Source organism: Scomber scombrus, chromosome 18, assembly GCF_963691925.1.
Source record: "Scomber scombrus chromosome 18, fScoSco1.1, whole genome shotgun sequence".
In the NCBI taxonomy this organism is placed as follows: Eukaryota; Metazoa; Chordata; class Actinopteri; order Scombriformes; family Scombridae; genus Scomber; species Scomber scombrus.
The window spans coordinates 22,203,525-22,308,930 of NC_084987.1; the positions used below are offsets into that span (position 1 = coordinate 22,203,525).

At 42.5% G+C, this 105,406-nt stretch overlaps 8 protein-coding genes and 1 non-coding gene across 14 annotated transcripts in view; 3 read left to right on the plus strand and 6 right to left on the minus strand.

Moving 5' to 3' along the window:
* Window positions 1–11,851, plus strand: part of LOC133999719 (protein Hook homolog 2-like) — a 12,375-nt gene extending 524 nt beyond the window's left edge. Inside the window, exons 2-22 of the mRNA XM_062438991.1 lie at window positions 589–671; window positions 1,296–1,368; window positions 1,493–1,543; window positions 1,636–1,768; window positions 2,097–2,164; window positions 2,434–2,499; window positions 2,680–2,760; window positions 3,995–4,155; window positions 4,334–4,474; window positions 5,166–5,367; window positions 5,538–5,648; window positions 6,137–6,224; window positions 6,535–6,601; window positions 7,139–7,276; window positions 8,164–8,251; window positions 8,918–8,952; window positions 9,050–9,132; window positions 9,247–9,350; window positions 9,444–9,551; window positions 9,641–9,712; window positions 9,913–11,851. Of these exons, the coding sequence (XP_062294975.1) occupies window positions 589–671; window positions 1,296–1,368; window positions 1,493–1,543; window positions 1,636–1,768; window positions 2,097–2,164; window positions 2,434–2,499; window positions 2,680–2,760; window positions 3,995–4,155; window positions 4,334–4,474; window positions 5,166–5,367; window positions 5,538–5,648; window positions 6,137–6,224; window positions 6,535–6,601; window positions 7,139–7,276; window positions 8,164–8,251; window positions 8,918–8,952; window positions 9,050–9,132; window positions 9,247–9,350; window positions 9,444–9,551; window positions 9,641–9,712; window positions 9,913–10,041 (2,082 nt within the window). The 3' untranslated portion in view covers window positions 10,042–11,851. The remainder of the gene's footprint in view (window positions 1–588; window positions 672–1,295; window positions 1,369–1,492; window positions 1,544–1,635; window positions 1,769–2,096; window positions 2,165–2,433; window positions 2,500–2,679; window positions 2,761–3,994; window positions 4,156–4,333; window positions 4,475–5,165; window positions 5,368–5,537; window positions 5,649–6,136; window positions 6,225–6,534; window positions 6,602–7,138; window positions 7,277–8,163; window positions 8,252–8,917; window positions 8,953–9,049; window positions 9,133–9,246; window positions 9,351–9,443; window positions 9,552–9,640; window positions 9,713–9,912) is intronic.
* A 3,690-nt stretch (window positions 11,852–15,541) lies between these two features.
* Window positions 15,542–18,551, plus strand: trir (telomerase RNA component interacting RNase). Its single transcript, XM_062438996.1, has 3 exons — window positions 15,542–16,330; window positions 16,709–16,780; window positions 16,877–18,551. The coding sequence occupies exons 1-3, from the start codon at window positions 16,034–16,036 to the stop codon at window positions 16,982–16,984; spliced, it is 477 nt and encodes a 158-aa protein (XP_062294980.1). The 5' UTR covers window positions 15,542–16,033; the 3' UTR covers window positions 16,985–18,551.
* Window positions 17,803–26,921, minus strand: ubn2b (ubinuclein 2b). 3 transcript variants are annotated; one of them, XM_062438994.1, is made up of 17 exons: window positions 26,353–26,921; window positions 25,737–25,865; window positions 25,498–25,599; window positions 24,618–24,749; window positions 24,373–24,479; window positions 23,493–24,057; window positions 23,229–23,299; window positions 23,014–23,143; window positions 22,533–22,639; window positions 22,256–22,366; window positions 21,977–22,120; window positions 21,824–21,874; window positions 21,687–21,729; window positions 19,838–21,109; window positions 19,484–19,691; window positions 18,814–18,882; window positions 17,803–18,491 (listed from the first exon to the last, which is right to left on the minus strand). In XM_062438994.1, the coding sequence occupies exons 1-17, from the start codon at window positions 26,668–26,670 to the stop codon at window positions 18,445–18,447; spliced, it is 3,606 nt and encodes a 1,201-aa protein (XP_062294978.1). In that variant the 5' UTR covers window positions 26,671–26,921; the 3' UTR covers window positions 17,803–18,444. The 3 variants fall into 3 exon arrangements, with proteins under 3 accessions (XP_062294978.1, XP_062294977.1, XP_062294979.1); XM_062438993.1 differs by having other exon boundaries at window positions 25,737–25,877; XM_062438995.1 differs by lacking the exon at window positions 18,814–18,882 and having other exon boundaries at window positions 25,737–25,877.
* A 2,901-nt stretch (window positions 26,922–29,822) lies between these two features.
* rpsa (ribosomal protein SA) lies at window positions 29,823–32,787 on the minus strand. Of its 2 annotated transcripts, none has more exons than XM_062438998.1 (8): window positions 32,742–32,787; window positions 31,722–31,893; window positions 31,435–31,553; window positions 30,892–31,137; window positions 30,484–30,612; window positions 30,207–30,366; window positions 30,050–30,085; window positions 29,823–29,956 (listed from the first exon to the last, which is right to left on the minus strand). In XM_062438998.1, exons 2-8 carry the CDS (start codon window positions 31,852–31,854, stop codon window positions 29,865–29,867), a joined length of 915 nt encoding a protein of 304 aa, XP_062294982.1. In that variant the 5' UTR covers window positions 31,855–31,893; window positions 32,742–32,787; the 3' UTR covers window positions 29,823–29,864. The 2 variants fall into 2 exon arrangements, with proteins under 2 accessions (XP_062294982.1, XP_062294981.1); XM_062438997.1 differs by having other exon boundaries at window positions 29,823–29,959.
* Window positions 31,220–31,359, minus strand: LOC134000327 (small nucleolar RNA SNORA62/SNORA6 family). Its single transcript, XR_009927427.1, has one exon. It is a non-coding gene; the product is annotated as a small nucleolar RNA SNORA62/SNORA6 family (small nucleolar RNA).
* A 1,886-nt stretch (window positions 32,788–34,673) lies between the features above and the next one.
* LOC133999723 (mitochondrial glycine transporter A-like) lies at window positions 34,674–39,662 on the minus strand. 2 transcript variants are annotated; one of them, XM_062438999.1, is made up of 8 exons: window positions 39,304–39,662; window positions 38,178–38,300; window positions 37,155–37,279; window positions 36,828–36,912; window positions 36,519–36,698; window positions 36,040–36,208; window positions 35,779–35,939; window positions 34,674–35,560 (listed from the first exon to the last, which is right to left on the minus strand). In XM_062438999.1, exons 2-8 carry the CDS (start codon window positions 38,190–38,192, stop codon window positions 35,438–35,440), a joined length of 858 nt encoding a protein of 285 aa, XP_062294983.1. In that variant the 5' UTR covers window positions 38,193–38,300; window positions 39,304–39,662; the 3' UTR covers window positions 34,674–35,437. The 2 variants fall into 2 exon arrangements, with proteins under 2 accessions (XP_062294983.1, XP_062294984.1); XM_062439000.1 differs by lacking the exon at window positions 39,304–39,662 and adding an exon at window positions 38,407–38,477.
* A 939-nt stretch (window positions 39,663–40,601) lies between these two features.
* LOC134000087 (myosin-9-like) lies at window positions 40,602–71,674 on the minus strand. 2 transcript variants are annotated; one of them, XM_062439390.1, is made up of 41 exons: window positions 71,453–71,674; window positions 59,511–59,842; window positions 57,921–58,077; window positions 56,851–56,878; window positions 56,668–56,761; window positions 55,860–55,880; window positions 54,158–54,250; window positions 53,988–54,051; window positions 53,684–53,782; window positions 53,382–53,525; window positions 53,164–53,259; window positions 52,729–53,000; window positions 52,449–52,622; window positions 52,127–52,300; window positions 51,862–51,976; window positions 50,118–50,305; window positions 49,891–50,012; window positions 49,737–49,806; window positions 49,489–49,649; window positions 49,217–49,325; window positions 48,946–49,077; window positions 48,549–48,755; window positions 48,261–48,398; window positions 48,013–48,136; window positions 47,729–47,900; window positions 47,364–47,576; window positions 47,085–47,229; window positions 46,780–46,986; window positions 46,539–46,643; window positions 45,828–45,980; window positions 45,337–45,585; window positions 44,989–45,201; window positions 44,671–44,883; window positions 44,204–44,365; window positions 43,922–44,050; window positions 43,744–43,832; window positions 43,501–43,624; window positions 43,067–43,275; window positions 42,705–42,813; window positions 42,399–42,571; window positions 40,602–42,289 (listed from the first exon to the last, which is right to left on the minus strand). In XM_062439390.1, the coding sequence occupies exons 2-41, from the start codon at window positions 59,835–59,837 to the stop codon at window positions 42,178–42,180; spliced, it is 5,886 nt and encodes a 1,961-aa protein (XP_062295374.1). In that variant the 5' UTR covers window positions 59,838–59,842; window positions 71,453–71,674; the 3' UTR covers window positions 40,602–42,177. The 2 variants fall into 2 exon arrangements, with proteins under 2 accessions (XP_062295374.1, XP_062295375.1); XM_062439391.1 differs by lacking the exon at window positions 55,860–55,880.
* Window positions 71,675–79,691: 8,017 nt separating this feature from the next.
* On the minus strand, window positions 79,692–85,149 carry txn2 (thioredoxin 2). Its single transcript, XM_062438693.1, has 4 exons — window positions 85,094–85,149; window positions 83,315–83,592; window positions 80,961–81,084; window positions 79,692–79,948 (listed from the first exon to the last, which is right to left on the minus strand). The coding sequence occupies exons 2-4, from the start codon at window positions 83,590–83,592 to the stop codon at window positions 79,832–79,834; spliced, it is 519 nt and encodes a 172-aa protein (XP_062294677.1). The 5' UTR covers window positions 85,094–85,149; the 3' UTR covers window positions 79,692–79,831.
* An 11,833-nt stretch (window positions 85,150–96,982) lies between these two features.
* si:ch211-106h11.3 (CCN family member 1) lies at window positions 96,983–102,447 on the plus strand. The gene is made up of 5 exons (XM_062438865.1): window positions 96,983–97,033; window positions 98,815–99,028; window positions 99,680–100,123; window positions 100,621–100,799; window positions 102,115–102,447. Exons 1-5 carry the CDS (start codon window positions 96,983–96,985, stop codon window positions 102,418–102,420), a joined length of 1,194 nt encoding a protein of 397 aa, XP_062294849.1. The 3' UTR covers window positions 102,421–102,447.
* Window positions 102,448–105,406: the final 2,959 nt, after the last annotated feature.

Here is a 105,406-nt window from a genome sequence, read left to right on the forward strand (position 1 = left end):
TGGGGAGACTTATACAGTAATGTTAGGGTGTCCAACATTGAAACTTCTCAAGCTCAGGGGAAATCCACCTGCTGGCAAGTGTAAGACTAAAGCAACACATCAGCTATTATTAATAGCTTGCTAAGAAGGGATATAATCACACATGACTGCTTAGTATCTGTGTTTAGAGACTCAAGAGGGTTTAGATTAAAAAAAACATCCCTGACATTTACCTGAATATTTAACAGCAGCTTTGTAATGTTCAGGCTTCTATAATCTTGTTTTACTGCAAGTACCTAATCATTTTTTAATGAACATTCAAGCTACAATGGTCAGGAGTGGACATTTAAGTCAGTGTATGGATTGATATGCATATGTCTACTCTTTTTGTGAGCTGTCAGTTTGTTTGACTTTGTATTTTTTTTAAAGTATGGTCAGTAAGAGTTTATTTGCATGGAGGGTTTTTACACACATTCAAAGGTAAACAGTCATATCTTACACATGAATCATTGTTTACCTGTTTGGTTCAGTTTTAAGTTAAGTCAACTGTGTGTCAAATGTGTAAGCTTCGTTAAAGTGTAAGCTAATGACATATTTCTTCATCTACAGTTACAGACATTTCAGGTGCCGTCATGCAACAGCAAGCACGACCTAACGAGCGGAGTGGCCATCGCACATGTGCTGAACAGAATGTAAGAGCACACTTACGTACAAGTAATTTACCTCTGTAATGGTTTTTGCGGCTGTTCTGATTATCTAAATTCACAACGTGTGCTCAGAGGAAACAGCTGGGAGAAACTCGTTCAAGAACCTACTCACAGAGATTTGCTTATCTGTCCTTTGGCCTTTTGAATTGCACAATCCCATTATCAATGCAAAATGGAAATCCCTTAAAGAGTAGAGTGTGGATTTGTGAGGTCAGCTTTATTTTCCTTTGAATGAATTTTCCAAGCTGCGGCTGTGAATGCCGCAAGCGTAGGTGTGATTTTTTTTTTTTGTTGTTGTTGTTGAGTAAACTAGTCCTTCCATGCCTGATGACCTTTGTGACTTGAGATCTGAGGTGGGATATTTGCACCCACAGACTTCCACAGAGAAACAGAAAACACTACTATACCCGAACAAACAGAATGTACTTTTACTTAAAGGTCATAACTAGAACGTCATTCCCACGTGTGACTTTAATGAACTGCTCCGCTCAAATGTCATCGTGTTTATCAGAACAGAAGCACGGGGGCCTCGCTGCCCTGTGGCCTTCTGTGAATTTTGATGTCCAGAGATGTGTCGTCACGAGTCTTCTCTTGTGCTCTTATTAACAGAGACCCCTCTTGGTTTAATGAGACATGGCTGGGCAGGATCAAGGAGGAGAGCGGGGCCAACTGGCGCCTCAAGGTAATTTGTGAAACAGCAGGATATGACAGAATACCCTACGGCAACCTAGAGGGATAAACATGTCTAGTACCTGTTTTTTGATAATAACAAGCATCAAGATAGTCACTCTGATTTGTTCTTCCAGGTCAGCAACTTGAAAAAGATTCTCAAGAGCATGCTGGAGTATTACCACGATGTAAGAATAATTTTTTTCTTACTTTTCCATTTCTAGTAAACATTTAAGTTGTTATATGAATCCTAATGTCCGATTTTACTCCCCGTGATCAGGTGCTGGGTCACCAGGTATCAGAAGATCACTTGCCGGACGTGAACCTCATAGGAGAGATGGGAGACGTCACTGAACTGGGCAAGCTGGTACAGCTCGTATTGGGCTGCGCTGTCAGCTGTGAGAAGAAACAAGGTAATCTGTCTGCTGTTAGGATAAAAAAAAAACTCATTAGTGAGTCTTTAAACAAAGCAGAAGCAGCCATCTGTGAAAATAACACACAGGATTAACTCCAAGTCAAATCCCATGATTTCTTGATCATCACAACTTGATAAACTGACTACACGCTTTCTTTTCCTCACACTAAAACACCATTTTTTAAGATCTAGTCCCTTTTTTTTTTAACATTAGCTTTAAGAGCAATGTCTCTGAAATTAGATGCAGTTCTGGTTTGGTTTTCATGTTAATCTGTATTTGGCGACACCTTCATCGGTCCCTGTTGTCTTGGTCTCTCCCTAAACAGAGCAAATCCAGCAGATAATGACACTTGAGGAATCTGTCCAGCACGTTGTCATGACAGCCATTCAGGAGGTGAGTGAGCCTCTCGTTTATCCTCTCGGTTCCCTCTTCTTCGCCTTAATCCCGCTCTTAGTCATGGCAAATTCACAATCAAAGAAATCCGAATGAGCATAAGGCTGAACGCGCTCCCAGAAACCCTTTTTACTGTGATATTTCAAGAAAATGGTTAGTCTTTGATGGCACTGTAAAAACATCAAACATGCTTTTTTTGAATAGGCTGCTGCATTTTCCCCCCATAATTTTACCTTTTCCCTGACTTTCTCACGGTTGCTTTGTTTTAGCTTTTATCAAAAGAGCCTTCATCTGTACCAGGAAGCCCAGAGACCTACGGGGACTTTGACTATCAGGTGAAACTTCCCTGTAAACCCTCCCTGTAGACATTTTTTTTATTCACTCAGCAGATCTGTTACATCTTTTGTGTGCTCTAGCTCACCCTTTCACCAATGTTTCCTCCCTCCTCCTCCTCCTCCTGTGACTACTATGATATCTCTTGTGTCTTAACATTCTGTTGTTTTTATGTTTTACAGTCCAGGAAATATTACTTTCTAAGCGAGGAGGCAGACGAGAAGGAGGACCTGAGCCACCGTTGTCGAGACCTGGAGCATCAGGTTGGTTCACCGAATCGAGGTTCCGCGTCTCGTTAGGCAAGCGCTTCCTGAGACGTTAAGAGGGCACGCTGGGGCTTGGTTTTGTTTATCTTTTAATTTTTCTAACAGAACATTGGTGTAACCGCTATTCTGTGGTTTCGGCGTCACATTAAACCACCTCACCTCTACTCTCAGATACTTTTAAGCCAGGTTTTGCTGCACTGTGGTTGCAGTATGTTGTTTGAATGTGTGTGTGTGTCTGCAGCTTTTGTGCTCTGGCCCTTATTGATCAGCCCGCCTGAGGCTTGTTTGTTTTCCCTCTGATTGTGTGTTGTGTACCCACGGCTTGTTTTTGCACCACTGACTGAAAATGGACTAATTTAGGTTTTTTTTTGTTGTTTTTTTTGTTTTTTTAAACATACATTCCGGTCAATAGTTGCATAACATCAAGATAAAAAAGACACATTGCCTTAGGATGGAGTGGTAGCCAACAATAATTTGCACTGCTCTCAGCCCACCTGTTTGTTTACTTGCGTAGCCCACGCATTGGGGATTAGTCATTTGTGTTGTTTTTTTTGTTTTTTTAAAAAAGCTATTTGCTGTTACTGGTCCTGTGCTAAAGCATGCAATCTGTCCTTAAAGTTCAGCATAGGGTTTTGCTGTATTCAAACTGGAAAGATGTCCATCAGGTAAGAATGCACTCCCCCATTTTTTTCTTCTTTTTTTAAACACTGGAATGCCAGCTTGTCTAACTGTAACCTCACATGTATCTCAAGCGTGTTCAGCCTGACTCAAACACAACATTGTCAGTTTCTAGCCTTTCTCAAACCAACTTCAATCATCTTTCCCCACGCCACTTATGACACTATAACCAGTATTATTAACGGCTGTCAGTGACGAGCCATCCACATTCATCTATTTATATCACGAAGATGTGGTGACCCTAAGGCTAACTCTAACAACATCACTATTGTGAATGCTCCATCCGCCTGAGACTGTAGCAAACCAGCTGACTAACTAGCTTTTGACGACATGAGCATGTGAAATCAGAGCAAAGCATGTGTTCGTGGTCCCGTACGCACTAAAGATGGTGAGTTTCACGCTGTGTTTGTCCTCCGTGAATCTGTCGCCAGCTTGTACTGTGTTGTGCTGTTTGTTTTCCGGAAAGATGCCAGTTTTTTTATGTGGGCATTCTTGGAAAATCTCTTCTTTTTTTGCAATTTGTCTTCAGTTTCTCCCTCTTCCCCCCCTGTAGTTGTCGGTGGCTCTGGAGGAGAAGTTGTCCCTACAGGCGGAGACACGCTCCCTGAAGGAGAAGCTGAACCACTCTCTGGACACCACCACCACTGCTATCACTGGCAAGAAGCTGCTGCTGCTGCAGAGTCAGATGGAGCAGCTTCAAGAGGAGAACTACAGGTACAAACACTACACACACACACACATTCACCAGGCCTGTACATAGCAGACAAATGTACATTATAAGTCTTATGCGTAGACTTGAAATCAGATGCTATTGCCGTATCATCTTGTGTGAGCATCCCACAGTCCATCAGATACACAAACTACTGCTCCTGATATCCTATGTGTATCTCAGGCTGGAGAACAGCAGAGATGACATGCGTGTGCGAGGGGAGATTCTGGAGCGCGAGGTGACCGACCTGCAGCTGCGTAACGAAGAGCTGACCAGCCTGGCTCAGGAGGCCCAGGCCCTCAAAGATGAGATGGACATTCTCAGGTATTCTCATAAAACACACCTGAATTTTAAAGCCGAATTAACTGTGGAAACCAAAATGGGTTAGATCCAGATTCTTATGCAATGTGCAGACCTTCTTACAAACAGCAGAGATGACTGTATTCAGTCACATACACTTTGTGGATATTGAGTCACATGGATCCTGAGGGGTTTGTGTTCTCTGCTTCGGAGCCTTCCGGCAGAGCAATTAGGAGTATGCAATGTCCCAACTAAGACTGTATTCATTAAACAATTGATTAGTGCCTTACATACAAAGATTTTCCTTCTTGTGACATACATTGTAAATATTAGCTAAGTCTTATGGAGCCAATAGTAAGTGAACTTGTGAATTTTTAGAGGATAAGATCAACAATGAAATGCCTAAAATATGATTTTAAACAACACCCATTTTAACTGAAACTATCTCTGTGTCTTTAAGCAGTAGTTCATCTATTATCATTTTACACTCACAGAAACAACTCCTACACTGCCCACACACAGACGTCCATTCAGCTCCTCTCCTCTGACATCTGTGTTGATAATATGAAATTCGTGCACTGACGCTGGCTTGCGTCACAGTTGTTGGCTTTTAGTAGTTAAGCACAAATCCACACGGATACACTGTGTTTAACTAAAAGTCACAGCCTTGCGTCGGCGCTCGACACCTCCCACACTCTCCTCCTTTCGCCCTTAGGCACTCATCTGACCGGGTGAACCAGCTCGAAACGCTGGTGGAGACGTACAAGAGGAAGCTGGAAGATCTGGGAGACCTGCGCAGACAGGTGCGCCTCCTGGAGGAGCGCAACACTGTGTACATGCAGCGCACCTGCGAGCTGGAGGAGGAGCTCCGTCGGGCCAACGCCGTCCGCAATCAGCTGGACACCTACAAGAGACAGGCAAGCTGTGGGCGTGTGTGAGGAGGAGGAGAGTTGATACTTAGTTCCTGTGTTGACATGCAAGTGATGTTAAACACAGTCTGGCCCCACGCACGTGTTTTGGAAAACCTCGCAATTTGTACAGAGTGCTCTCGCCAATGCAGATTGTTGCTTTTCTCTCTGACTTGCAGGCTCATGAGCTTCACACAAAGCACTCAGCGGAGGCCATGAAAGCTGAGAAGTGGCAGTTTGAATACAAGAACCTTCATGACAAGTATGACGGCCTGCAGAAGGAGAAAGAAGTGAGTTTGTGAATGCCGTTTTACAAAGTGCTTTTTTATCTGATATCATAGCCACACTAAATCATATTACTAAATAATATGTAGTTTTTATTTTTTTATACCAATATTATTCACAATGTGTTACGATTAGTAGGGGACGCACGTCTCTGCAGGAGGAATTGTTGTCAGGCAAATATCGTACTATTCTTCAGTGGACTCCCACGTCCTGTGTCAGTTCTAACACCTTCTGCAATCTGACAGGAGTGATTAATGTCCCCGCTTACTCGTGGGAGTAACAAAAATAATACATAGTGTCCTGACGTGAAGTGTACATTTTTTAATGTCAGACGAGCTCTCTCTAGTTTATTTTATTTTCTCCCATTCCAGACCCTGCAAGTTCATATTGGATTTGAATCTATAGATGCTTTTTGTAGCATGATAATTTCTCTTACACATTAAACGTTGAACTGAAGCTGAAGACGGTGCTGTTTTGTGCTTCTGGTTTTCAGCGTCTGATCTCAGAAAGAGACACGCTTCGGGAGACAAATGATGAACTCCGGTGTGCACAAGTCCAACAGAGGTGTCTCAGTGGAGCAGGTGAGTTGTACTTTTAGAAATAAACAAGTAAATTGCAAAATGGTAAAATAATCAAGTAATATTCCACTTCTGGTATATTTTTTCTTTAACATGGCATTAAGCAGCAATAAACCTTCCACAATTCACAATTTTTGAGTATTTCTTATTGATGAGCATAAATTACCCTCTTAGAGATGTATATGTGTGTAAAAATGCTCTGCAGATGTGTAATACTTCTTTCTCAGATTAAAAATAAATGTTATAGAATGTGTAAAGTTGCCATGTGACACATAATCTCTCTCTCTCTCTCTCTCTTCCCCCCCCCCCCCAGGAGGCTTGTGTGACAGTGATGCCACAGTAGGAAACCTCGCTGCAGAGATCATGCCCACTGAGCTCAGGTATGTACTGTGTGTGTGTGTGTGTGTGTGTGTGTGTGTGTGTGTGTGTGTGTGTGTGTGTGTGTGTGTGTGTGTGTGTGTGTGTGTGTGTGTGTGTGTGTGTGTGTGTGTGTGTGTGTGTGTGTGTGTGTGTGTGTGTGTGTGTGTGTGTGTGTGTGTGTGTGTGTAAGCTGTGGTGTTGGAGGTTAATGTTCAAATTTATGCGCAACAGATGAGATTTTCCTTTTTAAACCTGCAACAAACACAAATGGTGTCACTATGAGTAGCCCACCCGTGCCCTACATTTATCTACAGTTATAGATAAACTACTTGGACGTGCTAACTCAGCCACAAAAGTTTATTTTTAGAACTTGAATGTGACACATGTCAGCATTGCACATTTGGCCCGGGCGTTGTCTCATAGAAGGGCTCGGTCAACTCAACTCAAAGGACCTTGTTGTCTGTGCAACTTTCTGACCCACTTCATCTGTCCTCTGCTTTGTTTTTCATTGCCGTCTCCCTGTCGCCTCCTGTCACCCCTGTCCTCTCCTGCCACAGAGAGACAGTGGTGCGTCTGCAGAGCGAGAACAAGATGTTGTGTGTCCAGGAGGAGACCTACAGGCAGAAATTAGTGGAGGTGCAGGCAGAGCTGGAAGAGGCTCAGCGCAGCAAGAACGCACTGGAAACTCAGAACAGGTAGCTGTGTGTGTGTGTGTACTTGGTGTGCTTTTGTAACATGTTGTTTTTTAGGAGCAGCATCCAACAGTCCAACTTCTTGTGCAGCAGTGTTAAATAATCATAACCACGTCCAAGCCACCATATTGTGTGTTCCTGGACGTTAAGATGCTTGTTTGGCTGGATGGTAGGAGTGATATCTGCCTAAATGTCAACTCACCCTCTGGACTGTGTGCTCAACTGAGCTGTGTGGGCTGGACTGGAGGACAGACAGCAGAAAGCCAGATTGTCTCTTGGCTGTGTGTGTGTGTGTTTTCTTTTTTTACGTGCCTGTGGGCATGTGGACATGTGGGTGGACTGTGTGTGTGTGTGTGAGTCCGTCCATGCAACACCAGGCCCAGGGTGTGGGAAGCATCCTCAGCAACAGTAACAGGAGGAGAGGAGTGGAGTGAGCATGCTCAGTAGAGCTCAGCTGTGAATGGCCAGGCAGCACACAGGAATGGATAAGAAGCGCCTGCAGCAGATGTACAAGGATCAACATGATACTTTTCTAACATCTTCCAAACACAATCTCAACTTAATAAAAGAATAAAATAGAATAAAACTTAATGGTCAACCATGATGGAAAATTGTCTTTGACTCACCAATAACAGACATACAATAGACCAAAATGACCAGAATCATAAACTCCATAAAATCATACTTAAAACAAACAAGTGCATATCAGTTCCTGTGTGTGTATTGATCATTTGGAAGTGTCTAAAATATTTATTGCATTTGGGATAAAAGACTTCTCATGAATATTTCTGTTTGCCAAAGGAATTCCACCTCCCGCTCTCTTTTTGATTCTCTATCCACTTTCTCTCTTTATTCTTAACCTTTCTTCTTGTCCTCCTCCTGCCTCCAAGGTTGAACCTGCAGCAGATCTCAGAGCTGCGTTCTCAAGTGGAGGAGCTCCAGAGAGCGCTCCAGGAGCAGGACAGCAAGACGGAGGATGTGAGTGAAGAGACCGGCATCTTTCTCCTCCGGCCACTTTTGTCACTTCAGTTAGAACTCCTCAACTCTCATCACTCATCTATACTTTTTCTACATTCAAATTAACAGAATATTCAGAGTGCAAGTGAAAACTTATCTTCTCTGAAACTTCTTACCTGAAACTGATGAACATAGTGAAATCGAGACATAAAGATATAACACATGAAAACAGAGAACTGATGAGTTTTTCATAAAGGAAATACAAAGCAATACATTTGCAAAGCACACTTAAGTGTATCGAATAGTTTTCAACACATAGCGGTTGAGGACCGCGCTGTTTGTTCTCCTGCTTTGATACATGTCGTGTGGAAATTTAACCCATGTTTGCCGTGGTGATTCACTGTTAACGCCTGCCCCTCTCTGTCTGTCTTCCTCTGCCTGCCCCCATCGACCAACTCTGCCAAAATCAGGCCATCGTAAGTACGGCCCACCCTCTGTCTCCAACTGGCCCATGATTAAACTCATTGACAGCTTGACTTTCACAGCTTATACTGTGTGTGTTTGTGTGCGTGTGTGTGTGTGTGTCATTTAGAAAACAATGTGTGTGTGTGTGTGTGTGTGTGTGTGTGTGTGTGTGTGTGTGTGTGTTAGTTTTAACATATTTGTTCTTTTCTTTCTACTTTGAAGTCATCTTTATTGAAGAAGAAGCTTGAGGAGCATTTGTAAGTACTCCACTGCTGCTAATGTATTATTTATTCATGTAACTTCCAAACAAAATCAAGTTGTCACACACTCTTGATCATATGTGATTTATTCCAGGGAGAAGCTCCATGAAGCCCATTCAGATCTCCAAAAGAAAAAAGAGGTCATTGATGATCTTGAGCCTAAAGTGGACAGCAACAGTAAGTAACTTCTTAAAAAATGTAATTTCACACTCTCTAATTCCTCCATTCTTTAGGTTTAATCAACTTTTTTAATCCCTTTTTTTAATCTTCTCTCCTTCCTTCCCCCCTCAGTGGCGAAGAAGATAGATGAACTCCAGGAGATCCTGCGGAAGAAGGATGAGGACATGAAGCAGATGGAGGAGCGATACAAGCGCTACGTGGAGAAGGCTAGAACGGTCAGTCCATCACATCGTTTGGCTCTAAAATAAAAAATGTGGTGTTTAATTTGTCACTCTGTGCACTTTGAGTAAGAACATGTGCGTCTGCAGGTGATCAAAACCCTGGATCCTAAGCAGCAGCCGGTGACCGTGACTCCTGACGTTCAGGCTCTGAAGAACCAGCTGACGGAGAAAGAGAAAAAAATCCAGCACCTGGAGGTATGAGTCTTTGGGCTTAAAAAGGCTAATTTCGGTGACTCTTGCTCTTTAATTCCCTCTAATGCGTGATGATGTGTTCCTTTGTGCAGCATGACTATGAGAAGAGTAGAGTCAGACACGACCAGGAAGAGAAACTCATCATTACTGCATGGTACAATATGGTGAGTACACACACACACACACACACACACACACACACACACAAGAACAAGCATTTTACTGCTATCTTGTGGAAAATCTGACTGTTTTTACGTTTAGAAACTTCAGTTTAAGTGATTCACATAATAGCTCTGTGGTTCAAGACAGTTTTGTCACAATCCACACGTGTTCCTTCACTCTTTAATGTTTCTCTTTCTCTCAGGGGATGGCGTTGCATCAGAAAGTGTCCGGCGAGCGTCTGGGCCCCCCAAACCAGGCCATGTCCTTCCTCGCCCAGCAGAGGCAGTCCACCAATGCCAAGAGAGGCCTCATACGACACCAACCAAGATAAGACCTCGCACCTTTACCCCGACACCAAGGAAATGGTCGAGGCATGGCAACATGCCAAAAGAGATGACAAGGTGATCTACAGTAGACTCCTATCTCTGCCTTTTATGCCTTCACTACTGGATGCTGTACCTCAAAGAATATGTTTCATGCTGCTGATGCCCCCAGGTGGCTTTTAATGGTATGAGACTTATTATTTTATCTCTGGAGCCACAGAGGAAAGACACACTACTGTACAAGAGAACAAATGACTGGAGTTGGTGAATTGTCAGGTCTGACAAAGAGGCTGTCTCACCTTTTAAGGTGACTTTTATTTCTTTGTTCTTTTGGCCTCACTTCCATTTAGGGTCTCTTAAGTCTTTTTTTTCTTTTTCTTTTTTTACTTTAAATGTTTATGTTAAACAATAGAACATAATGTGAAGTAGTTTAGTCAAGGTTACAGTTCAAATATGGGAGACAAGGGAGGAGTAATTAAGAGGATCAGGACCCTCCCTTCTTCCTGTATCATTACTGCCTGTCTGAAAGTAAATCCTGTTGGTGTTGAGGAGAGAAGTAGCCTAGATGTATATGTAAGCTCTAAGGAAGACCTACAGTTACCCAGGCAACCGCAGTACCTTCATATATATATACAGGCGACTGATCAAAGATTATCACATTATCTCATCCGTTAATGCATTACAGGGTTTTTTTCAATTTGTTTAGAATTTTCTTGTAGATATTATTTTTGTCTTCTCGATCATGTGATTTTGGGTGTTTGTTTGTTTTTTATTTGAAGGACCTTAAGAAGATGTAAAGACCATGAGGGTGCATTCTGGCTTTAGTCTGGTTTTCCTTTCGTATTCACTTGAATATTAATATTCGTATAAGAATTTTCACACGGTATACCAAAGCACTTTCCTCTAACGATGAGTTTTTGTTCAGTGCCTCGCGAAAATACGTAAAATACTCCCTCCTGTGGTGAAGTTTGGGATATTTGCAGTGCCCTCGCTCCCTCTCACATAGATTAATTTTACTTCAAGAACACACTGCAGGTTTGTTTTCTGTGTGTAATTTTTCTCAACAATGTTCTCGTATGAGCTGAAATATTCATTTGTTTCTTCATTTTTAATTTTTTTTCCAATTCTTCTAAAGATTGAAACAGGGTGTTGGTTTTCGGTAGGACCTAAATGCACTCACCACTTTAGACTCTAAACTGTATGAATGTAGGCAACTAAACCAATTGAACGCCTCCTAGTTTGTCACAAATACATAATGTGCTTAAGTCCCCAATGATAATAACACTAAAAATAATGACTCAGCTAATGGGTGTTAATTGCTGCTAGACCTCATTTAACTGAACTGGAAGGAAATGTGTTGATTAATATGCTGGAATTCAGTGTTTGGACAGTGTTGAGTCTGGTATATATCACATTTATCAACACTACATCCGCTTTTATTCACTACTGGTTCATTTTCAACAGATGTAGTCACTTTTTTAGTCTTGTCATCTGTCCCATTTCAGAGCTGCTGTTTTCTGACTTGTCCTTTATCCCTGTGAATGTTAGTGCTGTAGTCTGCGCAGACCAAAATCCTTTTGTGTGTGTACACATTTTTTATACTTGCGGTTCATTATTTGATTTGATATTTATGGTGTTATCTTTGCAGCACATTAGCATGGCTTGAAGGGGTTAACTTTTAGGTTTGTCTGTATATCATTTAATGGTCGAGTAGATTATAACATACTGTACGTCACACAGGGATCTGAGGCAAGTTAAAGATTTGTAGTCCTGTCTGTTCAACTTTTGCACTACAAATAAATGGGATCTTAGATAAGATGTTGTGTCTGGTGTTTTTTTATAACTAGTTCTTCAGAAGGATCTAAGAAAGAAGGCTGATCCTGGTTTTATTGCTTTGGTCCTTCTTGTGAATGCAGTTTAATTCTTTCATGATCTAAAGGTCAAAAATGATTAGTCAGACTTCTCACATCCTTTGAGCAAATGCCTGAACAGTTGAATAAAGAGGTGAAAGCGTTATTTATCTAACACACTGTTTACCAAAAGGTCTTATATAGAACAGGCATACCTACATGGACTTAACCAACAATAAATCCCCTAACAAAAGCAAAGTAATGTAGCATGCAACAAACATAGGCACAAAAATACAAAGAAAAACCTCTAGAGACAGAGAGGCAAGACTGGTGCGAAACTGATTTGCTTGTTAATTGCGATCGAGTTACCAATTACTTATGCAGCTGTGTCCTGGACTTAAGACAATAAAAGGAAGCTGAAAACGGTTAAGCTTGATTTGGTTACTTGAAATCCACTGTGACGAGTATTAGGCACCCCTAGGAACAAGCCTAGATTAATAATAATGACATTTTAATAGGATACTATGATATAATCCCTAAGCGGAAAAAGGTAGAGGACAGCTATGCATGAACACTGACACAGGAACCAATGTACCAAGTAAATATACCACACTTTTTATTCACAGTGAAATTTAAAGTGCTATAGTTTTTATAACATAGAAGAACATACAACATAAAGATAAAGAGGATTCTGAAATATTTGGGTCAGTAACAAATAAGGGTTGGCAAAATGAGCAATTCAAAATTACCTTAAAATATTTTCTTAAAAAGAGCATCAGGTTTGTTATAATAAACATTTTGTATTTGTGTTGGTTTTATGTCATTTGAAATGACAATTGCAGGACTTTTTTTTTTTTTTACCAGAAGTAGGACTGAATGCTCCTGAAAATGTCAAATGGTGTAACCACAAAAGAATGATAAATATTAAATTATTTTATCCACCTACAGTGTATTTAAGTTTACTTATACAAATAATTACTTCATTTAATATAAAAAAGTTATAATGTAAGATCATCCCATACTAGTTAATATGGTATTTTATTGAGAATTTAGCGTTTTTAAGCAAGTTTGATTATTTGTTTTTTTTTATGGTTACACATCTTACGCATTTTTGCCATAATCCTCTTATATATTACGTTATACATATATACATAATATATACTCTCTCAAAATGGATTAATAGCAGAAATGTGTACTGGGTCCACAAAAAAGAATGTTTGCAAGTTATTCATACGTTTATTTTCAAATTTTAACCCCTTTAAATTTGAGAAAACCACATACAAAAAACACACAATAAACGTCATTTACCCATATAAGATTCTGCACTACTTCATGGTCCGCAATGAAATTCTAACAAATTTGTAGCATTGACAACCCCTTTGTACAAAAAGTCAGATTTCATTAAGTTATATCCCTTGCATTGACGCATGTGTTCAGATGACACTCAGGTGGATTTGATATACTCATCAGACGCTTGTTCAAGTCACTCAACTTGCAACCAACCTGTTATAAATATGGCTGTGGCTCAAGTTTCCAGCTGACAGTGCTTACGTGTCAGAAGTCAGATAATTCTTCTAAGCAATGAATGTCTTTCTCAACGTCAAAACATGGCTAGACCGAAGGTTTCTAAAGGGGAAGTCCATGGAACTCTAAAACATTTTGTAGAAACTGGATCAGTTGTGTCCAAAGCATGATCAGGTGAACCAAAAGTGACCACACCATCAGAAGATCAGCTGAGTTCCCAAATAGTTAAAAAAAGCAACTTCATCACAGATACTAAACTTGTTAAATAAAGAACGCAAGACTCCAATCAGCAAAAGTACTGTCAAAAGAAGGCTGTGTTGTAGTGGTCTAAGAGGACCAGCAGTTGTTTCTAAACCACTTCTCAGGAGGGGAAATTAGGCTGAACACTTGGAATTCAAGTTTGAGATTTCTGGTAGTAACAGAAGGGTGTATTTGGGGAGACGACAAGAGAGAGAGAATGTGAAACATGTTGGTGGGATTATTTTTCCATTGGCTTGATTTTCAGACTTACTTCCTTCCTTAGTCTCAGATTTCCTTGAGTTGTATCCCTTTCTATTAAAACATGCGTTCAGATGACACTACGGTGGATATGATCTATTCCAAGGTGGTTCGTGTAACTCAACCTGCAACCAGTCTTCATCTGTTATAAATATGGCCGTGCCTTGAGTTTCCAGCAGATCATTCCTTACTGAGTAGTACTGTGACAGTGAGAAACATGGTATCAGAACTTAGTGAAATTGGCAGAAGTCAGATTGTTATTCTGAGCAAAGAGGGGCTTCTCGGCATAAAATCATGACTACAGTAAATGTTTCTAAGGGTGCAGTGCAATTAACTCTAAAATGCTTTGCAGAAACTGGATCAGTTGTGTCCAAAACACAAGACAAAATGTGACCACACCATTAGAAGGTCAATTTCATCAAGCTCAATTCTGTGAGAGATAGAACTTCATCAACTTCATCATAGATACTAAATTTGCTAAATAAAGAACGCAAGACTCCAATCAGCAAAGTCAAAAGAGGGCAGTGTTTCTCAGAAGACCAGTAGCAGTCTCTAAACCACTTGTAATGAGGGTAAACAAGGCCAACTGCTTAAGAAATACCAGCATTTCACAGTGGATGACAGGGGGGGACAAAATCCAATTTACTGATGAATCAGCGTTTGAGATTTATGGCAGTGACAGAAGGGTGTATCTAAGATGAACGGGAGAGCGAGTTTATCAAAGCCACAGTGAAACATGATGGTGGGAATGTTCTAGTCTGGGGGTGTTTTGCGTTCTCTGGAGTTGAACATGAGAGAGATGCTACACCGACCGGTTTGCCTCTTTGTGGAGAAGGATTAATACTGTATGATGACCGCAAACACACCTCAAAGACCAAATAGTCCTGACCGCTGAACGTTTATGGGGGCATTTGAAGACTGAGAAAGCCAAGTATTCTTTGGAACATGGTTACATCATGCTGGGATAATATCATGTCATATCATATATCATGCTGGCTCATCAGGTTTTGCACAAACTTTCGGAGTCCATGCCAGCTCAAGTGCATGCTGTCATTAAAATAAAAGGGGGGCACAGCAAATACTAAGATATTCTGAAATTCATGTACGTTTTCAAAGATTCAACTAAGCACTCAAATTGTTAAACTGATATTATCATTTGTAATGGAGAAAAAAAAGTGTGTGTGTGTGTGTGTGTGTGTGTGTGTGTGTGTGTGTGTGTGTGTGTGTGTGTGTGTGTGTGTGTGTGTGTGTGTGTGTGTGTGTGTGTGTGTGTGTGTGTGTTAAAAATGCAACTGCAACATATTGACGAATGTCTCATTTTATTAAGAGCAACTGCAGGAAATGTCATAGTCGACAATCCATTAACTTCACTCCCGGCACAGCAGGGGGCGCCACACCTACAAGGGTTATTTTCCCCACCTGCATTCTGCGAAGACCCGCGGTACTCTACCTCTGATTGGCTCTGACCCAGCATTTTACTCTAATCCCTGACCTAACCAATGTACCCAACGAAGACAGCGAGTACTAACCAATCAGTGGAAGAGAAGGGCGGGCCTCCTCAGAAAGCGGGTGGGCAAACAACAGAGACATATATATCTATGGCAAACAAGGCCACCCGCCACGTGACGTCATCGGTGGAAATGAAACATGGCCGACAGCTAGTGAGGGATGGTGAAAGTAAGCGAAAAGCATAAATAAAAGCTGCAAACCTACACATTTTTGGATGAAGGTATTTGAACTTTGCAGTGTGCTTTAAAGTATATATTTATATGTCTATACAACCTTCTCACGAATTGGCTGTTTGGGTTGAGTTTGTTCGCAAAGGCCTTTAACCGGGCGTTAGCCACGTTAGCCACTGACGCTTTTGTTTTTGGTCGGAAATTCACGTCATTTTGAAGCCTGTTTTTGCCTTATTTTTGAGGATATATATTATTTTATGGACTGAACGTTGTCGCTGCCTATACAGATACACTCTGGTATTTTTTATTGTAGCTTGGGGGTCCAGCCGGCCTCTCAGCTGAGTGTTAAAGGTGGGTAACTTCACTACAAAGCCTTACAAGCAGACACCACCATTGTCGTTTGGAAGCTGCAGGACTGTGACTGTCTGTCAACATTAAGCCCATGAAACATGGATCTAAAACGAGAGCACGGCAAACCTCAAACTAGCGGCAGCAGCAGCGACTCCAGCAGCGGCGACAGCCCCGCTTCGCCCTCCAGCAGCCCCGCACCGGCACCGAGCAAAGCCCCGGGGTCGGCGGGCAACGCGTTCGCTAACGACGGCAGCTTCATGGAGATGTTCAAGAAGAAAATGATGGAGGAGGAGGAGCGGAGGAAAAAGGAGACGCAGCGAACAAGTGGAGATGCGAGAGCCACAGAACAAGGACAGATCCCAGTGGAAAAGAAGCCCCTTCCCGTGACGAGCTTTGTAAGGGGTTTGGCAGTTGTAAGATGAGATAGAAATAGTTCTCCACACATCCAAATTGAAGCACCATGACAGTCTTAACTCTTAATTGACCCTAGAGTTATTACATCCAGAAACAATGGCCAACATTTCAGTATTAATTACCAGTAGCATCTCAGACTCACACAGTGCTTGTGTTATACTTTTTTTTATGAACACACTGTGGCAATATGTAACAAATTGTAGATGAGTCAAGATTAGGGATGCTCCTCACTGATGATGGTTTCGCTGGTGGTGCGGCAGGAGACTAAATGTAGACCTGCTCTGGTGTATTCTCCTTCATTGGCAGTCCCATCTGCAAGGGCTCCTATAACGGTTTCAGTATTCTATCCCCTAACCCAGGTGGGGAAGCGCAGAGGCGGTGTGTTCCTAAAGACCGGCATGGTTGCAAAGAAGCAGAAAGAGGACACAGAAGTAAGTTGGGCGCAGGATTATGATGATGGTGGTGTTGTCGACTTGAATTGTGCCACTTTTTACCACCGTTAATCCCCTGTGCCTCCTCTCCTGCAGGCTGAACCAGGCAAGAGCGATGCTTGGTCAAAGTACATGGCTGAGGTGAAAAAGTACAAAGCCCACCAGTGTGGCGACGACGATAAAACCAGGCCTCTGGTCAAGTAGGCTCTGGTTAAAAGGCCAACGTGGAGCGACAATGTTTTGAGGGGGAAACCGCCTGGGAGAAGCTCTGGGAGGGCCGGCCAATCCTGACCTTCTCATACTGCCAGTTCAAGTTACCCTCCACATTAAAGAAACGGTGTGTAGGATTTAGTGGCATCTAGTGGCGAGGTTGTAAAGTACAACCAACTGAACACCCGTGTCCCCTTGCAAGTGTGTTGTAGAACCTCTGGTTGGTGTGAAAAATGCAAAAGGTCCTCTAGAGCCAGTGTTTGGTTTGTCCATTTGGGCTACTGTAGAAACTCAGCAGGCTCTGTGCAAGAGGTTGCACTCCCTATGTAGATATAAAGGGCTCATTTTAAGGTAATTAAACCACAATTCTTATTTTCAGGTGACTAAACTAATTAAAACATACTTACATTTTTGCTATATGCCACTCGATTCTACACACTGCACCTTTAAGTCTATCACAAACTGCTTTGCTTGACAAACGTTTTTTTCTTCCCTTTTTTGTATTGTTTTTGTCTCGTTATTTGATGGACTCCGGTAACTTGGTCTGGTGTCAAATGGTGTTTCTGAAATTTTGCATATATTATTGATTATTGTTAAATGCTTTGAGAACTGTTGTCTGGTTTAAGTTAGGGTTCATGGATCATTGGAATTGGTTTAATAGCCAAATCAAGGTTTCAATTAAATCTACACTGCCCATTAATGTGTTGGGTTGTGCATCAGTTGTGTTGTATGGAGTCCAAAGGAAACAATGTTTTTAATGCTGGAATCAAACTTTGTTCCTTTAAATATGAAACTTGGATGAAATTCTCATTACCTTGTGAAGACAAAATTTTAATTAAAAGTATTGAGTTCTATACAGAAAAGAATTCGCTCAAGAATTCATGTACAATGAAAAAGTGTACAGCTCCCATTGGAAAAAAAAGAAGCTCAAATCAACTATTTGCAGTTTACATTTCTTACAGGTATCAGTGATAATTACATTATGATAAAAACAGCACCAAATAGATACACTGACCATGCATCAGAGAGGGAGACATACAAAAGGCACACTTTCAGTCCCACCAAAGAATACATCCAACCGCATTCAGACCCTCACACATACACACAAGCTCGCTCACTCACCTAAAAATATCTCACTCATTCCTTCCCCCTGCCCACAGTGATATAGGTCTATCTTGTAAACATTGACAAGCTGTGTTTGTCATTTAACAATTCTATGAATAGTATTTAAAAGTTATCAAATTGTTGTGTTTTTTAAAAAGTTATATTGAACTGGTATTCATGGTGAGTTGATGCTCTCGGACCAAACATCTGAAGTGTAAATCCAGTCCTTTAGTCAGGCCCCGATTATGAGTGGTCTGTCCATCTGTCACTCAAAAGCTGCGCTCCGTCCTGATTTGTCCCTGACATCATGTCATTAGAAGCCGTCCACTGGGTGTTGAGATCCAGCTGTATCATAGAGTCTTCCTCTTAGCGTCTCCTCCCTGGCTTTGACTGACATCTGAACAGGAATAGTAGAGTTCTTGAAATGTCAGTGAAAAGCAATAACAGACAAATTAAAAAAAACCATGAGGACACTGCTATTACAGTGATTGGATGATGGCTAAAATGACTACATTTAAAAAAAAAAAAATTTTTAAAAAAGGCATGCGACCACCGACGGACCAGCAGAGAACAGAACGGGACAGGACAGAAAAGGGACAACCCGAGACAGCAAACAACAGACATTTGAAAAAAGAGAAAGGCAAGGAGGAGAGGGAGTAAATGGAGCAGGCTTTGTGGTGGAGGGTTGGGGGGCGAGGGGAGGGAGGGTCAGATTTTACCTGAGAAAGCGAGCTGCAAGTGAGGAGGCACAGCAATCTGAGACCCTGACTGGAGACTCTTATACAGATCTGAGGAGACAGGACAGGACAGGGGAACAAGAAACGAGGGAAAATGGGGGGGTGGGGGGTGGACAGATACCAACAAAACAAGAAAAAATGAGAATGGAGAAGGTAGAAAAGATGACAGTGAGAGCAAAGGGGAAAAAGGAATAAGATAGCAGAAGGAGGGACGGTTAAGGTAATGACAGCCAAATAGAAAAGAGCAGGAGGAGGGGAGTGAAGATAGAAAGCCAAATGAGTGACCAATACATGATTGGCATTATTTTGGCAGGAGAGCAGGGGAGGGGAAAAAAGGGGGGGGAGAACAGGAGACATTTTTGGGAAATGAAGCAAACATAATGGAATAATGTCAAATAGGAGAAAGGTCACAAGCTTACATCTGGACTCACAAAATGGAAGTAAAAACAAATGATGCTCTAACATAAAACACACAACAAAGCTTACACAGGAACACCGAAAACAGACGACAGCAGGGTAACATACAGAGCGCCTGGCTAATGTGTCGAGAGTCAACTTTAATCCACTATTATATTTCACACCTGCCACCAATGTTAAATATCTGTGTGGTGTGCTCGTTTTTAAAAGTTTGATCCCTGCGTGCGTCACTCACTCTGGGTCAGGGTGGAGAATGTTGCGTTGCTACTGGCCACCGAGCCGCTGGCCGCTGTGCTGGAGCCCGCCGTTCCAAGCGGGGGCAGGTTTAGCAGCGGGGGGAACTGGAAGGGCAGCGATACGGGCACGAGGCCCCCCAGCATCCCGAAGCCCAGGGGAAGAGACGGAGCCGAGCTGAGCAGACTGCTGCTACCTGCCGTGGAAACCTGGGAGATGATGGGGTGAGGAAGTGAAGAAAGGCAACTAGGCAACACCTTAAAAAAGCAAGTCTGATACCTCCAATCCCCCCAAAAAACTGAATGTAGAAGACAACAGGAGCTACACGCTACACCTACATCCTCGCAGTACAAACCTGTGGCAACTGAGAAGAGACGGATGGCGATGGGACAGATACGATGGGCTTGGCCCCCTGAGGTGTCCCACCCACCGCCCTCTGACGCTGACCTGCGTTGACAGAGGCCGTTGTGAGGCAGGCACTGGATCCTGAATGCTTGCTTATGGATGAGGTGTTAATAAGGCTGGTGTTGGTGGTGCTGTTGTTGCTCAGGGTCTTCTGGACGCCCGGAGGAGTGTAGCTGCCTTGCCCCGGCTTTGTTGCTCCTCCATGGGCACCTGAGAACGGCGGGCGGAACCCTGCTGGGCTTTTGGCGGAGTACTGGTGGATGGTGGGGGTTGCCTGAGACCTGGGGGTTTGGGAGATGGAGGGCGAGGTGGTGGCCGTGACGATGGGGTTGGGGGCACGTGGGGAGAGTTTGATGATGGGCGGGATGCTGCTGTGGGTGGACTTGGTGAGGGTGGCGTGCATGGGGGTGATGAAGTTGGACTGCTGGACTACAGTGAGCGACTGAGAGAGGGAGGGGGAGGATTTGCTCTGCGGGGTCTGGGTCAGTCGGGCCGCCTGGAAGGTTTTGGGGGTCATGTGCACGCTCGATTGGAGCATGTGTGGCCGAGACTGAGGCGATGTGATGATGAGAGTGTCGCCGCTGTTGGCTTTGTTATTATTGCTGTTTCCTTTGAGGAGGCCGGATGGGGTAGTGGAGACCCCCATCTTTGATCCAGGGGGCACGAGCGGAGACGCGGTAGGCGGCGGGCGTGGCTTGGATGCCAAGGTTGAGGCAGGCATGTTGACTTTAGCCACACCCACGGGTCTGTGAGTGTTTAACACTGAGTGTCTGTGCACCTGCGCCGTGCCTTTAAGGACCCCCATCCCGTCCACCCTCACCGAGGACAGAGGGGACGATGTGATGGAGGGAGGCCGAGACAGAGAGGTGGAGGAAGACGAAGAGGTAGAGATGTAGTGAGGTGTGCTGGAGCTGAGCGTGCTGACAGAGTTCCTTTTCTGCTGCTGGATGAGAGGCGAGGGGTGGAGAGGGGGGGCCGGGGTGGTCGTGTTGGATCCTTCTGGGGACGGGGGGTTGTCCCCTTGGGCCAGGCCCTTGGCCGCGTTGCCAAGGATGGCCAGGGCCTGGGAGATGGAGTCCAGGGAGGGAGCCGTCAGATCCTCGTCGAGGGAATCGATACATATGGGCTCAGACGTTGACTGAGGTGGTCGCTTGGCAACCTGGGAAGCAGGGGACGGAGTGGCGCCTGTTGAAGGAGTGGGCCGCTGAACCCACACAGCCTCCTGGAATTAAACATCACACAAAAAACACCAGTTACACAAAATATTTGATGAGCTTAAAGAAGATGATGTTCAATGAGCAACATCAACAAAAATAAACTCCACTCTTTCACTGCTGACCAAAAACTCATGGGCTAGTGTTTGATGATAGATGTTAAAGGGTAATTCCAGTATTTTTCAACCGTGACCCTATTTTCCCATCATTTAGGGTTTTGTTGACTTATGAATGAGTTACATTTTTGGTATTGGTCCAGTATTGAGCAAGAGTGCATCAGTGAGAGCAATCGTCCTTTTAATAGTTCACTGGAAAATCAGTCATTGCACTTAGTTTTTATAGTTTCCTTACAATCTAACTGCGGTAAAAGTCCGCCTCATAAATGTAAACAAATGGGTGCGTGAGGATGAATATGCAGGTAGTTCTCACTCACTACTGGACCAATTCAAAAAATGTTAATAGGAAAATAGGAAATACCAGAATTACCCTTTAAGGGCAATCAACTTGAAATCTAGCACCTTCAATAAATACAATATTAAATATGTTGCTTTCAATGTAGAACTAAATGGCACAGAAAAGTCAAACCTTTGGCTTGGCCTTGGGAGTAGCAACCATCTTTTTCTTCGCTCTGGAATGGAAAAAAACAATAGAAATGAGTCAGAACAAGCTAGACAACCAGTCAATTCTCAAGAGACTGATTTCTCATAAGCAGTGTGACTCACGTGTAGCCTGTGAGGTGACCGTGAGCCATGATGCTCTCTTTGAACAGCATCCTGTCACAAAAACATGTCAGAAATATTAATACGAGACAAGCAGTATCAGAGAATTTGCGACTTGTATGGAAAGTGAAAAATGAAGTGGGTCCATCTTATCACCTGGCCTGCATCCAGCCTTTAGGCCAGAGAGGTTTCACTTCAGTCTCCATAAAGGCTTTGAGGTAGTCTTCTAGAGACAGCGAGTTCTTGCCCTCCAGCTCGTAGCAGCTCAGCTTCACCCGCACCAAGTTACACAGAAGTGACCTAAAACACACACACACACAGTCCAGGACCTTCATAAGAACAGAAGCTAAACTGATGATAGTGGCTTGAAATGACAGGTACTTCATATACATGTACATATAAAGCTTCTTGAAATTTTTCCTTGGTGAAACTGACCTCAGTTTGTCATCCCAGACAAACTTCTTCCGAGGTCCCATCACCCTCTTCCCTGGTTTCTCCTCATCATCGTCCTCTGAACCATTCTTCTCTCCCTCCTCAGACTGCTGCCTGTGAACACAGTAATAAACATGCGTTAAACCATTTATAAATGATATCAAAGGAAATATTATTTATTTATATATATATATATATATATATATATACATAACAAGCAAACAGAAATAACGCTGCACTTCAAAATAAGAGTGGCAGCTGCCGTGAGAGGTGTCCTTACTTTGCCACCTTAGCGATACAGTCCATGTTGTATCGGGCTATCTGCTCTGGCATCACGCTGCACACGGCCAGCTTCAGCTTGAGCAGGGGCGTTCGAAGACGGTCATCCTGGACGACAGGGGACAAAAAGCACAGTCAGAAATAAAAGAGAGAGAGGGACGGGCGGCGAACTTGCGTCTAAATATAGAACGCTAGAACAGGTTGTTAAAAAACTTAACACTTTGATGCACCTGCCTGCTGCTTATTTCTTGTCAAATAATGAACATACGCTTGAGAGTAATACAAGTATGAGTTAGTAGGCTTTGCTTTCCTTTGTATTAACAACTCCGAATCTACATAATTTCTAGATATTCAATTCTGCGGAGGACTGTAACCTTTGAAAACTGAAATGCTGTGAGCAGTCCTCCTTTGGTACAGTTGGAAGCTGCCACATTTGTTGTCCTACAGTCTCCGAATAATAATGAAATCACTGCCACACGCACCTGTATGTTTAGGCTGAGCTTCTTAAGGCGTTTGAGCAGCGCTTCTTTATTGCAGGGCACGAAGGCCTCCAGATGACAGTAGACGGCTGAACGCACCTCCATCGGTTGCTCCTGAACCTGCAACTCAATACTGCAGCGAGCACAAAGAGACGGGTGATTAAGATGTGTCCGTTTTATAACAGCCTGGAATAATAAAAACTGTGGATTATACTCACTCCAGTAGGATGTTGTTCATGTCCAACGTGAAGAATTTCTTCCTGCCCTCTTCGTCAAACAGACGAGACGCCTGTGATGAGGAACAGATATTAAGACAAGTGTGAGCGATGTGTCACATTTTTGACAAACACAACTATAAAAAGGGGGTGAGGTTACGGAGATGTTTGGCATAAAGTAAAGGCAGCCCCGTGTAAACAAGAGCGTGATGTGGTTTTAACTTATATTCTAAAACGTTTAATCCAGGGAGATATTGAATCTCGTACCGCTCTCAGGTCTTCGATGCGTTTTGTGAGTGGTCCTGGGAGTCCGCTGGGCAGGGGAGGAGGGGGCAACAGGTTACCCTGCGACACGCGACCTGCGCCCAACTTCTGTCCCATACCGAAGGAGCCGTTCTCCCCCTGCGCCGGACTGGAAGGCTGAGGAGAGTCCAGCATCGCGAAGTCCAGGTCGCCCATCATGTCCTGCAACATGTCGTTGTTGGCCGACCCCAGCAGCGACATAACAGCCGGGTCGGTGGACAGGTCGGCCATGGTGCATTCGTTGCCGGCGGTGGCAGTGGTTGCCTTGGCGTGGGTGTTGAGGAGCGCGCTGTTGGCGCTGGGCACTTTGGCGTTGGGTCGCTGCAGACCGGCGGCAGGGCGCTGCAGACCGGCGGCTGGGCGCTGCAGACCGGCGGCTGGGCGCTGCAGACCGGCGGCTATGTTCCTCTTCCGCATCTCCTCCTTCTCCCGGGTGAAGCGGCGCAGCATGTTGGCCAGGTGGAGAGAATCCTTCATGAGCTTCTTCCTCTTTTTCTTTTCTGGTCGGTGGACATTCATGGCTGAAACTCTGCAGGAAAAAGAGACAAAAAAAAAAAGAGGAAAGACTTTAACTGACTGCAGAGCGAACATGTATTAATCATTGGTTGTGGAGGGTGCTGATGGGAAACAATGACGCATATTGCACTTTAGTGTCAGCTGGAAAACAGATCTCCTTTTGTGAACTTCCCATTAAAAGAACTCATTTTAATCAACCTCAACATTTACCTAAATGACGTACAGACGTCTGAAAAAAGAAAATAACGTACAAAAATATTCTCAAAGCGGAAAATTCTGGGGGAACGAAAAGTCTGAGATGAATAACTGAAGAAAAATGAAAGCTCACCCGGCCTTTGGTACTTTATTCTTCCTGGGTTTCTTGTCTTCCAGAATTCCACCGTCCTGCTTTTTCCGACGTTTTTTAATCACCCGTTCCTCGCCGTCTTTCATTTTCTACAAACAGGTACAAAAAGATGGTGTTATGGACAGTGCAGCAGATTTGTTTAACTTGACTATTTAATGTGTATGATCTGCTGCTTTACTTCACAGCGTGTTAATACAGACGAGAGCGCAGAGTAGGAAAGAACCCACCTTGAAGTGATTATTCTCCGCGCTGGCACTCTCGCCTTCTGAGTCAGACGCTGCTCTGAACTGCAGTGTGCCAGTGTTGATGTAGAAGCCTCCGTGTTTTGTGGTGAGAGAGGCCGGTACCAGCTCATCATACTGTGGCCGGGAGACATACACATTACTGTTGGGTTTGTTTTACTGCTGTGTGCTACAACAACATTCTGCCTCCGCTTAGATAAACAAAAATGATTTCACATAATCACGCTATACTGTAAATATTGTAGTTTTAATCTTTTGCAGTTTACGCTCTTGAGAACAGAAAATTATACAATGATGTAACTTAACTCTAATGCTACAATTAAACTTCACTAAGACAAGCAAATGTTTTCTTATAAAACCTGAACTTTATTTTTCTTTGTTTAAAATCTGGCTTAACCGCTGAGTAGTTAGTTTTTTTTAACCATCTCATTTTTATTGCACATTTCTTTGTGATACATCAGTGTCCATCAACGAAACACTCAAAAAATGACATCATTTCTAAATCAAACAGAATGTATGCCTATTTCTTTCAGCATACTTAATTTAAAACACTGTTTCCAGTTGACCATTTTCACTATATTTTCAGTCCACTCAGAATTAGTTCATAGCATGAAAGTGGGACACAGCATGTGACTGTGTGTTCAACTGAAATGTAGATCAGTGCTGATAGGAAGAACTGCATTGCGGAGAGACGGGATACAAGACAAAGTCAAACAGTTTCAGACCAAAACACACTTAAAAACACCTGAGATGGATCAAAGCTCCTCACAAGTTGGGGAATAATCATATATAAAAATACAATAACTACACACACAGCATGGGTTGATGGTGAGGTGTTACGAAATGTGTGTAAAATAGGACTCACGGCTTCTGAATTGTCAATAAAGGGGTCAGTCTCGTCATAACCGTAGCCGATGTCAATGAGATCCTGCATCCTGTCCTTTTTCTTCTTCTTTACAGGACCTCCCTGCAAAAAGGGACAACACACAACCATCAAAAACCTTTGCAAAGACATATCAGACATCCCTCTGCTTGTACAGCATCCATGCAGTTACAGCTGCGACAATACACACGTAAACATGTCTTGAGACTGACGACACTTACGTATTTGCTCTCAAACTTCTTAGCCATCGCTTCTACCTCCCGTCTTTCCTTCTCGTCGTCAGCAAAGGGGTCGTTGGGGTCCAGGAGAGGCGTGAGTCCTTTAGGGACTGTTGAACTTGCATGCTTTACCTGAGGAGAATTCTGACGACAGACGAATGACAGGGGAGCAACATTAACAACAATCAACCTCATCAGACAGATTTGCATCAATATAAAACTTTCCAATCAGTTTCTCCTCTTTGTGTATTGGTTCAGACTTTAAGGCAGATCAACTACTGAGCATAAAAATAATAATACACTTAATTTTTTACAGCAGTTATCATTTGAAATGACTCTCAAAAGACATACAACACACAACATAAAGAAAATAAAAGTTCAGATAAAAAGCGTGGTTTTAAAGCGTGTTTTGAAATGAGTCTGGGGTCTGTGCTGCCTTCGGGTGGTTAGAAAAGCTGGATCACAGTTCAGGGCCTCACACACTGTACATGACCCTCTTGAGGAAGTAACAACTGTGTCGTCACAGACAAACAACCCGAGCAGTGCGCCCCTAAAGGAGGAGGGGGGGGTGTCAGGTTAGGCCCCTGCCGGGTGTCTCCTGTCGACAGTAACTCCTCACCTGAGAAAGAGTTGAGTTGACCAGCTCGCTGTAGCTGAACTCGGAGGAGCCTCTCTCGCTGGGCTCGCTGAGAGGCAGGTTGAGGCGGACGGTGGGCTTTGTCTCCCCGCTCTCGGCGGCGTCGAGCAGACTTCCTCCTCCTCCTCCTGACCCGGTTGCCACTGTACTTCCACCACCACCACCACCACCTCCGTCTTTCCCAAAAGTGATGTCGACGGCCTCATCTTCGCGACGGCGTTTCTTGCTTGACTCCGAGGCTGGCGGCGAGGTGCTGAAGGACGAAATGGTGACAAACGGCACTTTCCTCGGCTCTGCCATTTCACGCTGTCCGCGAACCGGCCGGGGCACGCGGGGGGGGGGGACGTCACTCCTGTGCGGGGCTGGTAGAGCTTAAACCCGGAGACCTGGTCGACAGCTACGGCTAGCTAGTTAGCTTCCTCCGAATGACTGCTGCCGGCGACACGGTAACTTTTACCTCCTCTCAGCCCGTGTTAATCCATATAGTAGCGTCCGTGGCGCGGCCCCCGTCACCTACGAGGGGCTTGAACGATGGGAAATTGCAGTTTTGAGTGCTTCCATGAAATTGGTTGGTAGCTACCGCAAGGAGTACTCTATAGTAGCCATCTTGATCATTATTATCATTATTCCGTGGTTGGGGCGTGCGTATGAAAAGAAAGCGGAAGCCGGGGAGGAAAGGGAGCGGGGTTAGTCCAATGGCGCGGCTCAGTGAGCTCCGGGTGACGCCCACCGGACAGACAAGCGCGAACGTAGAGGAGGTGATTGTTCTGCACGGGCGGGATGTTTGGACTGTGTGAGTGTTTACTACAGAGGCTACACAAAGACTGCTGCATCCTCTGCTGCACCTGCACCGTCCACACTGCTGCCCCCCCCTAACCTCCCCGCACACACACACACACACACATTATGTAGATCACCAGTTCTCAACCTTTATCACTACAACAACCCTTAAACTGACACACAGCTTAATTGCCCCCCATCTGACAATGAAACCATGACCAAAATAACAACACGTTCTGTCATTGTGATACTTAAAGATGGGATTATAGTGAAACTAAGTAATTCCACTTTTTGATAGGGGGCCCCCTTGGAAACCCACTCCAAAAATCCCTAGGGGTCCCCATTTTAAGATAAAATAAGATATTCCTTTATTAGTCCCACAATGGGGAAATGTGCATTGTTACAGCAGTAAGTGGACAGCAAAATAGAATATAAGAGCAGCAATAACAAAAGAATAAAGAACAATAAATAATAAGTACAAAAATAATAAGAACAATAATAGTAAAAATATGTAATAAAGATAATCGTGACATTATTTACAAGAGTAATATTGGTATTGAGTGGTAATATACCAGAGGTGATATTCTTATTGCACAGATTAAAGTGAAATAAATATATATGTATATTATATGAATATTGCACACGATTGAAATTATTAGAATTGTCCGTATAAATGAGAACTACTTATTTCCCCTGGCAATACACACTCCAGAATTACTATATATAACTATACGATTAGATGTTAAAATGTATGCGGGACTAAAATAAGGCACCCTTTATGAAGGTTTTAAAAAAGTGTCCCAAATGACTTAATCAAAATATTTTACAAATGCATTATAAATGAGTAATACGCCTTTAAAATAATAACTTTTGGTTAACGTGTGAGAAATGTCTCTGGTACACTTGCTTTAGCTCTAGTTAATAAGAAGGCTCTATCATAGACCAATTTATGGAGAAGTTTGCTTGTATAGTTGTATGCTCACAGACACGGGGAAGTTCCTAGAAAGTATATTTAGCTGTATTATTACTAAAAGGCCAAGCCAAGGGGATTTTTCATAACCACACAACCTAATGGAATATAACTAATCTATAAATATTAGTAAATTATTTATACATTTGTAATCATGCCATTAGTTTCTATTTTAAACCTTTTATATTTGGTGCATATAAAAAAGTGGTACCATGTTTCCAGAAAGTGTAGTTTTTTTTCTTTTACAAAACCTAATCTAATAAGAATTGTTACTGCTATTATATGTACAGTGCATACTACTGCCTATAGTAAAACCCCAGGAAATATTGCCACTTCTTAATGATTAATTTGTGTTTGTGGATATGATGATACAAGTCAGACTGGTGCAGTCTCTGTGCTGCACTGTCCTTGCATGAGCAACCATCCCACCAGATCACAAAGACAGTAACTTATTTTTACACTTAAATGTATCCCTAAAAACAAAAGTGCAAAACGAAAATTGTAAATGTACTGCACTAAGAAGAGCATTTATTGTTTTTTAAGTTGTAGTTACAGTTCAAATTCTCTCCTTTGATTGTTGCTCTGCTTTCGTACCCTGCAATTACTGCTTAGAATAGAACGACAAGTTGATGTCCAGCTGAGTGGAAGATTGATGTTCCTTCACCAAAACATAAAAGCAGGACAACAAAAAATATACACCAAGTAACACCAAACACATGCAGTAACAAAACACCACTGAAATAGTATAAAGTATATCACAAAACATGAATATAAAGAAAATAGAGATATTACCTAAAACAAAGCATGAAACAGCTGAAAATACAGTAAGATACAGTGGTGAGTTACCACCGAGACACTTTAATGTGCTGTTCTCAGGATTAGAGGCTCATTCATATGAGAAAGAGAGCTGTAGTGTTGAGTAATTATCTTAATAGAAGATTCTAAAAAGTGACCTTGATTTTACCCCAAAGGTGTTTAAGTGGATTACATCCTCAAAGTGAAAGAAAGCACCTCTTACTGCCACATTGAGAATGATTCCTCAGACCCACTAAGTTTGGAAGTTTTAGTAGCACCTGTGTTGTCAGTTTTCGAATACAATTAATCAAAAAAAGCAAATTGATGGTAGTTTTATATGGTGGCATTGTCAGTTATCAAGTAGATATCGCAAACATGGTTATAGCTTCTCAATATGGAGTTCTGCTTTTTGGTTAAAACAAATTACAAGTTATTATCCATGTACAACATTCATATAAAGTGTGCAGTGTCTTTCAGTACACAATATATAGATCCTCATGACATTTCTAGCAGTCAAATTACTGCAGAAAGGAATTTGTCCATTCTGATCTGTGTATGACATCCATTAACCAGTATTGTACATATTGGTTCAAGTACTACACAGCAAGATGTACATGGTTTAAACTCCGTAAGACTGTCCCCATTTACTGGTTTTACCTGGATAAAAAGGTAAATCCTTAAGTTGTTATTGTTACACATTCAACTTTACTTTGTTTTCCCAGTAAATATTTCAGGTCCCTTATCAGGGTGTTAAAGGTTTTGCCGATGTGTTCTATGCTGTATGAAGTGCAATGTGCATTTATTGGACCACTATTTATTTATTAAATGTTGACATATTGGTATTTAAAGAGTAGTGTTGTATTTTAAGTTGAATCAATATGGCAAACATAAAATGAACAGTCATAAGTCAGTGTGTACAAAACACTTTTATTGTTGCCACAGTCAATGTTTAAGACCAATCAGAAGTGGCACCACCCCAGTCGGATGCCTGGGCAGTGGGAGCAGTGGACCAGTCCTCTGTAGCAGGCTGAGTGCTCCAGTCTTCTGCAAGGAGAAACAAGTCCATTTAGTCAGGAAATTAAACAATACATGTTAAGTTCACATTCTATATTATCAAACCAGAAAATACTTCACCTGTCTTCACAGGAGGAGCAGCAGCAGCAGCTGCAGCTAAAAAAGAAGGAGGAAGATAAGTTATAGGATTTATAATGTGCCAAATAAAATGCTTGCAAACATACTGTAGTGTTATAAAGGTTGAAGATTAAGTTTGATCAAAATGTAAAGTTCATACCTGCAGGGAACTGCTGGATGGGCACAGATGGCACAGCAACACCCTCAGACCAGTCAGCCACCTCAGGCTGGGCAAACTCAGCTGCAGGAGCGGTCCATTCACCCTGGAACTCCTCCTTACCAACAGCTTTCTCAGCTGCGGCCTGCTCCTCCTTCTCAATCTGCATTGGAAGAAATATTTGCATTAGCAAGTGTGTAAAAACAAAAAAACACCACACATGTAACCACCTTAATATGCCAACCTAAAGCTACGTGACATTGTAGACTTCATGTTTTACCTCTTCAGGATCTCTGTAGAAGTACAGATCAGGCATGACCTCCCATGGGTGCTCCCTGGAAATGGTACCCCTCATCCTGAGAACCTCCCTGGCCAGCATCCACCACATCAGACCCACAGAGTGGTGACCCTGTAACAGACCGATAATACTGAGTCAAACTCATACAGCTGTCCTGTCATGGTATCTACAAAAGGCAGAAACAACAAGATGTACAGAGCTGTCTCAAGACCTTCACACCTCTTTGTCTGTGTGGTTTAGACAGGAGGTTAAAAGTCAAGCATTACTTTAGCACACATCCTACACCCAGCACTGCACAGACAGGATAGCGCCGGGCTCTAACGGTGTGCAACACGCTAAGTATCCAGATTTTTTTCTATGGTCAGTTAATGATTTTACTGACTGCCTCACCTTGTTGTTACAGGGGATGGCAATGTCCACATATCTAAGTGGAGAGTCTGTGTTGCACAGAGCAATGGTGGGGATGTTCACATAGGAAGCCTCAGTCAGTGGCTGATGGTCAGCACGAGGATCTGTCACGATCAGGAGGCGGGGCTCCCTGAAAGCTGCCTGGATCTGATTGGTGAATGTTCCTGGGGTGAAACGACCGTGGAAGGTGGTGGCACCAGTGGAAGAGGCGAACTTCAGCACAGCTCTCTACAGTGGACAGAAACAACCAATCACACTCAGGACTCAAATTCTGTTGATCATTTTACTTTTAAACGCTTCAGAAGGCAGACAATGTGGCTCAGGTCACTATCAAACTCCAGTCATGGGACGATCGTCCTAATGGTGTTAGCGAAAACCCGGCCTGCTCACTCTTGCACACTTCCGACACCTGAACACCGACATCAGTGCCCGGCTTTAACAGAGTGCTTAGCAAATTAAATACTGTGTCTCACACAATCAGCACAGATCAGCAGAATAATAAGTAGACATACAGTGTTATTTTACCTGTCCGGTGTTCCTGGAGGAGATGACGCACACATCAGCTGGGTTCTCAATGGCAACAATGGCCCTGGCTGCCAGCAGCAGCTTCTCCCAGGTCTTCTTCAGGTTAACAATATACACACCTGATGATTAAGGAGCATATAAGGAAGTTTTTCATTTGTGGTATGTTGTAGAGGAGCAAACTATGCAAAACAGATATTTTAGTCTTGCAAGGTAGTTAACATGTCCTGTTTATTTGCCATTTGTGATCATGACAGTATACGGCAAAGTACAACTGCAGCACCACTCACCGTCACTTTTCCTCTTGTAGACGTACTGCTCCATCTGGAAGTCCAAGTTGGTACCTCCCAGATGGGTTCCTGCTGCCAGGAACTTCAGCACATCCTCCTCCTTCATTTGAAGGACATCCAGACCTCCGGACATCGTGACCACTTTCCCTGAGTTACGAGTTAGATGGGAGAGCTGGGAAAAGAAATAAAGACAACATGGTCAAAACAGAACTCACAAGTTCCACATAAACTTCTAATTTGATGTTAAAGGGAAAATTATGAGAAACAGTGGCTGATTTGTGAAACATTTTGCGTATGAAAATTTAAATAAAGGGCCATTTCACTGAAAATCCTCCATTCAGACCACATTAGTCCAGGCCCAGATCAAAGCCCACTATACTCTATTGAAGATTAAACTGGTAAATGTATACTGTTTTTGTTCCAGACCTGGTGTAATGTGATCTAAAGGGGACTCAAACTGCGTTGACTTTTACTATGATGTTTTACACTTTTTCCACACTATGGACTTGACACTTAAATTCAGCTGTGCTAAAAGGCCGGCATTGGACTATTCCAAACATCACACATTTCTATTATCTGGTTCGTTTTCAAATGACTTTAACACAGAGTTTAGGGGGTATAATGAGCTAAAAGACATGAGCTAATGATGCGTCATCGCCTATTAGTTAATATGCAGCCTTTCTGAAGGTAAAAACCACACTAGAAATCATATATGCTCCCGCTTTACATTATTTTCACGTTTAATGCCAGAATTATGACATTAAATGAGTTTAATAAGACTAGAGCTTAAGTATTTCGAGTCCTGCGCGAGGAGGAACACTGAGGCTACCTCATGTCGGTGGCTAGCAAGTTAGCTTTGGAGGTTAGCATTAATTTATACAGCGAAATTTAAGACGGTAAAGACGGGGCAGGTGAGGTTTATGCTGCCCTGCTGCATGTTTTTAGTTTAAGCTGCCGTTACTTTAAGTCCTCCCCGACATTTATGGTTTTATTTCGATAAAATAATGGTTTGAAACTCACCACGAAACAACGCCGTATGGAAGTCTGACCACACGGTGAAAAAGAGAGCGCTGGGTGGAAATGACGCAGTATTTATACCAAATGTCCGAGCGTGTGATTGGCTGATTTTTTGTGAACTGGACTGCTGTAGTTTTGCAATGTCGCCGCTGGGTGGAGTCGTGCTCTTGCTGTGGTGACAGGCCCAGAGAGGTAACTGCAGGTCGGACCACGGGTCGGATGGAGATCCCATATTAAGACAATGGAGATGGAAAGACCATATTAAGACAATGCTGAGACGCTGACTTCTCGGTTAAAGACTGAACTGTGTCGCAAGTGTGTTTGCTGAAGATAAAGAGTTCCAGGCAAAGGTATCACAACATGTACAAAATGTCAGGAGAGCATGTTGAGAAATAATTCAAATGACAGTATGATGTTTAAGAATATATTTTACTTGTTCTTACCTACATACGAAACAACAGTGGGGTAAATTGTCGCTGATCATATCCCCCCCCTCACTTTTTATTACTTTGGAAAACATTGTTTAGATTAATTGAATATGACAGTAACCTCTGTTTAAATCTCTATTTGATTCATTTTACTATTTTGATCAAATTTTATATTCACAAATCCAAAATTCTTAAGGACAAAGCCAAACTTTTCAGAGCTGACTGTCCATTTCAAACAACACATTTCTTCACTATCTGAATGTACACACATATAAACTGTTAAAATGTATAATCCCAAAAGAATTTCAAGATATTTAACTTTTTTAATTACAACCTTGAGTCCAACTGGCATGTTTGTGATTGTAGATTAGTTGTATTTACAAGATGCTCTGAACTTTGAATACATTTGTTTTATACAAATTTGGAACACATTTTACTAAGCACGTAGGGACGCTATCGACACTGATAACCCTGAAGGCCATTGAAGTTGGATACTGGACAGATAGGCTGGCAGATTTAATTGGTGCCTCTTATATAAAACTTAGGTTTGGATGAATGTCAAGGGCAATAGAGGAGATGGGACATACAAATAAGGCTACAGAAGGAGTGGATTGCTGTGTGACACCCAGATTTTGGAGTTGTTATCTGGGAAAAGCAAAGGGGAAAGAGCAATCTGGGTTATCAACATACTCAAAGTCTGTTGGACAGCCTGTAAGTTTTAGACTAGCTTCCTTACATCTGGTGTCATGTGAAGTTTAACAGACATGCTAATTCATGTGTGTAAGCCACTGAGGCTTGTGCCATGTAATACTTAACATAACAGAGATATTCATTTTTAACAGACTGAAGTATCTGTTGTTTAATGGATAACTAAGTCATCCATTCCAGTGAACATCTCCCTAAATAGCTTAATTTCTCACCAGCTCCACTCCTTGTCCTTATTTCCTATTTGGTGTCAGGCCACCACTCCCCCCTCCGCTGCTTATCTGTATCACACCACCATGATAAGTCTCTGGCCTTTGTTTTCTCAGTGTGCTGCAATATGCTGAGCAACACGGCTTTCTAATCTTTTGAATGTTTTAGAGCACAGCTGAATCATCGTTTCATTTTTATTTATTTCATTAGAGAATAGGAACACGGTACGTTTGATGATTGAGGACTTTAACTTGAGTTTTTAAGACAAAAGGTGTATTTTGTTAGAGGTTGTTCATTCTGTTATCAGTCCTCTTGATTTAATAAATCATTAAAAAACTTAGAAATAACATAATCCAGCATATTAGTTCTGTTTCTGCAAAAAGTAGGACACTGATGGAATGCTCGTTTGTGCCTTAATGCATGAAAGCGTTTCAGAGGTCAGAGGTCCTCCATTAATGTGAAACTATCACTTCTGCTGAGTCATTTACAGTAAGGAAGGAAAGCAGCGAGATTCATCCTACACATGCTGTAGATACGTTGTTTTATTCATTTGAATGCGAAAGAAAACATAATTAAAACATAAATACATTAATAATGGTAAATATATATTTTTTATTCAAATACAAACAGCAAAACAAAAAAACATTCAATTTTAAGGCAGAATAGTACACAGACTTAAACTACAACAAGGACATGACTTTAATTTATATAAAACATCACATTTTAATAACATTAAAAAGGCACGGAGACATAACACATCAGGTTTTAAACTGTGCCAAGAGTCCTGGCAGCACTGCTGAGGTTAAAGTGCAATACAGAAGTCTGGTTTTATCTGTCTTGAGTAATAAAGTCCTGTGTCAGTGCATTCTTTCTGTGATTATGTATGTTCCACAACTGTGTGGGGAAAAACAGGCGTGGGAATTCCCACTGAGGCATTTCTGCAAACATGCAAAATGATAATTAGGGATCAGAAATGTTTGTACAACTTGTAGTGCAATACAGAACATCACAGCATAGTTTTGTCCTTTGAAATGCTTCTTCCCAGGTTAGGTGGCATGGACAAAAGCAAACAACATTTTGGGCAAGAAATTTTGAACTTCAGCCCGGTAAAACATTCAGAGCCAACTCTCCACAGATCTGTCTTGTAATGTGCTCATCGGTCATTTAGACTTTAGTGAAAGGTTTCTCTGCTCATCAGTCTGCCTCTCTTGTTTCTGAGAAATATTTAATGTCATCGAAGGCTTTTTGAGCAACTCCACTGGCACATGTTCCCCCTGTTCACTCACTCCCGTCTTCATTCAGTGACTTGACTTTTATCCCTTCTGTCTTTCACGAGCTTCTCATCAACTTTCCTCCTCAGGACTTCAGTCCCATATGGGCCATCATCTGCTCATACACTGTCCACGCCATGGCGGCCATCATGGTCCTCCTCAGCGACCGTGGAACAGCCCCTCTGAAGAACCCCTGGAGTCCATGTTCCTGAGAGAGAGAGAGAACCAGGACAGGCGTCAGATCATTATTATCAGTTATAGTATTATGTGGCCATTAATTGTACAGTTACATCTTATGTCTTATGCCTTAAAACAGAGAAAAGCTACTGCTAGTCTACAATTCTTAAATAAGATAATAAAATATAAATCATTTTCCTTAGCTACCACCTGACCTGTCAAACTGAGTGAAAGACGAGTGATAGTTACCATGTAGATGTATCTGATAGCCTCTGCCGCCCTCAGCTGAGGATTCACCTGGACGTGTGTTTTGACGACATCAGCAGGCTGCGTGATCAGAGAGGCCAGCACACCAGCCAGGACTCCACAGCTGAAGTTAGCCAGAGGAGCATAAACTGACGTGCTTATCTCTAAAAGCGAAAAACACAGTATAATTTTAATTTAAATGAGCCCAAAAAACATTTATTTTCTTTAGTGGGCTTCAGTTATGATAATATGACCTGTACTTACCCTTTGGCAGCGAGGCCTTGGTCTGGCTGTAGAACATGACGTAGATACCAGAGAATGGAACGTCTCTGAGGAGCGTGGGCATCATGCCTGAGAACAGAGCGGCAGGACCTTCAGTCTGACACACACTGCGCAGAGCACCGGTCACACTACCGTAACTGTACCTGCCGCACTGAAGCACAGAGAAAAAAAACACTTTGTTTAGTTACACACTCACATAACACAGTTGATCAAATATTAAAAAAAACAAAATTGGTTAAATTACTGTTGCACACATTAGTCTGGTTAGAGTTAAGAGGGGAAAATAAAGAAGGTCTCAAATCTAACTAATTTACGTTACAGTTTTGGGGCTACTGACAAAAAGACATATTCACATTCAGGGAATTTCGATTTATCTATTTCCCATTTACAATTCATATAATGCTTCAAACAGGATACTGCAGCTAACACCTCCTCCACACACACACAGATATACAGCTTACCTCAAAGCGAGTCTTGATGACAGTGACTGGCAGCATTAAGATCCCTGCCACCGTCCTGGCCCCGCCTCCCAGCAGCACAGCCTCCATGGCCCCCGGGCTCTTCTCCTGGAAGTAGTGCTGCTTTAGAGAGAAGTAGGTGCTGAAGTAGAGCCCCACACCTGGGATGGTCCGTGCAAAAGACTGGAAGAGGGGAAAGATGAGAGAACAGAGTCACATGTGGATTCTGGTTCAGACAAGAAAAAGCTAGTGAACATTGCATGCATAGAGAAGACTTTTCAATATCGGTAGGAAGTACAATAACTTTCTAACCGGTGAAATTCCTTTCCACAGTCCCAGCAGCCTCTCTGTCCGCACCACGTTCAGGAGCACCGTCACCATCCCCACCCTGCCCGAACTGAAAGAACAAGAGTAATGTTCAGATAAGCCTACACAAAGATTAACAAACTGGTAAATAATCAATACTGCTCTCGTATGTGCTGTACTATGTTCACTCAGTAAAGTTGTAATAAAGCAAGAAAACAGCCGATGCAGTGAGACAATTACAAAAACAGAAGGTCAGTTGCTTAATAATGATGATACATGCTAGTGTTACTGATAACTGTGTGTGTTTAGTGTGTGTTTAGTGTGCACACTCACCCGGGCTGCATGTTGCTCTGTAGCGTCTGCAGGCGGGTCTTGACCAGGTCGAGAGGCTGGAACAGTAGCGTGGAGCAGGTCCCGCTGACGGAGCCACACATGAAGGCTTTGATAGCTGGGTGAGCCTGACGGTAGAAGCAAGGAAAGAGGGAATATAGCAAGAGGAATTGAAGAGAGAGGAGGAGGTGGAGAGAAATAAAGTTAATTTTAAACCAGAAAGGGAAGATTTGGCATTTTAAGTGACAGAAAAGGACAGTGAGTGAACATAATTAGCGGGATTAAATGTAAACACATTCTACAGCTGATAAGGTGACTCTCCACTTTGTCTCCTTGATTATATGCATTAAACGCCACGAGTCCTACAAAGAAAGTGTGTGTTAGTTGTAGTGGTATTTGTACACCACACATGTAGCCTTAGCATTAGTCTGTCCTGTTAGATCTTACAAACCAGAACCACACAGCCACTAATTAGCCCCCAAAAATTCAACACTATTCAATCTGGATAAGATAAGTAAATAAGTACATTTTATTCTAATGTTGTCTCTTTAACTGTGCTTGACACTGAAAAATGGACTACTATTATTCAGCAAAAGTGCCCTGAGATAACTTCTCTTGTGATTTTTTGCGCCATATAAATAAAACTGAATTAAATTAAATATAACACACAGTGAACTTAATAGTCCTGCAGCCTTTCACCTGCCCTGCTTCACTTTCATTTGAAATCTGCAGCCCGTACGACCCCCTCCAGAGCTGGCTGAATTATGTTATCTGTATGTCAGAAGGATGTTATCAGTCAGTAGAAAGTTTGACCGAGCCAGACAGGATGCCCTGACCTCAAGTTATTAACAAGAGGCATGAAGATAAGATTGTTCCTTCTGCTCAAACCCCCCCCCCCCCCCCCCACCCCAAAAAAAAAAAAAAAAAATTCACTACTCACTAATGACTTGAAAGGAAAAGGTTACAGTTCCACCATAATGAACAGCCTCAGAAACTTTACACAACTGATCCAGTTTTAAAACGTACCAGTGACAGCTCCATAGTTCTTCAGGAAGATGATAAGATAACAAAATTTCTTCCGCACGCAAACTGCTCTGTCTCTCCCCTCTTCAGTCTTCACTCAGCTTCTGTTCACTCTGTAAATCCTTCCTGCAAAGAAGAGAAAGAAAGTAATGGTAAAGGAGTTAGTTATTTTAACCAACACATCTTAATAAATACTTCAGTGTTGATGCTGAGCACAGCAGTGTTGACCTACAGAGATGCTGGAGCATGTGCACAGTGGAGCTGTCTGTATCAGGCTGCTGCTGATCACTCGCACACAGCGGATTAAATACACACATCACCTGACCTACACTGTGTTTCCTATTTGCGACCCCCTGACACGACGCACACAGCTACTCATTAACTTACCAAAGATCACTGTGAGACATATTAGGGATGAGGGAGGATCTGGTGCACATCACGGTGCTGGATGTTTCACACGTGAAGAGACAGTTTGAAGACATAATGAAATAATAGTAGTCTCTGTGTGTGTGTGTGTGTGTGTGTGTGTGTGTGTGTGTGTGTGTGTGTGTGTGTGTGTGTGTGTGTGTGTGTGTGTGTGTGTGTGTGTGTGTGTGTGTGTGTGTGTGTAGCACGATGCACTAGTCATCTGAGTCAGTAGGAATCCAACATAGTGTTTTCTATTTCACTTGGTTTCGTGAGTGATGTCATTACAATTCATAGGCAAATAGATGCTTGTGGGTTTAAACACCACATAAGTAGTTCTGGTTGTATTTTGTAAGCTCCAAACTATTTAAACACTCTGTATTATATTCTTTTGATGTAACCAAAGAAGTGCATAAGGAAATAAAAGGTGTGGAGAGACTAACAGACAAAGCCCATCACCGTATCAACCTAATAACTCCAATAATATTTGATAATACCATAATTAAATGCAGCTTGACCAATTAAACACAAAGAAACAAAGCTCAAATGTTCCGTTTTTGCTTCCTTATTACAGTAGTGTATGTTTCTTAGCATTGTATGTGGTTATTAGGCTGCTTAAAGGTCAATGAGTGATACCTAACTTTACGTCTGGCGCCACAATTATGAAATATTAAAAACATAATAACGTTACAGCATTATTACAGCAGGTCTGTCAGGTGCTTACCCTCAGTAGTCTGTCCTCGAAATGTGTGCAGTATGAGACTGTTGCAGGGACTGATATTACACGTCTGAGGACATTGCTAAGCGAAGCATAATTAATTATTGCACTGGTTGATAAGGTTCAATAAACCATGTTCATGTTTCCCGCTCCTCTCGTGCGCTTAAGCTTGTCCTTCTTCCTCCTCTGACAGGCCACCTTGAAATTATGTCGCAGTGAGGGTTTCCTTTCTGCCCTCAGAGGAAGTTAAATTTCTGTGTAAATCCCTCCGACCAACTTGAATAATTATCACGAAGACAAACCTGGTCCCCACTTTCCACAAGAGGTCCGCGCTGTAACGTAAGAAGCGCTAACCTGCCGTGTCATTAACAAGGTAAACCGGCTTTTTTGTTTTGGTAGGATGGGGAAGTCATTGTCAGTCCTCCTCTGCCTCTGATTGGCTTACTCTGATAGCCTTACCCTTTATGCTAACCAATCTCACTCCTCATGCCTGTACCTAACAAACCCAACCAATGATTCATGCTGATATTTGCCAACCAGAGCCGGAGCAGGTGCTGGCTTCTGATTGGTTTTCCGGCGGACCGTGGCTTGCACTTCAAGACTTTCAAAGTTAATTGACTTCTTAACAGGTGAAATAGTAACATTGATCAAGAAATTAAGTCCACACCATTCCACAAAACACCATGTACACAGAAGACATTTGAATTTAGTGAAATATAAAAAAATAAAAAAAACAACGGCACCCAGAAATTGTGGATACACTCAGTGTGATAGATACATTTAAAATATATTTTTTCCTTTGACAAAACATTAAACTATCCCAAACCATTGTCTGGTCGTCAATTCAAACACTCGAGGTAAAGCTACTCTGTAAAACCGTTGTTTAAAGTACTACATTAAACAATACCAGGGACACTGACGTGTATATTTTAAATCACAAAACGTAGTTCTAACATTAATTGTAATACTTCTTATATATTTTTGTTTATTATTTTTTAAAGTAATTGGTTAGTTATGTCTTAACGTACTAAGCTAAAAGCTGCAGTATAAAACAATACAATATACTGTACTTGGGAAAAAAAGCAGTGTTCTCACCCAAATGTTCTTGTTTACTACAGTTTACTCCACCGTGAAACCGGTTCTGACTTGCTCCGTTTGTATCTTTGGAGTGAAAAGGTCCCGCCTGCCCTCTGCTGGTCGTCATGCGTCATTTCACCCAAAACAACTTTGCCCTCAACAGAAATCAAGATTTGAAGTTTTAAAACTGACATACATGAGTATGAAATGACAATAAAAGACACAGGTAGCGGTTTAGAAAGCCTCTTTAATTGCATTACCAAATACCAACATTGTCACAACATGGTTTCCATTCTAGAGGTGCAGAGACAAACATTACAAAACAATTGAGATGCGATTTTTTTTTCCAAATTTCCTTCCATTCTAAGTGCGAAAGAGTGATCCTTTTAAATTGTGAGCTGTTATTCTTTAGTAACAACACGTTCCTCTCACTTCCCAGCAGTGTGAGCCCAAAGCCGCCCCCCGAGCACAGCCTGTGAGGTTGTTTATTTACATCATGATGACATAAAAGAGCTGATCATCTGGAACATCTTCTCAATTAAACCCCCCGTGTTTACATTGAGGCCTATCCACTAGTCAGAGTACAGCGTAGATAGGTTACACAGATGAAATATGTCCCCAGATGAGAGTAGTCGGCCTTTTGTTTTGCAGCCTCAGCTCACCTCCCAGCTGTGCCCTGAGAATACAGTGTGTGCTGCGAGTAATAAACTACCCCACCACCCCGTTTAAACTTGACCCTGAACATGACCAAAAACACTGATATTGATAAACATAAAAAAAAATCAATGATGTCCAGAAAAAAGAAAGCCGTCAGCCCTGCCCAGTAGAATTCAGCTGCAATTTAAGGCCTTAGTGTGTGTTGGCGGTCAAGTGCACTTAGTACATGAACATGTGCACAGGCTTTCCAAAAACCTCTGAACTTCTGTCAGTATTTCAATCAAACACACAAACGCAGTGGTTTATAATGTTTAGGCTAAAGTGTTTTTTGTTTTGTTTTTATCTTCTCAGTGCAAAATTAAGATAACTTCCGCACAGTCACAATCAAATGCCTTCAGTATACGTCATTGAGTCTCCAATTGTTACTTCAAAAAAATCTGCCTTCCAAATCGTCCACATGAAACATGCGTATATCAAATTATTAAAGCCCAAAAGCAAAAGTCACGTGTCGAGTACTAACTGCAGCTAAATTGTTGGATACATTTCAGCATATAAACCTTCATTATAAAGGCGAGAGCGCGAGCAAGAGCTGTAATAAAAAGGTAGTACTTCCATTTTTTTTTTAACCATTATAAAAACTTCTGCATAAAATACAATTCTATAGATGAGATATTACTTTGGTCCCCTTCCAGTAATCTGTCTTCATTTACCTATACTTCTTTCTCGTTTTTCTCAATTAGAAAAATAGATCCTACATCAGGCCTATTAGAGCTGGAATGTCTCCTTATAAAAATATTTTCTTTTTTCTTTTTTTCCCAGAGAATGAAAAAAATTAAGCAAAAAGAAAGATTTGGCCCAAAAAGATAATGTGAGTGTGTGTATTTGTCAGCATGGTGATTGTCCGAGTTTACTTGTTTCTGTTTGTGTCAAAGTGTTTTAAAGAATGCATAGATTGTCAGTGTTAAAGAGATCAGACTGTCACAGGACTGTATTTGGTCCCTGTCTCTGGTTCCGACAACGTTCTCTTGTTTATGCCTCTCTGGTCAGTAGGTACAGTAATGTGTGTTCATGTGTGTGTGTTTGGGTCGGTCTATTTATTGATGCAGTTCAATTGTCTAAAAAGGAGTCAGGCGGCACTGTGGCTGTTCATTCAGGCTTAGGCTCGGGGATCTCGCTCTTGGGCTCTGCCTCCTCGTCACTTTCGACGCCACCGCCGCGGGAGACGATGCGGCGCATGGTAAAGGGAAGGTCACCACGCCTAAAAAAGAAAGAAAAAATGTATTATTACTTTTGAGGATACTATCTTGTATTAGTTCTTCATTTCAAACAGGTGAAATCACAGATCTGTACATGGTCTCTTTGCCCACCTGAGCTTGCTCTTGAGACTGGAGACTTCACGGTTCATGGCGTCCGCCGACTCTGTGGCGTCCTCCAGCTCCCTCTGCAGTTTCCTTCGGTTGGCGTTGGCTCTCTGAGCCTCTTCCTCAGCCTCCTCCAGCTGACGCTTCAGCTGCTTCATGCGAGAGTTCAGTTTGTCCGTCTACAAAATACAAACAAGCAGAGATATAGTTAGATGTGCAAAAAGGTGCTGATATTCTTTCTCCTGGATGTCATCACTGACTCAATAAAACATCAGATATACAGATAGATAATGATGATGGAAAACTTCTGACCTGGTCCTTTTGCTGCTCTGCGTTGCGTCTCTCGTCGTCCACCTGCAGGATGACTTCTTTCAGTTTCTTCTCCGTGCGTCTCACAAGCTTGGTGGCACCCTGCCTCTCCCTAAATCAAGAGCACAACTTTGGTCAGACTAAAGATGTTCTCTAATGTCACATACTGTAAGATAGTGTAACCCGAACATCTGTACCATGAGACTTCTCAGTGAATCTTTAATTATCAAGCTAACACACTTATTAAGTCCTATAAAGAATATTTTAGAACTCAAATACACATGATACTTTTCTAAGCATTCGTGGAATAATTCATGAAACTGCTTTTTTCAGTTAGCTTTGATTTCCGTGGCTGAGGCTTTCACCTGGTCTCGATGTCCAGCTGTTCCTCCAGCTGAGCAATCTTTGCCTCCAAGGCAGCCATGTTGGCCTTGTACTTGGACTTGACTGTTCCCTCCAGCTCCTGCAGCTTCAGTTTCAGCTCCTTGTTCTGACGCTCCAGCTGGGAACGAGCTCCTTCGACGCGCTGAGAGGCACTGCGCTCAGCAGTCAGCTCCACGTTCATCTGGTCAGTCTAAAAAACAACAACAACAAAGTGGGACAGGGACTCATCAGTTCGTGCTCAACACTTCTTAATTGACATGAGTCAGCATTAAATAAACGTAACTATTTTTATACCTCATACGACAAGGATTCATTGTTTCTTAAAGAATGACCTGATAGAATTTAGGGCATGTTAATTAACTGCTCCATGCTCCGCTCTAATTTGAGCTTTTCAAAAGCTGCCTTCTCTACAGACCTGCAGCATTGCTTTCTTCAGCCTGTCGTTGACCAGCTCGGTGTTGCACTGCTCCTCCTCCAGCTCCTCCTCCAGCTGAGCGATACGAGCCTCCAGCCGTCTCCTCTCCTCTGCAATCTGAGCACTGAAATAAAAATGTGGGAAGGGGGAGAAGAGGGAGAGGAGAGATGAAGTCGGTCAATAACAGATGATGCACACGACTGACATCGCTGTGATTTCACTGGAGGATGACGGCCGTCTTACTTCTTGGTGGCCTGGTTGTTGATCTCATCCTGCAGCTCGTCTCTCTCCTGCTGGGCCTGTCTCTTTACTCGCTCTGCAGCTGCCAGCTCCTGCACAGGGATGAATGAGTTCAGAGTTACATCTAGTAAGATTGAATTATTTTAATACAATAGAATAGTGAAGCGGTGTGCATGCTGACCTCCTGCATCTGGAGCATATCAGCCTCCATGCCCTTCAATTTCTTCTCAGTCTCCTTGCTCTGGGCAAGAATCTCCTCTCTGGACATGCGAGTGTCCTCCAGCTCCCTGATAAGATCCTTCATTTGGGCCTGAGAAAAAAAAAACGGTGCAAAAAAAAAAAAAAAAAAAAAAAAAAAAAAAAGAGTCAGAGAAGACTAGGAACAAACTACCAAAACTTAGGTTAAAGATACAGTTGATACAGTAAATTTTTTTGTTTGTAGATATTTTAACAAATGACTCACCTGGAGTTTCTTCAGCTGTTTGAGTGCTTCGTCACGGTTTTTGTTGGCCATGTCAATGCCTGCCTCCAGCTCCTTCAGGTCCAGCTCCAGCTTCTTACGTGCTGCCACGGCTGCGGAACGCTGCTTCCTTTCGTCCTCCAGCTCCATCTCCATCTCCCGGACCTGAACATAAATGCACACGTTTAATTTCAGCAACGGAACCTATATGCATATAACCTCTAAGCAGCATTAATACCCATGACATTTAAAATTTTTAGACAGTCATTAAAAGAATTTGGCGTTTTAGTCTAGTGCTAAACATTTCATAAATTATTTGTGAATATGGGGGATATGTTATGTTTTTCAAGGTGGACAAACAGGCATTAAAAACTGCTTTGGGACCCTCACTGCAAACAGAGCAGTGATGAAAAAGCACCTTCCTGACTCCTCATGACAGTTGGGTTTTATGGGTCAGATTCTATCAGTACCTGTTTGACCAGAGCCCTCTTCTTCTCCTCGCCCATCTCGTCTCGTCCTGCCAGGTCTCTCTCGTACTGAGCCTTCATGGCCTGCATGTTGACCTCCAGACGCAGCTTGGCGTCCTCTGTGGCCTGCAGCTCGTCCTCCAGCTCCTCCAGCTGAGTCTTCATCTCTTCCAGCTGCTGATCCATTGCGCGTTTAGACTTCTCAAGCTCGTGCACCTGCGGGACCGGACAGAGATGAGATAAAGAAGATTTGTAATGAAGGAGGACACAGATAGATTTTAAATGCACAAACATCTCTGAGAGCAATCTGTGTCGACTTACATTCTTTCCAACATCGTCCTTAGAGGAAACCAGGTCTTCCATTTCAGCCCGCAGGAGTTTGTTGTTGCGGTCCACTTCATCCTTGATGTCCATCAGGGATTCCAGCTCACGAGTTAAAGCCAGTGCACGGGTCTCCTTCTCACGGGCCTCAGCCTCAGCACGATCACGCTCCTCTGCATAGCGTGCAGAGATGTTCTTCTCCTCTGCCAACATCTGGAGAAAACCAAGACAACAGTGTTTAAATATATAGTTTGTAGAGCTAAAATGAAGATGGACATGACTGGAGCTCCCTAAAATCTTAATCATAACACTTCAAAGTCTGTTAAAAACTTTAAAATGTGTCCTCACCTGGTCAAACTTCTTCTGCTTCTTCTCCAGGTTGGAGACAATCTGTCGGAGGTGGTCCTGGTCTACGAGCAAGTCGTCCAACTCCTGCTGGACACGCGTCTTGGTTTTGTCCAGCTTCTCGTAGGCTACACATTTCTCTTCCAAGCGCTGGTTTGTTGACTCGAGGTCTCTCTGGAACCTCTTCTTTCCTTCTTCAGCGCTCTCCAGGCAACCTGCATCCTGCTCAAGCTTCTTCTTCATATCTGCCAGCTGTATGGAGAGAATCGTGTCGAGTCTTTTAACATAAATTTTGCTGTTAGCTGCACCTCAACATTCTGTAAACATATTGATTTATTGAGCAATCATTCATCTTTACTTGCAACTAGTCAAAATCTAACCAGGATGAGATCAATAACCAGGCCACCAAGTAGTAAGACGCCCGTCATCCTCCAGTCTAGTCAAAACCTAATCTATCTAGTTATCGGCAGACGATCTGTGTTTTTTCTCCGTACCTGTCCCTGCACTGTCTGAAGCTGCTTCTCTACATTCTTCTTGGCCTCTTCTTCCTCCTCCAGCTGTTCTTTCAAGTTATTCTGTTCGTCCTCCAGCTGGCGCAGACGTGTGCCCAGTGACAGTTTCTGGCGTGTCTCTTCATGGAGCAGTTCCTGTTGTAAACAAAGACAAATAATACTCAATTATTAGAAGCATTATTAGTATTAGTTGCAACAGAATAAAGACTTTAACATTTAAAATTTAAAGCAATTTTCCTTTTACGATCATCTTACAAAATAAAAAATTAGTGTTACTCCTTGGTGAGAGCATGTAGGAAATTGCATGTTTTTGCAACACTGATTTGAATCATAAATTAAAGTGAATGAATCTGTCATTTCACAACAGTTGGCTGTTTATAAGTTTAAAAGATTAAACCTAATAATTTAGCACAACTCAAACTAAATGAGATTTCAGTGAACTAATAACAGATTCAAAGAAAAGGGCTGTAGCCGACAACATAACAATAAATGTTAAATAAAGAATTACAGATGAGGGTTTAATCATTAGTATCTAAACTAATAAATATGTATAACCATAAAGACCATAATAAATATGGTCTTTGTGTTCTGAAAATATCTGAAGGGAGGGAAAGTTTTATTTCGTTTTTGACCACAGCAGTGTCCTCTCTGAACATACAGGAGGGTATGTGTGTTTGCTCTGTGGCTGCGTACCTGAACATCCTGCAGCTGGGACTCCACAGCAGAGCAGTCTTTGGTTGCCTTGATGGATTTGCCCTCCACCTCACTCAGCACACCACTGACATTATCCAGCTCAACCTGTGGACAAAAAAGAACCAACAAGTGAACCACTGAATAGAAAAGTTTGTATGGACGTGCACATTTGCACAGTGTGGAATAATAAGTTAGTGAAGGCTTAGACTTAACATTTAGCTACATTGGCAACAAAAAGTACCTGCACTTTGGTCAGTTTCTCAGCCAGCTCCAACCTCTGGCGCTCGCTCTCTGAATGTTTGAGCTGCAGCTCCTGGACCAGGCCCTCAGCCTTCTTCCTGCGATGCTCTGATTCTCCTTTACCCTGCATCAGCGACTGCAGCTCGATGGAGAGCTCGTTCCTCTCGGACTCCAGGGCCTGCTTGGCCTTCTCCATTGACACCTTGTTCTGCAGGGAGGAACAATCGAATAGTGCATTAAGGCAAATTCGAACTAAAGGAAAGAAATTAAAGGTGGATATAAGGCTAAAAAAAGTGTTTAAATTACCCTCTTAGCCTGCTCCAGCTGGTCGTTCAGCTCGTCAAAGGCCTGACCGTGTTTCTGTCTCATCTCTCCCAGCTGCTGTTCGTGCACTTTAGCCTCGTCATCCAGAGTCTTCTTAAGATGCGCCACCTCTGTCTCACGCTTGCTCCTGAGGAGGGAGAGAAGAGGTTAATCAGCATGTGTCAAGATGTGAAATGGGTTCAAATGGGATACAGATTTAGTGGTTTTATTTAGGTTTGTAAAGCTCCAGCTGTAAGTTTTCCCTGTACAAAACATGTCTACCTGAGTTCTAGCTGGGCAGCGGTGGAATCCTGAGTGTCCTCCAGCTCGGTCTTGAGGGCCTCCAGCTCTTCTCCCAGGTCCCGGCGGTGTTTCTCTGCCTTGGTGCGGGCCTGCCTCTCCAGGTCCAAATCCTCCTGGAGTTCGGAGATCTGAGCGTCCATCTCACGGATCTTTTTCTGGGCCAGGTTCTTCTGGGCTGCCTCCTCCTCAATCCTTCAGGGAGGGGTAGGTCAGAAAAAACGTGAGTAATGTAGCAGAGGCCAGAGAATCTTTAAATAATCTACAATACTACTACAAATACATACTCTTAAACAGTTTAAACATCCGAATTACTCAAAATAATGAGTTATAGAGTCCACACAGACCTGGCCAGGGCTGCCTGAAGCTCTTCCTCCTTCTTGGCTAGCTGGGCGCGGAGCTCATCGATCTGGGCCTGCAGCTCTGCAATTTGGTCTTGGATCTCAGTGAAATCACCATCTAGCTTGCGTCGGTTCTTCTCCAGCTCTTGGCGCGCCTTCTCCTCCCTGCGCAGACGGTCTGACAGAAAAGAAAAAGAATAAATGTGAGATGAGAAAGTTACAATCTGTGATAACTGTTAAGATCAGTGGGATTTATAGTGGCGCATCATGTCCCCGTTTTGTATTCCTACCTTCCATGTCTGTGATCATGGCCTCGTGTTTGGTCTTGAGTTTCTGCAGGCTCTTGGATTTCTCCTCCTCCTCGGCCAGATTGGTGGTGAACTCGGAGATCCTCTCCTCCATCAGCTTCTTCTCCTGTATTCACAAATGTGGTAAACGATAAGTATCCCCCACAGATGACATACACTTAATTTTTAAAGGAAGTTTGAAGAAGAGTCATAAGCTGGAAAGCCATAGTTATTGTTCTTTTCATTCTCACCTTGTTTAGTTTGTTGTTCTGGTCATCAAGGACCATGACGTCCTCTTCTACCTTCTTCATCTTGGCCTCCAGGGTGACCTTCTCCAACTGCAGCTTCTGTCTGGCTGCCTCCTCCTCATCCAGCTGCTGCTCTAGGTCCTATTTCAAGATAAATGAAAGCAGGGTTGACACGTCTGACAAATAGGATAATGTCACTCAAATCAAACAGTAACTATCCTATGAAGTGTCGACGTAATTAGTGGTTGTATAGAAAGACTTGTGTGTTTCATTCTCACTCTGACTACTTACTCCAATGTTTTGCTGCATCTTCTTTTTCTCTGTTGTCAACTGAGAGGCACGCTCTTCCTCCTCCTCCACACGGGCCTCCAGGTCGTGGAGGATCTCCTCAAGCTCCTGCTTCCTGGCAGCCAGACGGGCTCTCATCTCTTCGGCCTCAGCGCACAGTTCTGTTTCTGCCTGAAGCTGCTCCTGCAGGGCCAGCTTCTCAGCACCCAGCTGCAAGCAGAAAAAAATTAATCAGCATGGTATGGTGCTGAATACCTGACTCAGCTGTAGAACACATGTCAGAGGTCAAAAGCCAAAAAATTAAGTTAAAAAGTCAAGAAGCACATCTTCATTCAATGTTCATTTCATGTCAATTCCTTGAATGGGACAGAAAATGAACATAACCAAGAAAGTGGTTTACCTGCTGCTGTTTCTCCTCCAGCTCCTGAAGCTGCCGCTCAGCATAGACCTGTTTCTCCTTCACCTTAGTCAGCTCATCATCCTTGGCCTGCATCTCCTCCTCCTGCCTGCTGACTTGCAGCAGGGGCTTCACCTGAGGACAGAATAATGAAGAAAAGAGGGGGTTACAAAAGACAAAGAGGATGCATGTGCAAAGAGAGGATAAGCTTGTGAAAGTACAGTAGACAAGATGTTGGCTAAGATGTTGAAGGAGTAGTAAGACTGAGGCCCACCTTTGTGAAGAGTCTCCACCACTGCCAGTTCCTGAGTTTGAGATAGGCGGCACAGTTCCTCTGGATCACCTTCATGGCGGTCAGCTGCTGCTGTCTCTTGGCGAAAGCCCTGCACAGCAATATCAGATAACGGTTCATATGTGTTTTACAACAGACGCAGTTAATAACCAATTTCCATTATATATTATAGACCAACAAACAAGTCATTTCCTTTAATTATTTTTTAAAAGTGTGTTAAAATGTCATAAAAAGCTGTGTTTGTTTCTTCCTACCTGCGGGCCACGTAGCCTCTGCACCAGGCCTGGAAACTGATGATGATGTCTGTGATCTTCATGTCCCTCTCCTCCTCCAGGTGAGCCAGAACTCCTGCTCTGAAGAAAACTTTACTCTGACCAATCCGGTACAGGTTGGGGTCCAGCTCCAGGCTTTTGATCTGACAGAAAAGGATTGATCAATCCCACTGCACAGTGATGTATTTATTGATATTGTGGAGCTTCGCCAGAATGTTGTACGCCCTTACCATGAGCACGCAGGCCTGCTTTCCATCCATGAAGCCTTTGGGGATGGCATTGGGAGTGAGGATTTCATATCTGGAGAGGGGGAGATGATAGGATTTTATATTTTCTGTCATATGACAAGCACCAACGGAAACAATGTGCTCATCATCGTGTTACCTCTGTCTGAACTCCTGGAATACGATGCGGTTGGGGAAGCCCTGTCTGCAGATACGGATTCCCTCCAGCACACCATTACACCTCAGCTGGTCCAGAACCAGGTGGGGGTCCAGTTTACCAGCCTGGAGGAGGAGAAAAGAGAAGGGAGGGTTATTTGCTGATCAGCAAACAGATAGAGCACAAACTTAATACTGCAGCATCATAAATGCCAAGTATTTCTCTGATACCTTTTTCTCGTGGTTGGGGATGATACAGCGGACAAAGTTGGGGTTTGTGTTCCTCAAAGTGGCCATGAGCTTGGACAGCTGTTCCTTGTACAGCTGGCCCACTGTGCGGAACATGCCCTTGCGGGTCTTAAAGGCACCGGGCATCTCTGACATGCCAGAGACCTTATCCAGACCCACAATGCGGTCCACTGAAAGAGGGAACAATAGAGAGAGAGAGAGAGAGAGAGAGAGAGAGAGAGAGAGAGAGAGAGAGAGAGAGAGAGAGAGAGAGAGAGAGAGAGAGAGAGAGAGAGAGAGAGAGAGAGAGAGAGAGAGAGAGAGAGAGAGGAGAAAGACTTGTAAGAATCCAGCAGGTTTCATTTAATGATTTGAATATGTAACCAGGCAAATTCAAACCAAATGCATGACCATCGTCTCTCCACTTCCTCTATACAGAATAGAGGGAGTGTTGTTCAAAAAAAAAAAAAAACAGAACCAGTGAAACACCACACAAAAAACTGAGTGAATGCGGAGGGAAACCAATGAGGATGTGGGATGACAGAAAGGATGATGGAGGGGAGTCACAAAAAGCCAGCGAAGCGTGGGGAGATTACAGTCACACCATAATAAACAATAAATAGAAATAGTGCCGTGAGTGGACTTTAACCGTTAACACTGCCAGTTTGTAGTTCTGAGTGAAATTATGTGTGGTGGTTCACTTAAATATATGTGTGTGTGTTGGAAAGGTGACACACTTTGAGGGTTGCAGTGGACATGTATTTTTGTGATGACAAAATCAAAAATCAAACCAAACCCATGCAGTATATACCCATTGCTGCAGTACCCATGACCAACACCAGGAGTCCCAAACAACACTATTACACAAGGGGAGAAAAGGAGAGTTCAATGACAGAGCAACAGTCCTAAGACGACTAGAAGGTACGACACTGCACACAAAAGCACCTCACAAAATCTTACGTCTTCTAAAAAGGGAAGCTTAGGTTAAAAACCCCAAACACAGCTTTGATCATTTAGGAGAAATGGATGGAGGAACCACGGACGGCGAAAAGGATTTAGGTGGAAATGAGCATGTTGAAACAGACAGATGTAGTAAAGACGGAAAGTCTTAATAAATGAAAAAGAAACCTTGTCACCTGAGTCAGAGTGTAGAATAGGAAAACGCTGATAAAAGTAGGCTCTCTGACAATTCTGTACCTCTGAGACCCAGTAAAAGAAATTTGGAAAAAGAATGACAGACAAAATGGGGCCGTACAGAGGAAGAAAAGGATGGGATTTGAAAAAAAGGTAAAAACAAAGGTCCATACACCAGACAATAAAAAAAAAGAAGAAAGATAGTAAAAAACACGAACAGGAAAGTACCATTAAACTATTCCCACATCAAACACTGTCCCGTGTGAAACAGTAGCCCCTTTTACAAGGATAGTTCAAAGTGGGAATGTTGCACTGTAATTCCGCCTCTGTTTTATCTAAAAAGTCAATAACAGGGAATGGGGGAAGCTAGCATGGCGGGAGAACACACACTTAATGCTGATGATGTTGTGTTATAGGTTACGCCAGCATGCTATCCAAAAACAGTTACACACACAGGGGCGGTATTATGTCAGCTTTTTTTGGTTCAGTGTAAAAAAGCAAAACCGGCATCATGACGGGTCTTCTTTGCGGCAATAATGTGGGATCTCTGTATAAAAGGGGCTAGTGATTTCCTGGGTCACCACAACAATATGTTTCATTGGGCTGAACTCACCGTCCTTCCACAGTTCAGAGACAAACTTGTCAGTGGACTGGTTGAGCAGTGTGGTAACGTTGTCATTCAAGGGGTCCATGTTCTTCATCAGCCACTCATCTGCTTTGTAGTCCACCTGAGGAGTAACAACAGGCAGGAATTGATGTCTTTATAACTTAAGACTCATATCTTTGGAAAACTGTAAATAATGTATGCATATATATAAATAATCTTTCATGAAAAGGCAGTATGTGATGATGCTTTGTCATGAACTCTGCGTGTTTACCTTGCCGGCGTAATGGATAACACAGAAGTCTGCCTCATCCTTCAGTTTCTTGGGCTTAAAGAACTTGGGGTGTGTGCCCTGTTCCTGGAGCACCTTCTCCACAAAGCTCTTGTCTGTGGCCTTGGGGAACCAGCACTCCTCATCCAGCAGAGCCAGGATACCAGGGGGGCTGGCCTGGATACAGTAGGGAGAGTGCAGATGTTAATGTATGAAATACAAAGGCTGTGAAGTGCTGAACACATTGTTATAACAAATATGTCCAAATGCTTGGTTGAGGAAAAGAAATGAAAGCTTGACAGGTGAGTAAAGTTTGAAAACTCACAGGTTTCTCAATGAGGTCAATGCAGGGCTGCAGATCCAGGCCGAAGTCGATAAAGCTCCACTCGATGCCCTCCCTCTGGTACTCTTCCTGCTCCAGGATGAACATGGTGTGGTTGAAGAGCTGCTGCAGCTTCTCGTTGGTGTAGTTGATGCAGAGCTGCTCAAATGAGTTCAACTGGAGAGACACGTGTGACAAAATGTTAGGAAGACCGTTGATGTAAAGCACAAGTGTATGGATGCATACAGGGAGGCAAGTCATTTACAGTTTGTCACTTGTTTACCTCAAAGATCTCAAAGCCAGCGATATCTAGGATGCCGATGAAGGAGGCTCCCTGTCTCTTGGTCTTGTCCAGGGCCTTGTTGATCCTCATGACCAGCCAGCGGAACATCCTCTCATATGTGGCTTTGGCCAGGGCCTCCACAGCAAACTCTGCCTGCTCCTGGGTCTGGGCCTTCTGGACGAAGTCTCTGCCCACCTTGATCCTGGGTGACAGGATGGCTCTGGTGAAGTCAGTGACATTCATACCCATGAGATGGGACACCTTCTGAGCAGCTGTCGAAGAGGAAAACAGAAGGAAGAAAAGAAAAACAAGATGAGTCGGAAGAAAAATGAAACTGCAGGATCATCAACTTCTTGTAAATGTTTTCTAGGGTGTTTGCAATGTCAGCTATTTCAGACTCATGACCCACAGAGGAAGGGTTAAGGTCGGACTTACCGGTGTTGTCAGGCATGGAGGCCTGGTCTGTGTGGCGCTCCTTCTTGAAGCTCATGTTGCCGAGCTGCAGCACAGAGGCCACCACCTTCAGCATGCCTGCACAAAAAAAAGAGAACAAACATGGTAAATATTTTATGTTGCGCTAACAATACCTAGGCAAACACAGGCAAAGTCACGACTAAAGATCAGAAGAGAAAATTATTTGGCTTCTGCCTTACCTATCTGCTCGTCCTCTGGGATGCTCATGATCCGGAAGGCATCCATGGTCTCTGTAAACAGGTCCTTGTCCTGCTGTCCAGGGATTGTGATGTTCCCGTTGGAAAGGAAACGGTAGTTGTTGTAATTTTCCAGGAGGAGTTCAGCTGAGAAAGAATGATAATCGGTATGAGATAGACGGCAAACGAAAAGGTAAAGATCTTTCCAGGAAGGGCCTCTATAATTGTAACCCTTCAGTGGGAAATGCAATCACTACTACTGAGAAATACTGATATTACACAGTGTTATTTAATATGGTACCTACCACGCAATTTATCTCCGGCCCCTGTGAGCAAGTAGTAGAAGACATGGAAGGTCCTTTCATCTTTGGCTTGACGGATGGCACGGGATTTCTCCAACAAGTCTAGTAGTCAATCTGTTAAGGTTTTCTGACACTAGGCACGACAAAACTCTGCAAACCAATTTTTTTTCATTATAGTGAGACTCTTTCAAATTCCTGCAGTGATTCTAAATGTTTGGACTCCTAAATTCTGTAATAACAGCAAGATCAAGTGTTACAAGTCTTTAATTCGTAAGAGAAGCAGTGACCGCACAGTATTCAAGGATACAGGTTTCAATATTGGCACCGACAATGTAACCGTTGACATCAAAGTTGATCCTGATGAATTTTCCCTAAAGGAGTAGGAGAGGGGGAGAAAAAAAGGTGTTGAACAGTTCAGTTGGACGACAGGCAAGCTTTTAAGAAGTCTGAAAAACGAGACATCGCAGTTAGTCTTACGAATCGGGAGGAGTTGTCGTTTTTGACTGTCTTAGCATTTCCAAAGGCCTCCAGGATGGGGTTAGCCTGCAGCAGCTGCTTCTCCAGCTCCCCCTAGTGGACATAAGGAGAACAGCAAAGCAAAAGCAAAAACATAAAGAACACTTTTTTCATTTTTCCATTTGCTCGCCATTAAACACCATTTTTTGGTTTCCTGTGGATTGCATTGCTGAGTTGAGTAATTTACTGTGGTGTATTGCGGGAATTTTATATTATGATCTGTTAATGTACTACAATGTTTCTTCATTGTGAGAAACTCCTTCTAGTTTATGTTGACATGGTGATAATTTACACATGATGTACTTACGTCTAAGGAGAAGGGACAAAATGAAGTGTACAAAACATTTTTTTAAAAGAGAAAAAAAAAGTAGGGACACCATATACACACACCAGCAATACACAAACACACACATTGCACCCAAGCATTTTCCCCAACACATATCATGTTAGTGCCCAAATCTGCAAACACCCAGAGACCCTGTGAGCCTCAACGGTAACCCATCACCCGAAACCCAGAGCAGAATAATCCAGAAATAAAGCACAACACAAGCTGTACCTCCTTTCAGCTTTAGCATAATTTATCACCTGTTTATATTAAACTTTCAAGCTGGACTAGCTTACAGTGAAGTCTCTGTATCTACTCCACACATGTAATACAACATTACAATAAAATTTCATATGCTCAGGCATGTTTTTACCAGGCATTTTTTTTCCAAAAATGGTTTTCTAGGCACATGTGCTTTTTATAAAAAGGCCTTTCCCCTGCATCAGATCTACAGATGGATAACTTCACACTCCCATTTGGCTGATGATCGGTCAGATCCATCCAGCAAAAACATGGAGTTGCATCAGCTAAAAATTTCAAAAGCTGCCATTGTACTGATTCATAGGCAGAAGCGCATATTACATGTTGAAATTACAAAAGGTGTAAGAATTCACAGCAATGGTATTCTGCTGTATATCAAACTATTAAAAGAAACATATTTGGCAGGGAACTCAAGTGTAATTTATGATGTTTTCCTTTCTGCAAGATCACAAGGTAAAGGCCGTGGATTATTAAATTATTTACAAGGCATACAGCAAATCAGATTGTGTTTCTTCACTGCGCCTCTTAGTATAAACCTTTGATCAGACATGTCGGCTCCATGGGACAGCACTGTGTCTGTTTAGAGCTCATTTTATAAGCATAAACTGAGCAGGATGTTGGCAACAGACACTGCTCAAGCTACATTTCTTTTGCAAAAAAGATCATTTTGGATTCAGGTGCACACACACAGAATAGCGACAGAAATTATGAAAAATTCAACCAGACTATCAGCTTGAGGCACACAGTCCAAAAAAAGAAGGAAAAAAAAATTGCTGTATTTTTTCAGCAAAGACCCCTCCCCTCTTATCCTACTATTGTCTGGCTGAATTTTTCACAGGAACACATACGGCTGCCACTGATCTGCAAACAAACTTCCTCTTGACTTCCTATTGGCTCTCAAGACACGTCACCTCTGCCCCTGAATACAAAGTGACCGCAACAGTGCGCTCCGGCGAGGGAGGGAGGGGTGGGTGGTTGGGTGGTTGGGAGACGGAGGACGAGGGGTGTAGGAAGAGGGTGATGATGACAGAAGCAGGTAGGGGAGGAAGAGCGAATGGAGGGAGAGAGTTAACTCACATGTGACAGGATCGAGCTGTTCTGTTGATGGGAAGAGAGAAATACAACAACCTCAAAAAAAAGGGATGATGGATACTGATGTTTTTTTTTTTTTTATTGAACCTCACTGGGTGCCTTTCAGCAGTGTCTATCAAACAGCAGGCTGGCAGGCCAGATAACAGTGGTGCAAGTTTTCCAGGCATGTCTGACGTAATGCTTGACTCTGGGTGGCAGACTGAGTTTTATGTCTGATGCAGTAAAATCAGCAAAGACCGAATACATGACAGATGAAGTAAGCACTCTGGTCTATATAACCTGTCAGTGCTGGGAGTTTTAAATCTGCACAACTGTTTTTTCTGAACCTGCATGCCTTATTATCTTAGCCGCCGCCCCTTTTTTTTCTCTTTGGGTAGCGGTTCTTTTTCTGTGGCAGCTGCGCCACAGAAGAATTTGTTTGCTGCAGAAAATAAGCTGTTTGAACATAACAATGTAATGATGGATTAACAGTCATTTAATGTTAAAGTACCAGTAGCACTGGTGTACAATTACACACAGTGATACACATCATAGTCACAATGAACAAAAAAAAAAAGTGGTTGGTGAAGTGAGCAGAGAGGAAGAGGAAAATATTTGGTCCAGTGAGATAAAAAAGCACTTTAAGGAATAAGGGCTTGTTTCTCCCTTGACAATGAATCAAATAAAAAGAAACAGTAGGGAGTGGAGTGAGAGAATAGAGTGTGAGATGAAAGATAAAAAAACTGGGTGATGTAAAAGAGTAACAGGAGGAAGGTTTGAAGGATGATCAGTGTAGAAGAGAAAGAGGACTGACCTGATCTTTCTTGGTCTTGTGAGAGGAGGCCACGTGAGCCAGATACTGGATGACCTTCTTGGTGTTCTCTGTTTTACCAGCACCAGATTCTCCTCTATATGAGACAAACAGAGAATTAAAGTTCAAGTAAAAAAAAAAAAAGGTTAATATACCAGAAGGATTTATGTGATGTCTGTAACTCACGTGCAAAGAATGGACTGGTCTTCACGATCTGCAGAAAAGAAGAAGAGCAAATATTGATCATGAGGTCTTTTACAGAATAACAATGCTTCATATTCTAAGTGCGCATATGTTATCGCTACCGCGCATACAGTACACATGTACGGCAGGAAGTACACTGGCCACAGGCAGGAAATCAATATCTGGCTTCCTGTGACTGGAAAGAGGTGCTGCTGGGGCTTCCAACTTACTGGCTAATTACCCGTTGTGGTCCCAACTCTATCCTGCAGCCAAACATGGAGAAAAAAAGGACTGCGGCGGGAAGGAGAGCAAGTGGGTGGTACGCATGATAGATGACACAGCTCAGCACATCAGGGGAAACGGGCCTAAAATGGGGCTGTGCTGCCAAGCTAAGACAATACATCCAAGGAGGTGCGCTAAAGAAACATTAGGAAACAATAGCCCTGCAGGAAATACCTATTAGGGTTGTACGTAATGTTGTTTTCCTTGCAACGGTTGACTCAAATGAGTGGGGCATCAGTCGCAAAACATTGCATAATTGTAAAATGTAGCATGTGGTGAGTCTCCAAAGGGTTAAGATGGCATACAGTTTGGCAAACACAGGAATTCACATAATTAAACTAAACTATTCTCTTAAAAATCTGTCTTAAGCTTAAAAAAATAACTATCTATTGCACATTTCCTTTTTTCCATCCACTGTACATTCTCCTGCACAGGCCTCTTATTCAATACAACCTTACTTAGCAAGAATTTAGAGTCTGGTATTTGCTGAGGCCAGTGGGGCAAGTAAATCATATGAAATATTGCTGGTATCAACTCCAATACTCTGCAGCGTCTTATATTTGAAGGCTCAAGCTCAATATGGAGGCTACTCTCATGCACCTCATTTCATTTTTTAAGAGGGTGCTGGTGGAAATAAGCTTGAGGATGATAAAAGAAACTGGGGAAAAGGTTGAACATATTGTAGGCCAGGAGACTGTAAACATCACTATAATAATATTTGTTTTTAATACAGCCTTGATTGCAAAACTCATAAAACGTTTTGCAATGTGACAGTTTGGATAGCGCCTTACCTTGCATCATGCTTCTGTAAGATGTGTCAGTTATAGCGTAGATATGGGGCGGCATTTCGTGCCTCTTCTTGCCCTTGTACATGTCAACAATCTCCTCTGAGTAGATGGGCAGGTTCTTGTAGGGGTTTATGACGACACAGAAGAGGCCAGAGTATGTCTGCACAACACATAGGAGGTGGAGGTTAAACATACAATAAGACTAGTAGAGGTGGAGGGTGTTTGAGTTAAATGGGATAGATAAAATTATTTAAAACGTGTGAAAATACCACAAAGGACATTTATATGACAGTGTGCAGTGCAGGATCAACATCATGGGTTGAGTTATTTCATGTGTTACTGTACAAGTTTCACTATTATTATAAGTGTCTCTAAGTTCACCCATCCCCCCTTGTTCACTAAACTGAAAGTTTCACATGAACTTTGATTTGGTCTTCTCCTAGGTTTGCAATTTTAACCCCACCCTGCTGCAAGTTCAAACTATTGAGCGATGCACAACTGCAGCTACTTGACAGGCTAGCTGTAGAATGATCTTGTCTGCTCTGAGGCCAAGAACTCAATTAAAACACTTAATCTGGATGCGGAAGAAAGATAAGATTATCTTAGTATCTAGATTTCTGCCATAACTTTTAAAATGCTGGATTCTTGTGCTGCCCCTCCTAACATCTCTGTACCAGGCAGCTCCCCCTCTTGCTGTGTACCCGGCTCTCCCCTGAGAGACGCTTAATCTAACGACTACAGAGCGTGGAGCCACTGCAGCCGACCGTAGCCTGGATCTCTGGAGGGAGTGAGGAAGGGGTGTGTTGATATGACCGGGGTCATGCCGTACAGTCAAAAGAGACTAAAATCACTCCCAGCCCAGGACATGGGGATAAATAGCATTAATTATAGGGCCAGTAACAGCAGTTACAACATAATTTACATTCCGTGTCCATCTCTTAAAAAAAGAAGAAGAAAAAGGACTCTTTAGCCCGTTCCTCATTCCCCAGCTGTCTTCACATCTCATACCCCACACTGCATTGTTCCCTGTAGCTTCCTGTTTACAAGACAGCTCTAAACACACACATGCACAAACACACACACACACACACAGCTAACAACACATTACTACAGAGAATTAGAAAAAAGAGGCAGAATACGTGGATGAAGGAGAAAAAAAACGCTTGCATACCATGCATACGATAACAGACTGCACCTCTTTCTTTCCTGTGACAATTTGGACACAATGGAGTTGTCTAAAACAATGGGGCTTAATCAGGTAATTAGGAGGTCGGACTGAGAGACAAATTGGTTTGGAGGCTGGCCACGGCAGATCATTTTCTATAAGCCGGTGGGGATTTCACAACAATTTAGAGGAAATGCTTTTCACCACGCCAGTACGTTGCCAGGACAATGGTAAGACAGCAGGAATGTAATGCTAGGGAGATTTTAGCTGCATTTTATTCTCAAACATAAGTTAGGTAGAATATTAAAAATGTTAATGAAAGCTGCAAAGAATTGTCTTTGAAGTGGGACAGAAACTAAAATTAGCTTCCTGAGGTGCAATGCGTGAATCAATGCTTCATTCTTGGCCTTTTGTGTCTCCGTACTCACATAAATGAGACCCGAGTAGTATCTCTCCTTCAGGTTGTGCAGCACGGAGGCCTCGTTCAGGCAGGTGAGCTCGGCCATGTCCTCCACCTTGCTGAACTTGGGCGGGTTCATCTTCTGGATGTCGTCCTTGTTCACCCGGATCTTCTTGCCGGAATCCGCCAGCTCCACCACGCACTCGTCGCCTCGCTCCTCCTTCACGGAGCCGGCCTCGAAGCCCAGGCGCTCCGAAGGCACCCATACCAGCTTCTTGGTGGCCCAGTCGGCCTGTGCCAGCGGGTTGTTGACCAGGTTGCGGTCCACGTACAGGAACTTGTCTGCGTCTGACATGGTGGCTGTTTCAGAAAGGGAGAGAAAGAGAGGAAATAAAAATGTGTTTAGTGCCACAAAATTAAGAATTATCGTTGACAGAGGTGTGAAAATTTTCAATAATAACCAGCAGGAAAAAAAAGGGAGTAGTCGTGTAAAAAGAGGTCTAGTTTATAGGATTAGACCTTTGCTATCCTTCCATCTTCACATGCAATCTCTGAGGAATGCAAAAGGTCAGTGCTGATGTGATGTGCAACAGGAAACGTCTGCTCGGGTTAGGTCAGGTCGACATAAAGCACGGCCGTGTCAAGAGAGGCTTCAAGTTGCTCCTCCCTGCTTAACTGTTTTGAATACTTTAAATTTACAACTGCTGTCCCATCTGGAGGGGGACAGAGGGGGTAAAAACCTTTGCCTAGCTCTCATGTCCATCTCACAGCAGAGGTCTGTTAGCTGGTGGGAAGCCTGTGAGGGAGCGTGTCTTTGTTAATGTTCCTACTGGTTGGGTCAGGGTGCCTGTTTAGAGAGGAGGGAGGGAGGAGGGAGCGTTGAAAGTGGGTGATGATGGAAAGATAATATATATACACACACACCTATGCAAGGAATGTCTTATCAACTAAATAGTCTGGAGGAACTAAAACTGGTTACTAAATCGGGAATCTACAAAGTCTGCTTTCTGCTTCAGAGGAACTGTGAAGATGGAGGATAAAAGATGAAAGATTGAAAGATTTTTTTAAAAAGACGAAAGCTTCGTTTGAGTTGCAGTGTTTGGCAGCCGGCGCCGCAGTCATGTTCTTTTACAGTTTCTGGTATTTTACTTATTTAGTAGCCTACATAATTAGTTCAATTGTACTAAATCTTGTTCAATCTCCCTGTAACCTAGGATCTCTTTGTGTTACTCTTTTTTTTTGGACTCATTCCATCATATCAGGTACTATGTTCGTTTTAAAGCCAAAAACACTTAATATATTCCTATATTTAGTCTTAATACCGATACTAGCAACAACCAGTGACTCTGAAGGAATGCTGTAAATAAGCTGTGGCAGCCTTGAGGCTTGTGTATGACCAGAAAGAGACGTTATGTACAGTGATCACTGCCTCAAGTATTCCTGAGTCATCAAGTAAATACTTCATCTTGATTCTTGGGCAGTGACATTTTGAGTGCAGGAACAACGACTGGAGAGAGGTTATTATTCATTTCCTAAACAGCCTCTGCAATAATAATGGGCCACTGGTGAAGCCAACATATGCTGAGTGCTTTAAAAAGAAAGAATTATGTAATAACTCCACTCATTTTACGCTTGGAGAACTGTTCTCAAGGATTTTGTTTCCTTATTTTGGGTTGAAAGAGTTCATGTCCTCATACTAAATGCTACATGCTGAATATTTACACAGCAAATTGTCGATCTTTCACAAGCAGAAGCACTCCACACACTGTTGCTGCTTTAATACACCTGATATCTCCCAAATAACAAGTTTGTCACAGGGTTTCACCCATTTAAAAAGTGACTAGACAAGTATTACCAGTGTGTGGAGGAGGAGGAGCGGGTGCAGTAAAACAGGGGCAATTAACTGAACATGGTGTACTTTCACTGACAAGGGGTCGTTAGCCCCTCTCTCCCCCTCAACGTTTCCTCACCTCCGAGGGAAAACAGAGAGGTCGGGTTCAGCCCAATCTTACACTCATCACAACTGAAATAATATTTGCTGGAATTGTTTATGTCCACGTTGTCGTTCCACATTGCGATGCGGTCCGGTGGGACGGGGAGCTGGGGCCACATTCTCATGCTCGGCAGTTTTAGAAATTGCTCGAAAACGACGAGTATGGTGTAGTCGACATGAGAATATAATTTAATGGGTGGATTAGTTCATTTTTAAGATTTTTAAGCTTATTTTCTCAATTAATATTTAAGTCAATAAACTTCTAATTGACATTTTTCACCGATGAGACATCCTCAAGTCTTCTTTTGGCCCGGCCAACATCCATAATCCAAAAATATGTTTAGTTTATTATCATAGAAGATTAAATAAACCAGAAAACATTCACATTTAAGAAGCTGGAATCAGATATTCACTGCAGATAATCATGTTTTCTTATGAACTGACTGAGTTTAATTTGTTGTCTAAGTTGCTCTACCTACCTTACAAGGCTTACATTTCCCTATCTTGATGATAAAATTAACCAATTTCCAGTAAATTCTGCTTTCCTCCAAACTTATTTCAATAGATAAACTCTCATTTTCAGAGTTAGTATTATTAGAGCAATGGGTTCTGCTAATAAATATTGCAAAAGTGACATAAACTGGTCCAAAACAAACTAGCTGATAACTGCTCAGAAGAGGTGACGGACCCTTGAGAAAAGTCGAAGTTTCTGCATTTTAATGGGGTTGCGTCTGTTCCGGCACATTAACCCCGATCTGTGAGAGAGGGGGCGAGAGGGAGAGCCGTTCTTCTCATGACCCCTGCCTTCCTCCGTCCTCCGTCAAAAACCCTGTCGGCCTGCGCTAAAGCTGACGTCCATCATTTCCTCACCCCCTCCTCTAAAACTCATCTGCAGTCTACAGACCCCATCCTGTAACAGAACATGCTGCAAATTAGTCCTGATATACTTCTCAGCTGGCTCCTCTGGCCCTCCTCTGCCTCCAGTCACACTCCTCTGCCTCTCCAGGATCCTAACACCCCACTCCTCCTCCTCCTGCTCCCTCCCTCCCTCTCCTGTTTATCCAGTCTTTTCAGGGTCGCATTCCTCCCATACTCACCCTTTATCATGGAGAGACAGCAAAGCAAAGGAATTCCACAAATTTCTGTCCTCTATCCACTACGCCCCCCCTCACCACCACCACCCCCTCCCTCCCTGCTCCTTTTTACATCTTTTCTCAGACCTATTCTCTGGCTTTCCTTCCTGTTATTTGCCTTCCTCTTCTTATCCCCCCCCCCAATCACATCAGAAGGTCATGTGTGCCTTCAGGGGGGATTCATCAGTCAGAGGACATCAGCATCACCTCACACCCGTCCTGTTGCTTTGCGTGGATCGGAACAGACCTGTGCACTCTCAGCCCTTCAGAATCCACTTAGCCTTTATACTCGATCCAGTACGTTTGGACCAGTAGGCCCCCTATGCGGAGCTGAACTGGAGCCACGACTGATTACGATCCCTGTTGCTTTGTTATTTTGGCAAAACACGAAACATGAAAACAGAACAGGCTTGAACACACCCAAAACGCTCTGCTGCTGCTTTAGTTTGCTGTGTGTTAACATCGAGACACGCTGGCCACCATGAAAGCAACATCTCAAAACAATTTTAACTAATACAAACACCATCTGTTCACACTTCAAATGACTTGAGCGTGTATTGTTTAATGAATCGGACACCGATCTGCATTCGCTGCACTCCGGAAACAGCCTGATTGTATATATTTCTTCAAGCTGCTGACATTATTGGTTTCAAAAGAGAAAAAGACAAGTCCAGCCTGTTGATGTATTGCTTGACACAGATAACCGTGACACATTTCGAGATACGTCTCTGGAGAGCGGCACGAGGGCTAAAATTACTCCGCTATTCTAGTTTGACAGGCGCTGCTCTATATTGAAAGTAGAGAGAAGGAGGAAGGAGGAGGGAGGAGGAGGAGGAGAAGAACTCCCATTAAACAATGTTAGACTTAGGCCTTTCCTTTGCCGAGCATGACATGGATGTTGACTTTGACATTGAGATAAAACAGAGTGTAATAAACCCCCACCCCCCGTCACGCCCGCCCCACACTTGAAGCTCCTGGCTCAGGTTCCCACCGTCTTCCCCGCCAGGTTCTCTGTAATCCTGTAAGACTTGAGGTTTCCCTGATTTCTTGTCACTTTTGAACCTGGCTCAGCTGTTGAAGCTTCCTCTATCTATTCTGTTGAGGGATCTGCTCATGATGAGATTAGCTGGAGGAGTTATTCACAACAAGGATTATTCATTATTTCAATACATAGCAGCAGGTAGGAAACTGTCATCCTGAAGCTAACCTTTGGGAAACAATCTTTTAACTTTATGGAACCTGACTGAGAAACCATTAAAGGATTAGAATCTTAAAAAAAACAAAACGCCTGAATGAAGTTGGAAGCGTCCTGTCCGAGCAGCGGCCTCAGCGTAAAAGAGGAAGAGGAACCGTTAAGTAAATAAGACGAGGAAGAGAGCTGAGGCCGGTTTTTCTAAAAGCGGAGGAGACCAGAATGTGGTTACAAACAGAGGAAGTAATGCGGGGAGCATTCGAGAGCAAGGAGGTGGAGGAATGAGGAGAAGGAGGAAAAAAGGGGGAAGAGCTATGAAGCATTTCTTTTTCAGTCACTGTTGTCCTCATTTTTGAAAGCAACCTCATGGTCTTTATAAATCCCCATCCATCCCTCCATCAGACTACCCCTCTCATTCCTTTCCACTCCGCAGACTCTCCCCAAGTTACTGTAAAAAAAATCCAAAAAAAACCTCAAGACTTGACGACTTCGACCGCAGCATGACCATGTACAGTCAAACTGGTCCAACCCCCCCCCCCTTTTCCTGGCCTGGCTTAAAGAAAAAAATCCCATAAAACTAGCTGTGCCACCATTGACAGGAATATTAATAGCACGACAGCGTGGTCGATAGCTGCATCCACATCGCAGCATCCCCAGCTGGCTTTTTAACCTGAGCCACATCTGCACGTCCTCAGCTGTCCTCCTCATGCTGTGTGGCTGTTTCGCACTCTTGTCCCCCCACACCCCCCTTCCTTTCTTTCTGTTTATACCCCCCCCCCCCCCCCCCATTTCCTCACAAACATTTCTGTCCTTCCTTTTGATTCCCCCTCTCTGTCTGATGATCTGTCAACTGGTGGTTTAACTCTCCTCTCATGCGACACAAGAGAGTGGGTGCCAGACAACGGTCCTGAGTCAGTCAAAACTCATTATGGGCTCACACATCAGCTCTCCCTCTCCTTCTCTTTCTCTCTCTCCACCTCTTTCGTCCTCCTTCCCCCTTGAAAGTGGGAAGGGTGTGGCAAAGGAGAAGAGAAGGGGAGGAAAAGAGGAAATGACAAACTAAGAAAACTATTTTGCCATTTGGGGAACTTGTGTGTGTGTGTGTGTGGAGTCTTTCGAGGAGGAGGAGGAAGGAAGGAGGAGAAGGTGGCGTTTTTTGTTTTTTCTTTTGGAGGGGGGGGGTTCGTGTGTGCTTGAACGCACGCTGAGCGGCTCCCGAGACTGAGAAAGTAAATTAAGCCCTCGCTGGAAAAATAACCGCGCTGCATGACAGATCCGCATCACTTTTCCACATTACTTTTCACATTCCATGCCCCCGAAAACCGGGATCCTATTTCACTTTGAACTGTGAAGGCTGGCCAATGCCATCTACCATTTACAACCAAGAGGCCCATACTAGGTCTTAGCAAGGGCTCTCAGCACTTCATCTACACCAATGGTTCCCAACTTTTGTCCCCTTTGTTCCCTAACCCTAACCCATCTGACCTGATTTAATAAGATACCATTTCATTATTGATTATACATGGACAGATAGCAGTGGTACAACTGGTTGAATCCATCTTCTCCCACTCCAAAGTTCACTATTCAACCATCTATCCATTCATTTCAGCTAATTATTTCAACTGTTTCTTCACTACATGTAGCGACCTATTTCCTCCATATATCCATTACTGCTTGTGTACTAGTTTTTATCACACTCCTCCCTTCTTTTACCCACTGCGTACTCTTGGTTGCTCACTCAAATTAAAGGACAGGGAGTGTAGATAATTAGAAAGAGGGTGTTGGTGAGATAAGCGCATCATTTTCAGGGTCAGAGAACAAATTCTGTGTCTATCATCCAAACAGCTATCTGATTAAAACCGCTGAACGCCACAAAATCGACAGGTTATTCGACACAAAGCGGATCAGATACTGCGCGGTACCAGTTTGCCCCCCTTCTTTTTTAAACCGAAGCGCTCCCGACTGTATTGACCCATTGGATAAATACACAGAGGGTTACGTAAGCCTTTTAAAACAGACAGCGAAAGAATGCAGAGGGGAGTTAAGATACACATTTCTGTTTGTCAGCAATCATTTTTTTCTTTAAAAAAAAAAAAGAAAAAAGGAGGAATGCACTGGCACAGATCACTATTTTATTTCTGACAGACTCAGAAAAGAAAAAAAAGAAGAAGAATCTGTTTTTTCTCATTCAACCTCTAATCCTGTTTTTCTTTAACTCTCCTGGATTATTTTATGGCTCCTTTTTTTCAGCCTTATCACAAATCACATGTTATCTTGAACGTGGGATACACCCTCTGAGATAGTGAAAGAAGGTAAATTCGGACGAACAGATGACACAAGTCTATCTCGTTTCGACAATCTCATCATACAAAGCATTCACAGGCCTAAAAGAAGCACATGCTACATTAATAACCTGGTATCTTCTGTGTGTGTGTGGCTTGATTGAGATTGACATGGGAATATATTGTCTAATGGGAGTCAGAAGGTAGGCGCAGCATGTTTCAAAGTTCACAGTGTCTGCGCTGGAGGTGTTGCTCAATCTTCTAAAGTATTAACCATTTCTCCACACGGTCGAACACCAGGTGTGCTGCTCACATACACATACACACACAAAACCATGAATATCTATTTTCTGACACGTACAGTCACACAACTGTACTTGACCACAATCCCCACCCATTAGATTTCTGTTCTGTGTTATAATGTGGTGTCTCTTACTTCACTTTGAATCACCTGTATTTACACTAAATCCAAAACAACCGTAGAGTATTGAGGATATCCTTAAAATGTGCCACCTACACTAACAAAATCTATTTACTTGAGAATATAACTTCCTTGTAGTGTAGTGGGCAGCCAGGTGCTGACTTTGAACCAACAGGAAGTAGGCATCATTAAACTGGCGTTCTAGAGAAGCCTCTAATGACTGTATAGCTCACTCAGCTTGAGCATTACCTCATCGTTTATGCCACAAAGCAGACAGCAGTATTATCTATTGAGCCAGTTCTTGTAAAAGAAAAAAAAGGGCATGGTCAAAGTCCGTCCTTTCGGATTGCAGTGGTGAACAACTCCTCTCTGTGCGTTAGTCTCAGTCAGAGTACAGCCATTTCCTGCTATTGTTCACTTCTATTGAAACCTTACAGGTGCGTGCTGTGAGGAGGAGGAGGGAGTGGGGAGGGAAAATGTAAGAGCATACAGGGGGGGGGGGACAGCGAGGGGGCACCAAGACCACGAGGAAATGCAGGAAATGCAGTTGAAGGAATTGGAAAAGCCACCACAGCAGATACTGGTGCAAATGTATCCTCTAGCTCCAACCATTCTGACATGAGGAGACTTAATTATGCTGTTCGTGTCAAACCCCGAAGAAACATTTTGGGCCGGAACATAAATAGACTAGATGTTTAAGAAAAAAAATAGAAGTTTGCAAGACTTAAATTAAAAAGGCAGGCATTAGCAAAAAGAGCGCTCATGCCGTCTCCATTACTGCCAGTCTGGAGATACAAACAAGTAGATTCCACTCTGTGTTGACCATCGGCGACACAATCAACAACATACATCGCAGCATGATCAGCCCGGCCGTGGTTAATGCAGAAATATCGGCAGTCTCCGCTCAGACTGGAATGTGTTGTGGTTTTTTTTTTTTATTTGCCTGCTTGAATGAATCTCAGCTGACTGGAGCTTGTAGAAAAACCAGGGGATGTGCGTGACATTTCCCTGCCCTATCAATCATCGACGACAAGTATTACTAGTTCTAAAGGGATTACTAGAAAATGCGCAGGTAATGTACCGAGAGAAGAGAGTTGGCACGGTCCAACTGACAGCACAACTTTGCAGCCGTCTTCATAATTGGAGATTAGCCAGTTTCAGGTGTGTAAAAGACTGCTTGGCTTAGAAAAGAGGTGAAACTAAAAAAGTAATTATTTTTATTGACTACTGCTGGTTGTTTCCTTTAAAAATCAACCGCTCCTTAAGTTGATAAAATGTCAAAAATAGGCTCATCTTAGTTAACCAGATCACTTTTTTTTGTGTTAGAACAGTCCAAAACCTTAAAATGTGCAGTTAACTATCATAAATATTTACATTTAGGAAAGTGGAACTTGTGATAAACAATGAACATGAGGATCAAAATAGTTGCAGGTACATCTTCTCTCTAATCAACTAATCTATCAATCCATTAATTGTTTGGGCTCTGGCTGCAGCTTTAGCTTAGAGCACTTCTTTTTTTTTTTACTGAGCTTTTACAGCCCTGCGTTATCATGTGTCTCTCCTCTTTAGCCTGGCGCTGACAATCAGTGTTGAAGATATAATTGGAACAGTGAATTCAGTTAAGAGGTCACACATACACACACGCAAACAAGCTTAAAAATACCTTGCGTTTATTAAAACAACCTTTCAAAAAGCTTCATAACAGGAGTTGACTGTAAGGGATTTTTGCGATGTGCCAAGACTGTGTCACGCTGTCCTTTCCCGTATTTATAACAACAAAAAAAAGTGAAGGGGGGCATGCAGGATATTTAACCTCGGCCGGGCCGGCTGTCCTTCAATGAAATCTAAACATCCAGAGGCGCGTTTCGCTCAGACTGTATCATTTGGAAAGAAGATTGCGAGGGCCAGCTCCTTGTTTCAGATTTTTTTTAAAGATGTCTGTGTTTAATTTTGTCTGGCCTACAGTACCTCTCCCAGGGGGCCCTCGAGTATGGACACTGCTGACACACGAATGATGGAATGTAACGATCTCTGCAGGGGGGCAAGGGGGGGGGTGCTCTGTAACTGCACCAAAACTGGCAACAATTGAGACTGGTCTCCAGAGAAGCTGTTGCACAATACATTAGCCAAATTCAATTCATGACTCAGATGCAGTCACAGGATGTGACATATCTGCTGTCACCCGATGTGCCCTTTTTAAGAATGAGTATTAACTGATATGTCTTCCTCAAGAAACATAGCTGCTCTATAAAATAGTGTAGGTGGAAGAAAACCTTCATAAAAAGAGATGCCTACAGGCCAGACATATGTTTGTTTATGCATCTACTCTAATGGCTATTTCAACATCAAAACTTATTCATGTGCAAAGCTCACCCTCGGGTTTAATTGCATCAGCTGGCATTTTAAATGCATGCTTCTAATTATAAATGAAAGGTGCTGCTCTCACACCCCCATGACACTAACTTTTGCAACAATGAGAAGCAGGTTTAATGGGAGGAATACCAGAGTTGCTGGAATTGCTGTGGATGTGAGGCCAATCTGATGTGAGGTTGAGTTCATGAGTAACTTTCTTTCTTCTTTTGTTGTAAATACTGAGCCAGACAGCGCCTTAAAAAAACAAAAGCAAACACGATGATGCACCGTCTAACAGAGCAAACACTTATTGTACTGACAAAGTGGAACTGTTGTGTTGTAGGTGCACAGGTAGGTAGGCCGGATGAGGATGTGAAAGCTTAGATGTGAGATGAGTCTGATATTGTAAAAAAAAAAAAAAAAAAAGAAGCCGTCTGAGGTTGGCTTGGCAGGAATTGAAAGATGGACTAACATCATAAGATGTATGAATCTCATAAGGAAAACTGCGCTTCCTGTGATCAGTTCTGTTCTGACAACCCAGAAGGTATTTTCTCACCTTTGCTGATTCACTCTCTTCACTCCAAACACAAAGATGTATCATAATGTTTGTATTAATCTAGTTGTCATTACAGCATGTCTCCTCTTCTGTTGGTCTTCTTCAAGTTTCTCCAGAAAGCTTTTTTATTTATTTATTTTTTTTGATGGAAATTTTCAGATCAACAATCTAAGATCAGATGATGCAGGTTTTACAGGTCATACATTTGCTGGGGAAAATTTGTGATTTATGACTTTGGGCTACATAAATATAATTGACTTAACTTGTCTTGATATTGATATATAGCACAAAATCTCTTAAGCAATGGAAAACTGTGGTGTTGCCCAGCTGCTGTTTGTGTACTGCTCAGTAATTAGATGCCAAACATGGTTATTTTCAGCTGGCATAATTATGCATTTCAATTATTCTGAATAAAAATATGCCTGGGTTTATAAAAATAACCAAACTATGTATCACAATAAAAAAAAAGCCATTTAGTTTTGTTAAACGCCTTCTCCTGTTTCAGTTATCAGACCACCAGACTCTAGATGAGTAATCTGCAGAGTCCTAGAAGTCTGTTCTGAATTGGACTAAACTGTCTTTTTGCATTACACACCCTGGGGTTGGATTCATTTAAAGCCAAACATCATCTGGAAATACTGTCTTCATAGTCATACACAAGAAATGTGTTTTTATGAAGAATGCAAGGGTTAGGAGATATTGACAAAAATCAAATATCACAATATTTTTAACCAAATACCATGATATTGAAATAATATTTCATGCATTACACAATGAGATTATTGATAAATAATCAGTTATGTGGATATAAAGGCAGATAATGGAGCAGCTAGAAAATTACACCACTTGAAAGCAGACAGCACTAATGCCATATCAAAACTTTATGACATCCAATATTGAAGATTACTCTAGTCTCATATCATGAGGTCAATATAATAGATGCATTGCCCAACCCTAAAAGCACTCTTTCCAATAGCTATGCTCTCTTCCTTTATTGCTCTCAGGTTCTGCATTACACTGTATGTGAATGTTATAAATAAGTAAATCAAGAGACATCCTAGCTGAATACAAGTTGAATAAAGAAAAAATGCACAATGTTTTTTTAAAAAAAATCACATAACAATGAATGACTGGCAAACAAATGCTGATACACAGATCATCCAAAATATCCATTTAACTTCAACTCATATGATTTTGTTCAATCTAATGAGCCACCTACACAAAGGGAGGGAAACACATGATGAAGATAATCAAGTTTTCACCTCTAGTGAACTCAATCACAGTCAAATGTAGCTCTGGTTTTGGCCAAACCTCCTTCTAAATTCCCCTGTAAGATGGCAGCGAAAATCCCAAAAAACAAACAGGCAGAAAGTGCACGGACGTGCTGATGACATGCTTCGTTGAGGTTAAGCTGATCGACGGTGGAAAAGCGCACCGCCGTTTTTTTTTCTTCTTTTCTTCGGTCCACCGGTGAACCAGTGACGTCATGCCGCTAGCCAGCAGACATATTACTGACCACACACACACACACATACAGCGTCCGTTTCTGACGCCTGCACATAAAAAGTTCAACCCTTAAAGTAATAATACACTTCCCGCGGTGTCCGTGTTGTCTGAATTCAACTTTTCTTTTCATTCACTTCCCCGGTTGTGCTCAAAAACTCTTCACCGGCCTTATTTTTTTTTTCTTTTTTCTGCGACTCATTCAAGCGAATCACTTCCTGCTATGCCGTGAAGGCTTCAGCTTCTCGCCAGCTGCCACAATGCTGTTGCTTGCTGCTGCTACTGTAGTTTTGTCGAGCTCCGGCCTCACATACCGCACACAGCTGCGTGTTTTAAAGCTTTAACAGTAAAATATAAAAACCCGAGTGGTGTAAAGAAACCCCGGTTTAAATTAGCTCCGGAGATTTACTGAAGTTACAGCGGTGAAATAGCGACCCGTGCTTCCTGGTTCAGCGCACTTGCTGAGCAGATTGAATGAGTTATATGAAGGAGTACAGAAAGAGAGCATGGCAGAGAAAAAAAAAGTTAAGAATATTACCTGCTTTTTGGGTGCAGGACGCCTTTCAGAGGATGGTTAACGACAACCGGGGGGCTCAGTTAGCGTCTCCGTGAGTCAAACTTCTTTTCCAGTCGACAGCAGCTTCTCAGAGAGTTCAGGCTAAACTACAGTGCTCGCTTCCTCCCTCTCTTTCTCTGCTTCAGTCACTCTTTCTATCTTTTTTTTTCTCTCGCTCTCTCTCTCTCCCCCTCTTCCTTCTGCCCTCCCTCTTCCACAGGGTTGCTCACTGGTTCGCGTAATTTCAGTCAGTACGTAGCCAGCCGGAGCCGGGGTGCGGTCCTGGACGAGGCGGGCACCGTCCCGTTTGTATCCGCCCCTCCAGCCAATGACTGCCGGCCTTTTTTTAATCCCCACACTTTGGGCCAATCCCGTTCTGCTGAAGGCGGGCTCGAGTGGAGAGGGTGACAGCCACTGGGTAGGGCAACAAGAGCAGGAAAAAAATGAACTTGAAAGAGCAGGGAGAAGGGAGGGGGTACAGATAGAGCTGTGTTTAATGAGAGAGGTATGTGCATACTAAGGATTTTTATGACCATATAAGTACCAGTCACTCTCAGGATGGACTGCATCATCCAGGTTTTCTCTCATGTGTCAACAGGGTCTAGTCTGGCTTCTGCTTTGATAATAAGTAGCGTTGATGGCTCCTATTTGATACAGACTATGTTTGTGCCCTAGGTGAGATTTTCAAATTGAAGCCATGAAAGATTTAGATCGAAGCCCCCCACCCAAAAAAGTGTACCCTCCAGTCCAAAAACTTCAGATATAAATTCACACTAAAACAAATTGACACAATGGCACCTACAGGCTAGACAGAGTCCTCCCAGTCCTCCAGACAAAAAGGCAAGTGGGGGTCAAGGTGACATTCAGTGAGTGTTTGGTGGCAATGCCTGAGGTAGCACATAAAGTTTTGTGGCTGTTGTGGGAAATTTGAGCCCATTTAAGTCAATGGGGGGGAAACGACAGGAAAAATGGGAGGGGGAGAACATGTACATATTTACAAAAACTGTATACGAGCACCCTTGTTGGTAAGAAAAAAAAACAAACTTCCCACTCATTTGGTACCTCAGGAGACCGGCTATGTGGCTTATGCTACGGTCTGGCCCTGATTGGTTACTACTTCTGCTGTAAAGCTGCCAAATAGACAAATCCCACACACACAGGCATGACTGGGCTTTTCAATACTGCTGCTATGTGTTTGTGTTATCTTTAATACTTTCACTCAACGGACAAAGAGGTGTTATTTTAACTGTAACAAACACTCTGGCAAAGGTTTTCAGCTTGTTGAAACCGTACATCTCTGCCGCCTCTGTCCGATACTAGACCAAATATGACATATTCATAGGTGTTATATTAATAGTACAGGACTTTATTTGTGTCTGTGTGTTGTTTTTTTCCCATTGAAAAGGAGGTCAGAGGTCACGGTCTGGAGCAGAACAGCGTCACACTGCGCTAGTAGTGATTCAGCGCCAGGCCTAATTACACGTCAGCAGGGCGGATATTAGCCAATAGTATCATGATCATTACACTGTTGAACTTGACATTTAAATTACTCAGCCACATGGTCATTTCAAGTCAATTTATTTGCCTCAAACTGCTTTACAATCTGTAATATATGCAACACCATCAGTTATATATTTATATAAAAAATCTCTTCTTGCCTGATTTAGTTAATGCAAGTCAAAAAAAATGAGTGTGGATGAAATTTTAGTGAGTTATATGGAAACGTTTACATGTAAATTTAAGGTTAGTTCAATTAAAAACACTCCAATTTTGGTTCAGTTAAAGGCAGACACTTAACAAAGGTAGCGATAAGTCAACAGTCACAATATGCTAATTTGATCTGATTTTTCCATGCTCTTCACACGCTGAAGAGCATATTATGGGATGGATCACATGCTGAGGAGCACAACAAAAGTTTAGCAATTTCACTTTTAAAACTCTTCACTGAACTTTTCAGCATGTTCTTTCAATGCTCTTGTACTTGAATTAATATTTTGCATATTTTTAACTGCTCCACTGCACCTGTCAGATATACAGTACAATTAATTCAAGAGAGCGTACAATGAAGCGCAGCAGAGTAAGTGATTTAGTCTCGCAGGTTCCCATAATCCAAACAGGTAGGCCTGGATACACGACCAGACATGCTAACGCCACGCAACATGGGAACCGCTCCGGGCGACAATCTAATAAATGTAAGGGAGGGAAACACTTGTCCAAGTCTTTAAATCTCTCCTGACATTTGTTTTCCTTGGTACTGATTCCGTAGAAATATGGGTGAAATCACGTACAAATCAACAGATATCTTGAAAATTATTGTTCAGCTGGATGTAGAAATTGAGAAATAATAAGAGATGAGTCTGACGCGGTTAGAAAAGAGGAACAGGTGGTGGGACGGCGTGAAAAAAAAAGGCCACAAAATAGATGAGTGAAATGATGGATTTGGAGATGAAAGTTCTGAGGCGTTACTGCCAAAGTCTACACTGAAGAATGGAACAGTACAACGTGAACCTGTTTACCTCACTTACTCTCCTGGCATTCAGATTTGAGCCCAGTTTTAGCGAGTGGAACTAAAGGCCCGGGGCCAACACACATGCCACAACCAGCAGGGAGACCATTGCAGTGGCAAATAAATATTTTTCACTTTGTCAGTGGATTATTAAGTCAGCAGCTCTAATCAGCAGGAGATCATTTAGATTATACAGTGCACTTTGTGACGAGTAATGACTGTAATGGATGAATGAGGAAGGAAGTGTATAAAGGTAATTCCACTCAGGCAAGCAAAAGCTTTGACCTATTTCTGTTTTGTCTTTCCTTTTTTTTACTAAGTGGGGGATGCCTGATAAGAGGCAGGAATACAAAACAGATGCTGGTGTGACGTCCACAGAAAAACAACTACCAATAAGATGAGGTGCAAATATTTCCTCCTTAGGTGACATCAATCAGCAGCGCCACCAGTTTACGCATTCAGCACTGCACACAAAGAAGACTCTTGTGCTGTTTTTTTAAAGTCACATTACAGTCACATTATATGACAAAACAGTCCTTCTGGCATGGCTGGCATCCCCCTGACAAACATAGGAAAATCACATTTTTGGTACAATGTGTGATTTATGTCCGCTGTGTGTCATTATGAAAGGAATGCGCTGGTGTGTTTTCCTATACGTTTAGCAGATGGGCATCACATGTATGTAAAGCAAAACATTGAACATGTTCAGCGTGCCTGTCTGGAAAAATCAATAAATCTGACACTCGTTCCCTCTCTCTGGGATGGATGGGAAATATCCGAAATTTCAGCTGAGAGGTCAAAGGTCAACCTGTCCGATTACTTGAGCAGGACCAGATGCGGAGAGAGGCAGAGAGTAGGGAGAAGGGAGAAAGGAGAAAGGAGAAGGGAGAAGGGAAGAGCGGAGTAAACTTGTCACATAAAAATAGTTTGAAAAAAAAAAAATTAAAAAAAGTTCACGTAATCACATAATAAAAAGCATGTGTCAAAAAAGTACTTCCATAACAGCTAGGTTTACACATATTAAACTATTATGCAATAACAGCACAAGACTCCAAATAAACAGAAGAGGGGGAAAGAAAGAAATGTAGGATTAAAATGCAGGCATGAATTACCAAATATGGACACTTCTGACCTCACTATCTCCCTCCCTCCCTCTCTCTTCGCACTGCCTCCTGCTCTCCTTTTCACTGTGACCTAGTCTCTCTCTCTTTCTCTTTTTCCTTCAGTAGAGTTGTAATAGCAGCAGGGTGTGTCTGTAATTCAGGGTGTGTAAAGCCATTATATCATCCAGTCAGAAAGAAAGGGACCCATTCAGTGTCAGCATGTTAAAAGAGTGGCATGTTAACTCACTGACCACTCTCGCTGGGTAATTACTTGTGTGTATTCATGTGTGTGGGTTTTCATGCTTGAGTGTCTTAGTGAGAATATATGCTGTCATGCACACACACATACATACATGCACATAGATTTGATGTATGTTGTTATTTAATGCTCATGTCTGACCCAGATTCTCATGCTATGACCTCTTACCTAACATACACTGTGAGGAAATTCAACACACACATGCTTGAATGTGAGTGTAAACACACTAAAGCCAGGTACAAACCTCTGCCAAATATAGGATATTGACTCAACTTGCTTCAATAAAACAAGCAAAGCTGAGTGTTTGTTTGTTTGAATCCAAAAGGCCATAAAGAATCATCGAGAGCAACTCCAGCTTTTCAAGATATGCAATAATGACAGCATGGCACTAACTGGCTGTTTTTGTTTCAGTCTTCTATCCTTTAGTCTGGTCCCTGTTTCTAACGCCTCCATCCTCCTCCTTTCCTTTCGTAATCAGTACACAGGAAGGAGTGATAAGACACATGTTGACTCACAAAAGACCGGAATGCGCGGTAAAGGAAAAGCACACAAAGTTTTTTCCCTCTTTTGTTGAGATGTGTCTCTGCTTCGACAACATCTCTAATGTGCCCTAAGTTGATGTTGTATTGTTAAGCCTTGTGTTGTGTTGCATGGGAAAAAGATGGAGTGATAGAAATAGCAACAGTGGCAGCTTTGTCTGGTATCTGCTTGGTGTTTGTCTGGAACAGAACGGAGACCTAACAAGGTGGAGGGCAGCATGTGTTTAAAATATAAATATGGATATGTATTTACTATAAACACAGAATTCTCTACGGCTGTGCCAGATCTGGGTGTTGTTACAGAGTCTCCCTCTCTCTTTCTTTCCCTCTGCCACACGCACACGCACGCACACACGCACACTTCAACACAAAACCATGCAATGCAAGCCCACACTCATGTAACTCTCTCTCACACACACACACACACACACACACACACACACACACACACACACACACACACACACACACACACACACACACACACACACACACACACACACACACACACACACACATATACAGAGCAAAGGCATTTGGCAGAGAAAAAAGAGATTTCTTTTCAAACAAACACACAGCAAACATGAACAGTTTGAGGCTCTGAGGAAGGAAGGCACACTGGGAAAGAGTCACTAGAAGAATTCTGCAACTCTGCCTCTCAGCCCGTTTGCTCAGCAGCCGCTGGCTTCCCCTGTCTTTTTTTGCCTTATATGGTCACAAGAGTGGTTGAGTAAGAGAGAGAGACAGCGGGAGCGAGGATGGAGGTGTGGTCTATTGTTTTAGGCGGAAGAGGTGTAGGGTTACGTGCTGCTCTTGAACCTTTGGAGCCTGTCGTCATTTCTTTCTCAGACAAAGAGGATGAGCTGGGTGTGCGTCTAGTCTGTGTAGAGTGGTGGGGGAGTGTGTGTGTGTGTGTGTGTGTGTGTGTGTGTGTGTGTGTGTGTTGGGGGGGGGGGGTCAATCTTGAAGCCTTGAGACCCAAGTCAATGATTATATAGAGGCAGAGAAACACACAGAGGAGGCAGAAAGTAGTTCAAAATGTCAGCTCATTAACAAAGGTGTTGTCATTTAGACATCTCAAAACTATGCAGGAATGTCTTTTATCAGGAGCACAATAATTGTGTTTGTACATCTGGAGCGCTTGGCTGGTCCAACCCGCTTGCTTCACTCACACCTGCTTATGTAATGCCAATGGAATTCCCCCTATTCAGAAAACCAACGGGCCTCTGCCTCTGATTGCTACTGAGCAGCTCTGCATGTCCCCGGGCTCCATTCGATGATCTAATCCCATCCAGGACCACTAGAAGTGCAGATCATGTCGAATGATGTGCGTTTAATAAGCAGTCTGGAGGCCCTCCTCAGCTGCGGGCTCTGTAATGACATGTGAGGATGTTTGTCGGTTAGCAAGTCATGAAAGAAGAAGGGGGTGACGACATGATGAGTGGAAGGAGACTCGACTGCAGGTGCTCTCCTGTCTCCTTCACATCTCAGCCTCCTTTGACCCCGTTTACTCCACTGTGTGTCTAGAAGGCACCGACACAAATGCCACACACACCTCCTCCAATTACCATTTTTTTGCCTTGTTGGTAAAACCTGCTGTGCAAATAAACTTGCTAGGCCTCACAATTTCAACTAATGATTTACAGTGTGCAGAGATAACACACAAACGTATTGTTTTTGTTTTTTACAGTAATTGGGAACCATGGTAACTGCCAAACAAACACAAAGTCACAAATCTACAGTAAGGAGAGGTCTACTGTGTTGTTGTGATGTTCAGACTGTTCAAAAGTTGGGTTCAATCACATGATTGGAGACAGAAAGGTCTTATGGTATTTTACCAAGCAGGTCAAACTGAAAATAAAAGACTGAACTGAATGGTTAACTGTGCAATGAAGGGCCAGAGTCCGTATGTTGACCCAGACTCCAGAGCTGAAGTGATATGATTATCGATTGACAGAAATTCATTGGCAACAGTAATTGTAATTGTTGGTTGCAGCCTTACAGTATTCTCCTATATAAACTAAAACATCTCAGGTCTTAAAACTTTATTTTGACATATACCAGGGCCAGATGAGCGGTGAAACAAAACAAATGCAGATGCTTCTATTTGCATGGTACAATCAAGCTATTAACACCCAGTCATGCTCTGTGGCATGTGTAAAAATGCTGAGCAGGCCCAGTTGATTCTGATTTTGTGTCAAGATGGAAAAAGAAAAAGACTTTGAAAGAGGGTTGATTGTTCAGACACGGTTGGCAAGAGCTTCAGTCACAAAATTGTGCATTAGTACAATATGTTTATAAGAACGGAAAAGCAACTCTTCCTCAACACAGGACATGATCAGACCGTCAGAAAGAAAACTCTGTCGACAATTACATAGACAAGGGTATTATGATAGGGTTGCAATGCATGAACCCCTCATTACAAAGATGAATGCACATTTGAGAGTTCAGTGGTGCAAAAACCACAGGCACTGATCTAAAGTGATATGAATCTGATGAGTCATTCCTCACCTTATTCATGTCAAGTGGGCGAGGACATGTGTGGTGTCCACCAAGAGAACAGTGCAGACCTGAACTCTTGACCCCTACAATAGTAGTGATTAATTATTTATTAATCTAATCATGTGATTGTTAAAACACTTACTTATTAATACAAATTGTTGCAGCTCTTATTTTAACCCAAGTGATATAAGAGTAAATCTGAGCTTTTGGGGCCCATGGACAGTTGCCATCGGATTACGTCACCAGAAAAGGTGTGAGAATCAACTAAAAACAATATGGTTGGAGAGAAGCATTAAGTGGAGGGTGTTGTGTTGGCGTGATGAAAGGGTTGATGGCATGAGTAACATCTACATGTTCAGACAGTAGTCAGAGAGATGCCCCCCATCTCTCATTGAACAGACATATAATAAAAGTGGGAATTATTGAGAGCTGCTTTAACTACATCATTTTATACACCTTCTTCTACTACAGTTCCTTGGTGAGAAAATCCCCTTAAATCCTGCAGATACACATCATACAAGCAGCCTTTTCTGCACCCACCCAGTGTTGTCAAAATAGTTAAAAAGTACGTAACTCAAATCTTGCATCAGCGTCACTGGGGACAATAAAGCTCAGATGTTGACTGTTTTATAACTAAAGACAAACAAAAAAAAACACAATTCAAATACAGAACATCTTTTGACTCCTTTTATTACTTCACTTGGTCATGTTTCTGATACTTAAGAGTTCATTTCAGTAATAAACTAAAATCAAACTCATATTTTGCAATTCCTGCTTGACGTAAATTTCACAGTCAGGACCCAGAAATGCACAAAGAAACATACACACATACACACATATTCCTTTCTCACAGTATTAGGCATAATGGTGTATAATGACCGTGTGTGTGGCTTTTTGATGTTAGAGAAACGCCACCCTCGTGTGGACGAAAGCAGGAACTACAGGTAACACTGTCACAAACCTCATTCAGTATCGTCAGGTTTTAAGTTAAATCCTCTTTACCGCTAAAACTACATATGTTCATCCCTCATGTTACACAGTATAAGTGCAGTACAGCGGTGTATTTTCCATTCTATAGACTCTTACAGCAAACTGTTACCCACTCTAGAGGTATGAAATATAAGCCGTGGAACTGTCACATTATTTCGAGAGAAGTGGACCTGCCCGGCATGAGCTTAAAAGGTTAATGTAGGCACACACCCATTACTAGACAAAAGAAAACAGAGAGACACAGAGAGACAGAAGCAATAATGCACAGCAGAAGCAGTGTGTCTAGGGATGGTTGTGAGCAACTGAAAGTTTGCCAGCTGGGATTGTGGCATGGATTTCTTTATGTGTTGTTGTTGTTGTTTAACAGGCTCATAATGGCAACTGACTGCTGCCGACCATGCCGGAATCATTAAAAAACACGGCACCATAATAGTGGTGAACGGTGGGGATGGGACAGTTGGTTTATTGTCCAATGATCTTGCTGACAAATGAGTCCAGCTCATCATCGTCTTTGATGCCCACAAAATGGTCGACGACGTCGCCTCCTCGCATGGCGATTACTGTGGGAACAGCTGATACCTGGGGACAGAACCAGTTACGCGTTATATGACACAAATAATATCATGACTTAACATCAAATACATTAAGTAATATTCAATTCATTACCCTCCTTTCACTGCAAATTATATCTCTTTACACAGCAAATAACAATGTCAAGTCAAGCCAACTTTATTGGTAGACTTTTCATTCAACGGGGCAGCTTCGGGTTGCCCCCAACACAGATAAGATCCACAGAGAGGTCAAACTCATGGGAAGATGTTCTGGGGTAAACTGAAAGATGCTTATTTCGGTTAATCAAGACCGGTGGTCTGCGTCCACTGGGAAAAAGGGAGGTTCTGTTTGCTTATGGCTTCAAAGAGCACCAATTTACAGATTGTGTACACAGGGTGAAGTACTTTGAGTTTACGCCTATGAATTCTCAAATTACCACAACTAAAGTACGCATTCTATGTATTGTTTATTCACTTTATTTTATCATATGTTTAGTAGTATTATCAAGCGGGTTTTATTTTCCATCTGATGCACATTTACATGTTTTCATGTGAAGCACTTGGTGAATGTATTTTGTTGTAAAGCACTTTGAGCTGCATTTTTTTGTAGGACAGGTGCTTTACAAATAAAGTTATATTTTTTATCATTATTATATAAAGGCTTAGATGTTGAAATGGTTAGGACTTTTCTCAGATTATCTAGTAGTTTGTTCCAGGACGAAAATAACTAAAAGCCTCCTCTGAGGACCTGGATCTTACTCTGGGTACAGTTTGACGCTAACTGCCAGATGACCTCAGGGGTCTGGTGGGACTGTGGTCAGTGAGCCAAAAGTGGTTTATGGAGTAATAAAAATAATTTTGATGTTGATTCTGTGCTGTACTGGGAGCTGGTGAAGATTTAAGAACTGGTGTAATATGTTCTTATTTGTGTCTTCGTGTTAGGACTCGAAATGCTGCTTTCTCAATGAGATGCAGCCTTTTGAGATGTTTTGGCAGTTCAGTTTAAAGACCATGTATACTATAAAAACTGCGAATCTCACCCCATATTCAATAGCCAGGTCTGTGTGATCGTCTATGTCAACCTTTGCCATGGCAACACGGCCTTTCTGTTTGGCTACAGCCTTCTCCAACCTTGGCCCAAGGATCTTGCAGGGACCACACCACCTAAAAACACAAACAGAATAAATGTTAAAGTGTTTATTCCCTAAAAGATAACTGCATTGAGTATGACCAGGAAGAGGAGTGTATGATGAAGTCTAATACAGATTTTAAAGGGGTATGCCATCAATTTAGTATTGCACTTCCATAAAGTTGGGGGGCATTTAAGACGTTTAGTCTAGTATGGGTCGAGCTCCAGAAACACTGGATCCTTTATTTCCCAAAAGGCATTCAATAGTGTCTTTGATTAGGCTTTTCCTGATTGACAGACATCATGTCCAGTTTCTAACACAGGCTTTCTGTTAAACATTGTAAAACCTCAGGCTATACTTGACATAACCCTGATGCTTTTGACTTTCAAATATCAATGAACTACAATAAAGCAAAAAACATGATTATATAGATTGTAATGGCATCAGAGCTGCAACAATCAATCAGTCGATCAATAGAGAAAATACCAACATTTGCTGGTTGTAAAATGTGAGGAATTGATTTTTTTCTGTGTCATACATGAATGTACAATGAATATGTTTTGGACTGTTGACTGGACGAAGACCACATTTTAAGACACCTTGGGCTGTAAGAAATTATCCTATAATATTTTTTCATTGTCATGGGCTCCATATTCCCGACCTAAACTTTAAAAAAAAAATGAAGTTTTAAAATTTACATTTAGCTATGCTCATTGTGAAAGTACAAAATCCAATTAGTACAAAAAACAAATGTTATTCATTTACAGAACACCATGCTACAGATTGTAATCTCCATGGCCGTCTCTATTCAGTTTAAATTAACATCTTAACTCCAAACTATGTCTAAATTCAGATACGATATGTTACAGTTTAGTCTCCACATTAGAATACATCTCGGGTACATTTTGTGTCAAATAATCCTAAAAGGTGTAGCTATGAAGACCTTTCTATAAGACAAGACACATCCAGTGGCATGTTGCGACAGCTGCTGTGTAACCTCACATGACAAATGCCATGAAAGTGGAATCCTCGCAGTCAGTTGTATACATGTGTATTTATTTTTAACAGTCAGACACATGCTGCATGTATGTAACACCTCTAGTCATTTAAAGAAACAGTGTAGCTGTAAAAGCAGGTCTTACCCAAGGTCACTGCTTAAATTCCTGAATTACACATACAAATAAGTGTTCATACAGAACTCCCCAATAACTGAAGAAATGATTTAGGAGCATTAAGAGGTCTATTTCGAAATATAGCCTTAGAAACCATATGTTCAACACTGCTTATCTAACCCACTTATACACAGTTTTACCACATCCACATGGTTTGTGACATTACATTTGATCAATTTAGTAAATTCCTTTATACAGCTAATAAGTATGCTGGCTCAAAACACTGCAAATTAAAAAAACATCATCAATTTGACAGCACATTTAGAAAACCTGCTGCGAATTCAAATACAACACATTATAGAAAAATGTGATGAACACGTCTGGACATACGATCATGATGCTAAAATAAACCAAAAAAAATACTTCCATGTTAACTCATTTGCCATCGCTACTGACAGATAGTTGACTTAAATAATGCCATGAGTCACCAACTGTTGTTAAAACAAGCGTGTCCAGGCGTGTTCATCAATTTTAAGTGTCCTTTGGAAACCTGTCCATTGTGTTGTCTGAAATGAGTTGTCTAAATTTGCAGCGTGTTTTCTAAATGCTGCTTATGTGTTGTCATATTGATGAAGACATTTTATTCATTTGGTTGTGTTCTGTTTACAGTCCGACCGATATATCGGTCAGTCAATATTATTGGCCGATATTGGCCTATCACAGATATATCGTATTGGTGAATATGTTGTCCGATATGTGCCTATACTTTTTTCATTCATAGCTAATTATACTTAAATTAAATTCCCAGCTTAGTTGACTGTTTCAGTGCACTGAGTACTGTTAAACTGTAAAATATCATGCAATCATTACATATCTTGGTCACTAGTGTTTGACCACATTTAAGGGGATCATTGCAAAAAAAAAAAAAAAAGTGTGTTTATGTTTATATTCTGTAATATTATCGGTCAATAAATCGATACCAGAATTATTTTACTCCCTAATATCAGTATTGGCATCGGCCCCAAAAGTCCAGTATTGATTGGGCCCTATTATTTCCATGTATTTTCTTAAGCTGCAGTGGATTGAGCTCTCAGGGCCACAGTACATTAGGTCAGATAGTGATCTACAGCCATCCCTCCCTGAAGTACTCACTGTGCATGGAAGTCGATTAGAACGGGCAGTTCATTCTTGATGACCCTCTCTGTGAAATCTTCATGGTCCTGAACATTGAAGGAGACTTCACGGCGGGAAGTGTGAGGAAGGACACGAGGCAGTGTGCGTGAGGGGGAGAGGAAGGACACCCGGGTCGTGGCGGACTGCAGGGAGGTGGAGAAAGAAGAGGAGCTGATGGTGGCCGTGGATGCTGGGAGGCAGCGGATCTCTTTTGCCGGGAGTGTCCAAATTCTACGCACTAGCAGCCTGTGGGCCATCTGAGCCAAAGACAGAAAAGAAAAGAACAGAAGATGAATGTTGATTAATATAATTCATGTCGATTTCGAGCCAGTTTGACACTGGTCGAGTCAAAAGCAGTGGCACAGCACAATGTTGATACTGTATCACAAGGGGACAGTTATGTAAGGCCAGCGGGTCTACATGCAGGGGTGGGAGTGTGTTTCCTCTATGATTTATGTGTTTTTAGCTCAAGCACAAACAAGGTTTAACTAGATTCTCCCATGACTGTAATGACTTAGTTATGCAAGGTCAGAAAGCCCTCACAAATCTATAAAGACACTGTTACAGGATTTATCTGAGTTTAAATAAAAAAAGTTAGGTTGACAGGAACCCACTTTAAACTCTGTATCTATTTAACATGCAGGGTTTAAAGTTGGCACCAGTTTGCTAGGACTAGGATTAGAGCTTCTAATTAGTCAGGTAATGATATTTGTTTAGAACATCAATCAGCATCAATTTTAATAATCCATCAATCATTTCAATAATTTCTTTGTTGGTTTTCTTGGTCTTTGAATCTGAATTCCTTTTGAAAGTCCAAAACCTTACCTTAAAGCAGCAAATGCACACATTTCAGAAGCTGGCACATATAACTGTTCAGCTTATGTTTTGTGTTAAAAATGACTAGAATGATTAAACAATTATCAAAAGCATAATTGATCATTTATTTCAATCATTTTGACTGAATAACAATTGATCTGTAGCCTACAATCATGTGCATTATAATCATGTGTATTAGTAATTTATTAATACAACTTAATTGCAGTCCAAACTAAGACATTATAATCACAGATTGCCAATAAAGTCATTAAGCATCCCACTGATGATTACATGGGATCAGTAACTCACCACCCAGAGCTGCCTGATAAAGGAAATACTTAATATGATCATTCATATTTCTGTTATCAATAAACAACACCATCTCTTTAACTCTTAAGCAGTTTACCTGCACTCTGAGGTATTGTCATGTGTCACTGGTACAGGACATTTGTGTTGCTGGTGAGTTAGCACACAAACACTTCTTAAGAAAAGCCAATATTAGCTAACGTTAATATTTAGGCCGTTTTTCAGGCTTGTCCACTGTCTCAGTGTTTAGAGGAGTTAGTTAAATGAGGTCAGCTTCACTAACAGATGGTTTACTCAGCCATATTGCTCTGCTGTTACAACACACTCACTCAACAAAGACGAAGACACAACAAACTGCTTCAAACATGTAACATAATGACTCTAGATAATATCTAATCCTTTCCCCTCCGGCTTGGTCGGAGGTGTTTTTAGTTTGCTTGTTTCCTCCATTAACCTCCGTTACGTATGACTTTGCCCTCTTCGTCCTACTCCTCTTCCTCATAGCATTACCACCGCCTCCTCACGCCGTGAAAGACACAAACACTGAAACCGGAGCTCACAGTCCCGCCATACATTCATAAACGACACGTACGGTACAGATACATTCACACAATAAGAGACATTATCAGTGTTTACCTTGCCGTGAAGCTCTGGTTGCACTTGGCCTCGCGGACCAATGAAGTGCTTCCGCCGTAGTGCTGCAGACTATAAACTGCTTTTTATCCAGGACACAGTGCAGTGAGGAGCGCCATCACCTGGCAGAGCCGAGAAGTGCAGGGCCGTTTGTTAAAGGGATAGTTCGTATTTGTTAAATTGAAGTTGTATGAGGGACTTCAGTGTTTATCACCTGCAGTTTGGGTCGGTAGTTTAAAGAGGCAGACAAAAGTACCGGCATGGAAGCTAAAGTTAAGCAATGCCATGTTATTGCTGTGAACGGTGGCATCAGTAAAACATAATTTAGCCACCCAAATAAAGGCCCACCTAAAAAAATGAATATCGGCTTAAGTGTGCACTATATTTAGAGCATTTTCGCCGCATTATATTGCTGTCAGTCAGCCCTATCTTATGGCACTATATTCTCTCAACCACTGAACTTCTGTATTCCTACGCATAGGCTACAGCACACTGTATTACACTGCAAGACCACTTTCTGACCAGAAGGTTGTTTTCACATTCATCTGCTGAAAGTGGAAACTTTTTTATATGAAAGGGGTGGGCGTTCTCATGTATGATTTGTGACATCACAACTAGTTTTGAAGCCAATTCTGCTCAATATTGGACTTAAGCTAGTGTGATGTTAAAACTTGAAGGCTCCAGTGCACACACACTGAGAATGACTTTCACACTGACATAGGTAAACTTCCAAAATGAAATGCATATTTATAGATTCTTGAATTTTTAATGAGGGAGAAGGAGTAGGTGTAATGTAGATGTATTCCAGTGAGGTAGTAAAACTATCTACACCTCAAGCAGCTACAACAGTAAATAATACTTGTGTGTTGATGCATCAACAAACTTAACAATCTAAACTGTAACATGCAATAACGCAATTGTGCACAAATAACAGGGTTTTACACTTCCTAATAACATACAATGTGTAAGCCAAAGCCAGATGTTTCCTGCTATTTGTACACCATGGAATGAGGGTCAGTTTTTTTTTGCAGAATGAGTATTTTTACCCTTGCTTCTATTATGTCTTCACTTTTACTTAAGTAGGAATTTTAATACAGCAATGAACTATTCTACACTTTGGTATTGGCACTATTACTTATAGGATCTGAGTACTTGTTTCACTACTGAGTATTCTACAGTTTGAGTTGACTTCATCAATTTGAGTTTCAGTTAGTGATTTCCAGTTTAGTGCAACAACACTGAGCATTATGTTTTTAGATACAACATTCTATGTACCAAATCATTGGAATAGCATAGATTTAACATTTAAGGCACATTTTGACGTGCCTTCTAGTAATGATGACCCATGTAATCTTAAAACACAATATTCTTTAGTTATGATATAAGACCTTCAGTTAAATGTCCAATCAGTTGGCTTTTACATGGGTTCCCTTTGCCAATGACCCACCAGTGATTTCAGTGTAACTCATAATGGGGTGTTGATTGAATAATGAAGGAGATGCCGAGGAATATAAATAACAGAGTGACTATAAAGTGAAGCTTGTGTCTACGCAGACTGTGATCTTTGTTATTTATTTGACTCAGGCGTATGTGGCATTGGTCCATGCTTTCTATGAAAATAAACGTTAGATAAATAAGATATTTAATAGTTCATGCAGTTAAAGCAATAGTTTGACATTTTGGTAAATAAAGCTTATTTTGCTTTCTCGCTGAGAGTTACTTGAGAAGATTAATGCCTCTCTCATGTCTGTATGGTACATATGAAACTACCTGCAGTTACCAGTTAGCTTAGTTTAGCATAAGGACTTGAAAAAGGAAGAAAAGCCTAATCTGGCTATGTCTGACCATAGCAAAATCTGCCTATCAACACCTTTCTAAAGCTCACTTATTAAGACGCTATATCTCGTTTGATTAATCTGTATAAAAACTCAAATGTATATAACAACAGTACTCTATTTACAGATTGTAGAAAGAAGATACTGGATAGGCCAAGAAATAATCTGGCATATTATTTCTTATATAACCACAATTTGCTGTTTTTATACTTCAGTTTTTGTATACATTAAACAAAAAAGATATAACATGTTAATTAGAGAACTTTAAAGGTGCTGGTAGGCAGATTTTGTAACCTTTGGACCAAGCCAGACTGATTTTTTACCTCCTTTTTCCATTCTTTATGCTAAACTAAGCTGGGTTTTGTTGGTGCCATTATTCATATGTGCTATAAATAAATTGAGTGTGGATCCAATCTTCTTGAGTAAATGAAAAACCCTATGCTCTCTGACTCTGCTTACTATTAGTTCATGATTTATTGAGATGGAATAGGATGGTCGATGCACTGTGCCTTTCATGTCCAAGAGGGCATCAGGATGAAAGAGAGAGACGGGGGGTGGGTGGGTTGTTTGTAATAGAAATGGGTGTCACCCGAGGCTCAAAGTCAGATATACGGAAAGACATGTTGGACGGGGAGGATCACGGATGTTCCATGTTCCAAGTTGTTGTGGCAAACCATTTCCAGGACCAGATGATGAACAAAGGAGGACAGATGAGACATTTTGGTTCTTTGAGCTACCTGGACATTTCTAAAGAGAAGAATGGACATTTGGCATGACCACCACCGGGCATCCTTTTGTAAGGTTAGAGTCAGTCTCAATCTGTGTCGTATGGCTGATACACACACAAAGACTCTACCTCTTTCTTACTCTACCTCTATTCCCAAACTGTTTTACTTATATTCACTTGTTTCTAGTGTGTAGTCACTGCAAAAACTACTTCCATTTGGACATTTTTCCCATTTCTAAGAGAAGTGCAGTTATAAAGAAGATTGCTTCAGCGCAAGGTCTTTTTCATCACCCTCACTTTGGACTCTTGTAAATCTGGGCACAGAAATCACTTTGAATAAGGAGAATGAGCCATTTATTCTTTTACAGGAGGGAATCTGAGTCACAGCTCTGAAGCACATTTCAAATAAAAGGATGGATAAAAGAGCTCAGGGGAAATTTGGAGTTTTGAAACCTTCTTCCAGTCTTCGACCTCCACCACTGTTTCGTAGCATCGGACCGCCTGGGCTTTCTGCCAGTCTGCCCCCACACCGACGACTCCGCTCTATATTTTGCAGGTCCAGAGCTGTGCTTCCTGCAAACACACACACTATTGAAGACTCGGATACACACACCTTTACGGACATACAGAAAGGCGACCATGCTCGTGTGATTATGTGTCCGTTGGGTTGCACTGACGTACTCTCAGAAAGTATTCAGTCCAGCATGGTGTTAAATGCTCTGCGACCTGAAGCGGACTCATTTCTACACAGTAGAGCTGAGTTTAAGTCAGGTGTTTTTGCAGACCCACGGTCTCTACTCTCAGCAAGCCGTCAGGCACAAAGCAAGCAGCAGGACAGACAGCTGTTTTCTCACCTCTGTCCGTCTGAGAGAGGCACTGGCAGAAACAGAGGCAGACAGGGCAGGTTGGTGACTCCACTCCAGACATCAGAGGATGTTGTGATCAAAGAACGGCAGCAGCAGAAGAGAAGAAGGAGGAGATATAAAGTGGAATGTGCAGCCAAACAGAAATATTTAGTGCCATCACTCACTGAGAAAGAAGAGGACGTGAGGCTTTGCGAGTGGTTGCAAAGTCTGGGTATTACAGATAACAAGGAGAAGGACAGCATCACCACAAACAACCAGCAGCGGCTATTTGTGTCCAGTTGCAGCAGGGGGGTGATGGGCCACAGAGAGCCAGACACAGCGGCAAGCCACAGGAGAGACAGACGCCCCCATTTCCTCCCTCCCATCTGTCAGTCAGATACCCTCCTACATGTGCCCCTCCTGCTTCCCGAAAACTCCCCCCCGCCCTCACCTTGTACATACCCAAACGCCCCCATCCGCTCCCTACCTGTACCGCCGCTGCAGCCGCTCACATCAAGGAGGAAGTGAGATGCTGTCGGCCAGCCAAAGAAGGGAGACCGCTGACTTCCTCAGGTCTAGAGGTTCTGGCTGTGTTTCAGATTCATGTTATGTTCTGTTCTCGCTAGTCCACATTTCAAAGCTATATTAAAACATATGTTATCAAATACATTCATTTATCCCACCTTTACTGTTAGCTTGTACATGTATTTGATCTAATTTTAATTATCTCAAACAAGAGATGTACAGTCTAATGCAATCAGGTGCAGTATCTCTAGTTGGTGAAGTTGTTCAATCTGTATTATTATTATTGTATTATTGTATTGTATATATGTATACAGTGAGCCGAATGATACCTTGTACACTTTGTATTATGATGATGTTGAATGAAATTACTTAACAAGACCCTCTTGTTGTTATTTCAGCGTTTACAGACATTTATTTGAATCACTTGGTTGTTTTTTTCCTGAGCTGTTTGTACATGTTGTGTCCTCATTTCTGCAGCAGAGGGCGCTGTCCATTGAGCAGACAGGAGGTGTGTGTGTATGGGGGGGTGTTTATTAGACTGCGGCAGTTGGGGCCTGAACAGAGCAGTGCTCTGTGTCCTGGCTGAGGTAGGATCTGTGTGTCAGGACTAGAACACACAAGCCTCAGTCCCTCTTACCGCTCACCCCTCCTGCACATGTTTACCCTCAAACGCAGCCCAAACTGTTTGTGAGTGGGGCTCTTTTTTTAAGGCAGCTCACCCCCCAGCCCTCTTTCTGCCAAATAAACATTGCACCGGAAATTGCAGGGATATCTGGGATTTTTGAGGGGTCCCGGTGGAAAGGAGGAGAGGGCTAGAACAAGGGTGCTCTCTGTGACACCTTGGAGGTGAGGGGAGGGCAAAGGCGCAGGGGGGAGGGGCGAGGGGGTTCAGGGGGGAGGGCGTGACCTTGCCTTGGGTGGTTGGCAGGGTGGGCAGCATCAGTAAGATGCATATCCACTGACGATCAGGTACAGGTGACCCAGTTTCCTTTAACCCCATCTGGACTGCCGGGGCCTGGAGTGCGTGCTAAGCCTGACCTCGCTCGTCACTGAAGGAGCTGACCTGGGCTAAAGGTCACGAGGGAGTGATACTCTGTGACGCAGAGCAAGCTGTACCGCGTTTCTCCTAACAGATAACGACTTCTTAGGATTGCTATAACTACCGCACCTGATCGCTCTCCTCTTGTGGCTGTTAATTCCCCCCTTCTCTGCATCCTCACTTGTTTTCCTGGCTGCACAAGGCTGCAGTTGGGAATACAACAGCCATTGATGGAGCTGAGGTTTCATAACAGGCCTTGACAAAGCACGCCTGAATGGGAGGGTGTGTTTTCTTTGCGTACACAGAACGCTCCCTCCCCGCCTTTGTGTGTGAGTTTTGTCCCAGCTCACTCCCTATAAACCCCTACGTCTTTTATTTGATAATAACAGCATACCCGATGGAAAAGCACACAGCATAAAGCCTGCTGTTGAGCAGATTGTGCCAAGAAGATGATTACAGCTGATGAACTTGTATTTATTTCAATTAGTGTGAAACTGTATACTCAGTGATTTTTCAGTCTCCTTTTGCTGGTCTGTCATCTTTTTTTTAAATGTTGTGACTCGTCTCTTTCTGTCTGCGCTTACCACTGGCCTGTAATTGACATATTCTGACTGTCTGTCCTTTATGAAGACCATGTTTTGATTATAGTCAATTAGACTAAATGCAATATACATATATATATATATATATATGTATATAAATATATATGGAAAAACAAGGAATAGATTTTCAAATGAAAGCCTCTCTCTTCTTTCATTAAGGGTTTCAATGTCTTAAAACACAGAGCTATGGGCTGTATTTACATGAACATGAATATAAGGGAGTGTACATTTGAGGGCATGAAATATAGCCTAGCACATGTGCATCAGCATCAGCATGTATGTGTTTGGGGGGATGCATGTGTATAGATGTGCCTAGGATGACACACCTGACAGCTGTATGAGTTTTTGTGTATGTGTGTGTATATGTGTGTGCGTATATATGTGTATACCCTCCCTGTCTCCTTTTCCCAGCACCACTCTTATGCCGATCTATGTCTCAGTGTTTGGGAAGTCAACAGTAGAGTTCCTGTTCTTGGTTTAAAAATAACTTTTGGACTTAAATTCCTTGCCCCCCTCTTCTCATCCTTCCTTACCGGCACTCTCCTAACCTCTCTCTCTCTCTTTTTGCTTGTTTTTCTTTCCCCTTTCTTCTCTGTTTTGGAACAGGCTGCACTCAGCTTCTCTCTTTTTTTCTCAGTCACCCTATAGCTGTCCATGCTGCACCCGTACCCACACACACACACACACACACACACACACACACACACACACACACACACACACACACACACACACACACACACACACACACACACACACACTCACACACACATACATGTTTATTGCAAGTGAGTTGTTGAGGCACAAGCCCAGAAAACAGTCAATCATGCAGTACAGTATAATATTGCATTGTCAGTGAACTCACTCACACTTGATCCTAGAGATGAACATGGTGGACAAAAAAGGAAAAAAAACAACGATGGATACATCAGAAAAAGGGAGGTAAAAAAATAAATAGCCATGCTAATGAGGCTGCACTTAGTATTTAGCACATAGCAATACTGTACCTTAAGTCAGCATGCCAGCATGCTCACATGTGACAATGCTAACATGCTGATATTAAGCTGATATCATATTTAGCATGCTCATCATCTTAGCAAGCATGTTAGCATGCTAACATCTGCTATTTAGCATTGATTAATAACAAAGTAGCAACAAAAAACAAAGAACAGCTGAGGGCAATGGAAATGTAATCGGTTTTGCAGATATTTGATCATGAAGCAAAATATTAGACACATTGGAAGTTTGACCTGATAAGGCAAAAGCACAACAGCACAACCTAAACTACAGTCAGAAGGTCATCCAATTCCATTAAAGTGATAATAAAAAAAGAGTAGTGCTGGAGATCTTCCACTGCTTGGTTTCCAGGCCCTCAGGGTAAACATTCAAAGGAGTGTTTGGGTGTAAGAGAAACCAATCTACCAGTAAGTGGATAATTTTGTCCCAAAAGCAAATTGTCTTTGGACACTCCCAAAGGTGACCCAATGTATCTATAATGTTGGAAACCTTAGGGTTAAAATAATGCACTCTGTTTAGAGTAATACTGCTGTATACTGCTTATCCTGTTAAACTGTGATAATATCAAATAAGCCTCTTACCATTCTTTCTCTGTTATAGGTTCTCCTGCAAATCATTTCTCTGATTCTGCAGGATATTGTCTGAGGACTCTTGGATACCTGTAGGGACTATTCAAAAATGATTGGGGTGATGAAAGGGGCTTAACCTTGTGTTTCAATTTGTAAAAAATAAGGCCCTGCTTAGGGTTATTACAGTCATGTTTTCTTTTAACCCTCCTCTTGACATAGAAATAAACTGCAACACCCTCACTACAAATTGGTACAATTTATATAATCCTGTACCCAAATTTAAACCTTATTATTGTATTTTAATGGAACATAAACTGTGTGCCACCTATGTACAGAAATACAGAGACAGAACTGTTGTCCTCTGTATTTGTCAAAGTATACCTTTATGAAGCGTGGCGCGTGAAAGTTGTCTTTTTGATGTGTAACTTTAGGGAAAGGCTTACATAAATTGTAAATTCAGGACAAGAAAACAATAAAGGACCCTACTCTCTCAGAAAAGTCCCAAACTTACAAAAAACTACAATACACTGCCACTTTTCTGACCACCTTTTCCCTCTTAATAACTTTTGGACAGTCCCTTACAAAGTGTTTACATATAAATACACCTGTCCCCTTGTATTTAAGGAGTCCAGAGTGATATTTTCTTGAGTGGACAGACGAGAAACTTGACATAATAAAGCTTTGCAGCTGAAGATATGTTAAAAAATGTCGTTAGTATTCCGTATGCAGCTTTTATGTCCTAAGATGACTGGATCAACTGTACCTGGCCAAAAATCAAAGGTGCTTACATGTACGAGCAGCAACAAAGAGACTGTATGTGTGTTGGGTTCATATTGATATTTATATTTGTTTGAAGGCTGTATCATATAAAGAGTAAGAGCTGTGTCCCCATCTGAGAGGAGCGTTGCAGCAGGTGTGGCAGGAGCTCTCTTGAACAAACACCCCACACCTGTCTTCCTCTCCCCCCTTCCTCTCCCTCATGTATAAACACACTCTTTTTCAAAGCTTTCCTTACGGTAAGAGCAACACTTTTCTGCTTGACTCACGATGTTATGCTCCTCGTGGCGAAGAATTGGATGTGAAAAGTGAGCCGCTTTTGTTTTCCACTGACCTCACACCGCGATCCTGTTCTTCTTGTTGTCTCATTGCCTAATACAGCAACTCCCCGGTTGCATTTTTACTCCCAGTCTATCTGACTTCTTTTGTTTTTCCACCGACTTGTTTTTGAGCTTTTCAATCTGTTTCTCACCTGCCATTGCTCGCCTTTTCCCCCCCTCTCCCTCCTTCCCTGCACCTCTGACCGTTACCACTCCTTTTGACTTTTTAATAGTTGTGACAGGGGAGGTTTTCCAGTGAACTCTCAAAGCAGACTTGTGTCACTTTAACCATTACGAGTTGACGTTCACTGTCAGCTTAGAATGTAAAGGTCAGCACACAGGGCAAGTTCCAAGTGGCCGTGTCTTGTATCCCCAAGAGCAAATGAATGCCTGTACTTTGGTGTGTTGGAAATTCTGCATGTTTGTTTATTATGTCTAGGATGGAAGCCGCTCAGACCAAAGTGGAAAGGGATCGCTCTTTGATGAGTAAATGGAACTTAAAATATGAATACAACCAAAACATTTTTCACCCTCTGTATGTATGTGTTGTGACAGGGTGGGTTCACACACATACATTCACACACACAGCTTCAGAGAATCCAGTGGTTTTTCTTCGTTCATTTTCTCCATATGTGTTGGGATTGTTTACGCAGTCCTGTTACATCACCTCTGCACACTGACAGAGAGAGATGGATTGTGTGGGAAGAGGATGGAGGTTTGGTGAATACATAATTTTGTTCTCTGTGTAAGGCTCTGTGTGTTTGTATCTGTGGGCGTGTGAGCACGTACTGTATATACATGATGGTGTGTATTAAAGGGCTAGTGTGTAGAATTTAGTCAAGAATTTAATTTAGCGGAACGGACTGGGAATATAATATTTTTAAGTATGTTTTAAATATGAAAAAAATAATCATTGTGTTTTCATTGTCTTGGAATGGGTCCTTTATAGCTACATAGGGAGCGGGTCCACTTCAACAGATGCTGCCATATTACACCTCCATGTTTCTACCATAGCAAAGAACAAACAGATCAGACAGTGGCTCTAGAGAGGGCCTTTAATGTTTTTCGCAAGTTTTCGGTCACCGTAGGTTCTCTTACACGCTTGGGAGAGGAGGGGAGTGTATTCATTTGTTTGCAATCTGCAACCCCACCACTAGATGTCACTAAATCATAAACACTGGTCCTTTAACCCCAGTTTCTGCATCTTGTTTATTATCATTATGTCACAGCACCCATTTTACTGAGTAATAAATACAAGATGATTTTTGAAAAACCGTGAAGTTCATTTAAAACCCTTAATGCTGTCCTGAAGGTATTTTCAATTTTTTCTGAAGTACCTGGAAAATTACTCTTTTTGTACAGCACAAGAAAAGTATTAATGCTTCATTTTGTGTGAACACACGATATGATAAACACATCAATATGCGCAAATATAGTGATAGTACTTAAGTTTGGTTTATTTTGTTCAAACTGAGCAGGAACATTTGTAAATTCGGACTTTGCTTGCATTAGGAAACAGAATAGCAACTTGGGAACAGGTCAAAAATCTTTCTTTATTGTGCAGACTAAATATTTTTTGATCCAAAATGGATGTGAAATGTTAAATGACCGTCTGCACTGTAAAGGTTTTTCATTTTAAGTTGGTTTAGTTTGAAAATGTATGTTTTATTCCTTAAAGTGTGAGTGAGAATAAGCTCAACTTGAATAATTTGATTAAAGTCCTTTCAAAGGTTGTGAAAATGTAAAAACAACTGAATTACATTTATTGAAATTGAGATAACAAATGGAATAAATATTAAATTCAATCAACAAATCCCACTGACACATCACATTCAGATTTTCCTTTTAAATTTACATTCTCAATCAAATTCGTCACTTTTTCAATTGACACAAAGTTATTGGAGATACATTTAGTACCAGTCAGTACAGAGACAACTTGTTACACTGCTTCTAGTACTTGTGTTTATTTGAGGTGTGGGAAAGGACTGAAATGTACATTATACATCATGGTTAGTATTGTTGTTAGTATTATCTTGAACTCCACCAAATTGGAATTGTAAACTATGATTTTTATTTTACAGAGTGGGGTTTTTCAGTGATTACTAGGTATCTATTTTTAGGTGGCTTGAATATAAAAGTAAATACACCAGAAGCACAAACAGGGACTTCATGTGTAATGTGCTTGTGGAATGAGTTGCTGATATGCAAGAATGAGTGTGCTTGCAGGCCTTGCAATATGCAACCATCTGCATGTTTGTGCAGTACAACCCTGCTGAACACACCACTCTACATGTGACCACTGGGTAAGTGCAGGGGTTGATTTAAAGAGGATGAAGGGGGGGATGATATCTTCCCTGTTGGCACAAATGGCTGCAAGCATCCCTCAGCTTAATGATACATTTTAAGGAAACTGCAAGGGAAAACAACAATTTAGCCACCCACAATCCCTCTCAGTGAATTTCAACAAGCAGCCCACAGCGTCACTGGTGAACAGTTTAATGTGCTGCTGTGCCTGAGAGTGCATAGATGTGGAATATGCATTTAACCCTCTCACATAGAGTATCAGTGTGTATCGCTGCCTGCCGACTCGGGTACTGTATGTGGCTGGTTTCCTGTGTGCATGTCTGCGGGGATGACAGGAAGATTATCTGGGCAGTCCCCACCTCCGCTCTGCACTCTTCAATAAAAACCCTAAACTAAATGTACTAAATTCTTGGCTGTTTACATGGGTAATGTTTGTGTGTGTGTGTGTGTGTGTGTGTGACTGTATGTCTGTGTGTGTGTGTGTGTGTGTGTGTGTGTGTGTGTGGGAGGTGGCCTGGGAACCTTTGAGTAGGTAAAGGGATGTGATGACTAAAGACAGGATATGGAGGAAGGAAAGGAGAATGATGAATTGCACAGGAGATTATCATAATCATTTTCAACATCACTATCACTCAATCATGTAGTTGTACGCAGCTCCACTCTGCTCTCCTTGTGTATGTACTTTATCTCTACAGCTCTTGTCCGAAAGTGTTTTTATAAAGTGCGGGAAGGAAATTCCTTGCTGTTTTCCATGGCTGCCCCCAGTATTAATGTAGCTCAGACTAGCAGCTGAGTATATTTATTTTACTTTTCACAAAGCAGCAGCCGGACAGAGGTATGCGTGTGAAAAGGACTTTAAAGCATCAAAAATATTATTTTCGCTCAAACATAAATAAATAAACACCCAAAAGCCAGGTCCTCTTTGGAATGTAGTAATTCTGAATTTTTATGAATGACTGCATTCATGCTTGGCCCCGCCCACCACCACCTGAACCCCTCAGCTCTTGGTGTTGGAGCTCTAAGCCCCGCCCTCAGCGCGCCCATGTTGGGATACCTTGGAAGCGCGCCTGCGTCCTAATTGGTTAAAGGAGGTCCGGGGTGGGCGTGGCTGCCATAAAAAGCAGGGGGCTGATATAAAAACAAGCCTCAAACTTTGATCGATGAAAATTTACAAGTGATGGAGGACTTTTGAGGATCATTGCGCGAGTCGGATTTAATCTTTGTGGACAAAACGCATTGTTGGAGGATTTATTTTTTATTTTATTTTTCTGAGATATAAATTATATATTTTTTCAAACAATTTCTCACCCTCTATGTGAACCAGCTGGCAGCATGGGGATACTGCTATTATTTGCTGTCTTGAATGTGGTGACAGTCGGTTTGGTGAGTGTATGAAGTTTCTTTTGTGTCTCATTTGCTTCATGTAAACACTGAGGAATAAAAACTCATGTGCGGCTCCAGCGGATTGGAGCTGCTCTCGTCTATTTACATGACCAATGTAGCTCAATCTGCCATCCATCTAACTGCTGTCTGATGAAATCAACGGCAGTTTATAACAGAGTAGCCACTGTACACATACCTTCTGCCTTCATCACTCAATGTTACACTGTGTTATATGTGCGGAGAATCTGCCCTGGTTCTCAAAGTCGGGGTTGGGGACCACAAGCGGACTTTAAGGAGTGTTTTAAGTGGTCTTAAGTAAAATGAAAATGAGGAAAATTTAGCATAAGAGTGATCTAAACTTTCACACTCCCTATTTCTTGAGATGGAAAAAGTATTGTAGTTCTTTGCTTCAGTAAAAGTGGCAATATAAAAACACTCAAATGTCACTTAGTATTGTTAGAAATAAGCAACAAAAGTAAAAGAAGTCAGTGTCATACAATATATTTTCTCACTGGATGCATTAACAACATTTTACTGTTGTAGTTTATCAAAGTGGAGCAAATTTCAGCTATTTTAATCTCTGTTGGGTGGTTTATTCTATAACAGGGCATCTTATTTTAGAATCCCATCATGTGTTTTGTCTGTAAAAACTAAATCTGTAAAGTAATTAAAGCTGTCAAGTAAATGTCGTGTAAAATGGACAATATTTCCATCTGAAATGCAGTGGACTAGCATGAAATGGAAATACTCAGGTAAAGTAGATCTGTGCTTAAGTACTTGTACTTAGTTACATTCCACCTCTGCCTATTTCTACCTCCTTATCCACAGCTTAGATATTCATTACAATCTAGATAAAAAAAAGATGAAACTACATTAATATGCCCAGATGGAGCCCACTTGGACCAAACTTGTGTTTATCAGGCTTTTTACCATGGCACTAAAGTTATATTACCCAACAGTTAAACCAATGGAGATAAAAATACTCATCAGGTCAATATGGACTGACTGCTCACTATAAATATCTCCAGGAATATTATGTGACTTTTGGTCAGGTGATGTTTTAAGTACCACACTATGCCAAAATATAATGCTAAAAATGGAAAGTTATTGTCACTGAATTGTGTAATGTCACATCCAGCCTTCATTCCCACCTGAGACCCCCAACGGCGAGTGAAACCGGAGAAGGGGAATTGCTCTGTGGTTGTTTTTAATCTGTACTGGCACACAGGGACCTGGCCCGGGTTAAGAGAGTGGCAGAGTCAGGAAGGGATTCCTTTGGGTGATCTGACTGCGGACAGTTAGACTGGCAGTTCCCTCTGATCTCAATACCTGCTGGGAATTGTTGGAGTGATTCTGATATGAGTGTGTGTCTGCATATGTGTGTGTGGGTGGGGGGTTGAGAAACAAAAGATGTAGAAGCAGAGAGGTAGGGTTTTTTTTTTTTTGGGGGGGGGGGGGGGGGGGGGTCAGAGAATGTCTCTTTCATCCCTGTTCGGCCCGGCGAATGCCAAGCGGAAGGCGACAGAGGGTTACAGATATCCCTGTGGGGCTTGGGACAGTGCTGGGTATTCAGCGAATGTTAAAGCCACACACACTTTGAGGAATTTCTGTGATCTGTGTAACATGAGTCAAACTATTGTCCTCCTTGGTTCCAATTTGACTCCTCCTCACACGGAAATTGTACTGTGTGAAGCTGTTTTTTGTTTTTTTTCATATTCGGGTTAACCACAGTGCACTTTAAGCACAGTCATGACTGTATTGTATGTCCCCCTCTACTGTAGGTGACTGCGGGCTGTCCAGTGGTGTGCGAGTGTCCGGCGGGTCCCCCATCATGTCCCCCGGGGGTCAGCTCAGTCCCGGATGGCTGCGGCTGCTGCAAAGTGTGCGCCGCCCAGCTCAACCAGGACTGCCACGAAGGACACCCCTGCGACCACCATAAAGGTCTGGAGTGCAACTATGGCAATGATGTCGGCCGTACCCATGGCATCTGCAGGGGTACGTATACTGGAGCGGAGGAGCGGTGGGTGAGGAGGCCGGAAAGACAGAAGGCGGGGAGGGGGGGGGGGGGGGGGGGGGGTGCAGACTGGGCACAGAGTTTTAGGGGTTTAGCTCAGGGGTTGAGTGAGGGAATGTGTAACTTCAGGGTGGGGAATCGGGCTTCCGAGCCAAAAGGCCGGAGTTTCTCTTTGATAGGGGGGCTAGAGGTTTGAAGCCTGTGCCACGTTTCAAAAACAGAGCACCTTCAGGAGCTGCGACTGAAACCTGGCCAAGTCCAGGATTTATATAAGTAGTCCAGTGTGTACACAAACAGCCCCATGAAACACACAAACAAGCACGCACACACACAGTGGTATTTTTATATGTGTGTTTATTTGGGGGTGTTTCTATATAAAGGGGGGTATCCGGGGTGTTGTGTGGGGGAGTCCCACTGAGGAAAGGGGAAGGACATTGTAAACAAGTCTCTTCTGGTCTAAGAATAGAGCCTGCTTCATGAATCTGAAGATAGTGTGTCTGTCCCTCTCTCTTCTTATGCATATTAAAGATGCCTTCCTGATGCTTTGATTTTCCTCTGGATTGTTATTTCTTATCTCAAGTACTTTCTTTTTGGAGTACTTTTAACCAACTTGTGTTCTTCTTTCCCCTCAGCGAAGGCAGAGGGCCGCTCCTGCGAGTACAACGGGCGGATTTATCAAAACGGCGAGAATTTCCGGGCCGGTTGCAAGCACCAGTGCACCTGTATCGATGGAGCGGTGGGCTGCGTGCCCCTCTGCCCCAGCCATGTGCCCCTGGCTTCCCCTTCCTGTCCCGCCCCTCAGCTGGTCAAAGTGCCAGGCCAGTGCTGCCTCAGCATCGACTGCCACAAGGGAACCAGCGTCGTCCCCCCGGCGCACCGGCGACCCCAACCTCCTGCATACCCGCCTTACCCCTTCATTCCGTATCCGGCCTACCCTTACCCAAAACCGTATCCCAAACCTTACCGGAAGCTGTACCCTTACAAACCCAAAAAGGAGAAGGACACCATGGGCAACGAGCTGGTGGAGGTGGGGCGCAAGTGGGACAAGCCACGTGGACACAACAAGCACCTGGCGGGTAAGAGAGGGTGCCACGACGTCGCCTCAGAGTGCCGTCTGTTTTCCTCTACGCAGTAAAGCATCATGTTTATGTTTTAGCCATTTTAGCCCCCCCCCGACACACAAACGGCCCCACTGTGAGCCTTTCCCTCTGCATCTGTGCCCGTGTGTGTGCGTGTCAGCATTTATGTGAGGCTTGTTTTCCACTGGCTCCTTGCACACCAGAGGTGCTCTCCTTCTTACACACAGCTCTCACACAGCACATACCTCTGTCACCCAGCTTTCCCCTCTCTGTAATCACCCTCTCTATGCGTCAGTGTTGCCTGTTCAGTGAATGAGGCTAGTGTGCTTTGCATCTCTATGTGCCTCTCCTTTTCCCTCTCTCTCCCACTGGCCCTTTCCCCCCCACATTTTTTACTATTGCTAAACTCTTTCTCCGACTCGCCATGTTTTTTTGCAAGACCCTGTTGTTTGCTCTCCCTCACACTCTCCTCTCTTTTTCGTCCTCTCTCCTAGCGTGGAGGCAGGTGGGAGATCAGTGCGTGGTTCAGACTACTTCCTGGTCCCAGTGTTCCCGGAGCTGCGGGATGGGCGTTTCCTCTCGTGTTACCAATGACAATGCCAGGTGTAAGCTGATCAAGGAGACACGCCTGTGCAACATTCGGCCCTGCAGCACCATGTCTATCCCTGTCAAGGTGAGGAATGTGTTTGTGGAGGGGGGGGGGCTTTTAAGATTCTCATAAAGGGGGGATAAAAGCAGTGCTTCCTCTAATGTCCCACAACCATGCAGTCCGGCTGCCGTGCTAAATGCATTCAGGAAAGGATTGCTCTCAAGGGGTCAGATTGGTATTAATATCATGGCATCTATACAGCGCCCTGCCCCAGAATCTCTCCCTCTGTGTGGCTGGGACCCGTCCTGTCTATTCACGGTTCTGTTGCTGTGTGGGCAGCATCCTCAGCAGGATGACGACAAAGCTGTGGTTAGTAACCTGGGCCGAGTTCACATAAAAACATATGCGTAGTGTGTAGTCTGTGGGCTGATCTCAAAGCAATATAACGCCACTTTTCAAGTGTTGTGATAAAATTTGGGCAAGAATGAGTAATTTAAAATAGTTTTACTGCAAGTCTAATCTGGTTGTGAGTATTCTCTGATTTTTCACTGACTACCTCAACTAATAAGAAGAAGTGGTTGCATCATTTTCTCAGATTTTTTAAAATGTTCAAATCAATGTATTATTAGCTTGGTAAAAATGTATTTTGTTTCTCTGCATCCAGACCATCACTCAACATATATATGGCATCTATTATCTATCATCTATCATGACCTCACCATTTCTAAATAAATTAATATCTAAATTAAATTGTTGAAAATAATGTCAGCTGTCCCTTAAACATAACGCAACAGAAATAAGTTAACACAGGCTTAAATCCCAAAACTTTGCAGTGATGTGACAGCGAATCAAAAACTCCCCCTCGGTCTGTCTGTGGGCGTTGTGAGTTTCTCTCTCCCGCACCTGAACCTGCGACACTGTGGCTGTCAGCAGCACTCAGTGGCTCTTTCGCCGCGTGATTTTAAAGAGCACTCGATTCACCCACTCTGTTTCTCTCTTGCATTTCAGTACACAACACCCTCAGAAGCATTCTGCCCGCCGCCATCAGCCACTCATGAGTCTGATGGGTTGTTATGCACCTGTTCCACTGTGCTCTCCCAGTGTTTGCAGAGCTGTTGTGGGTGTTAATGTGCCATCAGTGTCAATCCTCAGCTATTGTTGGCATGCTCCTCTCAACTGTTGCTCTGACCTTTTATTTTGTTTTTTCCCTATCTATGTACTTAACTGCATTAACTCTGTTTTTCATGTCTCAGTGCCTGAATAATGAGTTATTTCACATTGCTGTGATCCTGAAAAGCTTTCATTGGAAAGTATTACTCTGTATTTCTGTTTTAATGTGTAGCATCAAGGCTGCCAAAGAAAAGATTTTTTACTTTCTCTCGCCTTTCTCACTCCACAGAAAGGAAGGAAGTGCTCTCGTACCCATAAGGCCCCTGAGCCACACCGTCTGTCCTACGCTGGCTGCAGGAGCACTCGCCTGTACAGGCCCAACTACTGCGGTGTGTGCCGGGATGGCCGCTGCTGCTCACCCCGTCGCACGCGCACCGCCAACGTGAACTTCGCCTGCCCTGATGGAGAACGCTTCAACAGGTCCGTGATGTTCATCCAGTCCTGCAAGTGCAGCGACGACTGCAACCACCTCAATGAAGCCGCCATGCCTCCGCAGCGATGGCTCTATGGAGACACACACAAGTTCATCGACTAGTGGTATTAACCCCCCAACCTACATTCCTTCATACACAAAAAAGACTTTTACTCCCCCCCCTAGCAGTCCCCATTATAGAATAGCTGTCCGTAGTGTATCTATGAGTAGACGCAAGCGAGGTGCACACGTCAAAACATCTTTTGTGGAAAATGATTTGGGGAGGAATGGGGAGAAGAAGAATGAATCAGTTGGGCGCATATCCAACTTGGAAAGAGCAAAGTGACCAGCCCCTGCTTTAGAGTAGATAAAAAGTTGATTCTGGCCCGGCCAGACTTCTTCAGACTGCGACAAAAAAATGTGGATTTAATCAGCCACCATGTTGCTGCCATGTACCAGATGTCCTCTGAACTCTGAGAATTTTGTTGGGGATGATGGAGGAAAAGCAGCCACAGATAAGCCAAACTGTCTGTGATTTCTTTTACTGAGCAACATGTCTGACCAGCTAATAGACAGCTGGTCTGATGTTTCTTTGGACCCAGATATCAAACCAGTCTGTGCACTCTGATATCTGAGTATTAATAAACCAAATGAAGACTCATGGAGAGGACTTGACAGAAAAGACTTGGATGGTGTTAGCAGAAGATGGAGGAGCAGCATCTCAGATGCTCTGAGCTTGTGTCTTTTTATGGTATTTATTCATTGGTATTTATTGTTGAGACAGACATGATGACACAGTGGCCTGCCACCAGGGAAGGCAGGGCTGCTATGTTTGGAGCATCAGCGTGGCTGAACAGGGATCTGAAAGGGACAAAACAGCTGAGAGCTGTCAACCATGGGAGGGAGAGGAGAACTCCTATAGATCAAGGGCTTGACCCCAGGGTCGCATCAGAGGTCACCGTGGTCAAAAAGCCATATCTAATGATGGATGATGAAGGCTACAGAAGAAGAGGAGGTATGTACTGGAAAAAGTCAGAGTTAAACCTGATGGGTTGAGGCTTTGTACGCATTAGTGGGGAATATGTCAAAGGTTGTTTACACAGCTGGACTCATCCCCTGCGTTGCCTCCACAAGAAACTGAGACATTTAGCAAGCACCAGAAGAACAAGCCTGGGATTCTGGCGTCAAGAAGTCGACCGCCTAATTCCGTTCAAATTACAATCCTGACTCTGAGGGGCAGTGAGAGAAAATCAGCCACTCATTGCTACGCTATAAAAATAAAATCTGAAAACTGCGTGTACTGAGGCAAACATGTAATTTGTGACTAGCGGGTGGAACCGCTCTGCTGCCCTATCCGGCCTGTAATCGAGCAGCGAACCGATGCGGCCAGCTCGCTGAAACAAAACAATAACTCATGCTTCTCCGTGTTAAAGTAGTGTCTATTTCTGAAAAATGCTGTTGAAAGCCGTGTTGTCTGTTGACGTCACTGTCAGGGACAGAGAAGAGCTTTATGGCCCTGCGGAGGACGGGGGCCAAGGCTGCCAAAGGTCAACAGGAACCTGTTTCCAAGGACAGGTTTGAAAGAGGGGAAGACCCTCAAGAACCCAAGCATCGTACTTAACTGGGACACGGGTTCACGCACCTTAAGACAGCTGTCAATCATGACTTAATCTTTTATCTCATGTCAGTGTAATACAGAGGAACGGAGAAGTCATTTCAAACTTTCATCTTAACCAAATACATATTTTACACTGGTGATACTGAATTATTGAAACACCAATTTTATTATTTCAGTTTTTTTTATCTGTTGTGCCATAAAATAGTGGCTTAAATGCTTTTGCAGTTTTCTGTGAAACTGTAAAAATATTTGCATTTTTCTACCATCTCTTGGCTACAATAGGCTTTCTTAGTTAAGAGACTCTGCTGCCTCGAAAACCTTACAACCATGTTAGAAACTATACAGGTGAAAATTGTGTTTGATAAAATGTCTGCCATGTTGCCATTGCTCTTTGGCTATGTAGATGCTGTGGTTTTGGTACTGTATGTCTAGTTTTTTGTTAAAAGGACACTATAGAGCAGCTATGTACAGATGCATCGTTAACTTCTTTTGTAGTTGTATCTGCTGTATAAGGGCCAATCCTTTTACTGAGTTATACTGAAGTAGTCCATGTATAGTTTAGCACTGAACGAGGCAGGGTTCAGATCCTTTTATGAGCAGTGAGTGCCAATTCGAAAGCATGATGATTGTATGTTTAAAAGTGTACATTAACATCATCTGTAATAATGAAGTCATGCTTTTTAAACAGTATATTGAAGAAAAAAAAATGAAAAAAAAGAGTAATTCGCAAAGACATTAAAACCAATTTAACATGTTTTTCTCAACTACTTCTCTTAAAAACTGGTTGGCCGACACATTTGATTTTGGATGAGTTTGTCATTTGACTTTTTTTGTTTTGAATAAAGACATTTTCACTCCTACGCTTGGTGTTGAGCGCTTTACCAAAGTGATTATTTTCCCATCATGTTGAGAAATGACTCAATGTTTAGTTTCAATTGTTACACTCAACAGTTGGGTCCACAACCATGTTAGCAACTCTGAAACTGTGCTTGGGCGCAGCAATGCTTTGAGCTAAATTTAGTCAGCATGCTAACATGCTGATTATCAGGTGTAAGGTTTCCCCATTGTCAACATGTTAGCTCAGTGTGTTAACATGCTAATATTTGCTGATAAGCACTCAACAAGATACAGCTGAGGTTGAGGTCACAGTTATGCAGGTATTTGGGTATAAATTAGTATAGTAATTCAAGTATTGGACAAATTAAAATATGCCAATTATGGTGTTAAATCAGGGGTGTCAAACATACAGCCCACTAACCGGAACCGGCCCACCATGGACTCTAATTTGTCCAACTGAAGAACTTGGCAAAGATTGCATTAAAGTAGTTCCAGTTTCTCAATAAAACTTCTATTCTCACTTTTTTTTACTCAACATTCAGTCAAGGCTTCTGATTGTACCATGGACATCAAGCTTGAAATAACCGACTTGCATTGCGATTAAGATCTGTACAATTGGGCTTAGATACATTTTTATTAGTGTAACCCCAGATG

Excerpts from the sequence above, each read along its gene's own strand:
- trir (XM_062438996.1), top strand. The coding sequence starts at position 16,034 with ATGGATCTAAAACGAGAGCACGGCAAACCTCAAACTAGCGGCAGCAGC. Across the intron at positions 16,331-16,708 it reads CCCTTCCCGTGACGAGCTTT|GTGGGGAAGCGCAGAGGCGG; the intron begins GTAAGGGGTTTG and ends CCCCTAACCCAG. Across the intron at positions 16,781-16,876 it reads AGCAGAAAGAGGACACAGAA|GCTGAACCAGGCAAGAGCGA; the intron begins GTAAGTTGGGCG and ends CCTCTCCTGCAG.
- ubn2b (XM_062438993.1), bottom strand. The coding sequence starts at position 26,670 with ATGGCAGAGCCGAGGAAAGTGCCGTTTGTCACCATTTCGTCCTTCAGC. Across the intron at positions 24,058-24,372 it reads AATAAAGTACCAAAGGCCGG|AGTTTCAGCCATGAATGTCC; the intron begins GTGAGCTTTCAT and ends TTTTTCCTGCAG. Across the intron at positions 21,730-21,823 it reads GGTCACCTCACAGGCTACAC|AGCGAAGAAAAAGATGGTTG; the intron begins GTGAGTCACACT and ends TTTCCATTCCAG.
- rpsa (XM_062438997.1), bottom strand. The coding sequence starts at position 31,854 with ATGTCCGGAGGTCTGGATGTCCTTCAAATGAAGGAGGAGGATGTGCTG. Across the intron at positions 30,613-30,891 it reads CCATCCCCTGTAACAACAAG|GGTCACCACTCTGTGGGTCT; the intron begins GTGAGGCAGTCA and ends GGTCTGTTACAG. Across the intron at positions 29,960-30,049 it reads TGCTCCTCCTGTGAAGACAG|AAGACTGGAGCACTCAGCCT; the intron begins GTGAAGTATTTT and ends TTCTCCTTGCAG.
- LOC133999723 (XM_062438999.1), bottom strand. Across the intron at positions 35,940-36,039 it reads CAAGGCCTCGCTGCCAAAGG|AGATAAGCACGTCAGTTTAT; the intron begins GTAAGTACAGGT and ends TTTCGCTTTTAG. Across the intron at positions 35,561-35,778 it reads CTATCAGATACATCTACATG|GAACATGGACTCCAGGGGTT; the intron begins GTAACTATCACT and ends TCTCTCTCTCAG.
- LOC134000087 (XM_062439390.1), bottom strand. The coding sequence starts at position 59,837 with ATGTCAGACGCAGACAAGTTCCTGTACGTGGACCGCAACCTGGTCAAC. Across the intron at positions 53,001-53,163 it reads CTCCATGCCTGACAACACCG|CTGCTCAGAAGGTGTCCCAT; the intron begins GTAAGTCCGACC and ends CCTCTTCGACAG. Across the intron at positions 52,301-52,448 it reads TTGACCTCATTGAGAAACCT|GCCAGCCCCCCTGGTATCCT; the intron begins GTGAGTTTTCAA and ends TACTGTATCCAG.
- txn2 (XM_062438693.1), bottom strand. The coding sequence starts at position 83,592 with ATGGCCCACAGGCTGCTAGTGCGTAGAATTTGGACACTCCCGGCAAAA. Across the intron at positions 81,085-83,314 it reads CTAATCGACTTCCATGCACA|GTGGTGTGGTCCCTGCAAGA; the intron begins GTGAGTACTTCA and ends TTGTGTTTTTAG. Across the intron at positions 79,949-80,960 it reads ACCTGGCTATTGAATATGGG|GTATCAGCTGTTCCCACAGT; the intron begins GTGAGATTCGCA and ends TTCTGTCCCCAG.
- si:ch211-106h11.3 (XM_062438865.1), top strand. The coding sequence starts at position 96,983 with ATGGGGATACTGCTATTATTTGCTGTCTTGAATGTGGTGACAGTCGGT. Across the intron at positions 97,034-98,814 it reads ATGTGGTGACAGTCGGTTTG|GTGACTGCGGGCTGTCCAGT; the intron begins GTGAGTGTATGA and ends CCTCTACTGTAG. Across the intron at positions 100,800-102,114 it reads CCATGTCTATCCCTGTCAAG|AAAGGAAGGAAGTGCTCTCG; the intron begins GTGAGGAATGTG and ends CTCACTCCACAG.